The sequence below is a fragment of the Miscanthus floridulus genome, chromosome 7 (genome assembly GCF_019320115.1).
Source record: "Miscanthus floridulus cultivar M001 chromosome 7, ASM1932011v1, whole genome shotgun sequence".
NCBI classification, from domain to species: domain Eukaryota; kingdom Viridiplantae; phylum Streptophyta; class Magnoliopsida; order Poales; family Poaceae; genus Miscanthus; species Miscanthus floridulus.
This window is the reverse complement of record NC_089586.1, coordinates 57,348,893-57,493,071: the sequence shown is the minus strand read 5'-3', so window position 1 is coordinate 57,493,071 and position 144,179 is coordinate 57,348,893. Positions and strand designations below refer to the sequence as shown.

Genomic DNA, 144,179 nt, shown 5'->3' with positions numbered 1-144,179 from the left:
TTGAGGGGTGCAAATCATCGGAACCATATCCACAAGACAAGAAGACAAAGCCCAGACATGATAAACGCCCAATTCAGTGTCGTGCACATCTATTTAGACGCACTTCGATGTGTTTGCTATGACATGCCTGATTTCTCGCACTTCAAGGCACTTGTTTTGAATGCTGGTGATATCCCTGTCCCGCAAGCAAGCGAATGGTTTGCGATCTACAACCGTGCGGATGTGGTAAAATGGTCACTTATACCTGAGTCATGGTTATTTGTTGTTTATTATTGTAATAACATTCTCTAATTTTTTTCTTTTTCTCCACATGCAGATTGCGCTCTAGGACCTTACTGTCGATAGATTATCGTCGACAGTCCTCCGAGGGGTATCCCACGAAGGTAGATTTATTGGTGGGGATGCGCATAATCAGGAACCAGATGGTGACACAAGGCGTAGAGACAACGATTTAGACAAGGTTCGGGCCATCTAATCGACGTAATACCCTACTGTCCTAGTGTCTTTGGTGTATTGTGTTGATCTGTATGTAGATCCGATCTGATAGATCCTATCCGCTAGGTGACCCCTACCTCTCCATATATACTCTGGAGGAGGTAGGGTTACAAGTAAAGTAGCCTATTTGGTACTATACAATGTCTTGAGGTGCACGTCGAGCAGCGCCGTGCATGCCTTGATCTTGTGGGCTGGGCCACCACTGATGGTGCGGCCCATGTCTTGGGGGCCATACCCCCATAGCTAGTCCCCGAGCCTGACAGTAGGTGACATAGTCATGTGGTGCCAGGGTCATAAAGTAGAAAACCAGCCGAGCAGGCAGCTAGTCCTCAGGCGTAGCCTCGAGATGAGAACAAGCACATTCACCAGCAAGGTGAAGTGTGCCCACTTAGTCCCCGAGCCTACTGGAAGATGAAGAATGAATCTTGTAGCAGGGTCAAAGAAAAAGAAGTCTGAAAGCTTGTCGACATCGTCCGACATGTGTGTATTAAGACCCCAGACATGCTGCCCAAGATCAGCACCCTAATCTGAACTAGCATGGAGCAGCTTGATAGCACACCGACAAGATGTAACAAGATCCAAGCACCGAGGAGTCTCTGGCGTAGCCGGCGATGTCCGACCAACCAGAGAGTTCCCGGCGTAGCTGGCGATGACCGAGAACCGAGGAGCGAGGAGTCCCCGGCGTAGGCAACGATGATCGAGCACCGAGGAGCGAGGAGTCCCCGGCGTAGGTGGCGATGACCAAGCACCGAGGAGCGAGGAGTTTCTAGCATCGCTGGCGATGCCCAACCACCGAGGATTCCTCGGCGTAAGTGGCGATGTCCGAGCACCGAGGAGTCCCCGGCATCACTGGCAATGATCGAGCTCCAAGGAGCAAGGGGTCCCCAATGTAGGCAGCAACGTCTGAGCACCAAGGAGTCCCCGACGTAGGCGGCGATGTCCGAGCACCGAGGAGTCCCTAGCGTAGGCGGCGATGACCGAGCACCGAGGAGCAAGGAGCGAGGAGTCCCCAGTGTAGGCGGCGATGACCGAGCACTGAGGAGCAAGGAGTCTCCAGCGTCACTGGCGATGACCGAGCACCGAGGAGCGAGGGGTCCTCGATGTAGGCGGCGACGTCCGAGCACCAAGGAGTCCCCGGTGTAGGTGGCGATGTCCGAGCACTGAGGAGTCCCTGGCATAGGCAGTGATGTCCAAGCATCGAGGAGCGAGGAGCGAGGAGTCCCCGACATCATTGGCGATGACCGAGCACCGAAGAGTGAGGAGTCTTCGGTGTCACTAGCGATGATCGAGCACCGAGGAGTCCCTGACGTAGGCGGTGATGACCGAGCACTGAGGAGCGAGGAGTCTCCGGCATCGCTGGCGATGACCGAGCATCGAGGAGCGAGGGGTCCCTGATGTAGGCGGCGATGTCCAAGCAACAAGGAGTCCCCAGCATAGGCGGCGATGTCTGAGCACCGAGGAGTCTCCAGCATAGGCTGTGATGTTCGAGCACCGAGGAGCAAAGAGTGAGGAGTCCCTGGCGTAGGCGGCGATGACCAAGCACCAAGGAGCAAGGAGTTTCTGGCATCGCTGGCGATGACCGAGCACCGAGGAGTCCCTGGCATAGGCGGCGATGACCGAGCACTGAGGGGCGAGGAGTCTCCGGCGTTGCTGGTGATGACCGAGCACCGAGGAGCGAGGGGTCCCCGATGTAGGCGATGATGTCCGAGCACCAAGGAGTCCTTAGCGTAGGCGGCAATGTCCGAGCACCGAGGAGTCCTCTACATAGGCGACGATGTTCGAGCACCAAGGAGCGAGGAGCGAGGAGTCCCCGGCGTCACTGGCGATGACCGAGCACCGAAGAGCGAGGAGTCTCTGGCGTCGCTGGTGATGACCAAGCACCGAGGAGTCCCCGATGTAGGCGGCGATGACCGAGCATAGCGGAGCGAGGAGTCTCCGGCGTCGCTGGCGATGACCGAGCACCGAGGGGTCCCCGATGTAGGCGGCGACATCCAAGCACCAAGGAGTCCTTGTCGTAGGCGGCAATGTCCGAGCACCAAGGAGTCCCCGACGTAGGCGGTGATGTCTGAGCACCAAGGAGCGAGGAGCGAGGAGTCCCTGGCATAGGCGGCGATGACCGAGCACCAAGGAGCGAGGAGTTTCCGGTGTCGCTGGCGATGATCGAGCATCGAGGAGTCCCCGGCGTAAGCGGCGATGTCTGAGCACCGAGGAGCGAGGAGTCCCCAGTGTCACTGGCGATGATCGAGCACCGAGGAGCGAGGGGTCCCCATTGTAGGCGGTGACGTCCGAGCACCAAGGAGTCCCCAGCGTAGGCGGCGATGTCCGAGCACCGAGGAGTCCCTGGCATAGGCAGCGATGACCGAGCACCGTGGAGAGAGGAGTCCCCGGCATAGGTGGCGATGACCGAGCACCGAGGAGCGAGGAGTCTCCGCCGTTGCTGGCGATGACTGAACACCGAGGAGCAAGGAGTTTCTGGTGTCGCTGGCTATGACCGAGCACCGAGGAGTCCCCGGTGTAAGCGGCGATGTCCGAGCATCAAGGAGCGAGGAGTCCTCGGCGTCGCTGGCGATGACCGAGCACCGAGGAGTGAGGGGTCCCCGTTGTAGGCGGCGATGTCCAAGCACCAAGGAGTCCCCAGCGTAGGCGGCGATGTCTGAGCACCGAGGAGTCCCCGGTGTAGGTGGCGATGACCGAGTACCGAGGAGCGAGGAGTCCCCGGCGTAGGCGGCGATGACCGAGCACTGAGGAGCAAGGAGTCTCCGGTGTTGCTGGTGATGACCGAGCACCAAGGAGCGAGGGGTCCCCGATGTAGGCGGTGACGTCCGAGCACCAAGGAGTCCTCGGCATAGGCGGCGATGTTCGAGCACCAAGGAGTCCCCCGCATAGGCGGCGAGGTTCGAGCACCGAGGAGTGCCCGACGTAGGCGGCAAGGTCTAAGCACCGACGTAGCTGACGACGTCCTTGCGGTGAAGTGTGCCCACTTAGTCCTCGAGCATGAGAATCCAAGGGCCGAGGAGTAACCGACGTCACTGGCGATGAAGCACGAGCACGGTATGTGGCTTACCTATGCTATATGTGGCTTACCTATCTAAATCGTTGTCTCTGCACCTTACCTATGCTGTATGTGGCTTGTGGGCCGTTCTAAACCAAGCTATGGAGCAACTCAGGTATGATTGGGACTTCTACAATGGTAACCTCAGCTAGCTCACTGTAGAAGGACGCCAGTATTGCGTAAGGATTACTAACAGGGGCTATGGTCGTTTAGTAGGTTACATCTATGGCCGACCATTGTTTCGTTATTGTGAGGCACGAGAGAGTGCACTCATACGGGTATTGGACTTCATCGATACAATTGGATACATAATCCGTGACATCAATTACCATATATGGCTACAGAGACATGTTAGTGTGTGTGGCCTGATCGAACCCGGCAGTGATTCTGATAGTAATTAATGTTTATTAGGTTATTTTCAAGGTCATAGATTAATTGGGTTCTAATTTTAATTTGTACGACTTTGTGTGTTTCATTATTGTCATGCATGTAATCGTGTAACATTTGTTGGGCAACTAGAAATATACATTCTGGTGTTGTATTCATCTCAAACTTTTTCTTAGGCTTGCACATGCCACAGTGTGAAGGAAACACCTAGTTTGGGAATTTTTCAGAGATGGTTTGCTACTTTCTGAGCTTTAATTGAATTTTCGCGCGACGATACCGTTTAATTATAGGTTGAACTGAGTCTACCCATGAAAAGATACGGAATGGTGCCAAACTTTTACGCAGACTCTAATGTGCCCTAGGGATAAGAATTTTGTGGAGGTAGATAACAAAATCTATTGGGTCCAAGATGAAATCCACCCTCTTTTATCTCATTCGACACAGAGAAAAATATAATAAATAAAAAAATAGATAAAAAAAACTCAGATCCTATGTGGGGTCCTAATTTGGGTGTGCATGCTTGCCAAAAAAATTTCAAGCCATTTCGATATAGGCGGAGTATACATGCTTCACAGAGGTACATGTGCTTTTTCATCGAACCATGACTATAAACATAGGTTATCAAGGTTTCTGTGGTTCATTGGCATTTTAGTGTCATATTCGTCTCAAACTTTTTCTTAGGCTTATACGTGCCACGTGTGAAGGAAACATCAAGTTTGAGATTTTTCAGAGATGATTTGCTACTTTTTGAGGTTTAATTGAATTACCATGCTACGACACCGTTTAATTATAGGTTGAACTGAGTCTACCCACAAAAAGATCTAGAATTGTGACAAACTTTTACACAGGCTCTAATGTGCCCTAGGGATAAGAATTTTGTGGAGGTGGATGATAAAATCTATTGGGTCCAAGATGAAATTCATCCTCTTTTGTCTTATTCAGCACAGAGAAAAATATAATAAATAAAAAACTAATCAGAAAAACCTCAGATCCTGTGTGGGGTCTTAATTTGGGTGTACATGCTTTGCCAAAAAGAATTCAAGCTATTTTGACATAGGCGGAGTATACATGCTTCACAGAGGTGCGTGTATCTTTTCATCGAACCATGACTATATACATAGGTTATCAAAGTTTCTGTGGTTCATATGCATTCTGATGTCATATTGGTCTCAAACTTTTTCTTAGGCTTGCACGTGCCACGTGTGAAGGAAACACCTAGTTTGAGATTTTTCGGAGATGATTTGCTACTTTCTTAGGTTTAATTGAACTTTTCGCGCGACGACACCGATTAATTATAGGTTGAACTGAGTCTACCCATGAAAAGATCCAGAATGGTGCCAAACATTTATACAGGCTCTAATATGCCCTAGGGATAAGAATTTTGTGGAGGTGGATGAAAAATTCTATTGGGTCCAAGATGAAATTCACCCTCTTTTATTTCATTCAGCACAGAGAAAAATATAATAAATAAAAACTGATCAGAAAAATCTAAGATCCTGTGTGGGGTCTTAATTTGGATGTACATGCTTGTAAAAAAAATTCAAGCATTTCAACATAGGAATACATATGCTTTTATTTATTCAGTATATAAAAGAATTTTTTTAATATATATAAACATCACTGTCGATTTCAAAAAATCGGCATTGATGAGAATAAACCGACAGTGATGGCTGGTTATCACTGTCGGTTTATTTTGAAAACCGGTAGTGATATATAAAAAATTAAAAAAATTATGCCAGCCCTCAGGTTCGAGCTCGGATCTCGGGCTACAGAGTTCAGAGACTTGACCGCTGCACTAGTATAAGATGTGTGCCACGGGTTATTTATTTTTTCTTTTTGACCTTTAGGCCGCTTAATAAATAATAAAATTAAACAAAAAATTGGGTTGCCTAGGACTCGAACACGGGTCTCGGGGGCTAAGTTGAGAGGTCTTAACTGTTGAGCTAGTCGGAGGAGTTCGAAAGAAAATGAAAAGTTATCCTACTTAACACCTAGCTGCTACACCACATCACTACCGGTTTAGGGAATGAACCGACAATGATGTACCCCTATCACTGTCGGTTTATAATCAGAACTAGCAGTGACAAGCTATTTCCCAAAGTAATTTAATAATTTATAAAATAGAACAAAAAAATTTGGGCTGACTAGGACTCAAACACGGGTCTAGGGGCTAAGTTGAGGGGTCTTAACCGTTGAGCCAGTATGAGGAGTTCGAAAGAAAATGAAAAGTTATCCTACTTAACACCTAACTGCTACACCACATCACTACCGGTTTGGTGAATGACCCAGCAGTGATGTACCCCAATCGCTGTTGGTTTATAATCAGAACCGATAGTGATGAGCTATTTTCCAAAGTAATTTAATAATTTATAAAATAGAATAAAAAAATTTGGGCCGTTTGGGACTTGAACGCGGGTCTTGGAGGCTAAGTTGAGGGGTCCTAACCGTTGAGCCAGTCAGAGGAGATCGAAAAAAATGAAAAGTTATCCTATTTAACACCTAATTGATACACCACATCACTGTCGGTTTAGGGAATGACCCAGAAGTGATGTACCCTCATCACTGTAGGTATATAATTAGAACTGGCAATGATGAGCTACTGGTATAAAAGATGCGTGGGTTGAAAATATCCAAATTCATTTCAACCCCGCGCCAACCCCTCCCCCCACGTCGCTGGAGCACCGCCCCATGCCGTCCACCGCCCCACGCCGGAGCACTGCCCCACGCCATCCACCACCCCAAGTCGGAGCACCACACCGTCCGTGCCCTCGTTCATCGTCCACGATACTGGCCATGCCCCTCCTCCTCCACGCCTACACTCCCACCACCGAGGCCTTTAGGAGCGTGTGGACAGCTGCTTTCCCACCCGCACGGTGAGTGCGTGGCTCACTGCCCGCTATATGTCCGATGAAATGTCCCATGATGTTGCTGCTTACTTGAATCAGTAGAGGTGTTACTATGAATCAGTAGAGGTGTTGCTGCTTGCTTGAATCCAGTATTACTTATTTTGGGGAACGCTTGTGTAACACATTTTTACCAATTCACTTCTAAGAAGAAAAAATTGACTTATGTCTATATTAAGTGATAGTATGTGATTATGTTTCTTGGCTATTCGTGTACTGCTGGTTATGGACAAGGGTTTGCCTCCCTATTGTTAGAAATCTAAAGAAGTAAATTTTGAAAGGAGGTTGTGTGTTGTGTTTGTCAACACAACAATTCAGACCTAAACAGGGACGCAAGTGAGGTTATACTTATTCAAATATGTTTCAATTTATCTAGAGGATTTGTTCATGTTGAACACAAATTAAATTATCTCATGCTTGCTGAGGATCTGGTCTAATAGAAGAACATGTGCTTTAGCAACCAACGTAATGTGAAGTTTGTGAATACTAAGGCAAAATCAATGGTTCTAATTTGTAAACAAGGAACAAGAGTAGTGTAGATTCGAATTAAGTGTCACTAGTAGAGATTTGTTCCTTATTAGTTTGAAGTGCTTTTACTTTAAGATCTAGAACTCCCTTTTTGATGTACGGAAACAGTTTCCATATCTAGAACTTCCTTGTGCCATTCCCCATATTCACACGGTTACTATTAGATGTGATGTGTGCATTGGTTGCTCTGTAAAACTGCATCTATTCACCAGTTTATGCTTAGAGCTTTCTATTTTATTTTGATGTTCCTAGTCTTTAATACGTTTCTATTACAGTGGTTTGCAAAGTGAGTATTTTATGTGCATTATGTGATTTAGTAAAATAGACTTTACATCCTTGCAAAATTTTCATTTGAAATGTAACCTAGATTGCTTGGAGGATGAGTAACATGCTTTTATTTGCATTCCTAGCAACCTACTTCAATGTTTTGTTTGTTATAGGCTAGGGTGTTCATGCTTGTCCAGAGTAAAGTATGCTTGCTTACTTAAGAAATTCACATGAGCGCCCCTGTTGCTAACTATTAACCAATGACACATGATGCTGCATGCTAGCAAGTATGATTACTGAACCACATTAATCTTCGAATAATAAACAGTCTCATTATTGAGGTATTTTATTATTATGTCAAGGATAAAGAACATTAAATAGATTTAGTTTGACCATATAACTTGAATAATAACTCTTGTTCAGTGAGGTACCATTACCACTTACCACATGCCTAATTTACTTAAATGTATAGGCAACCATGGCATGGTATGTAGTGCATGTTGGTCACATATCTAGGATTTATCGAACCTAGGAAGATTGCTATGCTCAAGTAAATCGCTACCCTGGTAATTTGCACAAAAAGTACAACACAGAAGCTAAAGCTTTGAAGGCCTACTATAGTCATCCAGCCTACCATGCAAACCATGGGCAACCAGCCTACTATGGTCCAATGAATGCAAACCATGGCCATCCACTGGCACAGGAGATTGAAGAGAAGCCAGCCACCAGAGATGTGAAGATTAGAAGAATTGCTCCTTGGTCTTAGAAAGATGTCATGCTTTTATTTATGGCTATGGTCATTGCTTTTCTTATTTGGAAGTTGATGTAGGCTTAGTTTCATAGAACAGTAGGTGGACTTTGTTGTATGTGGTCAATCAAACAATGAATTTGTTCTAGGTGAACATATGCTATTATTTGACTTTATTGTATGTGGACTTATTATTAGACTTTGCATTAAACATATTACATATATATGAACATATGTTATTAGTAGTTGTCCGCAACCAAAACTAACCATGATCGTGTCACAGCCATGACTCATCGTTGCCTGTTACCCCGTCGTCGAAGAACAGATCAGCAACAAGAAGCGGCTGATATCGCTGGGATGGGAGAGTCGCATGATCTAACAAACGGTGATGGTGTCAATCAGGATAGTGAGAACGAGTAGCCATGGACCCCATCTGACCTGCTCGATCTAGGGTTAAAATGACCAAGATGGCCAGGTAACTTTGGTATCATGTGACTATGTAGCCACACACGCTAATCAATTGAGAGGGTGATAAATTACTTGGTGTCTCTAGTAGGAGCCTCCGCCGACCGAGGAGCTAGAGGGTTCAAGTAGTAGGAAGGCCAGATCCAAGCGAGGCATGTCAAAGATTCCTTATTGGTAGGAATGCACATTGGCTCATTACTGAGTTTGATGAATTCGGGATCCACTCTCACCGCCTATAGCTTTGACCAAATACAAGACTATCATCGGGTTACTTGTTAGGGACTTCATCCCGATTAGGTATAGGAAGTGGATTGGGAAAGATGATGACCCGTGGAGGGTTTCCAAAAGTGAGAAGGATTACATATGGGATATCAAGATCCCAGAGTATTCTACTTTCCCAACGGAGTATGACAAGGAGTTAGTCAATGAAAAAAAGCAAAAGAAATCATGGGGACATGCTTTAAGAATTTCAAGGGGACATTGTACAAGAATTTTGTCCTCCAAAATAAAGGGCCAGATTTCGATGGTGGACAGTTTAGCAAGCAGAAGGACTTCTAGCAGGATTTCAAGGAATATGGGTTATTCGAGGGGTACTTAGAACTGAGTAGGAAGAATAAGTAGAACTCGCAGAAAGTGACAAATCCACATCATCTCGGCTCTTGTGGCTACGCCAAAAAGATGCCAGAATTTGAAGTAGAACTTGAAAAGATGGATTGCCTTGCTGAGGAAGGCGTTCAGGTTGAGACCGTCGATTAGGTGCCAAGATCGGTAATATACTATATGGGGAGGAATGTATGCCACGCAGAGGACGGGAGCTTTAGCTCCACAAATCAACCCATGAGCGAACTCATTTAGAGGATCTCCTAGGTAACTGAGGAGGTGAGGCAAAGGACTCGCACTTCTAATAGGGAGAAAGACATGCTCACCTAAGCACTCAGAACCAAGGAGCACCCTGGTCGTACTAGAGGAACCGGTGTTGTTCCTTGGAAACTAGCATTCCTCGAAGAATCTAACACTTACTGTAGCCGCTCGAGTGGTAGAGCGGATCAGGAGGCAGAGTATTTGAGGCGACTAAAAGAGATGGAAGAAAGAATGGACGCATGGATTGATGCGACTGTTGAAGCATGAGTCCAGTAAATTTTACTATTCAAGGGATCAGGAGTACCACAAAACCCTACTCCTACTACCTTTAGCCCATAGTTTAGGGGTCACAGCTGCTGCGGATCGACCCCGCTTAATGAAAAAGATGCGAATGTGCTTCATCCGGTGGACGGCATCACTGAACCCGTCAATGTCAAGTTGTACACCCACCAGGAATGGATAAAAGACAAGGTGGCGCTCGGCCAGGCCTGGCCTACGGGAGATGGGACCATTAATGGCCGCCCAATTCCACAAGGGTATGCTCGTGTCACCATTGACAGAATACTTGATAAGAAGTATTACAAGATACACATTGAGTATCCCATAGCGGAAGATAGGCCAAAACTTGGTCATAACAAGGGCTCTCAAGTGGCCTGGTACAAACGCTTCATCAAGCTTGACCACCAATTGTCCTATGATAATGAGGACAATTACGAGTCTTCACCCACCCACGATTATCACTCACCATCTCCCAATAGAGATCACTCCCCTCCTCATCCCTTGCTATCACCCCCAAGAAGACAGAGGTCTCCTTCTATTCCTCCTCATCCGACTCCATCTTCACCAGCTCCGAGAAAAGAGAAGACTCCTCCGTCTCCTCCTCCTCCTCCATCTTCATCAGCCCTGGGAAAATAGAATTCTCATCGTCATCCTCCTCCTCCTTCACCTCAGCCCAAAACAAGATCAAAGGCATCCTCGCAGTCGTAGAAAAGGTCCTTGGATTCGGTCGCTAATGCTCCCAAAGTGGACCAACAAAAAAGAAAAAGGCCGTTCAGTGGCAGCACTACAAACTTGAAGGAAGATTGTATTAGTTTCTTCAATCTCTGTGCCTCACTACCTCTGTTTTTGTTGAAGTCCGAATTCGAAAGACAAACACATAATCAGTACGCTACAACAAGAGCCGATGAAATACACAATGAAGATTTAAGGAAGATATAAAAGTTCATCGAAGACAACCCCGAATTAACCATAGAAGAGGCTGCGAACATCTATTATGATGTACAAGGGACGGGAACACCGGTAATGAAGTATGAAAGGGGCAATCTTTTGGTTCCTGATCACGAGTATAAAAATTTGACAACATATATGCGCCAGTTGCATGAATATTACATGGCTCAAATAATAGAGACAGAGGACTTTGGTTTGGAGGTTATTATTCGTTCGCCACATGTTTTTAATTATCCTGAAGAAGAGAAGTTCGATGTCGAGTGGGAGTGCTTGTTCCAGCTATACCAGAAATGCTCTCTCGATACACAAATGTTGACGCTGTGGACTATATAAGTACCCTACATGCACAATATTACAATTAACTACTCTCTTGGGACGCAAATTATTAACTTTGAGCACTTTCTATAATTTTATTTAGGTGTATAGCAAAATTTTGCATTCTAAAAAGCAAATGGGATAACATAGGACTTCTTGGACCCCTTCCAAGTCAATGAGAAGACATGTCTAGACCTCCATAGATGTGACGTGGAAGACCTGAAACAGAGATTGATTGCTGTTTTTAATGAATTCAAGATGAAGAACAAAACCCACATACTTCTAGCCTACAGCTGCGACTATATGTTCTCAGCTTTTAATTTTATGCTTCTTTTTTCGTTAAGATTATTCGATAATTAGGATTCTGTGATTGCAGCCACCATTTTGTCTTCATTTGTGTTAATCTTGTCAAAAATCTGATGAAGGTGTGGGACTCGAAGAAAAAACCATTTCATCATCTGGATGCACTGGTGGTAGTGCTGAATTAGTAAGCGATCCTAATAACATATTATTTTCTAATCACACATACTGTTTTCTAATGTTTCTCCTTTTAATATTGCTTAGTGTTCGAAGAAGACATATCGGTGGGACGCAGGTCCCATTCAAGGTTGTCGAAATAGAGGGGAAGTACCTAAAATAGCCGGCAGGAAATAATGAATGTGGGTTTTATGAAATGTGGGCAATTCTTCACTACATCAGGCGGGAAATCGAAAGAAGCCGATAAGTTGGTGTGTATAATCCCCATTTCATTTATGTCTGTTAATCATTCAACAAAATGACTTACTGATTCCTCTTTAGATATCATCTTTTTGGAATGACAACGCAAGAAATATAACCACGAAAGGTTGTTAGACATGGAGATCGTCGCGCTACAATCGGAGCTGGCAAAATTCATCTTAGCCGAGGTATTGAAAAAAGATGGAGTATTTTCCATTGCACAATCCATAAAGTTCAAGGACCAGTATGGCCCAGAGCGGCTCACCAGATTATTGTAAGAAGCTCGAGAAGCATTGCACAATCTGTGAAGTCCAAGAACATTTCTTTTTTATTTTAAGGGATCGAGATCTTGATAAAAATATTTGAACTGTAACCGTAACATTTGTAATGTTTAATATTGATGGACCTATTGTCTAAGTAGCGTATATAAAGCGAAATCCGATTCCACGAAAAAATATAAATTAAAATAAATTATAAAACAATAAAATACGAACGTGACATTACTGCCGGTTAGCAGAAAACCTGCAGTGTGTCGTAAACATTACTGCCGGTTAGCAACAAACCGATAGTGATGGCACTACCGGCTGGAGCCACAAACCGGATGCGTTGGCTTAGCCATCACTGACGGTTCTTGTCACAAACCGACAGTGATTCATATGACAACACTGCCGGTTCAAACACAAACCGACAATGTTGGTGGAAATGAACTCTACCAAGTGGTCTTATGAACCAGTAGTGTTGGTGGAATTGAACTCTGCCGGTTGTGTAAAAAACCGACAGTGAAGTTGAAGAACACTGCCAGTTTTTAGGAACGGACAGTGATAGCTTACCCTCATCACTGCCGGTATGGTTGTGCCGGTTCAAAATTCGACAGTGATGAAGTATTTTGAAGCGGCAGTGAAGTGCTATTCTGACGTAGTGAAATCTAGTCAAACTTCTGCACAACACCTAAAGCAGCACTTATTTTGGATGGAGGAGTACATGTTTACGCTAATCATGTTGCATGTGAATTGTATGGCATCATTACCCTATGTTTGTGACCAGAAAGAGAAGGATCAGAGGCAAAAATGAAGTATCTAGCCCCCTGAGTGCGTGGCCAGCAGAAGGTTTTGAATGCTAGCCCTGCGCCATGGCTGCCTTAATGAAGAACATATATCAATGCGTCTGTCATCTGTGTTTTGTTTAGAGAACACCACAATTCTTTGTAGCAGTATCTGAGAGAGGAATTCCAGCGGGGAGATCATCAGCTGCATCTGCATGCTTACCAACACGGCCAAGCTAGCTGTCATGCATGCATGCATGCATGATCGTGAAGAATCACTTGGAAGGGTGGCATACTAGCTAGCTAGCTGGTGGTTAGCAACGCACAAGCAAGCTAATCATCATGAGGCGTTAGCTTATTATGCTTGCTACTTATATAATGAGGGGATTAGCGCATATCATTAGTACTCTAGCCCCCAACGTCCATCTGTTCTCCTACCATATATATATATATATATATATATATATATATATATATATATATATATATATATATATATATATATATATATATATATATATATATATATATATATTATGCATATATTTGGTTTGGTTGGTGAATTGCCAGTGGTTTATTAGCCCCCGTACAGACAACAGTTGGCATCTGCGTAGGCTTGCATTATTGGGGATTCTGCTGCTGAGGAACGGAGCCAGCTCTAACCAAAACCAACTCAACTGTATTTGGCACATTCACAAACTTTAACCCCTTCTTTTTTGAAAGGCACAAACTTAACCTTGGCTGGGCGGGCATTCTTTTAGTCTGGATTCACAAAGCCATGCCCAGAATATTGGTTCCATGTTTTCTTTACATGTTGGGGGTGTACTCCCTTCGTACTTATTTAAGTGTCGACGTGGGATTCGTGCCGATCAAATTTTCTAAAATTTGATCAAGTTTGTAGAAAATATTAGTAACATTTGTATATCTAAATAAATTTATTATGAAAATAGATTCAACAATCTATCTAATGATATTAATTATGGATTATAAATATTAATACTTTATTTTATATATTTATTCAAAGGTAAGTATAATTGATTTCTCGAGAAACGAAAACGACAAATAAAAGGGACACAGGGAGTAGTCATGTGCCGTAAAAGATCAGTCCGAGAGCGAGTATCTTTGAGATGCGGTTAAGGACGCAGTTCAGATAATGACTTTTTTCTCATTAGGGTGGGTTGCATTGACTAGGTTCTAAGTCATGGACTTAGTAGAAAGAGAAATGCACCATTTATTAGTAGGCGAGGTATTGCCATCGATAATGAGATGTCTATATCGTCTTTTTCGATCTCAAAGTATTATCAGACTCATACTTTAGAAGATTTTCATATAACAGTAGGTGTGCGGATAACTTCACGTGTTAGCTGAACGAAGCAAAGAATCACACACCTTTGGTCTCAAGAAGGGACAAGATCAGACCCTTGGACCTTGGTGTGCAACTCATTGATAAATAGAGGACTAGGTCACCATTTTTCGTTTTTGAAAAATAACTGCAATTGATTTCTAGGACATATACCAATAGGAAAGGAGTAGCTTACAACAAACAACGCACTTCCTTCTTTTATTAATGAACCACCAGAACCAGCATTAATAGTGCCGGTTTATATTTGGCCCTGTTCGCTTGAACTTATTCAAAACTACTTTTCAATTATGGAACAATGTTTTTCTCTCATAATATTTCAGCATAAGCATCAGCATAAACCAAATTTCAGCATAAGTGAACAGGGTGATTGATACATAGCACTTTTGATCCTAAGAGACTACCTGCAGGAAGAAAGAAACAACAACAGTTATATTAGTCAAATTATATGCAAGTTTTGTGCATAAAATTTGCTTCAATAAATTTGCGTTCAAAATATTTCTGAGATGATATTGATTCTTTACGAACTCACTATATATTATAAGAGAAATTAAGGATTAAAATTAAAATTTCTCTGGACAAATACGTTTATTATTTGTGGATGGAGGGGAGTACGCAAGAAAGTTTCCAATTGCGCACCAGTTCACTGAAGGCCACATTCCCAGATGGGTTGAGCCAAAACAGTCGCTTGCATGCATAAAAAAAAAACAGTTCGCTTGCAAACAGGCCGCAGGCAGGTTTGGGCTGGATAGCTCAGCTCCAATTGGGCTAAGGTAAATTGTTGGCCCAAACCATTTGGGTCCAGTCCAGTACCTTCTGAATTTGAGAGGTATGAAAAAAAAAACACATGAAAGAAAAACAGAATAACTTCAATAGGAAAAATGTGTTATGATTATACCATCACCTTTTTAGACAAAAGGAAAATCTATTAAAACTAAAGTTCTAGCTTTTTGTAAAGGTAATATGCACAGCCATTACAAAAGGTAGAAAAGAAATAAATTAAAATGAGAACCGTACCAGGAAGCTCTAAGCACTTGGGTTTCAAATTCAACATATATCAAAACCATCGATCAACCTACATTCCAACTACAAATAACTTTGACGCGTTTACCTCTCTTGTATCATGAAGAGAGAGATGGTCGAAGACTTTAAAACTTCATCGTCCTCCTACAAAAGAAGATGATGAAATAGTGAATTTAAAACATATCTCACATGTTCACATATTACCGAAGTCCACCTGTTGTCTACCAACTTGTCAATCTTATAGAACTGACAAGCTAGAACCATGGCCGAATCAAATGGCCTAGTGTGTCCATTGAACGGTAGATGGATTTCTTCTTTGTTCCACAAATTTTACCATGAAAGCAACAGCACGTTTGGATGAGGCATGAGATCTTGCAAAGGGTTACCTCTAGGAAGGGACATGACTAAAGGCTACATTAAGGAACACACCCTTTGTCGTGCACGCAACCGTCACCATCACATCACAATGTCTGCCACACACCAACCATAGCACCACATACCACTACAATAACTTCATCACCGCCGTGAGAAAACACCCTGTCACCGCTAATTTTGCTTGCTGTCAGGGAAAGTGGCCGGTGATGAGGATTTTTATCACCGTCGTCGGCTAGGGAACCGGTGGTAAAAATCGAATAAATTTTTTTAAAAAGTGTCTTCCACGATCTATCAATGTCTCCACCCGCACCCGCCACTATCCGAGCCTACACCCGCCATCATCCGAGCCCGCACCCGCCGCAGTTCGCGCCATCCATGCCTGCACCCTATCCCTACCGCTGACTGTTGTCCTCACACGGATCCGCCACCACCTCGGATTTGATGGCGATGTTATGTATACAACTAGCTCGAACGCCAGATCTGTGTGAAGGAGGGGGCTAGCGACAGAGGATGTGGAGAGGCTAAGGTAGGTAGAGGGAAGATGGGGATGCGACGATAGCGGTGGAGGGGTGCAAGTGGAAGGAAGGAGGAGGGAGCGGCGGCGAGGTTGAGGAGGGAGAGTAAGGGCAGCGGGTGGGGACATAGTGGGTGAGTGAGGAGAGAGGTGGCGGCGGCTGAGGGAGTTAGGGTCAGGGTTTGTGGTCGGCTGTTATATATAATTTAGGGCTAGTTTTCACCGTGGAATCAAGCCACAAATCAGCAGTGAAAAAACCATTATCACCGGCAGTTCGGGCGATGAAAAATGTTTTCACCACCGTTTTCTAACAAACTTGTGGTGAAAACAACGTTGGTAAAAATGTTTTCTATAGCAGTGGCACCCAAGGCCGTCCCAACATAGATCCACTGAATCAGCTCCAACAATCGTTAGCTAGGGTGTCAAATCCTGCCGCTCAATGGACAAAGAAGAAGAGGGGGGCACAAGGGATAGGAATAAATGGCCCCACCATAGTCTTTCCTGCTAACGTTATCGCGACAACAAGGTGAACGTGCCCCCCCCCCCCCCCGAAACTAGAATATTCTATATTCGGTTACTAAAAAGAGTGTAATCTATCACTATTTCTGTATTGTGGAGGAAATGAGGTACAGCGTGATCGGCTGGGGCTGGCTGGCTGGCTGGGCTGGCCAGCCCCCTCATATAGACACTGTTTCAATGAACCAGCCAGCAGTACTTCTCTCTCACATAAACGAACTAGCAACGATACGAACCAGCCAACCGAACAGGCTGCTAGTAGTTCATGCCCGGCTTGGCTTTGCCCGTGGGGTTGCCTGCGCCCCCACGTTGGCGTTGGTGTGCTAAAACTCGCAACTGGACCGGTACAGATGGAAAAGTATGTAGCAACCTGTTGCGCCGAGGAAGTGGTGGGCGTGATGATGCTCAGGCGCCGTAGAACAAACTGGGGACATGGGGACATCAGTCATGAGCTGTCGCCCTGTGGGATGAACATGCTTGCCGCGCGCATTCACTCACTAATGTTCGTTAACTAACAGTCAAGTAACACCTTCCATGCATGTCGAGGGAACGAGAACACTAGGGTACATACAACGAGTAGCCAAATAAAGCCGGCCCCAACTGAAAAGGTACACATACCCACTGTCTATCATCATCTCAAACTGAAAGATCATCATTCGTCAACTACCGACCGAGCAGCCCCGGTTGACATTCGTGTGTGATCGATCATCTCTCCCGTTTCCATGCCGCCACGACCAACCGACGACTCACCCCCCCGGCACGTCGTCCCATCACTACTCGATCATCAGTGCGTGGGCGTGGCAGCCACCAACACCATCGTCCAAGACAGGCCCCCTCGTCGTCGGATCGGATTATTCATTCATTCCTGCTCTCGTCCTTAACTCGAGAGCCACATGCAGCTCAGGCAGGCTTCTCTGATCGATCTGCAGACAGACAGGCCGCGAGAAGAGCGGATACATGCATTCTGATGATGAGCCAAACCTCGTCTGCCTGCTGACAGCTGGTATGCATGCATATATGGCCGTTGTTCACTTGCGCTTTGACTTTGTTTTTCTCTTCGGTCGATCAGCATGTCATATCTGCATCTACATTCTGATCAACTCTCTTTGCCAATGATTTACGTCCTTTAATATGTTGGTGGCCAATTCGATCCGGAGAAGTTGGCTCCGATCCAACCAACAGTTCAGATAATCAGATCTGTTGATTGATGATAATCAACTTGGTGAATATGCTCAACTGTTTCGTTCGTTTGTTTCTTCCTTTCCTTCGTGATAGATAGCGTGGAAAGCAGTAGCGGAGGAACACGTACTGATCGAGGAGGTGAGTGCGTGCATGACACTAGATGACTAGCACCACCAGCGGCATCATGGAGGACGTCAGGATCGGGAGCTCCGACTTGGACGCCGTCGGCGCGTACCCGACGACGCTGCCCAGCCCGAGGATGGTCGCCGCGGGACGAGACCTCCACCTCATCCATTCGCCGCGCCAGCCGTCGTCGGGGTTCAGCAAGAGCCTCAACCCGATCTACACCGACCACGACACCACCACCAGCCACGACGGCGACAACAGAAACGGATTCGTCACCATCAGCCGCCGCGGCAAGCCATGACGAAGGCGCGCACGCTGCGACGGCGTCAGCGGCACGGGACTGCCCGCCGCCGCCGCCGGCCCCGCGCCTGTGCCCGCGCGGTGCCACACCGGCGGAGACGGGCGCTGGGAGGCCATCCGCGCGGCCGAGCCCCCGCTAAGCCTGGGCCACTTCCGCCTCCTCAGACGCCTAGGCTACGGCAACATCGGCAGCGTCTACCTGGTCGAGCTCCGCGGTGGCCACGGCGCGCTCTTTCACTGCTACAAAAAGCATTTCTAGCGGCGGCCGGTAACCCTTTGTAGGGACGGTTTGCCCAGCCGCCCCTTACACAAGGGTCTCTATAAATCATGCATTTGTAGCCCCTATAAATCGATTTATAGGGACAGCTGGTGTCCGCCCCTACAAATCGATTTATAGGGGCGGCTCGTATTACCAGCCGCCCCTACAAACAAGTATTTGTAGGGGCGGTTCAATTTAGAACCGCCCCTACAGTACGTTTTCCCGCAAAAAAAAATTAAATTTACAATTCAAAATCGCGTTGTCGAACATCCCACGACCAACGTTCCGAACCGCGTTCGCGTTGCCGAACGCCCCACGACCAACATTCCGAACCGCGTTCGCATTGCCGAACGCCCCGCGACCAACGTTCCGAACCGCGTTCGCGTTGCCGAATACCCCGCGACTGCGACTACAAAGCATAAGAGTATTCTATAAACTACAATTACAAGTCCAATTCACAAGAATATATACAATCTATCATTAAATATACAAATTCCATACACATTGTTATCAACGTCCTAGAGCTAGCCTTTCAGTCTCACGAAGGTATTGGTACTGAGGATTTATACCTAACTCAGACTCTCGATCATGGTAGGTGTCTCTGACATGTACAATCTGGTCCAATATGAAGTTGCAAAGGTCGCCGACGAGCTCTAAGAGTTGGTCATCCTTGTATGGGTATCTTTTCATTCCTTTCTCTTCTCTTCACTACAAGAAAACAAGTTTCGGTTTAGTATTTCATACCATTTATGAAGTTTTTATACTACGAGTGAAGAGGTTCAAACTTACCCTTAAGGGGTGTCTCCTGTAGGCACCGGTGTTACCCATTATAGAACATATATAGTATCCACAATGTACACTCTCAGGCTTCTGCTTGGGGCATTGCGTGTTTTGCATATAAAAATGTTAAGTAATGCTTTTGACAGCCACGTAACGGAGTACTAAAGAAGTAAGTTACACTTACTGCACATAGTGTTTTTATAGCCAGCTTTTCCTTCCTTGATCATGCCTTTCATGATGATTAATGACATAGAACCTAAATGCCCTGTTCAAATTATTTTAGCAAATACAACTTGTTAGTATCCAAAAGTAAACGTTACAAGTATGTATACAAACATATAAGCTAATGAGGATTGTCGATATATATACGTCTTAAGAATCGATATGAAGTCTTTGTATGTCACCGTGTCCTTATCTAATGAATCAAAGACCCATGCCATGCTCCTCCCGACATCGACGGCTATACAAATCCAGTGGTTGCTACATGGATTTAATCATAGAACTAGATAAGCCCTTTTGCATCGAATAAAATATATCGAACAAAGCTTTAAGTATAGAGTTGAGCTTACTCGAAGTTGTATGGTAGCCATATAGTAGAGTGGTGTTGGAGATTTTTGAAAGCCAAGGCAATGTATGCCGCAACCTTAAGGGACTCTTCCCTTAGCTTCGCACTACGGATGCGCTCTTTCTCTCGAAGAGTCTTTGCAGCTGCTAGCTCTTTGGCATCCAGTGTCCACCGTTTAGGGTAATTAAAATTTGTTTGGGCTATAGCTTGAGGGTCTACATACCTGGCTTTCACACTTGGCATTTGTTTGACAATGTGCACTTGCATTCTACAAATCACGGCGTGGGTTAGTTACAACAAAATTCAAAGATTACATTCATATCATATCGGGAGGACAAGGACTTACAGGCACCACGTGCGAATTAGATTCATCTCCATTTCTCCCAGGTGAAAGCATGTGTGCATGTCATTGAAGTCAAAGACAATTTTCCCGGCTGGGCTCCCAAATGTGCCGATAGGAAAGCATTCTTGTATGATATCTATGCTCGTTGGGAGAACACGCAAGTACCAATCATGGAACCTTCTCATTCCAAGTGGTAGGCGCTGGATGTCCCAGTTTGGTAGAAAGGGCTTGCCTCTTTCATATGTTTTTGGGCAATCTTTTGACCATTCAATGGCATCAATATTTGGATACTGCTTTGCAATTTGGTGGAGTTTGCTAGTGACGGCCTCCCCAGAACCCCGTGATGGGACTTTTTTTAACTTGGTTCTCAGGCTTGAACTGATCATGGGAATACCACTTGGACATTGATGAGACGTCTTTGATCGGAACATAAACTGGCCTTATGTTGATTGGAATCTTCTTTCGGAGTTCCCATTCAGACACATCCTCATCTTCTTGTGCATCACCGAGGCACTCGTTGTTCATGTATCGGTTGTGCTTATTGAGAAGACTGTGGCATCTCATAATGCACTTGCTCGGTACGAGCTGGAGAAGGTTGTGGCATCTCATCAGGCACATGCTCGATAGGAGGTGGGGAAGAATGTGGCATCTCAGGAATGTGGGGGTCACAAGGCGTTGAAAATATCTCCCCGGCTTCAACAACTCGCTCCAAATTTGGGAGAGGGGGAGACGGCGAAGAAGCAGTCAATATAATGTCTCGTTTGTGTCAGAGGATGAACTGCCCCATAACGTCTCCGAGTAACACCAGCCCCTCGGGAGTTGCGTAGTCTATCCTCCACTACATGAACTCGGGCTTCACTATATGCACCTCAACCCTAGTGTAGTCCGGTGGTATTTTATTATTGTGGTGTAAGCCACCGGGAGGATGTGCCACACCCGTTGCCACCTCCATCATAGTGTTCTGCCGGCCGCTGAGAAACACCAAGGTGCAACTAGTTGGTTCTCGTATGCGATCGACTGGGGTTGTAGCTACAGTGGAACCTTAGCTACTAGGAACTTTCAGAGGGCTGCCAACTAATGCCAGTTCTCCCAGCGGCGTCACTAATATCTGTGGCTCCGTAGACAGTCCTTGCTCCTCTAGCGCCTTCACAACTAGAGCGTTCACTTGGAGCTCAAGACTAGTCTCCCGGTCTCGACCATGTTTCTTGTATATGTGTCTATCCTCTTCGAATCCTTGCTTCCAAGGTCATCCTTTTCCCTAGCCCCCTGGTGCGGCCTGTGTGCACCTTGTTTCCCAAGCCAAGGCTAAGCTCGTCCCTCTCTCTGGAAGGATTGAATGAGCCCGTCTCTTTGTCTTCAGCATATTTCAGTATCCTTGATACCGCCTCTTGGGTCTTCGGCTTATCAAACTTAAGATTACTACCGGATGGTTCTGTACTCCTCGCATATATCCAGTTCCTTGCGCGTACCTTCAAGTTTGTCACATCGATATTCCCAGCAGCTGTAGGCCTCTTCATCCATCTTCCTAAACTACTCTTCCTTGGCATAGTAGGCACCGGGGCCTAGATGAAGGTGGTGTTTGTTCCTCTTCGCCAGCTCGGTGTTATTGGCACTGAAAGGTCCTAGTATGGCTAGAGGGGGTGAATAGCCTATTTAAAAATCTATAAATCAACTAGAGCAATTTGATTAGTATGACAAATAGCATAATGTAACCTTGCTTTAGCTCTACAAGGGTTGTAAGCCACCTATCCAACAATTCTAGTTGCAATGATTACTTAGGCACACAAACTTGCTACTCTAAAGAGCTCAACTAGATGAATGTAAATAATCAAGCAAGCTCTCAATTCTAGTTACACTAAAGAGCTTGTATCAACTAGTTTGCAAGAAAGTAATCAAGTAAGTAGGGTGATTATACCACCATGTAGGGGATGAACCAATCACAAGATAAAAGATCAAACCAATCACCGAGAGAATGCAAATAACAAGAGACAATCGATTTTCTCCCGAGGTTCATATGCTTGCCAACACGCTACGTCCCCATTGTGTCGACCAACACTTGGTAGTTCGGCGGCTAAGAGGTGTTTCACAAACCTCGTCCACATGATAGGACACCGCAAGAACCGACCCACAAGTGAGGTAACTCAATGACACGAGCAATTTACTCGAGTTACCTTTCGACACTCTACCGTGGAAGGTACAACTCCCCTCACAATCACTGAAGGCAGCCATGAACAATCACCAACTCATGCTAATCCTCCACCGCTGCTCCAACCATCTAGGTGGTGGCAACCACCAAGAGAAACAAGCAAGATCCGCAGCGCAACACGAATACCAAGTGCCACTAGATGCAATCACTCAAGCAATGCACTTGGATTCTCTCCCAATCTCACAATGATGATGGATCAATGATGGAGATGAGTGGGAGGGCTTTGGCTAAGCTCAGAAGGTTGCTATGTCAATGAAAATGTGCAAAAAGTTATCCCTTGAGTCGGCCATGGGGCTATAAATAGTGCCCTCATCAAATAGAGTCGTTATACCCCTTCACTAGACAAATCGTGGGCCGACCGGACGCTGCAGTCCAACTGACCGGACGCAGCACTGGACGCTTCGGTCATGAATACCGGATGCGTCCTGTCGGCATACCGGACGTGTCCGGTAGCCCCAGACTGCCACGTGTCCGGTTCAAATCATCATAGCCATTGCCGCGCATACTGCCGATGATCGAACGCTCACACCGAATGCAGACACTCAATTGACCGGACGCTCCACCGTCGAGTCCGGTCGAGTCTAGTAAGCCACCAGGGCCGACCGGATGCGTCTGGTAGAGACTGACTGGACGCTGACCCTCAGCATCTGGTCGAGTACAGTAAGCACCCATGGACGACCGGACATGTCCGGTCACACCGGACCGGACGCTGCCAGCGTCCGATTGACTTCACTGCGGAACACTGTTTTTCTAAGTCATACCGGACGTGTCCGGTGTGGCGATCAGACGCGTCCAGTTGCTGAGTCTACCGCCAAATACTGGACATGTCCGGTCATCATACCGGACACGTCCAGTCACTCTGTAACCAGCACGACTACCTCCTCTTCGACTCTATCTTCTTCACCCTTGCTCAAATGTGCCAACCACCAAGTGTATCACCATGTGCACATGTGTTAGCATATTTTCACAAACATTTTCAAGGGTGTTAGCACTCCACTAGATCCTAAATGCATATGCAATGAATTAGAGCCCCTAGTGGCACTTTGATAACCGAAATTTCGATATGAGTATCACTCCTTTTAATAGTACGGCTATCTATTCCTAAATGTGATCACACTCACTAAGTGTCTTGATCACTAAAACAAAATGGCTCCTACTTTTTATACCTTTGCCTTGAGCCTTTTGTTTTTCTCTTTCTTCTTTTCCAAGTTTAAGCATTTGACCATCACCATGCCATCACCATTGTCATGATCTTCACCATTGCTTCATCACTTGGAGTAGTGCTACATATCTTATAATCATCTTGATAAACTAGGTTAGCACTTAGGGTTTCATCAATTAACCAAAACCAAACTAGAGCTTTCAATCTTCCCCTTTTTGGTAATTGATGACAACCCATATACAAAAATATGAATAAAAGTTCATTTGAATCCATGTTGCTTGCCCAAGCATATTTACCATGTGTAAAGAATATGAACAAGTTTCATGAACTCCTAAATGGTAGCAATTGCTCCCCCTACATATGTGCTAAGAGTTTGGATTGTAGCTTTGCACATATGATTAGATAGGAAATATATGAGTCAATTTCTACCAAATGATGCTAAGGTATAAGAGATGGACCTTTGAAGCATGATACCAATCGAGTGTGCACCAATATACCTATTCCTTAGCACCATTAGTAACTAGACATATACAAAAACTAGAATACCTCGTGAGATCAACATTACATGCAAGGGTCTAGTTTCTATAGAAAGAACATAAGTCTAGTTACTTAGCCTATGCATGCTAGTTTTTCATTTCAACATTCAAACTTACAACTAGCATACACCACACAAGCATGGATATTTGAAATTAAAACTTATGCCATGCAAGCAAACATATGTAATGCTCATTCAAATGCACCATACAAGTTTATGAGCTTGCTCCCCCTACTTGTGTGCTCAATATTTTAATTGATCCCTTTCCTTTAGCATATCTCTCCCCTAATGTCCAATTTCCTTTAGCATATCTCTCCCCTAATGTCCTAATACTCCCCTATCACTCATATCTTTGTTTCTCTCCCCCTTTGTCAACAATTAGCACAAAAGGTGAGCTCAAATTATGGATAGGTTGGGGTGAAACCATGTGAAATGATGATCATTTTCCCAATTTGGTTCAATCTAGATTACTTGCACAAGATATGTAACTCGGTTTGATCCAAGGACAAGTCTCTTCACACCTTCAAATAAGGGTTATCTTGTACCATGTTGAGTTAAACACTTATAGCTCATTTTCTAAATCAAACACTAGGTTTACAAGCCCACAAACATGTCATATGCTACCACTAGATCATTTCAAACATACAAGCAATAGTGGTACCATACAAGCATCAAATTCATTTGATTTTCATGAATGAGCCTAGGACATGATAAGAATGACTAGATGCACTAAACACATCCTTAGTAATGAATAGATGACATGTCAATCAACTTTACCTTGCTTTGCTCGAAGGAGAGGCATGTCATATAGTGGGGGTGCATCAACTCATATTGGAGAAGTCAAGTATGTTCAATTCATTCCTTAGCTTGCAAAACCTCTTCTCATCAAGTGGCTTGGTGAATATGTCGACAAGTTGATCTTCGGTGCCCACACTCTCTATGCAAATGTCCCCTTTTTGTTGGTGATCTCTTATGAAGTGATGACGGGACATCTATATGCTTTGTTCTTGAGTGTTGAACCTGGGTTGTTGGTGAGCTTTACGGCACTTTCATTGTCACATAGCAATGGCACTTGCTTGAACTTGATTCCAAAGTCACTCAAGGTAGACTTCATCCAAAGTAATTGAGCACAACAACTACCAGGCCGAAATGTACTCCGCTTCGGCGGTTGAAAAGTGCTACACTATTTTGCTTCTTTGATGACCAAGACACAAGTGATCTTCCCAATAGTTGACATGTGCCCGATGTGCTCTTTCTCTCAACTTTGCATCCCGCATAATTAGGAATTCGAATATCCAATCAACTCAAATCTTGCTCCTTTGGGATACCATAATCCAACATGTTGTGTATGCTTCAAGTATCTCAATATTCTCTTAGTTGCCTTCAAATGACTTTCTCTTGGTGAGGCTTGAAATCTAGCACACATGCATACACTAAACATCACATCTGATCTTGATGCAGTCACATAGAGTAGGACTTCCAATCATAGGACCGATACATCTTTTGATCCACCATGTTGCCACTAGCATCACTATCTAAGCTTCCACTTGTCCCCATAGGTGTACTAATAGCTTTACTCTCATCCATTTCAAACTTCTTGAGCATGTCCTTGATATACTTGTCCTTGACTCACAAATGTGCCATTTTTCATTTGCTTGATTTGAAGACCAAGGAAGTAACTAAGTTCTCCAATCATAAACATCTCAAACTCACTTGCCATCATCTTGCCAAACTCCTCACAAAATTCTTGATTTGTTGATTCAAAGATGATATCATCAACATAGATTTGCATTACAAACAAGTCATTTCCAAGCTTCTTGGTGAAGAGAGTGGTGTCAACCTTTCCCATCTTGAGTCCCTTAGAGAGTAGGAAATCCCTCAATCTCTCGTACCATGCTCTAGGTGCTTGCTTTAATCCATATAAAGCCTTTCTTAACTTGTAGACATGGTTGGGTTTCTTCTCATCTTTAAAACCGGGAGGTTGCTCAACATACACAAGCTCATTAATGTACCCATTGAGAAATACACTCTTCACATCCATTTGGTACAACTTGATGTTGTTGGCACAAGCATAAGCTAGCAAGATCCTAATTGCTTCCAATCTTGCAACCGGGGCATATGTTTCTCCAAAATCAAGACCTTCAACTTGAGTGTAACCTTGAGCTACTAATCTTGCTTTGTTCATTAGTGATGTATCATTCATAGGTGGAGTAGAGGTGGTAGTGCTACAAGAAGTGTTAGTAGGAGTAACAAAAATAGATTCATTAATAAGATCGCATGTTAGTCCCACATCACATGTTATGATCATTTGCTCCTTCTTGGCTTTCTCCACTTTGACTTGCTCAATGAGAGAGGAGTGAGCCTTTTCAAGCTTAGAGTGAGCTTTGCCAAGCTTCTCATGGGCTTCCATTAGCCTCTCATGAGTGGCATTGAGCTCATCAAAGGATTGCTCAAGAAATTTTACTTTCTTGCGCAATTCTTTGCACTCCTTTCTCTTCATCTCATTGCAAGCATGCACTTGCTCACACATGTCCAAGAGCTCCTCCTTGGTGTACTCCTCCTCCTCATCATCATCATCATCATCATTATTATTCCAACAAGAGTCACTTTCACATTCATCATCATCACTCTCATCATATTTTACCTTGGTAGGCTTTGCCATGAAGCATGTTGATGGAGTGTCGAAGATGGAGGGCTTGTCGTTGATGGCGATGCTTGCTAGTGCTCTCTTGATAGACTTCTTGCCATCATCACTAGAGTCATCACTATCCGATGAGCCATCACTATCCCAAGTGACTACATAGCCTCCACCCTTCTTCTTCTTTTGGAAGGTCATTCTCTTTTCCTTCTTCTCCTTCTTTTCTTTCTTATCCTCCTTGTGATTCTTCTTCTCATCCTCATCATTGTCATTATTGTATGGACAATTTGCTACTACATGATCGGGACTCTTGCAATTGTAGCATCTTCTCACATACTCTTTCTTCTTGGTGTGATCTCTTCTCTTTCTTGCACCATAGCCCTTCTTCATGAACTTGCCCATCTTGCGCACAAAGAGGGCCATAGCCTCATCATCAATATCACTTAGATCTTTATCATCACTTGATTCTTTCTTGGACTTGCCCTTGTTTTTGTATGATGATGAACTAGCCATGAATGCTATGCTTTTCTTCTTCTTATCCTCTTCTTCCTTCTTGTCCTCCTTGTCATCCCCCCTCCCTTTCCACGCAGTATGTCTCTTGTGTCATGACATCACCTAGTACTTGGTTGGGGGTAATATCCTTCAATCCTCCTCTTATGATGAGCAATCTTAACATCTCAAATCTTGGAGGTAAGCACATCAAGAATCGATGGAGACAGTCATCATCCTTGATCTTCTCTCCCAATACCTTCAAGTCATTGACAATGACTTGCAATCGATGGAACATCTTCGAAATGCTCTCATCTTCCTTCATCTTGAAGCTTGTCAATTTATCCTTGAGGATATACAACTTGGCACTCTTTACCGCCGGTGTGCCCTCATATGTTTCCTCCAATCTCTTCCACACCTCATTTGCTCTATCACAATCCTTGATTTGCTCAAATACCTTGGAATCAATGGCATTATATATGGTGTTGAGAGCCATTGTATTGCATTGCTTGTTGATCTTATCTTGATTGGTTGGATCATCGGGATCAATGATAGCATAGTCATTCTTGGTCACTTCCCATACTTGATCATTGATTGAACCAAGATACATCCTCATCTTTCTCTTCCAATAACCATAGCATGTGCCATCAAAGAACGGTGGTTTGCCCCCCACATGGTTGAATACAACTTGAGCCATAATTTGACACCAAGGTTGTTAAGCTTTTTAATCAAACGGTGACCATCGCTCTGATACCACTTGAAAGGTCCTAGTATGTCTAGAGGGGGGCTGAATAGCCTATTTAAAAATCTATAAATCAACTAGAGCAATTTGATTAGTATGACAAATAGCGTAATGCAAACTTGCTCTAGCTCTAGAAGGGTTGCAAGCCACCTATCCAACAATTCTAGTTGCAATGATTACTTAGGAACACAAACTTGCTACTCTAAAGAGCTCAACTAGATGAATGTAAATAATCAAGCAAGCTCTCAATTCTAGTTACACTAAAGAGCTTGTATCAACTAGTTTGCAAGAATGTAATCAAGTAAGTAGGGTGATTATACCGCTATGTAGGGGATAAACCAATCACAAGATGAAGATCAAACCAATCACTGGGAGAATGCAAATGACAATAGACAATCGATTTTCTCTTGAGGTTCACGTGCTTGCCAACACGCTACGTCCCCGTTGTGTCGACCAACACTTGGTGGTTTGGCGGCTAAGAGGTGTTTCACAAACCTCGTCCACATGATAGGACACCGCAAGAACCAACCCACAAGTGAGGTAACTCAATGACACGAGCAATTTACTCGAGTTACCTTTCGGCACTCCGCCGAGGATGGTACAACTCCCCTCACAATCACCAAAGGCAGCCATGAACAATCACCAACTTGTGCCGATCCTCCACCGCTGCTCCAACCGTCTAGGTGGTGGCAACCACCAAGAGAAACAAGCAAAATCCGCAGCACAATATGAATACCAAGTGCCACTAGATGCAATCACTCAAGCAATGCACTTGGATTCTCTCCCAATCTCACAATGATGATGGATCAATGATGGAGATGAGTGGGAGGGCTTTGGCTAAGCTCACAAGGTTGCTATGTCAATGAAAATATGCAAAAAGTTATCCCTTGAGCCGGCTATAGGGCTATAAATAGAGCCCCCATCAAATAGAGCCGTTATACCCCTTCACTGGGCAAATCGTGGGTCGATCGGACGCTGCAGTCCAACTGATCGGACGCAGCACCGGACGCTTCGGTCATGAATACCGGACGCGTCCAGTCGGCATACCAGATGTGTCTGGTAGCCCTAGACTGCCACGTGTCTGGTTCAAATCATCATAGCCATTGCCGCGCATACTGCCGATGACCAGACGCTCACACCGGACGTAGACACTCAATTGATCGGACGCTCCACCATCGAGTTCGGTCGAGTCCAGTAAGCCACCAGGGCTGACCAGACGCGTCTGGTAGAGACTGACCGTACGCTGACCCTTAGTGTCCGGTCGAGTACAGTAAGCACCCATGGACGACCGGACACGTCCGGTCACACCAGACCGGACGCTGCCAGCGTTTGATCGACTTCACTACGGAACACTATTTTTCTAAGTCATACCGGACGTGTTCGGTCATCATACCGGATGCGTCCGGTCACTCTGTAACCAGCGTGACTACCTCCTCTTCGACTCTATCTTCTTCACCCTTACTCAAATATGCCAACCACCAAGTGTATCACCATATGCACATGTGTTAGCACATTTTCACAAACATTTTCAAGGGTTTTAGCACTCCACTAGATCCTAAATGCATATGCAATGAATTAGAGCCCCTAGTGGCACTTTGATAACTGAATTTCGATACGAGTATCACTCCTCTTAATAGTATGGCTATCTATCCTAAATGTGATCATACTCACTAAGTGTCTTGATCACTAAAACAAAATGGCTCCTACTTTTTATACCTTTGCCTTGAGCCTTTTGTTTTTCTCTTTCTTCTTTTCCAAGTTTAAGCATTTGACCATCACCATGCCATCACCATTGTCATGATCTTCACCATTGCTTCATCACTTGGAGTAGTGCTACCTGTCTCATAATCATCTTGATAAACTATGTTAGCACTTAGGGTTTCATCAATTAACCAAAACCAAACTAGAGCTTTCAGGCACTGAGCTCCAATGCCTTCGGTGAAGTCTTCTGAGCCACGAGCTCCTCCCAATGACTAGGAGTTATTTTGCCGAACTCGTTGAAGGGAGTTAACCCCTTTTGGATATACTTCGGGTTGAGCTCTGACCTCCAACGTCGGAATGACTCTCCCATCATCCTGATAGCATTTTTTTTACCAATTTGTGCTTACCCTCTGGAAATCTAAAGTTGACCTTTAGCTGCCTATCCCATAGTGCATTTTTTATGTTCTCTAGTACCTCTTTCCAGTTAGGGATTGCTGGGTTCAATTTATCTCTTACTAGGGCCCCGATCGCATTATGGAATCGTCCTCTTAATTCCTTCGGCTCAAGGATCTCCCCTGCTGGCCCGACCTTCGTTATCATAGAGCAAGCCTTATCTGGATATAGATTTCCTTTTCTATCCCCTCGTTTCCTCTTAGAATTGGTAGTCGTGGTTGTGTCTTGAGTTTGTGGAGCAGAGGCATCGTGATCCATCTCTGTGGTTGTTGCCTCTGCTCTCCTTTCCTCTACTCCATCTTGTCTAGCGAGATGTCGCGGACGTCGATGTCATCTTTTCTGAGTTTCAGAAGGGACCTGTATATAGGACAGGCCAAAGTATTAGCAGAGGTAACACAGCCAAAGCTTTAGCAAAATTTACAAGCTAAGGCTTCTTCCCTACCTCCTCGTTCGGGTCAAAATCCTTGTCCAAATCTTCCTCCGTTGGCCTCCTTGCTTCAGGTGGGAAAGGATCCTCAGGACTTTCATATCCCTCTTCTGACTCATCATCCTCTTCTTCTTTGCCTTCAGCAGCCTCTCCTTCGGGGCCTTCCTCCTCGTCACACTCCTCCTGAGTAAGCATCACTTCTAGATCCTTTTCTACCTCGTTATCGAACTGTTCCTAAGTAAGCTAGTCCTCTAGTGCTTGCTCCTCAAGGGTTGGCTGCTCATCATGCTTGGGGCATCGAGCTACATTGTCTGTTGTCCGCGACATTATTTTGCGCTTTGTTCTAAAAGATGCAAGAAAGTGTGCTTTAGGTATGCAAGAAAGTATAAGAAATAAAAAAGGGCTATAAACCAAAGTAGTCCTATAAAACAACAATATATCAAAAAACGAGTAGTAGCAGTAGTAGAGGCCTCATAAATATGTCAATCATCATCTGATCTTGAACTTGGAGCATCAAGGCATCATAACAGAGAAGAGAGGAGAAGGTAATGCAGGGGCGGCTGCTAATGATGCCAAGTTCCTCATAAGTTCTTGATCATCAGCTTATATTCCATATAATGTATGGACTTGGACAATTTTATCATCGGCAAAACAAAGGAGAGGAGTGGAGAGGGGAGATTTGGCAAAAAAAAGCAACAGCTGCTTAGCAAACATAGAGAGAAAAAGGTGTAAAAAAGCAGCTGCTGCTTCCCAAATATAGAAGATAGAAAAAATAACCAAAAAATAGTTGACTGCTGCCACATGGTTGGAAGACCCCTGTAGATCAAAATCTGGTAACTTAGGAGAGGAGAGAGTAGAGGAGGAGTAGAGAAGTGTAGCAGCTAGTAGTTAAGAGTAGCAGCCAGTAGCTAGGGAAGAGAGTAGAGTAGCAGCCAGCTAGTAGGAGTAAGAGTAGCTAGCAGTAGCAAGTAGAGTAGTAGTAGTTCAGTAGAGTAGAGTAGTAGTAGTAGTTCAGTATAGTAGTAGTAGTATATAAAAAAGCAGGTGGTGCTTCCAAAACATAGAGGATAGGAAAGGTGGCAACAAATAGAGGAGAGGGGAGATTTGGCAAAAAAAAAAGCAGGTGCTGCTTCCAAGAAAAAGCAACATGACAATGTAAAACATCATATGCTTAATATCTTCCGAACTTGATAAGCAGATCGGACAATCAGAAGTAGTAGATAGTAGTAGTAGGGAAGTAGTAGAGTGGAGTAGAGGAGAATAGTAGTAGAAGAGGAGTACAGAGAAGACAGCAAGTACAGAGAAGATTAGTAGCCACCGGCCACAATAGTGTATTTTTAATTTTTACTAAAACTTGAGGATCATCATAATACTGACAAATGACAATGTAAGAAGAATAATATAAATGCAAGGATTATTTCTACTCAGCAGATATTTATTCCCAAATATGATTATCTAAATAAATGATAACAGTATAGTATTTCAATTTCAGCAATTAAAAAGAACTGATGATAACAGTATAGCCAGCTCCACACAGGAAGGGAGGGGTGGTAAATTTTTCTAACTACAGCTTGCCTCAATAGTTTGCTATATCAATTATAAGCAAATATCTGTCAAAAGAACAGTGGAAACATATATAATCTGGTAAAGCACAATGTGTTTGACATGTGGAAACATATATAATTATTAAAGTCAATCGGATTGCATAATCTGGTAAAGAACAGTGGAAACATATATAATCTAGTACGAGTGAAAACATATATAATCTGCCAAAGTGCACTCTTGTACAACCAAAATGCTAACGAGTGAGGGGGCATGATTTCTAATCGTAATATATAGCCGCCGTAAAAGCTGCTGCATGAGCAAGATGGTCATGATTTCATCTTAGGGCCAAAGAAAACGGGATCAAGCAGTTCGTGCATCATTTCTCCACCTTAATTTTTCCCCCACCACTTGAATGAATTCAAAGGTTGGCCTGATTGATTATTACACCTAATCATGTTGGATATGCCTCAAAAGGGCAGAGATTAAGGATCTTACCATCAATAACTACCACCACAAGTTGGGGAAAAGGCACAAAAAATGGCTCATCAATCATTTATTAAGAACTAGTAGATATTAGCAATTTTCGGTTGGGTGCACAATGCGCCCATCCGAATGAGGTATTGCTATTATTGTGCAAACGAGAATAAAAACTTCTTGTAAACACTGCAAAACTTGCCCAACAGTGCTGGCCATTGCAATGAAGTTTGAGTGAGATGAAGCATGTACTTCATTGCAATGGTCCTAATGTTTGTTCATCATGGGTATAGACTAGTCATCCTATAACAAAAAAGGAACAGCAAAGCTAGGAGGAGCAAGAAGCACCTGGCCAGTGGCAGTATACATATAACAAAGAGCGTGCAGTCCAGATAACAAAGTAGTAAGCATCAAGATAGTTGAAAGTATGCAATGTAAGTGCCATGGAGCCCAATCAAAACCAAACACAAAACATAGAACAAAATATCCTCTAGCTTCTATGTCAAACATGATAAGTAGCATTTTGTATTATTTATATTAGGAGTTGGCTTTTGCTTGTGCGTCCAGTTCTTGATTTTGACATGCTAGGTGTGGACAACAATCAGCTAAATCAAAACTATCAACTAATACAATCAAGCAAGTATCATAGTCCAGCAAGTAATACAACTTTACTATCATAGTCCAGCAAGTAGCACAAGTTTTCATAAAAAAAATATAGTCAAGCTAGCATGCTAGAACAATGCAGCAATATTTTGACAAGCAATCTAGCACATCTCATTACGACAAATCTCATACTAATTGAAGCAAACACAAGCATACTAATCTTATGACAAGTCTGAAGGCGAAGGCATAGAATTGCATAAGCAATATAATTAAGAAGAGCAAATAGAATTGCGAGGATTCTTCAGCCTCTGTTCAAGATGGGGATGGATAGCAGAGAAAGGGAAAGGAGGAACATACATGTGTCGTCGGTGTGCGGGGGCAGGGGGCCGGGCGTGGGGCACCGGGAGCGTGCATCGTCGGCGTGCTGGGGCGGGACGCTAGGGGCTGGGCGCCTGGGGCCGGGTGCGGGCGTGGGACCAGCGGCGTGGCCGGTGGCGGAAACCCTAGGCGTGTAGGGGCAGGCGCCGGGGCCTGGGCGCCTGGGGCTGGGTGCGGGCGCAGGACCGGCGACGTGGCCGGCAGCGGAAACCCTAGGCACGCAGGGGCGGGCGCCGGGGGCTGGGTGCGGGACGCCGGGGGCCAGGCGCCTGGGGCCGGGTGCGGGCGTGGGACCGGCGGTGGAAACCCTAGGCGCGCAGGGGCGGGCACCGAGGGCCAGGTGTGGGACGCCGGGGGCCAGGTGTGGGCGGGCGCGGGACCAGCAGCGGGGGTGGCGACGAAAACCCTAGGCGCGTGGGCAGCCTGACGGCGCCATCGGTGGAAGAAGACAGCGCCCAGACGACATCACTCCCGTGTGTCATCCTATTAATACTCCCTCCTATTTCTAGGGGACGGTTCCTGATCCAGCCGCCCCTAGAAATACATTTATAGGGGTGGTTCCTGATCCAACTGCCCCTACAAATAGTTTCTATTTTTTAAATTATAAATTCTATATTTTTTATATCATAAAAACACAAAGTAATATAAAAAAATTGTGTATATGCACAAATATAATATTTTGTATTATTCTATATATGAATAAATATATATATATAAACAATTGTAGTCAAAACAATATAGAAAATAAAAATTAAAATTTGAATTTTAAAACTTCGACTACAATTTTATGACATTAAATGAAATAAAATGAAAATGTTGTAATAAATGAAAATAGAGTGGATGTTCAAATAGAGTCATCTAGATGTTGCAAAGGGTAGTCTCACACATATGCATAAAATATAGTCTCACACACATACAAAAATATGTAGTCTTACACACGTACATAAATATATAGTCTCGCATGCATGCATAAATGAAGTCTTACAAACACACACTTATACAAACACTCCATGTTCAACAACTAGCTAGCCCGCTGTAATGACTTTTCCCTTGACACCTTTTTGTTCCCATGGCATTATGTCTTTGGGGAGGTTCTTTTCGACAACACTGATCTTCTTAGGAAAGATTGTGAATAGCGGCATTTCATCATAGTTATTGTAAGCTTCAACATCGTCCACGCCATCAACTCCAATAATGTGTTGTTTCCCGGAGGCAACCACATGCTTTGTCTTCTTCTTCGGGGGGAGGTTACTTTGTGGGTCAGACATATAAAAAACTTGTGCGACATGTGAAGCGAGCACCTAAGGTCATCTTGGTAGCCTAGATTCTCGAGGTCCAAGACTCTCAATCCGATCTCGTTCAGTTGGTGTTGTTTGATCCAGCGGCTTCAAAATAGGGCCACCGTTATATCCCTTCCATAGTCAAGTTCCCATATCTCTTCAATAATGCCAAAGTATTGGATCTTTCACCCTAATCCATCGAGAGCCTCTAATCGAACGCCGCTATTTTGGTTCACATATTTACTATCCTTTGCGTGGGTATAGTACGTATACCCATTGATGTCATAAGCATTCCAAGATGTCACTTGTCTCGATGGCCCCTCCGCCAACCTACTGATGGTAATAGAGTCTATGGTTTCTCCAGGTGGTATGTTTTGGTCCTTCAACCATGTAGTTAGTCATTGCTTATGCTGTTTCATGACCCAATCATCCGAACGGCCATTTCTCTTCCACTATAATGATAGCTAAGTGTTCATCAATATATGGTTGCATCAGTTGTGTACTCTGCAAGACACTGTAATGCGCCTGACTCACCTCTTTGTAATCATGGTCGATGAACACTTTTCTACCACTGGTGCCCTTCCTAGCCAGCCTACCCTTGTGACGAGAATTGGTTTACCAATCCCTTTCTGTACTTTTAGGTACTCTTGACAGCACTCGACGACTTCTTCAGTACTGTAACCCTCTATCATGGAGCCCTCTGGGTATGCTCGATTATGCACGTATCGACTTAAAACCGACATGAACCAGCTCATAGGACCACATTTCATGCAAGTAGCAAGGACCAAGCGCCTGTATCTGATGAACCATATGAATCATGAGATGTGGCATTATATAAAAAAAGCAGGAGGTAAACACATCTCCAGTTGGTTTTGTGTCTCCACCACAAATTCATGTAGGTCACTCAGCTCTTCCTTGCCAATCGTCTTCTGTGAGATCTTCGAAAAGAAGTAGCACATGCGAGTGATGGCCATTTTCAAGAACTCTGGACTTTATAGCCCTGATTGCAATAGGTAGAAACACTGTCAGCATCACATGGCAATCGTGAGCCTTGTAGTGTGTTATTGTCAAGTCCTTCATCGACACTAGCTTCTTCACATTTGCTGAAAACCCAGTCGAGACTTTGATCCCCCTCAGGAAAGTGCATATAGCTCTCTTCTTGTCTAGTGTTAGGTTGATGCACACCGTGGGCAGAGTGTATTTTCCATTAGCCTCAGGTACCGGGTGAAGCTGTGGCATCACGTTTAGCTGCACCATGTCTTTCCGTGCTTTTAGACCATCCTTTGACTTTCCTGTGTCCATCAAGGTAGAAATGAGACTCTCAAAGACATTCTTCTGCACGTGCATAGCATCAATGGCATGGGGGACCTCCAAGTCTGGCCAATAAGGCAGATACTGAAAGAAGATCGATTGTTTCTTGAAAGGTACGCCTTCGACAGGAGGTGTGCTTATATCTCTATTCGTCCCATCTGGATTCTTCTTTCCATAGATGACGCGTATGTTTTTCACCATTCTGTACACATGTTCTCCGTTATGACGTCTCTCCGGAGGGGGTTCAATCTCTGGGGCGTTGTCATAAAATCTAAAGAACAATTTGCTACGGTACTTGTGACTTGTCTTTAAGAAGCGTCGGTTCCTTAGGTAAACTATCTTCTTGGATGCATCCAGGTACACCCATGTAGTACCATCCAAGCAAACCAAGCATCCCATCTTCCCTTTGATCTATCCAGACAAAGCAAACAACGTGGGGTAATCATTCGTAGTAACAAATATTATTGCTCTACATATGAAGTCCTCCTTTTGAAACGCATCGTACATTTGCTCCCCATGCCTCCATAGCCTCTCCATTTCTTGCATCAAGGGCTCGAGGAACACGTCTATATCAATGCCTAGTTGTTTAGGGCCAGAAATAAGAATAGTGAGGAGAAGATACTTTCTCTTCTGACACAACCATGTTGGGATGTTGTACATGGTCAAGATCACTGGCCATGTGCTGTGGTTACTCATCCTCTCATTGAAGGGATTCATTCCATCGGTGCTCAGGCCAAACCGTACATTCCTTAGGTGATCGCTGAATTCTTTGTGCTTCTCATCAAACCTTTGCCACTGATTACAATCAGCCGGGTGTGCAATCTTATCATCATCCACCTTGCGCTCATCATCCACCTTGCGCTCATCATCCCACCATGTCATAAGTGCGGCTTCTTTAGGGTTTAGGAACATACGTCTCAAGCGGTCGATCACTGGCAGGTACCACATTACTAGGGCAGAAATTCTTCTCTGCTTTGCATTGTTGCCTAATGGAGTGTCCTCTGGGGGCTGAGATTCTTGTACCACCTTTTTTGTACCCTTCTTATTCCTCTTTTTCCCCGTGGAGGGTTCGTCCCCACCGTAAAGGTCATTGTTTTTATACCGGCTGGCCCCATACCGGGGACATTTATCCAGTGACTTGAACGTTTCGCCATGAAAAAGTATACAGTGGTTGGGGCATGCATGTATTTTTTCAACCCCCATTGTCAATGGACTTATGACCTTCTTCGCTTAGTATGTGTTGGCGGGAAATGAGTTTGGTTGTGGCAGCACCCATGACAGGAGATGCAATAGATCATTGAAACTACAGTCTGACCAGCCGTACTTAGCCTTCAGGATGAGCAGCTCAAGCACGAAACATAGCAATGTCCAATGTGTCGGACAGCCCTTTTCAACACCATACACAGTCTCCTTCGATGCTTTTGTCACTCTTTCCAAATTTTCTAGACCTTTCGGGCTATTTAGTAAAATCTCTGGTCCAAGGGTTCGAATCATGTCCTCTAAATCATCTTCATCTCCGATACGTGCTCCACCATCATTATTGGCACCACCTTCATCGTTACCATCCCAACCACCAGCATCACCACCTTGTTCATTACCAAACTCGAAATCCATTCGTGCATCAAGCTCTGCTGAATATTGGGACATGGATTCTATGGTTTCGTCGTCGTATTTCTCCTCATCCTCGTCGTTAACAATAATCGTTTCACCATGATAAATCCACACTGTGTAGTCCTCAACAAATCCTCGCATAATCAAATATGATCTGATGATAGTCACATCTGTCCATGCCATACGGTTCTTGCAATCTTTACAGGGGCAAATAATTGTATCCTTATACTCTTTCAATGTCGTTGCATGCTTCGTTGCGGCTTCAATAAATTTATCCACCTTTTCACGGAAACCTGCCTTGAACCTTAACGAACCATACATCCAAGAGTTCATGTACTCCATCTTTTACAACAACAACAAAACAAACATTAAAGGACTACTTATTCAGATATATATAAAAATAAATCAAAGTAATAATTATTTGAGAATAATTGTATATACTTCAGATATATATGAATATAAATCTAATATAATTACATGAAGCATACAAACACACCATGGTAGAGGAAAATTAATTAATGACACATTTATCCATAAATAATTAAAATACATATTTATTGATTACAATAAACAATTTCAAAGACAACAATTAGCAATAATAATACTTTACCCAATATCTTTCATACAAACCCTAGTCCAATTTTATCAAACATAAATTTACAAAAACGAAATTAATAAAAAAACCAAAACCCTAGATCTAGATCACATGCACATGAAACATCCATAAAACTAACTAATTGTTCACTAAAATCAAGAAACATAGACCAAATAAGGGTATGATCTTGTTCCCCTCCCTAATTTACCCTAGTACATTTAAAAGTTGGATCTAATTTGCTCATAAATAGCTCAAGCACCATAGAAGAGAGAAAAACAAAACTCTAATTACTCACTAACCAACCATTAAAACTTCAAAAAAAAGTGTGGAATAGCATTTTCTGACCTTCTACAACCTCTCCACCAAAGGATTTGAGACCAAAACCTTCCCCTTTAGTAGAGTAATTTTTGAGAGGTGCCCAAGACCTCCCCACCTTTCTTTCACGGGTTGGAGTGAGTGAGCCGAGGAGGAAGAAGGTGCTGCATCTATTTTATATGGGGGGCATTTGTAGGGGCGGCTAATAATTGAGCCGCCCCTATAAATCAGAGCTATAAATACGGGGCCATTTGTAGGGGCAGCTCAATCACCAGCCGCCTCTACAAATACAATTTCCAGGGGCGGCTGGTGATTGAGCCGTCCCTACAAATCAGACCCTATTTGTAGGGATGGCTCGTAACACCAGCCGCCCCTGCTGTTCCATTTGTAGGGGTGGCTGGTGTCTGGACACGGTTCCATCACCAACCGCCCCTAAAAAAAAATCAAACCGTTGCTAAAAATCGTTTCCTACGGTTCCCTGGCCGGGCGGAACAAGCTGGCCCGCGCGGAGATGGAGCGCGAGATCCTTAGCCTGCTGGACCACCCCTTCCTGCCCACGCTCTACTCCCACTTCCAGACCGGCAAGTTCTGCTGCCTCCTCATGGAGTACTGTTGCGGCGGCAACCTCCACTCGCTCCGCCAGAGGCAGCCCAGTAAGCGGTTAACCGAGGACGCCGCCAGGTTCTACGCGTGCGAGGTGCTGCTTGCGCTCGAGTACCTGCACATGCTGGGCGTGGTGTACCGGGACCTCAAGCCCGAGAACGTGCTCGTCAGGGAGGAAGACCACATCATGCTCTCCGACTTCGACCTCTCCCTGCGCTGCTCTGTCAGCCCGGCGCTTGTCCGCTCCCCGTCCGGCCGTGTCAGCGCCGATGGCCTCGCCCACGGCTGCATGCTCCCGCGCATCCTCCCGGGCAAGAAGAAGAACAAGGGAGACAATAAGGCCAAGCTGGACGACGACGAGACGGTGACTAGCGTCGGCTGCAAGAAGCCATCGTCGCTGGAGTTCACGGCCGAGCCGACGAGCGCGCGGTCCATGTCGTTCGTGGGCACGCACAAGTACCTGGCGCCGGAGATCATCCGCGGCGACGGCCACGGCAGCGCCGTCGACTGGTGGACCTTCGGCATCTTCCTCTACGAGCTCCTGCACGGCGCCACGCCCTTCAAGGGCTCCGGGAACCGCGCCACGCTCTTCAACGTCGTCGCGCAACCGCTCAGGTTCCCCGACGCGTCGGCGGTCAGCGCCGCGGCCAAGGACCTCATCCGTGGACTGCTGGCGAAGGAGCCGCACAACCGGCTCGCGTCCCGGCGCGGCGCCGCGGAGGTGAAGCAGCACCCCTTCTTCGAAGGCATCAACTGGGCGCTCGTCAGGAGCGCCCAGCCGCCCTACATCCCCGCCGCCGCCGTTGCTGATCACTGCTCCCAGTTCGCCTGCGACGGATAGGCGCAGCAAGGTGGCACGCCCAAGAGCGCCGCATGGAAAACCGGATCGCGTCACACTGATTCTGATTCGTCGCATGTTGATTTTGAGTACTTTTAGGCTTTGATTTGATCACGAGATGTCGAGATCTCCACTGATTTAATTTCTAAAATATAAATATTACAGATTCTCCTTTTTGTATTATGATGATCATGATGTATAGCTACAAGCACTCTTTAATTAAAATGAGAAATCTATTATTCACACGCTCACAGCTTTCAATTAAGGCTGCGTTCAGTTCGCGAAATGAAAATTTTTAGAGGTCACATCGGATGTTTCAGGGATGTCGGAAGAGGTTTTCGGATAATAATAATAAAAAACTAATTGCATAGCTCGTCTGGAAACTGCGAGACGAATTTATTAAGCCTAACTAATTCATCATTAGCGCATGTAGTTACTGTAGCACTTATGGCTAATCATGTACTAATTAGTCTTAAAACATTTGTCTCGTGATTTTCAACCAAACTGTGCAATTAGTTTTTTTTCGTCTATATTTAATACTCTATGTATATGCCGCAAGATTCGACGTGATAGTTTAAGGTGAAAATTTTTGAGAATTAAACCGGACCTAAGCTCTAAACCAAGAAAGAAATACTAAGGTGACTCACTGGTTCTGCGACACCGAGTACCTGCAGACCCTGGCGTCAGTAAACACGAGCCCCGGCCTGCAGTAGTACCCCTGCCCGGGGCTGCAGCTGCAGTGCCTGTCCACGGAGCACACGCACCGGCCGTCCAGCGCGCACCCGTCGCCCTTGTCTACCTCCACCGCGCCGACGACCTCGTCCGACCACGGGCTGTCGAACAAGCCCCGGGGGTCCAGCTGCCGCTTCGCCGCCGCAAACTGCGCCCACCGCGGGTACTTCCCCCGCACGCCGGCGAACGCCACCAGCCGGTTCTTGGCCCAGTGTGGCCTGGCGCCGTGCTTGACGAACGCCAGCTGCTCCACCTCCTCCCACACGTCCTCGCTCAGCCGCGGCGCCGCCGGGTCCGACGCGCGGTAGTAGTTGAAGTCCACCACGACGGAGTCCTCCGGCTGCCCCAGGTGCGCCGCCGACGCCTTCACGAACCGGACCAGGAGGCCGTTGTACACGTCCACGCCGCAGAGGCTGTCGGAGCCGGCGAGGTCCCGCAGGCGCTTCACGTCCAGGATGAAGTCTCGGAACCGCGCCGGCGGCGAGAAGATCGCCGTGCTCTCGTAGAAGAAGAGGCCGTGGAACCTGGGGTCCCACCCGCACGCGCTGAGCAGGTCCGCCGCGGACGACCGCGCGCAGGAGCCCGACGTCTGCATCTTCCCCTGGTACCCCACCACGGGGTACCCCGTGAACAGCAGGCCGTTGTTCTTCAGCCCGCTGCCGACCAGCCGCTTCGCCGTGCCCTCCGCCGCCGCCGTCACGCACTTGCCCCTCACGTTCTTGGACCGCTCCAGCGAGGTCTCGACCGCCCTGAGCCCCGCGGTGACGGCGATGGGCGTCGCCTGGAAGCCGATGAAGTCGTTGACGCCGTCCCCGGGCGCGTTCAGCGGCGCGCGGTCGTCGATGCGGTACACGGCCGTGTGCTGGGACGGGTACCAGGTGATGTCGGCGAACTCGTGGCTCGCCGCGTGGGCAGCGAAGTCGTCCTGGAAGGTGGAGTCGTTCCTGTAGTCGTAGGTGATGCTGCGCTTGAACCTCGGGTCCAGTGACAGCGTGATCTGCAATCCACCCAACCTCGGTTTCTTTCAGCACGAATTAACGATGCATTGAACAAGTTGGAACACAAAACCAATTTCACTTCACTACTAGTACCAGTGTAATAAAGAAAACAATCTGATTTACAACGGTTAGAGTTTTCGGGCTGTGAATTGTGAATTGGTTGAACAAAGAAATGATGAAGCAGAGCAGCTGAACTTGACTGGCGCAATATAAATCTAGATGGTCACATTTAGAGAACTGGAAGGGTGTGCCAGCGACGCTTCCTTTGGGAAATTCAAAGTAGCCGATCATTTCAAAAACAGAACAATGGTACTATTTTGTAATTAACTTGCTTAGCCAGATGTTTTAGTCAGACAAGCGATGCATCGTATGATTCTTGTAGAAGAAAAAACGAAGGTACCTTCGAGTTTTTGACAGGCCGTGACTAAGGCACTCAAGAACAATCACACGTTACTGTTAAAATAACAGATTAGGAAGAACATTTCCCTTTCCAAAGTGCAAATTGATGCTTCTCAGACTTCAGGCTTTCAGATAACAAAAACAATGCCAGCTCCAAAATACTAAAACCAAATGCCAGTCGGGTGCGCGATGATACGCAGGTTGAGTAGATGTACACGAAATCTTAGCAATCAACTTCATTGTATTGAGATAACTATAATAAACGCACTTCTCGAGGACGAAAATTTCCCTTTCCAGAGTGCAAATTGCGTGAGGACTGAGAAACAAACCACAACTAGATTGTGTGTGTGAACCTTTCCCAAAAACAACTCATCAAGCAAACTGGGATCCTGTTGGATTCACCGTTCAGCAACTATAGGCCGGTTTGGCATAGCTCATGAGCTGTTTTTTTTTCTTTTTTCTTTTTTTTTTGCCAAACACTCATTTGCTCATCCTCTCACAAAGATATGAGTTAGCATCAAACTAAAAAAGTAGCTTATCCCAACTTCATCTCCCATATTATACTCATCCTATTCATTATTCCATCATGTTAAACTGTTTTGCCAAACACATGTTTCAAAACAACTCAGCTTCAACAAAAAGTTGTTCATGAAGCTATTTTGCAAAAAAAAAAACAGCTTATATAGTGAAGCTGAGCTATGCCAAACGGGACCTAGGTGAGTAGACTAGCTGGAGTCTAGGACATAGGGTCTGTTTCTGAAGCAAACTTGCTGAATCTCCGTATGATATGGCCCTAGCAGCAAACTTGCTAGAGGCAATACTATAGCTAGTCTACTTACCAGTCACGGTAAGCAGAAGTGTTCTAATGTTGTATTCAGGTGGGTGTTATTCAGAAGACTCGACTAATTAGAAGGTGACGTTTATTATGACATGAAAATAAAAATAACCTATGGAACCGTTTGGTTCGCAATGGAGCAATAATATACTATTTAGTTAATTTATTAGCTTGACTATTTAACCAGAGAACCGAATATATCAATCTACGAGGTGCTTCAGGTAACATCTTTTATGTGTGCTATATACACCAACTAAGGCACTGTTCGTTTTGCTGAAAAATCATGGCAATTTGTTATGAGAGAAAATACTGTTTATTCGCTGATAAGACAAGCGAACATGGCCTAAGTTGTAGTCCACACTCCACATCTTATAGCATTTGCCATGGTCTCAAAATACATCCTCAGCATGTTTGCTCGCTCGTATCTGGCTTATAAGCCAGCCAACGAACAGTATTTTTCTCTCACACCAAACCAGCCAACAGTACTGTCGGGTTCATAAACCCGGGGTCCCTCGGGGACCGGCTTCCACGCCAGGGCTTGGCCTAGGAGGACGGCCTTCTTTTCTTCTGGACCGGCCCGAGAGTCTAAATTCAACAGACCAGAGCACTCGCTTCAGGCCCAGGCCGCCTTCGGCTCATCTTTCCGACTGGAGCACTAGCTCAGGCTCAGGCCAACTCCGAACGGCCTCTCCGATCGGAGCACTAGCGTCGCCCCGGCTACCTTCACACAGCCTCCACTCGAAAAGCCTGACCAGAGGACCGCCTTCGACTTCGACCCCGTGTCTCCGACCGAGGTTCATAGAAAACCCTGCCCATCGCTATTCTTCGACTGGCGCGCCAGAACTGGCTGGGGCCATCCGACCGGGGACGCCCGCTCGGAAAGAACCAGAAGGCGTACGAAGGAAGGCAAGACGGGGCTCGCAAGTCAAACCATGGCACCAGGGACCATACCCTATGGAACAGTACTTTACAACCGCCCTGCCACAAATAGTATTGTAGGCGCCAACGTTTACCTCTACAGTATTGTAGGCGCCGATCAAAACACTCGTACGGTAAGACCCCCCATGTGCCTCTGGGCATCAACAGTATTGTGGGCGCCGAAATTCACCCTACTAGGTGAATGTGGTAAAGCCATGCCTCCAGTTGGCGAGACAGCATTTTTGCAGGTACCAACGTCCTCCAGTCTTGAAGAAAGCAGCTCAACCTCCCACATATACCTGACATTCTGCAGCGACATCAACAGTATTGCGGGCGCCCACCATTATCCCGTCCCCGTCGTCGTGGGCAACAAGGCTTAGAAACGTTCGTACTCTCTCCCCCTTTCACTTGTAAAGCCATACCCTTCTTCTATAAAAGAGGATGTGCTCCCTCCAAACACAGGCAGTGAACCCAAGTCGACTTCTTCAAGTTTAGGTTCATTAGATCGATAACTCGCAACCCCTCAAGCACACACTTGGACACTTCGTTCATAGCATAGCTCCTGTCGATCTCGGCCCTTCCGACCGGACACCCCATCTCTCTCTCTCTCTCTCGTTTGTAACCCCACTACAGACTTTGAGCACCTGGGCTCAGAAATAAAGTCACCGACCGACCCACACTGGACGTAGGGCACGTTGCCTGAACCAGTATAAATCTTGTGTCATTGAGTGTTAGGCCACCTCCGATCACAACGTGCAGCAGAACTACAAATATTTACTAGTTGGTCACTTTCTGTACCGATAGTTGGCGCCGCCCGTGGAGAAGACGTTGTACGTTCAACACCTTTTTGGTAATCGGATGGTCCATTTTTCTGCCAGCCCCGCCGTGGCGGGCTCGGGCGATACGATTCGCTTCGGCTCGATGGAATTTCCCGCACTCTCGCCTGTCGGGATGCGGCTTCGATCCGTCTTCGAGCCTTCCTAGGCCTTCTGCTTCGTAAGCCTGGACTTCATCGCCGACCGGGTCGGCGTACTCCACCTCCGCAAGGAGGCACACGCTCCGGCACCCGTCGAAGGGGCGCCCTCCATCGACTCTGGGATGCGCGACATCGACGGCGCGACATCTACGCTTTATTCCGAGCAAACTCTCTGCTCAAACCCTGTTGTGAGTAATATACATGCTGTTATTTACTTACTACGTTCTATCTTCCGCCAAATACCCGGTGGTTACCGTTATCCCCGTCGCAGCCGCCATACGGCCGATTCCCCTATGGCCTCGTGTCTCACGCGGATGCGTACGCCCGGGGGCTCCAGCGGATGTCGGCACCGCCCCCTCTCACTTCTGAACTCGTGGGGATGGCGGGCTACGGTCCCAGCTGTCTCGACTTCATGGACGACGACATCAGGAGTGACGACTCCAGCATCGGCGACGTGGCACCAAGCCACCGTCCGTCCCACGAGTGCGCTACGACGGACACTCTAGAATAGTCGCTAGGGGTAATAGAGTCCACACGGACTCACGCCCCTCTGGGCCCTCATGCGGAGACCCCCGAGCTCACGCACGAGCATGGAGAGGATCTACAACGACAGTGGCCGTATCAGCCACCAACTACGCCAGCGTGCTTGGCGCACCACCCTGCGCCCCGTGCGCATAGACTGACGAACGGTGCCCGGGGTCGCGCCCGTCGGGTCCAGCACAACACCCCATATAGGGGAACCAATACCCCGTAGTTCGCTCGGGCCAGCCAGAACATTGCCGCCGCGGTAATGCTCTTGCGTAGCTTGTCCGAGCCGAACGACCCTCGCGAATAGGTGATCCACCGGAACCTCCGGGCACTGATGGAGACTGCCGCCATTCAACAAGCGAAGAGCTCCGTATCATGACACCGACTCATGACCTCGCTCCCCATCCGGGGAACAGAGACGCAGCAGATGGGGCACTACGCCCTATCACCGCCACAACCACCAAGTGTGGCACAGGAAGCCACAACGGCACCTTGTCTTGACTTGAGGACCGCTCCGTGCCGACTACCAGTCTACGCATGCCTCGGACCAAACCGAGGCACGCGCGGCGTCGACTGGAGTCCCAGCCCTGATAGCCCGGGGCCACCGACCTTCGCCCAACACCTCTAGCAAGCGCCGTTCCCACTGCACTTCAACGGAGGCCACGACAAAGGAAAGGCCAAGCGCCAGGATCAAGACGAGGGCCCCTCCGCTCAGAGGGGGAAAAAGAATAGAAAGAATCGCCGCCAACCGGCCAACTCTGCGTTTGAAAGCTCTAGTTTGGTTTTGGTGAATTGATGAAATCCTAAGTGCTAACCTAGTTTATCAAGTGATCATGAGATAGGTAGCACACTTCAAGTGGAGAAGCTAATGAAGATCATAACATGACAATGGTGATGGCATGGCGATGATCAAGGGCTTAAACTTGAAAAGAAGAAAGAGAAAAACAAAAAGCTCAAGGCAAAGGTATAATTTGTAGGAGCTATTTTGTTTTGGTGATCAAGACACTTAGAGAGTGTGATCACATTTAGGATTGATAGCCGTACTATTAAGAGGAGTGAAACTCGTACCGGAATGCGGTTATCAAAGTGCCACTAGATGCTCTAACTCATTGCATATGCATTTAGGATCTAGTGGAGTGCTAACACCCTTGAAAACATTTGTGAAAATATGCTAACACATGTGCACAAGGTGATACACTTGGTAGTTAGCACACTTGAGCAAGGATGAAGAAGACAGAGGAGATGCCAGCGTCGATCACGTGACCGGACGCTGGATCTGAATGCACCGGACGCTGACTACCTGCGTCCGGTCGCGCTGACTTGGTGGTGCAGTAGCTAGGGTATATCATCGGACGCTGGGCTGTGTCCGGTCAAGGTGGACTGGACGCGTCCAGACGAAGAAAAATGGATTTGGACCCTTACTGTACTCGACCAGACGCTGAGGCTCCAGCGTCCGGTCAGTTTTGCCGGAGCGTCCGGTTAGCACTTAGCCGTTGTGATCTGACGATTCAGTTTTAACTCAGAGTGACACGTGGCATAAATTAGTGGATTGGACACTGAGTCCAGGGTCCGGTCAGTATGACCAGAGCGTCCGGTCAGAGCGCAGTGTGCCCAGTGAAGGGGTACAACGGCTCTATTTCGTGGGGGCTTCTATTTAAGCCCCAAGGCCGACTATGGCTCATATCTTTGGCCATTTTCATTGACATAGCAACCTTGTGAGCCTAGCCAAAGTCCTCCCACTCATCTCCATCATTGATTCATCATCATAGTGAGATTGGGAGTGATCGAAGTGCATTGCTTGAGTGATTGCATCTAGAGGCACTTGGTGTTCGTGTTTCGCTGCGGATTTCACTTGTTACTCTTGGTGGTTGCCGCCACCTAGACGGCTTGGAGCAGCAAGGATCGTTGAGCGGAGGGTGGTGATTGTCTCCGGCTCCGATCGTGGTGATTGTGAGGAGTTCTTGACCTTTCCCCGGCGGAGAGCCAAAAGGTACTCTAGTGGATTGCTCGTTGCTTGTGTGATCCTCATCTTGTGTTGGTTGTGCGGCACCCTATTGAGGGTTTGGCGTGTGAAGCCAATTAGCGCGTGAACCACCAAGTGAGTGAATCGCCACAACGAGGAGTAGCTTGACGGCAAGCAAGTGAACCTCGGTAAAAATCATTGTGTTCATCTTTTGATTCCGAGGTGATTGGTCTTCATTGTTATTCATCCTTGTGATTGATTGGTTCCTTTATCTACACGGTGGTATAATCTTCTTGATCACTCTCTTTATATTACCGCAAACTAATTGTCAAGCTCTTTAGTGTAGCTAGTTGTGAGAGCTTGCTTGCTTGGTTAGTGTGGCTCTTTAGTTAGCCTTTGAGAGCACACTAACATAGAGTAGTATCATAGCTATTGTGTGAATAGATACTATCTAAACTAGAATTGTGGTAGGTGGCTTGCATTTTGAGTAGGCTAGCACAACACTTGCTTCGCCTCATAATTGTCTAACCATTTTGTTAAGTGTTGTTGTAGAAATTTTTATTAGGCTATTCACCCCCCCTCTAGCCATTAGGACCTTTCAAGTGGTATTGGAGCTGAGGTCACCGTTATTTGAGGCTTAACAACCTTTGGTGTTAAAATGGCTCAAATCAACAACACCAAGAAGCCACCCCAATTTGATGGCTCCAACTATCCCTATTGGAAGGCCAAGATGACAACTTATATCAAGTCAATTAATAGAAAGGTTTGGAAGGTGTTAGAAACAAAAATTGAGATTGAAGATCCGAAGAATCCCACCACGGCCGAAGAAGTACTTCTCTAAAACAATGGCATTGCTCTAAGTGTTATTCACGATGCAATTGATGAAAGAACATTTGAGCAAGTCAAAAATATTGAGATGGCTCATGAGGCATGGAAGAAGTTGGAAGAATCATTTGAGGGCACTCAAGCCATGAAGGGTGCAAAGGCTTACATTCTCAAAGAAAAGTTTGCAAGCTTCAAGATGAAGGATAATGAGAGTGTGCTAGAGATGTTCCATAGGCTTCAAGTGCTTATCAATGATCTCAAAGCACTTGGAGAAGAGGTGAAGGACAAGGACTTCTCCTACAAGTTCTTGAGATGCTTACCTTCAAGTTTTGGTACATTGGTCACTATTCTAGTGAGGAGTGGTTTGGACACCATGACACCAAACCAAGTGTTGGGAGATATAATGACCGATGATACTTATAGAGATGATGATGAGAAGGAAGAAAAGAAGGAGAAAAAAGATGAGAAGAAGGATGAGAAGAAGAAGAGCGTGGCGTTCAAAGCCACATCATCCAAGGGCAAAGCAAAGCAAGAAACATAAGTGAAGAAGATGAATCATGGGATGATGATGATGATGAGAAGATGGCTCTATTTGTCAAGAGATTTGGCAAGTTCATGGTGAAGAAGAGCTACCGTGCTAGAAGAAAGAAGTCTTCATCCAAGAACAAAGAAGAGTCAAGAAGGTGCTTCAAATGTGGAAGCAAAGATCATCTTGTTGCTCAATGCCCATACAATAGTGACAATGATGATGACAACAAAAAGAACAAGAAGGAAAAGAAAGAGAAGAAGGACAAGATGGCCTTCAAGAAGAAGAAGGGTGGTTCATATGTAGTCACTTGGGATAGTGATGCTTCCTCAAGTGATGATGATGATGATAGTGATGATCACAAGACCACCAAGAAGAAGGTTCTTGCAAGCATTGCCATCAATGAGAAGCCTTCTCTCTTCGAATCTTCATCATGCTTCATGGCTAAGGCCACTAAGGTACAATCTTGTGATGATGAAAGTGATGAAGAACATGTTAATGATAATGAACATGAAAATGAAAATGATAGTGATAGTGATGATGATGAACCTACTAAGGATGAATTATTTGACATGCTAGAAGATGCTAAAGAACACTTTGACATTAAGAGAAGGGAATGCAAGAGCTTGAATAAGGAGGTAAAAGCCCTTAAGCAAGCCCTTAATGAGCTCAAAGCAACTCATGAGAAGCTAGAGGAAGCCCATGAGAAGCTTGGCAAGGCTCACAAAAAGCTTGAAAAAGCTCATTCCCCGTTGCTTAATGAATAAGATAAAAAGAAGCATGTTGAAACTTGTGATTTAATTGATACATCACTATCTATGCCTATCATTGTTGCTATTACTAACCCTTCTTGTAGCACTTCCACTTCTACCTCATCTAGTAGTGATGGTCTCACTTGTGATGCCTCACTAGTGGTTGAGAATGAGAACCTCAAGAAGGAGGTCACTAAGCTCACTCACACCTTAGCTAAGGCTTATGGTGGTGAGGACCGCTTGCTTATGTGCTTGGGTAGCCAAAGAGCTTCTCTCTACAAAGAGGGATTGGGCTATACCCCCAAGAAAGACAAAGCGGCCTTTGCTCCTCATAAGACTAGTTTTGTGAAGAACAATGGTTGATTTTGCACTAGTTGCAAGCAAGTTGGTCACAAAGAGCAAGAATGCAAAAACAAGAGTAAAAATGCTAATGTATCCTCCATTAAGCTTGATTCATGCTATATGCTTACTAGGGGTACAAATGGTGTCAAGGCTAAGTTCATTGGTAAACCATGGATGGGCTCAAAGAAGAAAGCCATTTGGGCACCAAAGAGCCTAGTGACAAACCTTCAAGGACCCAAGCAAGTTTGGGTACCTAAAAAGAATTGATCTTCTTTTGTAGGTCAATTATAAAGCTAGAGGAAGACATTGGGTTCTTGATAGTGGGTGTACTCAACACATGACCGGTGATGCAAGAATGTTCAACTCAATCAACACCAATGGCAATGATGGTTATGATAGTATCACATTTGGTGACAATGGCAAAGGCAAGGTCAAAGGGCTTGGTAAGATTGCAATATCCAATGACATGAGCATATCTAATGTGTTGCTAGTAGAGAGCTTGAACTTCAATTTACTATCTATGGCACAATTGTGTGATCTTAGATTCAAATGCATATTTGGGGTAGATGATGTAGAGATCATAAGTGTAGATGGCTCTAACTTGATCTTCAAAGGCTTTAGATATGAGAATCTATACTTGGTTGATTTCAATGCTAGTGAAGCTAGATTGTCCACATGATTGTTCACTAAGTCTAGCATGGGTTGGTTATGGCATAGAAGGCTTGATCATGTTGGAATGAAACAATTGAATAGATTGATTAAGCATGACTTAGTTAAAGGCTTGAAAGATGTTGTGTTTGAAAAGGATAAGCTTTGTAGCTCTTGTCAAGCTGGCAAACAAGTTGGAAACACCCATCCTAAGAAAAGCATGATGAGCACTAGTAAAGCATTTAAGCTATTGCACATGGATTTGTTTGGGCCAACACAATACACTAGCATTGGTGGAAATAAATATGGCTTTGTGATAGTGGATGACTACACTAGATACACATGGGTATTCTTTCTAGTGGACAAAAGTGATGTGTTTGCAACATTCAAATCATTTGTCAAGGGCATTCACAATGAATTTGAAACAACCATCAAGAGAGTTAGAAGTGACAATGGTAGTGAGTTCAAGAATACTAGAATTGATGAGTTATATGATGAATTTGGAATTAGACATCAATTCTCGGCCAAATACACTCCACAATCAAATGGCCTTGTTGAGAGGAAGAATAGAACACTTATTGATATGGCAAGGTCTATGCTTAGTGAGTACAATGTGAGTCAATCTTTTTGGGCCGAAGCTATCAACACGGCTTGCTATTGTAGTAACCGTCTCTATTGTCACCGATTGAAAGAGAAGACACCCTATGAGCTCTTGAATGGTAGAAAGCCCAACATTGCATATTTTTGGGTCTTTGATTGCAAATGCTATATCTTGAAGAAAGGCACTAGATTGGGCAAGTTTGACAAGAAATGTGATGAAGGATTCCTACTTGGTTATTCCACTACAAGCAAAGCATATAGAATTTGGAATTTGGATAATGGTACTCTTGAGGAAGTTCATGATGTTGAATTTGATGAAACCAAGGGTTCACAAGTAGAAGATAAGAACTTGGAAGATGTTAGAGGCATTCAACTTTCAAATGCCATAAAGAACATGGATATTGGTGAATTGAGGCCTAGGCAAGTAAATGATGATGAAGATGATCAAGGGCAAGTGCTCTCTAACTCAAATATGCAAGATGATACAAATCAAGCTAGTACAAGTGGATCTCATGACAATGAACAAGATCAAGTGGCTAGTACATCATCTCAACCCAATGATCAAGCAAGTGCAAGCAATCAAGTTCTAATCCTCCAACCAACCAATGTTGCTAGAGATCATCCTTTGGACACTATCATTGGTGATATTTTAAGAGGTGTACAAACAAGATCAAGATTGGCATCATTTTGTGAATACTTCTCATTTGTGTCATCCATTGAACCAAAGAAGATAGATGAAGCATTGAAGGATGTTGATTGGGTCAATGCTATGCATGAAGAGCTTAATAACTTCATAAGAAATCAAGTATGGGAGTTAGTAGAGAGACCAAAGGGACACAATGTGATTGGAACCAAATGGGTCTTTAGAAACAAGCAAGATCAAGATGGGATAGTAGTAAGGAACAAAGCAAGATTGGTAGCACAAGGCTATACTCAAGTTGAAGGTCTTGACTTTGGAGAAACATATGCCCCGGTTGCTAGGTTGGAAGCAATTAGAATTTTGCTAGCCTATGCTTGTGCCCACAACATTAAGCTCTATCAAATGGATGTTAAGAGTGCATTTCTCAATTGCTATATCAATGAAGAAGTATATGTTGAGCAACCTCCCAGTTTTGAAGATGATAAGAAGCCCAACCATGTATATAAGTTGAAGAAAGCATTGTATGGCTTGAAGCAAGCATCTAGAGCATGGTATGAGAGATTGAGGGACTTCCTCCTCTCTAAAGGGTTCACAATGGGCAAAGTTGACACCACTCTTTTCATCAAGAAGATTGGAAAAGATCTATTTGTATTGCAAATCTATGTTGATGACATCATATTTGGATCAACCAATCAAGACTTTTGTGATGAGTTTGGAAAGATGATGGCTAATGGGTTTGAAATGTCCATGATTGGAGAATTGAGTTACTTTCTTGGTCTTCAAATCAAGCAATTGAAGAATGGTACATTTGTGAGTCAAGGCAAGTACATCAAGGACATGATCAAAAAGTTTGGAATGATTGATAGCAAAGTTATTAGCACACCAATGGGAACCAATGGCAACTTGGATAGTGATGCAAGTGGCAATATGGTAGATCAAAAGTTGTATCGGTCTATGATTGGAAGCCTACTCTATGTGACCGCATCAAGGTCGGATGTCATGTTTAGTGTATGCATGTGTGCAAGATTTCAAGCCTCACCAAGAGAAAGTCATTTGAAGGCTACAAAGAGAATATTGAGGTACTTAAAGCATACACCAAATGTTGGTTTGTGGTATCCCAAAGGAGCAAAGTTTGAGCTAGTTGGTTACTCTGACTCGGATTATGCGGGATGCAAGGTTGAAAGGAAGAGCACCTCGGGCACATGTCAATTGTTGGGAAGATCACTTGTTTCATGATCATCAAAGAAGCAAAATAGTGTTGCATTATCAACCGCCGAAGCCGAATACATATCCGCCGGTAGTTGTTGTGCACAAATACTTTGGATGAAGGCCACTTTGAGTGACTTTGGAATCAAGTTCAAGAAAGTGCCATTGCTATGTGACAATGAGAGTGCAATCAAGTTGACCAACAATCCGGTTCAATATGCAAGAACAAAGCACATTGATGTCCGCCATCATTTCATAAGAGATCATCAACTAAAAGGGGACATTTGCATTGAGAGTGTAGGCACCGAAGATCAACTTACCGATATATTCACCAAGCCATTGGATGAGAAAAGGTTTTGCAAGCTAAGGAATGAGTTGAACATATTGGATTTCTCAAATATGTGTTGATGCACCCCCACTCATATGACATGCCTCTCCTTCGAGCAATCCAAGGTAAAAGTTGATTGGCATGACATACATCCTTTCTAAGGACATGTTTAGTGCATGTAGTCATATTTTCAATCTTATTAGGACCTTTCAAGTGGTTCTATTTTATTAGGCTCATTCATGAAAATCAAATGATTTTGATGTCCATGTGGTATCACTATTCCTTCTATGCTTGATTTGATCTAGTGATAGCATATGACATGTTTATGGGCTTATAAACCTAGTGTTTGATCTAGAAAATGAGCTCTAAGTGTTTAACTCAACATGATACAAGATAACCCTTATTTGGAGGTGTGAAAAAGCTTGTCCTTGGATCAAACCGAGTTAAATATCTTTGGCAAATGATCTAGATTAGACCAAATTTGGGAAAATAATCCTCACCCCATTGATTGACATTGATAATCTCGACCCTACAAGTAATACTATCTATATTTAGAACCTTTGTGGTCATTGATGACAAAGGGGGAGAGAAACAAAGATAGTAGCAAAATAGTGAAAAAGGGGGAGAAATATCATAAAAGGGGAGAAACATAAAGATATCTTGATATATGACATCGGGCGAGAAATGTGACAAAGGAAAGGGATAAATTAAAATTTTGAGCACACAAGTAGGGGGAGCAAGCTCATGAACTTGTATGGTGCATTTGAATGTGCATTTCATATATTTGCTTGCATGGCACAAGTATTAAAGTTAAACATCCATGCTTGTATGATGAATGTTAGTTGTAAGATTGAATGATGAAATAAAATCACTAGATAACTTTCATTTCCAAGCAAGTTTTTTTACAAGTGGTATCCTTTCAAAGTATGTTTCCAAGTGATGTAGAACTAACCATGGTGCTAAGGATGGTATATTGGTGCACTCCGATTGGTATCACGCTTCAAAGATCCATCTTTTATACCTTAGCATCATTTGGTAGACATTGACTCCTATATTTCCTATCTAAGCATATGTGCTAGCTTCAATCCAAACTCTTAGCACATATGAAGGGGGAGCAAATTGCTACCATTTGGGGTTCATGAAACTTGTCCATATCCTTTTACACAAGGTAAATATGCTTGCACAAGCAACATGGATTCAATTGAATTTCAATTCATATCTTTGTATAAGGGTTGTCATCAATTACCAAAAAGGGGAAGATTGAAAGCTCTAGTTTGGTTTTGGTGAATTGATGAAACCCTAAGTGCTAACCTAGTTTATCAAGTGATCATAAGATAGGTAGCACACTTCAAGTGGATAAGCTAATGAAGATCATAACATGACAATGGTGATGGCATGGCGATGATCAAGGGCTTAAACTTGAAAAGAAGAAAGAGAAAAACAAAAAGCTCAAGGCAAAGGTATAATTTGTAGGAGCTATTTTATTTTGGTGATCAAGACACTTAGAGAGTATGATCACATTTAGGATAGATAGTCATACTATTAAGAGGAGTGAAACTCGTATCAGAATGCGGTTATCAAAGTGCCACTAGATGCTCTAACTCATTGCATATGCATTTAGGATCTAGTGGAGTGCTAACACCCTTGAAAACATTTGTGAAAATATGCTAACACATGTGCACAAGGTGATACGCTTGGTAGTTAACACACTTGAGCAAGGGTGAAGAAGACAGAGGAGATGCCAGCGTCGATCACGTGACCGGACGCTGAATCTGAATGCACCGGACGATGACTGCCTGCGTCCGGTCGCACTGACTTGGCGGTGCAGTAGCTAGGGTATACCACCGGACGCTGGGCTGTGTCTGGTCAAGGTGGACCGGACGTGTCCGGACAAAGAAAAACGGATTTGGACCCTTACTGTACTCGACCGGACGCTGAGGCTCTAGCGTCCAGTTAGTTTTGTCGGAGCGTCCGGTCAGCACTTAGCCGTTGTGATCTGACGATTCAATTTTAACTCAGAGTGACATGTGGCATAAATCAGTGGACCGGACGCTGAGTCCAGGGTCCAGTCAGTATGACCGGAGCGTCCGGTCAGAGCGCAGTGTGCCCAGTGAAGGGGTACAATGGCTCTATTTCGTGGGGGCTTCTATTTAAGCCCCATGGTTGGCTATGGCTCATATCTTTGGACATTTTCATTGACATAGCAACCTTGTGAGCCTAGCCAAAGTCCTCCCACTCATCTCCATCATTGATTCATCATCATAGTGAGATTGGGAGTGATCGAAGTGCATTGCTTGAGTGATTGCATCTAGAGGCACTTGGTGTTCGTGTTTCGCTACGGATTTCGCTTGTTACTCTTGGTGGTTGCCGCCACCTAGATGGCTTGGAGCAACAAGGATCATTGAGCGTAGGGTGGTGATTGTCTCCGGCTCTGATCGTGGTGATTGTGAGGGGTTTTTGACCTTTCCCCAGCGGAGAGCCAAAAGGTACTCTAGTGGATTGCTCGTGGCTTGTGTGATCCTCATCTTGTGTTGGTTGTGCGGCACCCTATTGAGGGTTTAGCGTGTGAAGCCAATTAGCACGTGAACCTCCAAGTGAGTGAATCGCCACAACGAGGAGTAGCTTGACGACAAGCAAGTGAACCTCGGTACAAATCATTGTGTTCATTTTTTGATTCCGAGGTGATTGGTCTTCATTGTTATTCATCCTTATGATTGATTGGTTCCTTCATCTACACGGCGGTATAATCTTCTTGATCACTCTCTTTACATTACCGCAAACTAATTGTCAAGCTCTTTAGTGTAGCTAGTTGTGAGAGCTTGCTTGCTTGGTTAGTGTGGATCTTTAGTTAGCCTTTGAGAGCACACTAACATAGAGTAGTATCATAGCTATTGTGTGAATAGATACTATCTAAACTAGAATTGTGGTAGGTGGCTTGCATTTTGAGTAGGCTAGCGCAACACTTGCTTCGCCTCATAATTGTCTAACCATTTTGTTAAGTGTTGTTGTAGAAATTTTTATTAGGTTATTCACCCCCCTCTAGCCATTAGGACCTTTTAGCATTGGTCGCCATGGCTGATCATGCGGGCACGCCGCCCCAGCAGGGCCCCTCTAGCCACTTCCATGAGCTCATGGAGAGTCTATGCACCAACCATGACTACCTCATGAACCACCTCTACAAGGACTGCCTGCTCCTCAAGCGCCTGCTGAGGTAGGCTGGCAGGCCAAGAAAAAGGAGAAGAGGCAGCAGCCAAAGAAGGGGGCGTAGCAGATAGGGATCCAAACGACTGAAGGACAAAGTGATCCGACCAGACGCCTACCGATTGAAGGATAACAACGACGATGCTCTCACCAAGCACCTTGGAATAGCTATGTCGTTTTCTTTTCCCCTAAGTTTCAGTCTTACCATTATTTACTTAACGTACGCTCCTGTAAGAGCACCCCGACCCGAATGTTTTTCAGCTCGGGGCACTCGGGGGCTCCACTAGGGGGCACTACTACCTCTCTATTTTGTTTACTATTGTATGGAGAAAGTCCTTCCTACCCTAATGAAGGGGTAGTTCATTCCTTTAATTTACCTTACGTAGCTTTGCTTTAAAAAATTCGACTGATCGCACCCCGCTCTTTCCTATGGTTACGAATAGCTGAGCCTAGCGGGCCACACCCCGGGCTCACAAGGTCGCAACCTACGGAACAAACGGGCAGGTACGAGAAAGAAAGAACTAAAAAACAAAATTATGCTAAGGGAAAACTAAGGAACGAAAGGGAACAAGCTTCCCCGAACGGAGTGACTCCATCACAGAAAACAAAATACCATTATAACTATTAAGCACACGAACATTTTATACGGGGGCTTCCCCCACAAACTTAAAACTATCTACTTCCACTAAACTACTATTATTTTTACATGCTACTGGGCCGGCCCGGCGACATCCGAGATGGTGCAACCGACGAAGGCGTGAGCTGCTCACTTCCCAATGGCACGGCATCCGACTCAGCCAAGACCGAGGCGACATTCACCTCCGACCCAGGCTCTTCGCCATCCGAAAGCTCTATAGCATCCTCTCCACGTGCGCTTTTGGCCAGGTCTTCATGGCGGACGTCCATCACCCACTCGGCGGAGACTTGGTCTGCCACCGACCGCGCGTGCAGCAGCAAGCTCTCCCCGATCGACTGGATGTCTGCCATGCTCATGCCTTTAGCGTATCCGCTATAGATGGTGGCAAAGTACAGGTGCGGATGGTGCGTCCCCACTGCGGTCAGCACCCCCAATGCTCCGTAGAACAACCCGGACCTGATAAGATCCCAGACCTCCCCCGGAACCTCAGCCAGCTGGACAGCGGGTGCGCTGGTGCTCGGCACCGACCCAAAGATCTCTGAGATGACGTGCTGGGCAACGTTGCGGATCTAGTCAAGATCCCCTCAAGAGCACAACGCTCCTCATAGGACTTGGCCAGCTCCTCCGCATTCCGACCAAATGTCGCCTTGGTTGTCTCCAGGTCCCGCTCCAGCACCTCTACTTTTCCGCCCAGCTCTGCGAGAAGAGCAATGAGCTCAGAAATAGGCTGAGGGAAAAGCCAACACAACAAGAAAGCAAAAAAGGTACGTACCAACGTAAGAAGCCTCAAGGGTGGAGAGATCCTCCGCCTATCGAGCCACCTGCTCGCGCAGCCATGCTACCTGCTCACGCAGTCGGGCACTCACGTCCTCTGTCTCCATCACCCGACCCTAGAGCACGAGCACCCCTCGATCCGCCTCCGACCGGGCCCTCCGCTCCACTTCCAGGGCCTTCTCTGCCGACTCTAGGGCAGCGCACTCCGGATCAAGGGCCGCCAAAGCCTCCCGAAGCGCCACCCCGATGTTCGCCAGGGACGCCCGCAACTCCACCTTAGTCTCCGCCTGACGGGCCCTTGCCGCCTCGAGCCCTTGCTCAGCCGCAGTCGCTCGCTCCACCACACGTTGTCCCTCCGCCCGCGCCGCGGCCGCCTCGGCCGCCCAGTCCCATGACTCGCGGCAGGAGGACTCCGCCTGACGCTCGAGCTTGGCTACCCGGGCGTATTCTGACCGGAGGAAGTGGGACTTACGGGATGACATCTTCCTTATCTCCTACAAAAGGTAAGCACGCTAAAAATAACCGACAAGGGATTCAAAGGGTAAAGGACAAGTACCAGAAACTCACCTCCGCTGCGAGCTGCATGTCGCCCTCAACCAACTGTCGAGCAAACAGAGCCCGCTTCCGGGCGCTTTCAAGCTGCGCGGTTAGCTTGGTGAGTTCTGATACTGCGACGTGCCCTTGCCCCCCAAAGATGTCCTAGAGCTGACTCTCCCGGGAGTCCCAGAGGACGAACCGCGTGTTCGCTGGGTGCTCAGGGCAGCGCCACTCCAGGTCACCCTCCGGCACCTCGTCGGAGGGCCCAACCTCCAACCGTACCACCGCTAGGTCCTGCGGCGACACCACCGGCCCGCCAGAGGTCCCAGCCGCCGACTGGACCACCGCTAGGCCCCACGACAGCGCCGACGGCTCCACCGTGACATCACCGGTGGGTTGCCGCAACGACACTAATGATTCCGCCATGACATCCGCCTTGTCATCAGATGGGATCTCCACCACCTCGTTGGCCTAGGCCGCCACCGGGTGTCCCGACCCCGGCCTAACCACGTCTTCCCCCAGCGCCTTCAGCTCCGATGTCAAGGGTGAGCCGCACGACCCTCCACCCGGCAAGGCAGGGAGCTCGGTATCCCTTGCCTCTTCCACCACAACCGGTGGAGGGGAAGCCACGAGATTCACCTTCGACACCACCGTCGCCATCGGCACCGGGATCGCCGCCAACACCAATGCCATAGCTATCGCCTCATCAACAGCCGAACCGGAGGGCACCATCCCCAGAACGGAAGGTCTTGCCACCGCAACACGCTGTAGAATGGGCTTCTAGGTCTCCTACATGGTAGTCGAGGCAATACTCAGCCCCGGCATCCCCAGGCCACTAATAGAAGGTACGGGTCAGTCACACTCCAACAAAAAGCTCAAACCAGCAAAAAACCAAAAGGAAACGGAGAAAGACATACCAGGTGGCGAGCGGCACAACTCTAAAGGCCGACCTCGACGTCGACAGGCCTACGCGTCGAGACCTGGAAGATGTCCCTACCGGCTCCTGCCCGGCCTACGGGTCATCCCGACCCCTGGCTTGGGAATCCTCGACCAGAGCAATAGGCGTAGTATCCTCCGACTACGACTCACGCGCTCCAGTCCATTCCTCAGACCGCCCGACATGCTCGACCATGCCCGCAGCAGGCAGGTCCTCCCCTCGCTGTGAGTCATGCATCGGCACCGGTCCGAGCGATGTGCGGGTGTTAGTCCGCTCCTCAGCAGATCGCCTGCCTTGCTCCGCCACGTCCACAACAGGTGGGCACGGGGCCGGCGACGCTGTCAAGGGGCGCGGTGACCGCGTTCGCTTCGACGCCCGCTCACCGATGACGTCTGCGCCCGCTACGCGCTTCCTCAACAAGGGATCCGCCGCACGACACGTGGCCACCAGCTCATCACCGGCGGACGACGTCGCGGTATCACGATGCCCCGTCGAGGTCGCAACGACCCCCCGCTCTCCTCCTCATCGAAGAAGACCATATCATCCGGATCCATTGGATCATCCGATGCGAGTTCTGACTCGACGTCGCTCCTACGTTCCCCGACCCTCATGCGCCGGACGATCTCCTGCTCCTCCTCCTGCTTTCATAGGATCTCCTTATTCTTTTTCTTCTTCCGAGCTTCAGCCGCCTTCTTCTAAGCGGTCTGCCGAGTCACGCCCTCCGGTCCCTTGGGAAGGTGCGGTCGGGACTTATATCTCCCAAGCCCCTACGGAATGAACGAACTAGATCAAAGAAATAGGAAAGAGCAGAGAAGAAGCACGAACAAAACAAGGGAACACACTAATGTGGACACAATCGAGGCATTGGGCGGTAGGGGTTTTCCCGTGACCGTCTCCCTGGGCCTCAGTTGTAGCACCCGGCCGATGCGACTCCAGACCTTGTCGTCCGGCAACTCCTCCGGTGACGCACGGTTCGGGTCCGACCGGCCGCCGTACTCCCACATCGGCTACGTCCTCTTCGCCAACGGCGCAATCCAGCGGCAGTAGAGGGTGTAGAACACCCGCACTCCATCAAGGCCACACCTCATGAGCTTCTAGAGCTCCTCTTCGATGGCCTCCACCTTGTGCCTCTCCTTACGGCCGCAACCCCATGACCAGCTTTCCCGCTCCTCTGGCCTCCTGCCGGTAAATGCCGGGAATGGCGCCACCTCTGGGTTCTTGATGTAGAACCACTCCCCGTGCCACCCTCGATTGGAACTACAAGGGGTGTATGCGGGGTATGAACCTCCTGCACTTGACTTTCTCTGAAGGGCAAAACCCCCCACCGACACAACCTCAACCAAGCTCCCCACCATTAAGGTCCTCCTAGAGAAGAACCACCGGAAGAGATCCGCGTGCGGCTCCATCCTGAGGAAAAGCCTCGCAGACGGTGCCGAAACCAGCGATATGCAGCACCCCCGTCGGATTGAGGTGTTGCAGCTCCAAATCCCACTCATTAAGGAGCCCGTGTAGGAACCAGTGCACGGGGTATCCTAGCCCGCGCTCATGAAAGGTAAGGAAGGACACCACCTCGCCAGGACAAGGTTGTGGGAACTCCTCTCCCCCAGGGACCCTCCAGTGCGCCACCTCCTACGGTGGCAGAAAACCCTTCTTGACGAAAGACTCCAGCATCGACTTCCTCATGGTGGACGACCTCCAGTCCGACATCTTGCTCCAGCTTGCAAAAAGGATCAGTGAGTTCTCCTCTTCTCCCTCGCTCTCTCCCCCTTCCTTTCCTAGAAACCTCCGCAGCTCTCAGGAACGCTCTCGACGAGGAGGAAAAAGAAAGGCGGCGGCGGCAGATGACGAACAGGTAAAAGAACGAGGCGAACACCCTCTCTCTTCTCCTACTTAAAGGAAGGGGAGCAGCGGTTAGGAAAGGACATGCCGATCGGGAAGGTGAAGCGGCGGGGTGAGAAACTCTCTCTCTCTTTCCATTTAATGCAGATGGGATGCCCCCTGACTGACGGGACATGCCCAGCGCGATGAAACGGCTCCTGATCAGACGGGATGTGACCGGGACATGGCCCACCACTACCATACGACCAACCACTACCGCACGTCGGGCACGAAAACCGAAGTGCCACCGCACGCGGACGGCTGTCGGGTTCATAAACCCGGGGTCCCTCAGGGACCGGCTTCCACGCCAGGGCTCGGCCTAGGAGGATGGCCTTCTTTTCTTCTGGACTGGCCCGAGAGTCTAAATTCAACAGACCAGAGCACTCGCTTCAGGCCCTGGCCGCCTTCGGCCCATCTTTCCGACTGGAGCACTAGCTCCGGCTCAGGCCAACTCTGAACGGCCTCTCCGATCAGAGCGCTAGCGTCGCCCCGGCTGCCTTCGCACGGCCTCCACTCGGAAAGCCTGACCCGAGGACCGCCTCCGACTCCGACCCCGTGTCTCCGACCAGGGTTCATAGAAAACCCTGCCTATCGCTATTCTCCGACTAGCGCGCCAGAACCGGCTGGGGCCATCCGACCCGAGACGCCCGCTCGGAAAGAACTAGAAGGCGTACGAAGGAAGGCAAGACGGGGCTCGCAAGTCAAACCACGGCACCAGGGACCATACCCTGCGGAACAGTACTTTACAACCGCCCTGCCACAAATAGTATTGTAGGCGCCAACGTTTACCTCTACAGTATTGTAGGCGCCGATCAAAACACCCGTACGGTAAGACCCCCCATGTGCCTCTGGGCATCAACAGTATTGTGGGCGCCGGAATTCACCGTACTAGGTGAATGTGGTAAAGCCATGCCTCCAGTTGGCGAGACAACATTTTTGCAGGTACCAACGTCCTTCAGTCTTGAAGAAAGCAGCTCAACCTCCCACATATACCTGACATTCTGCAGTGACATCAACAGTATTGCGGGCGCCCACCATTATCCCATCCCTGTCGGCATGGGCAACAAGGCTTAGAAACGTTCGTACTCTCTCCCCTTTCACTTGTAAAGCCATCCCCTTCTTCTATAAAGGAGGATGTGCTCCCTCCAAACACAGGCAGTGAACCCAAGTCGACTTCTTCAAGTTCAGGTTCATTAGATCGATAACTCGCAACCCCTCAAGCACACGCTTAGACACTTCGTTTATAGCATAGCTCCTGTCGATCTCGGCCCTTCCGACCGGACCGACCGGACACCCCATCTCTCTCTCGTTTGTAACCCCACTACAGACTTCGAACACCTGGGCTCAGGAATAAAGTCACCGACCGACCTACACTGGACGTATGGCACGTTGCCTGAACCAGTATAAATTATGCGTCATTGAGTGCTAGGCCACCTCCGATCACAATGTGCAGCAAAACTACAAATATTTACTAGTTGGTCACTTTCTGTACCGACAAGTACTTTCAGCCATGGCTTACAAGCCAAACCAGCCCAAACAAACAGGGCGCCTATATCTCCATCTCCAAAAAAGAAAATAAAAATGCTTCGCCACAGCCAGTTAATGCATTATAGTTTAGACAGAATGTGGGGCTACTTGTGCTACGCATGAATTGATTAACATGTTGTTGTCAGCATCACTGCAATTTGCTTTAGAAAACCACGAAACGATTATCGACAAAAGCTCTTATACTAGTATGGACTCTTGAGGCATCTTGGGTCCCAATATGAATGAAGAAAACACAACATACATGCAGACAGATTCTGATGTTTTCCCACTAACCATTTGTGTGTGTTGTTCGGCTGCTGAAAAAGCTACTGCGGCGGCAGCTTGTTTCCTCTCTCAAATCCCTGTAGTGGTAGCAGCAGCGACTTTTTTCTGCTGCCGAACAGTGTGTTGGTCTTTAGTGATACTTCAGTAATTTGGAGACGGCACATATACTGGTATACTATTTGCAGATGGTTAGTTCAAACTATTAATTTGTTCTCTACATATAAGTCTACAAGTGCTTAATTAGAAAGGAAAGAAACGTAGATCTCTTAAAATCTTAAAGCAATCATTGAGTACCTTACTGGGTTTTCACCATCAAGCTATCTCGGCTACAGAATGGATTAATTAGTGAATGAAGATAATCATTGGAATTTATTTTGACAATAATAATCATTGGAATTTGATCATGAGAAAAGTTAGTATATATTTACCCCATTAGGCCTTGTTTGGTTTGATGGAGATTGGAGGGGATTGAAGGAGATTTGATCTCCTACAAATTACCCTTAATCACATCCAATCCCGTTGGATTGGGGATTAACTGAACAAGCCCTTACCGAACTGTTCCCAAAGACAATTCAAGATGAGATTTCGGATCATGCTTGGCCATATAACAATTGAGTAAGAGATGAAGCCGCCCCTGATGTCCTTATGGCACAAATATAATTTCAGAGTATCTTGTCCAGAGAACTGAAATAGTGTGGCACCGAGGGAAATACAAAGAATCCAATACAGAACAACAGTAGTAACATGCCTATGCACCATATGAGTTATGTCTTCGGTTATTCATGCTATAACAGCTCGCCAAAACGTTCCACAGTTCATTTGTACACCGCTACAATCTCCCATGATTGATAGAAAATGTTTTTTTTTCGCGAATGTATCTACGGCACGTGTTCCATGTGTTCCATTAACACGAAGTAGAATAGTTTTACAAGAAGGATCGGTAATAAAAAAATTACCGAATCCTTCTCCCAGCGCAACAACAATTAGGATTGTATTACATGAATAACATTTGTGAGAAAATATTAGCTCTTGAAAGTGTATTTGAAGCTGATCTTCATTCTACAAATAAGCTGTGGTACGGTGTGCCTACCTTTTGTTTTTAGGTCTGGCATAAATGAATGAACATGCCATTATTGGTGCCCGGTACACAGGTTTTACCGGACAGAAGCAGCCCTGGCGGCACGCTGTGCAGACTCGAGAGTCACCTGGATATGAACGGGATCAGCGCAGAAGCCGCAGAGCCATTGTTCTCTTCTGGCATACATACAGTATTTGGGAACGCAGGCTGGTCCCCAAGACCCCAATCCCCGTGGTCCCGGTTTCAACAAAGAAGTAACAATCCAATACAGGCAAGTGCATATGTTTGTCTTTTGTTTCCCTCAGTTATTTGATTTCCTGATGGATGTTAATGACGCCGTGACTTTGGAAATTTCGGAATATGTAAGTTCTCCAAATTTAATACTACGTAGAAAAAGAAGGATAACAAATTTCTTTATTTCGTCAAGATGGTTAGATAACAAGTTTATTGGCATCTCCCTTTAATAAGAAGAGAAAAAGGGCAGAGAGGCCTATTTTGCCATCTCAAGCCAAACTAGTCGTCAGAAATCTACTCCATTTATCAGTAAGTATAGGTGGATTAAGACTCTGGCATAGCAATAGTCACAAGGTTTTAAATCTCCGGCAATAGCTTCCACTATCTCCCGCTATAGCTGTTTGAGAGGCATTTAGCTATTTTTTTCCATATACAATTTAGCTGTTAGCTGCCACTATAGTTGGCTATTTGATGTTTCTGGAGAAAGTCTGCTAAATGATTTAGCCCGCTATTTAAAACACTGCATAGTCATCAAATGATATTATGGCAACTAATGTCGCATAGGAACAGGATATCCTGTTTCAAACAAACAGCATCGAGCTCCTCCGGTCTCCAATGTGTAGCTTTGACCATTATTTTTCACTAGAATATATTAACAAAATCTAGTGAAATTATGGGGCAACCAACCTTTTTTAGTTTTTTCAGTTTTCATACCAAAAGTTTTTAAAAGTTATTGGTAATTAAATTTTCACAATGTTGACCATATCTCATAAAAACGTCAACTATAACTTAAAAATCATGAATGCCTTAGCTCAGAGCTCAACTATAACTTTAAAATATTTGTTGTAAAAAAACTTAAAAATATGAAAAGAAGAATTTAACCATTTTATATAATTTTTTTGAAACAAACATGTACCTTTTTTTTTGGGAATGAAACGAGACATGATTTTGAACCATTACGATATGGAGGATGATACGTTTGATCACTAACCTTGGAGATGACCCCAAGCAGGCCGAGGGAGACGAGCGCAGCTGGGAAGAGCTCGTCGCCTGTGCGCAGCGTGAGGACCCTGGCCCAGCCGTCAGCCTCCCCGGCGGCCACGACGAGCCTGAGGCCCACAACGTGGTCGTGCACGGCACCGCCGCGGCCCCACCACGAGCTGCCGTGGGACCCCGTGCTGACGAGCCCCGCGACGCTGACGTCCTCCCAGTAGGGCGCCGCCGTGAGGCTGAGACCGCGCGCCTCGGCCGCGTTGATGACGGCCCGCAGCGGCGCGCCGGCGTCCGCGGTCACCGTCCGCGCCGCCACGTCCACCTCCACGCTCGCCAGCCTCGCCGTGCTGATGAGCAGCGTGGGGGTGGTGGCAGTGCCGTTCCCGTCGCCACCGGGACAGGCGAGCTTCGGGATGGTGTGCGCGAAGCCGCTGACGACCTTGACGCGGGCGCCCGTGGCGCTGGCGCGCGCCACGGCCGCGACCACCTCCTGCTCGGACGCCGGGTACCCGACGGCGGACACGGGGCAGTCGGCGCGGTCGCTGGACCACGCGCCGTAAGCGTTGGAGAGCACGCAGCCGCCGGTGGTCCCGCCATCGGTGCTGGTGCAGCGCACCGGCGGGCGCGGCGGCAGCGAGAGCGCCGGCGCCGGGGCGTGGGAGGACAGCAGCAGGAGGAGAAAGGTGGCGAGCAATTTTTTTTCCTCTGGTTTTTTTATGCGAGGGCGCTGGTGCAGTGGTGCGTGCGCCTTTGCTTGTGGATCGTTGATGTGTTTCTTGGACTTGGAGGCTCTCTGCCTTTTGGTCTGCTACTAGGTGCTGCTCTGTCTGCCAAGACACGCTTGCATTGGTTGCCTTTAAAGAATGCGCGATCGGCGGAGGGCTGTCTAGTTCAAACGTAGAAATTTCATCACAGCCTCGATTGATCCGCGGATGGCGATAGAAGATTGCCTGCCAGTTGTGAATTTGGACAATCAATTGCTAATATTAAATAATATGTATGAACCTTCAAATCAAAAGAAACAGCTGATGAGCTGAAGAGGTAGTAAATCAAAAGAGACAGCTAAAGGGATTTAGGGACCTCCTTAAAACTCTGGTTGGGGAGTCCCAATATCTACGTCCACGCTGGCATGCTGCCTCAGCTTTTACGCCCGCGTTCAATGTCCATCAGTGGAGGACGAAGTAAAAATAAGATATTGCAAGATAGATAAACATTGGTAACAAAGAAATATTCAAATTAAAGTAGTTTATAGATATGCAAATGCAGTGATCACCAACTCATCAAAATGTACAAGAACACAAATTGCAAATGTATTTTATGCCAAAATTGTCCTGTATAAAATTGCAGTATGTACATTTGGCTTTGGCTTTGGCATTGCCCTTGTCCTCCTTTAAATCCATATTTATTTAGTCACGCTTCCTAGAGTGTAGCCGCCTGAAAACGCAGAACCAAAGGCACCTGATAACTGAAGGAAACAAACGAAGGAAGAAGAAGAAGCTCCAAAGCCATTTGATTTAAGATCTAATGAATGAGATCATTGCCTGATTAGATACAAATTTTTAGGCACCTGACATATGGCAGGACCCTTATTTAATTCCATGGTTCATAAATTGATCAAGCAATTAAAGTATTCTCAACAAAGAACAAATGATCGGACCTTCGGCAGTTTGGGCACTTGGCTTTACCTGATTGACGTGATCGTGGCAGCTTGGCACCGCGGCCAGACCGAGCGAAGAACTGGCATGCTTGCGTCTGCATCAGATCTAGCCATGAGCTAGGGCATCACCGCATTGGCAGATCAGCAATTGCAGCACGAGCGCCGCAGCTTGTAGTATCGGGGAGGGTCGACGAAACGACGGAATCACGACACGGGAGATAGAAAATATCAGCAGGTAGCCAGGTATAGACGCATACCACTTGCAGCAAATTTTATCTCTATCACCTCGTTCGCTTCGCTGAAAAAAAAAGTCGAATCACTGAGATAAACACTGTTCCGGCTGAAAAAACAAGCTGAAATATACGGATTATAAGACAAGCGAACATGACTTATATGAAAGTGTCTCGGGCCAGATGATTAATAAAGACAAGACTGCTGCTATGTTTAGCAAAAATACCCCAGCACATGTGAAGGAGCAAATAATGGCAATACTCGGGCCCAACCAGTAGATACGAAATGACAAATATTTAGGGTTACCAGTTCATATCGGAAAATCAAAGAAATCAGCATTTGCATATATCAAACAAAGAGTTTGGACTCGGATCCAAGGATGGCAGGAGAAGTTACTCTCCAAGGCAGGGAAGGAGATCCTTATCAAAGCGGTAGCGCAAGCCATTCCTACCTTTGGTATGTCAAGTTTTGACCTAACAAAGAGCCTCTGTGATGAACTTAGTTCAATGATTGCAAGATATTGGTGGAGCTAGCAAGATAAATCTAATAAAATCCATTGGATTGGGTGGCAGAAACTGACAAGATCTAAGTCATTAGGGGGTTTAGGCTTCAGAGACCTTCATGCATTTAATATGGCTATGTTGGCTAGGCAAGGGTGGCGCATTTGGACACAACCTGATACACTATGAAATTGGTGAAAGCTAGAATGGTATGGAGGATTGGGAATGGTAATAATGTTAATATCTGGGATGATCCATGGTTGCCTAGGGGAATAACTAGGAGAGTAATTACACCTAGGAATGGCTCCATCCTACAAAAAGTGGCAGATCTAATTAATCCAATTACTGAAACCTAGGATGTACAATTGATTAATGATATTTTCCTTCAAGAAGATGCAGAGACTATCTTAACTATTCCATTGTATGAAGGCATGGAGGATTTGGTAGCATGGTACCCTGATCCGAAAGGTAAAAGAGTGCCTATGCTCTGGCCATTAAATATCGTGATTCCCTCAAACAATCTGATGCCTCCACCTCAGCCAGTCAACAAGGTAACCGAAGAAAATATGGGGTCTAACTGTGCCCAATATAATCAAGATGTTTATGTGGAGATTGGCCCATAACCACCACCCTGTTAGAGCAAGTATAGCAATAGAAGGAATTAAATTGGATACGTTATGCCCGATGTGTGGGCGTTTGGATGAAGATTCTGGTCATCTATTTTTAAAATGCAAATCTGTTAAACAGGTGTGGAGAGGGCTTAATTTAGAGGAGGTCAGTGTCTCCCTCGCCAGTCGAAGATCAGCCCAAGATGTGATGGAATCAATATTCGCTCTCAATGATGAAAGCATGCTGAAAGTGGTTGTCTTATTATGGTGTTGGTGGTCAGCACGTAACAAAGTTAATCAGGGTGAAGGAGGGCCTCCACTGACGAAATTTGTTGTTCTATAACTTATCATCTTAATGAAATGCAGAAACTCAAGCCACCAGCAAAGTGTAGGACAATTGTACAGAAAGAGAAATGGAAGACTCCACCGGAGGGAGTTTATAAAATAAACTGTGATGGTGCCTTTTTCCAAAATGATAGAAGAGGTAGTTGGGGTTGTATTATTCGGAATCACCAAGGTGTTTTCATAGCAGCTGCTGCAGGTTCATTGCAAAATCTGTGAAGTGCTCTCCATGCTGAAGCAGTTGCATGTCTGAAAGGCCTGGAACTAGCAGCTTATCTTGGACTGAATGAGGTGACTGTTGCGCTAAAATCAAATGATTTTGATCGAGCTGAGTTAGGAGTCATCTTCAGAGAGATCAAGACTAAAATGGCTTTTGATTTTAATTGTTGTAATATTTCTAAATGCCATAGGTCTTGTAATCTTGTAGCCGATTGTATTGCTGCTTATGGCATATCAATAGGTGCTGATGATTCTGGTTTATGGCTAGATCATCCACCAGAATTTATATAGACCCTTGTGTCAGGCGATATGCCTGATGGTCAGTGTTAAATGGAACTGCGTATCTGTTTCGAAAAAAATAGACGTATAGTCAGTCTCTCGGGCTCTCGGCCCATGTGCGGTTGCTGCCAGCCCAACCAAGTATCAGAGAGTATCATCCATATGTCAGCTTGTTCGGTTGAGCTGAAATTTTCACTGGTTATGCTGAAAACACTGTTTATGTTGGAATGTTGTTTGAGAAAAATACTGCTCCGGCTGGAAAAATAAGCCGAACAAGCTGACAAAAGGTAAGTCACCATTCAAGTACGTTGGGCGCAAAAGGAAGACCTAGCCCGAGAGAGGTGAGATATATACAATGATAAGAATTTTGTGTTGAGAGAAAGAGAGAAAATGGTGGGACTCAAATAAATTGATAGATGTGTTGCCTTTTATTGTGGGTGAGACGGCTACTGCTGCTGCTGCTGCTGCTACTACTACTAAGCACCAAAATAGTATGACACTACTACTACCACTAACCAGTGGCGGATCCAGGATGAGATCAAGGAGGGGGCTAAGTAATGGACATGTTGATTGATAATGAAGATTTAATGATGATTTATGCTTGATGCTACAGTAATTTAAGGAGGAATTAAGGCTCACAGGGGGGCTGCAGCCCCAGCCCCCCCCCCCCCCCCCCCCCCCCCCCCTTGGATCCGCCAATGCCACTAACCCATATGCTTGATGAAAAAAAAAACGAGAAACATGGTCGTGGGTGCATGTGGTTTCTAAGGGACGTATGACACAACACTATGACGTAATCAACATATCTTTTGGTGAAAAAAAAATGGATTGGTTCTACTATACCTCGAGTTGAGGTAGATCCATTTGTAAGGAAATTTTAAACTCTCTTAGCACTTTGACACCTAATTTCTTCTAAGAAAGCAATCTAAGAAATCCTTAGGGCTATCACACCTAATTAAGTCCTTAGCAAAAAATGGCACTAAGGTATAGGTCCTTACGAGCAAGAATTGAACCTAAGCTAAGCACTCTACCATGCAATCCTAATTGTCACTCAAAGAAACTTGCACACAAACAAACTCAAGCAAATTTTTTTTGTAAAAATAAAAGAGAGGTAAAGAGACAACTGGATTCACGTGGTATCAGGTGTTCTCACCCCCTAATCCATATCGGAGCACCAAAGAGTCATCAAGACATTAGGCTCCGCTTCACTCTTGAGTACCCCTTCTCTATTTGAAATGGTAGGTTTTAAACTATGGATACTAATTGGAGCCTCCTCAACAAGAACTCCATATACATCGACAAAGGTCACCAAGCTTTAAATAAAAAAATGTTCAATTCTAAAACTTTTTAAGACAATATTATTTTACCTGTCTTCACTAGTCCACAATAGCGAATCTAGCTGAGAACATGAGTCATCATGGTCATTTTCATTGTATGTTATAAATTTTCTTGAACTTTAACAGTGTTTTGCTAAAGGATTTATAAATTTTACTACTGCTACTCCGTACTCATTCGCTTTTACTATGAATAACATCATCTCTTTTTTTTGAGAAAAAAATTATAAACGATGGAAGGAAGCATATACTGGTGGTAAATAAAATGGAAAAGGCGAAAAAGAAGATGAATTTTCTCCCGCTTTTCCAAGGACCAAGATTGCGCGCCGGCGGGCGACGTGGTTTCCCTTGCAGCGGTACACTCACCCGAGCCAGGTAGCTTGGTGGCCGCTATCCGCCGGGGCTCCACCGCCGCTCCCGCCCGCCTTACAAAACCCCCCAACCCCAACCGCAGCCACCCGCCGCGGCACCCTCTCCACCACCGGCCACCATGCAGATGCAGACCCTCACCCTACGCGCCGGCCTCTCCGCCCGCCGCTCCACGCCGCCGCCGGCCAGCTCCGCGCACCTCGCCGCCTCCGGAAGGTGCCTGCTGCGTGCCCCCAGATCGCTCCGACGTCGGAGAACCCGCTCTCTCAGGGCCTCTGCCTCTCTCGAGCAGGTCAAGGAAGTCGCCGGCTCCCCGGCTCCCTCCGGTAAACCAACTCCTGCTTCCTCTCTCCCTATAATTTATCAATTCCACGAACGGTGTTGTTCGTTTTTTTTGCCTGATCAGTGAACGGCATCGAGGTTAGATTAGCGCCATCATGAGTTGATCACTGTTTTACTTTCGGATTAGTAATTTAACATAGTGAGCTCCTGAGTCCATTTCAGTGGACTTCTAATGTGTTCTTTTGCGTAACTCGATAGCTCTTTCTGTCAGGCTCCACGGTTTTCTGTTCATGGAACGTTTGAGCAACCTATTGCTTTTTTTTTTGAGGAATTGAGCAACCTATTGCCAAAAGCCTACAACTATGTTTTCCTGTTTCTGTAATTAGATGAACAAGTCACACAAGGATGCATTTCTCTCCATTGCAGCAATCACGGGTTCAAGAAAAGCTGATAGCTACCAAAGCCTTAATTAATGCATGATTGAGCAGTTAGTCCTTGGCGCTTAATGAAACTTGATGATAGATCGTCATATTATCGGCTACACCATCGGGTTTTATCAAAGTAGTGCCGTAGTGGTCCATATCGAATTTTCCTAGAAGCATTGAGTGACCGCTTATTGTCCCAAAATTTCCTTCAAGCCATCTTGTTGTCTATCTGCGTCGGCCGGCTTTCCTTCTTTTCTGTTGAAACAATGCCAATTTAATGTACATTCGTCACTGGATTATTCAGCAGGGAAGAGTAGTCAAGCAACTAGAAGAGATGTGAGGAATATAGCAATTGTTGCTCATGTTGATCATGGGAAGACAACTTTGGTGGATTCAATGTTAAGGCAAGCCAAGGTACATTCTAGTATGCATTTGTTACATTTGTCATTATGTTTATCAGAGATTTATTGCAAAGTGAATCTCTCCACCATTCAATCTATATGCTCACAGATATATCATGTTCAAGACTATTACCACCTTTAACTGTTGCTCCATATCTTTGTTGTAGCATGTTGATTGCCAATTATACAGAGTGATGGTGCTTTTATACTGACTGAACATCTGAATTTGTATTGGCTGGATTGTTTTTACTTGTTTTGCATGGATAGTCAACTATTATTTGTTTCCGTTGTTCGGTTACTTAGTTTAACAGAACTGCTTTAAATGGTCTAATACAAACATGTTAGGTTAGCATCCGGTATGTATTGTTTTCTCATCATCTGGTTGCTCAATCATTTGACTTTTACGAGAATTGAGTCTGAGAAAAAGATTGTGTTGGAAACCTAAGTTGATCTCCCTTCAAACAGTATTTTTGACATTTAATATGTATACACACTTCTAGAAGCAGTCCCATAATTGGCAGTCATATAAGTACATAAAAACTAATTGATGGAACTTCAATTTTACTTCCCTGATTACAATTTTTGGGAAGTAAGACGGTTTTTACTTGTGGATGCATGATACCAGAACTTTATCTCTTACTGAATACTTTTTTTGAACCTAAAATATAGCAGGGGAGGCCCCCACTGTAAAGTTTTATTTAAAATTAATCGAAGCCCAACAACTGATCGAGAAACAACAAGGAGAAAAAACTGTACAAGAGCAGAAGCGAAGAAGGGGGGTCCAAGGTGGACCAGAGAAAAAACGACAACCCCACAACCGAAAATGGGAGAGAGCCAACAACATTAGACTAGGCTTGCTAAAAGGGATAAGAAAATCTATCTTTTAGAGTCATAGAGTCTAAGAGCATGTAAATTAGCTTCATATCTCTTACTGAATACTGGCTTAAACAACCCTGTAAAATCTAGATGATTGTGGTGGGTGTGCTCTACTTGTTGAGACCTACAAATGGTCAAGAAACTACTTCCATCCATCCCACAAGAAGCCTATTGCTTAGTTTTATTCACTCAGTTTGGTTGGTTTCATTGAACTATCTGGATTGTTTATTAAGTAAAATAGTGTCTCTTTATTCAGTCTGGGGCATTACCTCTACAAGACTAGTAGACTACAAAAGTACAAATCAGTGTTAAATTAAAACATATTAAAGGAGTTTATAACAACGGAGACGAGATAAATTATAAACCATTTGTTGAACTTGCTTTAATCGGATCACCGTTCTCTCACCATGTTGTAGCAAGAATCAGTATTGCATTTACTGTGAAATGATCTCCTTGTTGGATTAAGCTAAATGATTAACTTATGCAGGTTTTCCGAGATAATCAATTTGTGCAGGAAAGAATAATGGACTCCAATGACCTAGAACGGGAAAGAGGAATCACGATTCTGAGCAAGAATACATCAATAACCTATAAGGGCACTAAAATCAATATAATTGATACTCCTGGGCATTCAGATTTTGGCGGGGAGGTTGAGCGTGTTCTCAACATGGTGGAAGGAGTTCTGCTAGTGGTACTAGCTACTTGACTTTGTTTTATTTCCCAAACAGTGACTTTTTTCTCCTTTCATATTTTGGTTATTTTTGGACTTGACACATTTTTAGGATTCTTATGTGCTTTACTGCAGTTAGTTGTCCCATACATAGTCATGAGATGCTACCAATTTTTGACGTGCCTTTTGTATATATTGAATCAAACATTGTACTCGCATTATGTGTACATATTCCCTTTTTCGCTGCATGGTACCAAGCCCCTATCAAACTGGTTTTCTGAATAGTGTATTAATCTACATTGAGGAAGCACGTGTATATCCTCCTTTTTTTAAGAAAAAAACAGTAGGTAGACCACTAATGTGGTATATATTGTATATAACCTCTACTTAATTGAAGCTTATCTGCTATATAGGTTGATTCTGTAGAGGGGCCTATGCCACAGACAAGGTTTGTTCTGAAGAAAGCTCTAGAATTTGGACATGCTGTTGTTGTAGTTGTAAACAAGATCGACAGACCTACTGCTCGTCCTGAGTTTGTGGTGAATTCAACATTTGAACTATTTATTGAATTAAATGCAACTGATGAACAGGTAAATAATTATGGCTATCCTATTGTTCATATAATTTGTTTTCAGTTTATCAACATGCGTCTTGTCCTAATCAACATGTTCATGTTTTATTTCAACATGCCAGTGTGATTTCCAAACAGTCTATGCAAGTGGAATTAAAGGAAAGGCTGGTCTATCTCCAGATAATTTAGCTGATGACCTAGGACCCCTTTTTGAGGCAATTCTTAGATGCATACCAGAGCCACGCATTGAGAAAGATGGTGCCCTGCAAATGCTTGTGAGTTACAAATTTTATTCTTTTCATTCTTTATTTCTGGTGCATCATTTTCTGTTTCTGATTTGCATGGTTGGTGCTTGAATATTGTTCACAGTCCACACATTTCATTTTCATGGATGCAGTGTATGTGTATGAGTCGTGGTATTAGCAGCTTCTCTAAAAATGCTTCCGTTACTAGCAACTATTGATTTTGTTTCATGAATTGTGCCTCCTAAACTGTAGAACAATAGTTTCTTTTCTGTTTTGTTTGTTAATGTACTGTCATCTGTGGTCAAACTTTACATGCTTAACCAATTATACGAATCAAATATGAGCAACAGTGTTATCCTAAAATGCTGAAAGCCATGTCTTGGAAAATTAATTTATAGGTGTTTCTTGTTGATGACTGATATCTGGCATTCACTAAAAGTGAAAACTTTATTGAAAATTAATTACTTCCGACATTCACAATCAAGAAATAGTTGTATTATTATTATTTTTATTACTCTTGGATTTCTAAGTCTCCAATCTCGATTCATGTTCACAGCTGATCTCTCCCAAACTAGTGTCACATGGACACTCACTCATTTCTACTAAAAGGGTGCCATTGCTAATTTGAGCACGAAACTCACCAAACACATAATATGAATACCTTATCTATTTTGTTGCTTCTTCCAGGCTTCATGCTTATAAAGCTCCAATTGTTTTATCATGAAAAATTTTCTGTTGAGACGGCTTTCTGGCTTCTCAACATGTTTTGGTGTTCACAGCCTATATCTGCACTTATCTTTCATTGCCTCCATATCAATGCTTAATTGCTGGCTTCTATGAAGGTATCTAATACTGAATATGATGAGCACAAAGGAAGAATAGCAATTGGACGGCTGCATGCAGGAGAACTTCAGCGTGGCATGGAGGTCAAGGTATAAATCTGCTCTGCTTGTGCATGTTTTGGCATAATAATGTGAACATGAACATTCCAGTTAGAAAGTTATATAAAACGTGGTAGGATCACAGACAGGCTCAACCAATGGAGAGATTGAAATTTCTGCTGAGTGAAAATAACCATTTACAGTGAGGTGTTATATGGTTCTTTACTACATATATGTTGGATAAAGTATTACTGAGTCGATGCCACAATGCTGGTAAATTTCATTTGCAATATAATAAAATGTATAGCATTTTTTATGAGTACCTGAGTTTTGCCTTCTCTATTTGAGATTGGCGCCTTATGATTCATCTCAAATTTCTTGAGGAAGTCTGTGAGTAAAGCAAATCATATATAAGATAAAAGGAACTGCTGGGATTAATTGAGGCCTGAGCAGCCTCCACATCTCTTTATCTTACATTTTAGAAGCTCATTTGGTGCATTCTATTTCGAATTTTATCCTTATGATCCCAACATGCATGTGAGCAAATGTTATGATATAGTCAGAAATTATTGTGTTTTATGTGAACGAACTGATAGCTTGGTGGTTCACTGTTGTGCAACGAACCGGTTGTGAGTTTGGCTCCCAGACTTGCATGTGGGTGCACAAATATGTGTGGTGGGCGGTGGTTAGATTTGCCCAATAGTGGTGCTCCTCGGTCGAGTTTGTGCCCGGATGCTGCACTAAAAAATGCCCCTCACTGTATGCAGCCTTCGGGGCCCTTTGCTGGCCCAAAGTGATTATGGTTTCTACCTCTCAAACAATGCTGTTGGGGCAGTCTTCCCTTGGGGTTAAGTTTTTTTTTTGTTTTATAAATGAAAGTATTGTGATATATTGGGTCTTCAGATTCAGTTTGTCGTTATATGTATTTCATCTATTGAAGGATCCGAGTCTAGCTCAATCCGTGGAAGGTGTGGCTTAACCCTGCACCACCCAGGTTTGGGTCCTCTTCGACTCAAATTCGGTTACATATTTCTTCTTATATACAATGCCACATGGTTCCTCCTTGTTGGTCAAGTTTTTATTTCATCTATTGGTTCCAAAGTCTATTAAGTTTTCTTTTGAATAAAATTAGAAAATTTTCTTCACCTGTTATCATATTATTGCAGTAGAGTTTCTATTGATTAAGATATTTTTCAGGTTTGTACACCAGACGATGCTTGCAGGGTTAGTAAAGTAAGTGAGCTTTTTGTTATCAGAACTTCAGCCGCGTCCCCGTTGAATCTGTTAGTGCTGGTGACATTTGTGCTGTATGTGGAATGGATGATATCATGGTAGGTGTCTGTGCATTCATATTCATTATTCAATCTTCCAGTTCATATTTATACTTATAACATGATTCTATATGCTTTGAACTATCCAGATTGGGGAAACTATAGCTGATAAAGTTACAGGAACACCATTGCCCACTATCAAAGTGGAGGAGCCAACAGTCAGAATGTCTTTCTCCATCAATACATCACCTTTTGTTGGACGGGAGGTATGTCTATCCTCCATGCTAACAAAAGATATGTTATATCACTTCCTAATATGCTCTTCTGTGTTAAAGAGTTGGGAAATCCATAAAATATACCCTCATTACTCCATATGATCTCTTGTATTCTGTTTTCGTTGTTCTAAATTCGTGCAGTCAACCTTCTAGAAGCCATAATTATAGATAAAAGGTTTGCTCAGTTTTCACGTTAAAATGGCATTTTGTACACTTGCCATAAAAGTACTTTGGCATTGTTATGCTTCAATAATTTTTCTTAACTACAATAAGGAAACTAATAATCGAAAGTTGGTATTGTGAAGCAAAATTTCTTCTATATCTTAATGAATTGTGTAAATGATTGCCCTCCATGATAGTGTCCTTACATCACTTGTGAAATACTATACCATGTTAAATATAATGCAATAGTTTGGTTTATTCTCTTTCTAGAATACTGACAAATTTACTTCTTCTCATTCACTTTATTATAGGGGAAATACGTTACTAGCCGAAATCTCCGTGACAGGTTGTATCGCGAGCTCGAAAGGAATTTGGCTATGAAAGTAGAAGATGGGGAAACTGCTGATACATTTCTTGTTAGTGGCAGAGGCACACTGCATCTCACAATATTGATAGAGAATATGTAAGAACTTAAATTTGGTAGTTTCATTAATTCAGTGACTTTTGGTTGTCTTAAGAACAATGTGAACTTTGCAGGCGGAGAGAAGGATATGAATTTATGATTGGACCTCCAAAGGTCATAAACAAGACAGTGGATGGAAAACTACTAGAGCCTTATGAGGTAAGTCTATACTTTGTTGTATATAGAGAGTTGGAATACATTTATTTACTGATTTATTAGCAATAAACCTCTTTTTTTATTACTCCATTATTCCTGGAACTCCTTTGTCCTTAGTTCCCAACTTCCCATTTAATTAATATGTGCTGTTATGCTACAGATAGCTGCTGTTGAGGTCCCAGAGGAGTCCATGGGATCAGTTGTTGAGCTTTTGGGGCAAAGGCGTGGACAAATGGTTGACATGGAAGCTGACGGGTTTGTGCCATACTTTCATTATCTCATCAAATCGGTGAAATGCTTGTTTACAATATGTATACTATTTTGATATAGGAATGGCTATAAGACTAGTGCCAATATTCTTCCGACTTATCACGCTTCAACTGGTTTCTTAGAACAACCTTAGAGTCCAGTGCTTCAGTCCAGCATTTCCATCCTTGAATGACATACAATATTTATTTTCAACACAATATTTTTATAACTACTAGTACTAAGTAAGGGTGTAAAAGTAAGTTTCATAATCCATGCACCAATCTAAGTGAATACAGTATGGGACTAAGAGTAAACTTAATTAAATTCTCTTAGCGTCATGTATATTTGAAACAATTTTATTTGAGGAAAAAACTGAAACTTCAATATGAACCTATCCAAACTAACAAAACCCGTCAATTTTCTGTGAGTTCAACAATGGTCAGTTTGCACAATTTAGTTGGGAGCTGCTCTCTCCTTAATTATGAATCATTTATCTTATCTGCTGACAGGGTAGAAATCGTGCAACAGGTGAATTGCTCTAGTTTACGAAAAAGTCACTTTTGAATTAAAAGGGGATTAAGATAAGCTTAATTATTGACTTGGCTTGTATTAATCATATTATACTCCAGTCTTTTGCGTTCTGCTTTGTGTTATTGAGTCATTGCCTTGATGAGTATCATTTTGAATGGTAGGCCGGAGGGAACAACATTGCTGAAATACAAGATTCCTACCAGAGGCCTCATTGGACTTCGGAATGCAATTCTTACAGCTTCTCGTGGCAGAGCTATACTGAACACAATCTTTGACAGCTATGGCCCATGGACTGGGGATCTTAGCTCACGTGATCAGGGATCCTTGGTATGAATAAGTTCAAAATAAAAGCAGTGAGGTTTTCTCTGACATTGTCCCCAGCATCTAACTTCCAATAAAATGATATAGGTTGCTTTTGAAGATGGAAGCACTACTTCTTATGCACTTCTTAATGCACAAGAAAGAGGTGTGTTGTTTGTCCAACCAGGGCAGGATGTTTACAAAGGTCAAATTGTTGGTATCCATCAAAGACCTGGTGATTTAGCAAGTAATGTGTGCAAGAAAAAGGCTGCTACAAATGTTCGTTCCAACAAGGAAACTACAGGTAATAATTTATTCTCTCAGCACTTGGCAGTTTGATGGTTTTCTTTTTTCGCTGCTACCAGACCTGCAACCTTTTAATTCTTATATATGACGAAATTTGTGTACTGTGACTGTGAGTTCTCTTTGTTATATCAATTAGGATCTCCAGCAGTAGATCTAGGAGGGAAAACCCGTGGATCCGTAATAGCACATGCATATCTAAACCTAGAACACTACACCGAGAGGGAGATAGGGTAAGGGTGCTGGTGTTGAACCTGAGCCCTCGGAGGGAGTCGCGGTTGAGCTGGCCATCTCAGCTTCGGTGATGGAGGCAGCACACGGGCAGCGACGGGTGGAGTAGAGGTTGCACGGACGTCGATGCAGTGCAGACGGACGGCGTAGCAGTGACGACGGCGAAGTCAGCGGAGCTTCCCGTCGCTGGCTGCGCGCCCTCTTAGATCGGTCTAGGGTTTGTCGGTGGGGTTTGCGGCTCACGGTGAACCTCGTACCTCGAGCCGCCGGCCCCCACCTCTATATATAGCGCAGTGCGACGGGGGCCCACCAACCATGTAGGGTTGGGCGCCCCCGATCAGGGCGCGTGACCAAGGCCCAATAGGCCGTTGGGCTTATTGGCTGAGAGATCAATCTAACATTCTCCCCCTTGATCTCACTATTACTTTTATCTTTAAACTTTAAACTTCAATCCTTTATCCTTACTCATTTCTTCACAGATGATGCATAGAGCATGTTTCATCGTCACGGTCAATCGCCGATAGATTTAACAGCTACAATGCACGTCTCTGATCTGAAATAGTTACTTTAACTTTTGGGCCCTTTATAGTCCAGGAATCATAGGCTTTCCCTTAAACCCATGCCGGCTACATGTTCTCTGAACACGTTGGGTGGTAAGCCTTTTGTAAGCGGATCCGCGAGCATCTTTTCGGTACTTATATGCTCAAGACTTATCATTTGATCCCGGACTTTATCCTTCACAACATAATACTTTATGTCAATGTGTTTGGCAGCACCACTTGACCTATTGTTGTGAGCATACTGTACTGCTGGATTATTATCGCAGTATAACTTCAGTGGTCTATTGATGTCGTCAACCACCTTCAAACCGGGTATGAACTTCTTTAGCCAGTTCACCTGCCCCGTTGCCTCATAACACGCTACAAACTCGGCATACATTGTGGACGATGTAGTGACGGTTTGCTTTGAGCTTTTCCATGAAATAGCTCCCCCTGCGAGAGTGAACACATATCCAGACGTGGATTTTCTATTATCTCCCACATAATCAGAATCTGAATATCCCACTATATGGAGTGAATCAGATCTTCTATACGTCATCATGAGGCCTTTCGTTCCTTGCAAATAACGCAAGACTTTCTTTACCAATTTCCAGTGTTCTATTCCAGGATTGCTCTGGAATCTGCTAAGTAACCCGGTAACAAATGCCAAGTCAGGGCGCGTACACACTTGAGCATATTGCAAGCTTCCGACAGCTGAAGCATATGGAACCACTTTCATTTGATCGATCTCATATTGGTTCCTGGGGCATTGAAAATCCCCATATCTGTCGCCCTTGACTATAGGAGCAGGTGAGGGACTACATTTGTGCATACTGAATTTCTTTAAGACTTTTTCTATGTATGCCTTTTGTGACAGTCCTAATACCCCTTTACTTCTATCTCGGTGAATCTCGATCCCTAGAACGAACGAAGCTTCACCAAGATCTTTCATATCAAATTTTGAGGACAAAAACTTCTTTGTTTCCAGTAGTAGACTGACATCACTACTAGCAAGTAAGATATCATCCACATACAGGACAAGGAAGATAAACTTCCCATTCTTAAACTTTGCGTAGACACAATTGTCCTCAACATTATCTTTAAACCCAAAATTCTTTATTGTCTGATCAAACTTCAAGTACCACTGTCTTGAAGCTTGTTTTAATCCATAAATGGATTTCTTTAGGCGGCATCCCAAACGTTCTTTTCCTTCCATGACAAAACCTTTCGGTTGTGCCATGTAAACATTTTCCTCTAAGTCTCCGTTGAGAAATGCCGTCTTTACATCCATCTGATGTAATTCCAAATCGTAATGTGCCACTAATGCCATTATGATTCTGAAGGAATCCTTACATGAGACTGGAGAAAAGGTCTCATTGTAATCAATCCCTTCTCTTTGTGTAAAGCCTTTTGCCACAAGTCAGGGCTTTATATCTCTCTATATTCCCTTGAGAGTCAAGTTTTGTTTTGTAGACCCATTTACAGCCTACTGTTTTGGCTCCTTTAGGAATTATCTCCAAATCCCAAACTTTATTTGCATTCATTGATCTCATCTCATCTTCCATGGCCTCAAGCCACTTTGATGAATGATCACTTTTCATGGCTTCTTCAAATGAGGTGGGATCATCCTCCATTTGAAATTCTTCAGTGTTGTACACTTCATAATCAGCAGGAATAGCTGATTTTCTAACTCTTTGAGACCTTCTAGGGGCCTCCTCATTTGGCACATTTTCTGTTTGAGGCTGTTGTTGCTCCCCCTCATGTGTGGCAATAGGTTCTATAGGATCCTGAGGAACAGGTTCCTCATCATCATTCATTGTTGCCACAGGCGGGATAACAACAGGTGCTGGCACCACAGTGTCTTGTACTGTCGGTGCAGCAACAGCAGGTAGTGAGAAAAATGGCTCATGAATTATTGGAGTGGGTGCATACACCCGCTTCTCTTCAAGGTCAATTTCTCGAGCTACCATGCTCCCCCTAATCATTTCATCCTCTAGGAAGACAGCGTGTCTCGTTTCCACAAACTTTGTATGTCTGTTAGGACAGTAGAAACGAAAACCTTTTGACTTTTCTGGGTAGCCAATGAAATGGCAACTCACTGTTTTGGGATCTAGCTTCCCAATGTTTGGGTTAAAAACTTTAGCCTCAGCAGGGCTCCCCCACACACGCAAGTGGTTAAGTGAGGGTACTCTTCCTGTCCACAACTCATACGGTGTTTTGGGCACCGACTTACTTGGTACTCTATTGAGAATATGAATGGCGGTTTTTAACGCCTCCATCCACAGACTCATCGGTAAAGTGGAGTAACTTATCATACTACGCACCATATCCATCAGGGTACGGTTACGCCTTTCAGCTACTCCATTCTGCTGAGGTTCGCCCGGTGTTGAATACTGGGCGACTATACCATTCTCCTGTAAGAACCTTGCAAAAGGTCTAGGAACTTGTCCATATGGGGTATGCCGACCGTAGTACTCTCCCCCACGGTCAGACCTGACTATCTTAATCTTTAAATCATGCTGATTTTCAACTTCTGCTTTAAATATTTTGAATTTATCCAACGCTTCTGTTCTTTCTTTAATTGGATAAATGTAGCCAAACCGAGAGTAATCGTCTGTGAATGTTATGAATGAATCATAACCATCCACACTTTTCACAGGAAAAGGACCACATATGTCTGTGTGAATAATCTGTAGAATTCCTGCGCTTCGTTTGGCATCTTTCTTAATTTTCTTTACATACTTTCCTTTTATGCAATCTCTACATTGTTCTAAATCTGAGAGCTCTAATGGAGGAAGAATATCATTCTTAACTAGTCTTTCTATTCTCCCCCTCGAAATATGGCCTAAACGACAGTGCCATAATTTCGACAACGCATCGTGAGCTCTCTTTCGTTTTCTGTTTGCATTGTTCGATGAGGATACATTCTCATTCACATCACATACGGAATTCACATTTTCACGAAGTGATAACAAATAAAGCTCGTCTTGTCGGAAGGCAAGACCAATACATCTATTATTAAACAATATCTGACATTTGCCATTTCCAAAATGGCAATCATAACCATCATGGTCCAACTTTGATACACTAATCAAGTTTCTTTGCAAAGAAGGTACATAAAGAACATCTCTAAGAAAAAGTATGAAGCCATCAGCAAGCTCTAGCGGAAGATCGCCAACGGCCTCAACATCTGCTTGTACTCCATTTGCGACTTTAATGAAACTTTCGCTTCTTTGCAAAGTTCTCATCGAACGGAATCCCTGTAATGAATTAGCAACATGAATAGTTGCACCTGAATCAATCCACCAAGTAGATTTTGAAAACTTTACATACAAGGATTCATTTACGAACGTAATAATGTTCTCACCTTTATTTTTCATTATCATCTTTAGGAAATCAGGACAATTCTTCTTATAATGTCCCGTCTTCTTACAGTAGAGACACTGATCTTTATCCACTGGGAATTGCTTGTTCTGAGACTGTTGCATGGGACCCTTTCCAGATGACTTGGAGGAAGAGCTGTTATTATAGTTCTTTTTCTTATCTTTTAGGTAGTTGACAGTACCACCTTGTGAAACTTTTATTCTTTCCTCCTCCTGCACACACATGGCTATGAGCTTTTCTAAATCCCATTTTTCAGGCTGTATGTTGTAATTAACAACAAAGGTGTCAAATTCTTTGGGCAAAGAAGCAAAAATCAAATGAATAAGAAACTCATCCTTGAGTGCCAAATCCATTGATTTGAGCTTAGATGCCAGATTGCTCATTCTCAGTATGTGCTCTCTAATGCCACTGCCGCCACCAGAGTACCTTTCTGTTACCAGCTGCTTGATCAGCTGGGTTGCATATGTCTTTGAAGAGCCAGTGAACTGACTCTTTATTCTTTCTAGGTACTCTGTGACCGTGTCACAGTCTGGAATTGAGCCCACAATAGCAGGCTCAATCGTGTTCTTTATCACTGCCAAACACTTCTTGTTGGCAGTGACCCATTTCCTATGCTCAAGGTCATAGGACATCTTTACGGGAGCAAAATCCCGCTCTCTGTTCTGCCATGCAGCATCAGTCTCATCTGTCTCCCTCACCGGTGCCACAGGTTCTCTGGGGCATGGTGTGGTGACAACCCAGTCCACCTCAGCGAGGATGAAAGCCAGGTCTATCTTTTTCTTCCACTCAATATAGTTATCACCTTTTAGAGTGGGGATCTCTTTGATACAACTCATCAAGTTGTATCCTCCTGAAAACACAATTCAAATAGTGTGAGAACACAAATAATAACAACAACAATTGCATGCCTTAGTTTAACGTTGGTCAAAATTAAAACATACAATTGTTTTCTACACTAATTCTACATCACCGTTGGGCAGAAATAGAATTAATGTATGACAAAAACATTATAATATTGCCATTAATCAACGTTGGTCAGAATAACAACAATATTATAATCAATTTAAAACATATCCATTTTCAAAATTAAATTCTCCCGTTGGTTCGAATTTAATAATGAAAATTACATCTTTAAATATGCAGCGGAAACATTAACATTCAATAATCATTTTCCTATTTTCCAGAAGCAACTTTACTATTTACTGAACAAAAAATATCGTTGGATAAATTTTGTACAGAAAATTATCATAAAAATTCAATTCAAATTGATCAAATTGTTTTCTGGAAAATAAGAAAATAAAAAAAACTGTGACTGTACTATTTGTTTGGCCATTTCGGCCCGATCCAGCAACAGTGCGCGCGGCCCAGCGAATGCGGCCCATGGCCTGCTTCACGCGCGCGCAGCCAGCTCTCCCGGCCCAGCTGCCCGCGGCCCAGCCGCGTGGCGCACGCTCCCCCGCGCCCAGGCCGCAACCTGGGCCTGGGCCGGGATTTCGGCCTCGCGCCCTATCCCGCCTGGGCTGCGGCGCTGGCCCGATCATCTCCTGTCCGTCCATCCAGATCGAACGGTGGAGCGCACAGCTCGGGGCATCAAAACCCCGGCCGGCCGCGCCTCCCTCAACCCTAGCTTCATTCTGTCTTCCCCTTCTCTCTCTTCGCGCCGCGTACCAGAGCCACAGCGGAGCCGGCCATGGCGGCCGGAAGGAAAAGGAAGTACGGCGCCGTCACGGGCCCCCTCGCCGGTGCGCGCGCTCCCCTTTGGGTGAGCGCGCCGCCGTCGAGCGGCCTCGCGTTGGTGCCCTGAGCGCATCCGCCGGCCGGATCTCGGCTCTGTCCCGCGCGCCGTTCGGGAGCGACGCCGCGGTCTCCTTTCCGCGCGGTGGCGATGCCGCCGGCGGTGGGTAAAAGCCCAGGTAGGCTTCCTTTTTAGGGTTAGGGTTTGCTTTTCCGATTTGAAATCGGTTCTTTTTCTTTCTCAGTCAGTCACCGAGCGGGCGCCGGATCCCGGCGAGCTATGCCCCCGGCCGGCCTATCTTTTCCCCACGCGTCGGCGTGACTGCAGTGCCACGCAAACGCGAGGTAGGCTACCCTCTTCCCTTTCTTCCCCTTCCTGGGTTAGGGTTAGGGTTTGGATAGCTTTTCCCCCGATTTGATTTCTTCTCGGGTAACTTTTCTTTTCTTTTCCCGAACCCGATCTAGGGTTAGGGTTCGATTTCTTTTCTTCCCTGATCCAGATCTACGACTAGACAGACTAGCTCCGATGCCATTGTTATATCAATTAGGATCTCCAGCAGTAGATCTAGGAGGGAAAACCCTTGGATCCGTAATAGCACATGCATATCTAAACCTAGAACACTACACCGAGAGGGAGATAGGGTAAGGGTGCTGGTGTTGAACCTGAGCCCTCGGAGGGAGTCGCGGTTGAGCTGGCCATCTCAGCTTCGGTGATGGAGGCAGCACACGGGCAGCGACGGGTGGAGTAGAGGTTGCACGGACGTCGATGTAGTGCAGACGAACGGCGTAGCAGTGACGACGGCGAAGTCAGCGGAGCTTCCCGTCGCTGGCTGCGCGCCCTCTTAGATCGGTCTAGGGTTTGTCGGTGGGGTTTGCGGCTCACGGTGAACCTCGTACCTCGAGCCGCCGGCCCCCACCTCTATATATAGCGCAGTGCGACGGGGGCCCACCAACCATGTAGGGTTGGGCGCCCCCGATCAGGGCGCGTGACCAAGGCCCAATAGGCCGTTGGGCTTATTGGTCGGGAGATCAATCTAACACTCTTCTGAAAAGCTTTCCAATTTAGCTACTGCAAAATAAATGTTAAAATTTTGGAACAAGAAAGAGTAGAGATCTTGGAATATAGTCAAATTGCAGGCAATGTAGGTTGTTCTTCCTGAGAAGCAGCAAATGCTTTAATACTATACCAATATTTGTATCTATTGACTCTTAGGTTTTGATCCAAGTGCTGAATTCTGTGTGTTTCATATTTTGCAGTGGTTCTTGATGAAGCTTTAAGCTACAGTTTGGATGACTGCATAGAGTTTATCCAAGAAGATGAGCTAGTGGAGGTTACTCCTGCAAGCATCCGCATGTGCAAGGACCCAAAAATTTCAAAGAAAAAGTAAAGTTATCGCATCGATTTTCTCAAGGCGTCAGCTTCAGATAGGAGCTTCATGCTCCATTGCCAGGTCTGGTATGACGGCTGCATGGCGTCCCACACAAGTTAGTAATCAGGCTATTTTTGGTGGTCTACAGACAAAAAACTAAAGGTTGCCAGATTGAGATATAGGCTTATACAGCAGTTTTGTGATGATTAAATCAGCTGATTAGTCTATCGGAGTAGCATTTTGGGCCCACTGATAAGGCGTGCACTATTTCCACAGCAATCTCAGCTGTTACGCATATATTTGTAGGTCATATATAGGTACTGTACATGATTAAACAAAATTCTGGGCAATTATGAACTGAATATTTAAGGGAAGAACTTTTTTTTTTAAATCAGATTATAGGGAAGAACATAACATTACATATATATGGACCCATATATTTAGGTACTGTAATGGTTACATTAGTGGGTCGCTACAAAATGATAAAGACTGTTGCCCCATGCTCCTTGGCTACAAAATGATAGGAAGGATAGGGCTACAAATGAGTAATGTTTACATTAGTGGGTGGCTTTCCACCACTGAATAATAAACTTCCTAAGTCACTGCAGAGTGCAAGCTGCTTACATCCTAGTCCCCTAGCTACAAAAAATTTGGTGGTGCAGTCCCCTGGCACAGCTTCTCCTCACTACAAGCTGAACCCCCCAGCATATCTCCGAACAGCTTCTTGACCAGAGACTAGAAACTGTTGCTCCATGCTCTTTGGCTCCGAATGATTCCTGAGTTAGTTCTTGACCAGAAAGTAATCTTCTACTTACAGATCAATGAGCAGCCACCGCCCAGCGTTCTGGTGGCCATGTTGCCAAAGTCCGGCACTTTAGCCAGTAAAGACCTGCAGAAGTCATCAAGGTCTCCTGCCATGGCGCCCGTGTTGGGTACCACCCAGCTGCTCTGGACCCCTGTTGCCATGGCGCCCGTGTTGGGTACCACCCAGCTGCTCTGGACCCCTGTTGCCATGGCGCCGATGCTGGGCACCACATAGCTGTTCTGGACCCCTGTTGCCATGGCGCCGATGCTGGGCACCACCAAGCTGCTCTGGACCTCTGTTGCCATGGCGTCAGTGTTGGGCGCCACCCAGCTCTGGACCTCTGTGGACTGCTCCTGGTCAAAACTGTTATTGCTCTCCACATCAACCCCTATCGAGCTCCAGAACTCCAGTTCTCCTGCAGATAGCTGCCGCACCACCGGCATGGTCACCTGCGCCTCCAACTCTCGGTACTGCTGTGACGCTGCGGACGGAAAGCACTGCAAGTCGCAGCTATCAAGAAGAGGGAACTCTGGGTACTGCTCTGACCCTGCGGACGGGAAGCACTGCAAGTCGCTGCTAATCCTGCTATCAAGAAGAGGGAACTCTGGGTACTGCTCTGACGCTGCAGACGGGAAGCACTGCAAGTCGCTGCTATCAAGAAGAGGGAACTCTGGGTACTGCTCTGACGCTGCGGACGGGAAGCACTGCAAGTCGCTGCTATCAAGAAGTGGGCTCTGCCGGAAGTTGTCGTCGTCGGTCAGAACGAGGTGTGAGGATTCTTCGTCTCCAGAAGCATACGCCACGCCCGAGGAGCAGTGATCGAGCATTGCCCCAGAACAAGGAAGAGCTGACGCGGTGGCGCCGACGCGCGCGTGACCACTACTCTGGCAGACTTCTTGCCCATCCGGCATGCGCATGCGCTTCCGCCCGTGGCCGCTGAAGGCAATGTGCAGATTTTGACGGGCGACGGGCAGGGCGGCGCGGCGATGGTGTACTCGTGCATCACCCACCCGACGCTGCCGCTGTCCTTGCCTTTGCCCATGTGCAGGTTGAGATTGCTGACGTGGACCCTGATCCTCTTGCCTCGGACGCGCAGGCACTTCTCGAGGCTGCTCTGCATCTTCCAAATCCCGACGCCGCCGTCGCAGCCGCGGTCCTGGCAGGCGCCGGGTTTCTTGGCTTCGCTGGCGCGCACGATGAAATAGGCCTCGTCCTCGCTCCCCACGCCGTGGCGCTCGAAGAGGTCCCAGGGCAACGTGCTCCCCGCCGCGTCGTCCTCGAAGATGACGCCGGGGTATGGATCCTGGCCACGGGCGCGCGGGAGGAGGTAGAACTTGACCAGCTCGCGCTTCGTAGGCCGGAACCTGTAGGTGGGTGGGGATGGGATCTGCTCCGTCGCCGCCGCCATGGATGGGAAGGGATTTGCTTCTCCGACGGCTAGAGGCTTCAGCGTGGATTGGGATCTAGGAAAGGGACACGGGTGTATTCACTTGCATACCTGATATTTATATCGTCCACGCAACTGAGATTTCAGCGCGGAGTGCCTTCCCCGCTCCGCTCACAGAACGGAAAATGAGAAAAGCACGCGAAAAGTCAATTTTACCCTCAGCCCATTCTACCGTAGCAGCAGCGACTCCGTGGATCTTTGTCGGTCCTGGAGTATATATGTTTTTTTAAATTTTTGTTTAACCGGCTGAAACTTGCCAAAAAACATATAAAAGCATAGAAAATTCATGAAATGGAAAACCAAGTTTTGTTAGTCTCCACATTAGTAGGTCTACATATTAGAAGTGAATAATCACATGTTTAATATTCTGTGTTTTCTGTACAATTAAATATGTGTTATTGCTTGATAAATCTTTATAGGGAGTTTCTATTAGCCATAAATCTTGATTTTTTTGCAGTATGTTAGACTACTATAAAAAATTCAAGATTTAAGACTAACATAAACTCCATAAACTAATTTATCAAGGAATAACATATATCAATCTCTATACAACCAAATGTGTTAAAACATGTTGTTTTATACTTTTCGTGTATACATATGGGTATTGGAAGATTAACAAAATTTTGTTTTGCCATTTTACAAATTTTCTGTAATTTTTAATGATTTTTACAAGTTTCAGCTAAAATAAAACAGAGGAAAAAGAGAAAACCATAAGAGACAAGGACTTTGCATTTGGGCCCCTAGATTTCTCACATACCAACCCACGGTCTAGTGCACTATTCGGTAGCATTTGGGCCCCTGGATTTCTCACATACCAACCCATGGTCCATGTTCGGATGCATTTGGGCCCCTGGATTTCTCACATACTAGCCCCCTCTCTTTGACCCTATTCTAATCCTTGAGTCTTTTTTTTTCAAAATCAGAGCACCCGAACATGGAAGAGCAGTCAATTCGGTCGGGGATGGGATCAACGGTGACAAGGGAGGGTGCACGGGGGGCACCATGGTGTTCGACCACACCTGTATGTGCCCGCATTGCGGCTGGAGATGGTAGACGATGTGTTGGTGACGTGTGACGACAGCGGCACCAACAGCCGTGCAAATAACCAAGGCCATAGCGAGCTCCAGCCATAGGGGTTGCTGCTAGCTTTGTCGGAGAGGGGCCATGGTCAGGCATAGTGCCCGCGGGGGAGCACAGACAACGCAGAGGCGAGATTGAGCGATGCGTTTGCCATTGGTGCCCATGGAGGTGGAAGAAAGAAGCAAGAGATGTGGGAACAAGGACAAAATGGTATTTTTTATGGCTTGGTCCAAGACCGCCTCTCTTCCACGTTGGCATGGTGATGTGTCATGCCACATCAGCAAAAATGACAGAATGTAGTGCATATATTGTTTTTGCTAGGGATGGCAACGAGGATTCGGGTTGGGTGGAGTCTCCATGCACCTGAACCTAAAACCCAAACTCATAATCCGAAATCGCCCCGAACATTGATTTAGGTGAAAATCCGCCCCGCCTCCAAACCCGGTGCATCCTCGAAACCTGATTAGTTTCTCGAAACCTAAAACTCACTACCAATTGACGATACAATAAAAGCAATAAGGTATTTTTGGAAACACATGCACGATATATACTAAATATTCACATGTATAAAAAAAGAGGCAACAAATAACACATAATTTCATGACTCAACTTAGAACAAACTTAATTACTTACCAAAACAATTTAATTATAATAAAATGCATGAGATTTTATTCAAAATAATTTATTTGAGTCTCCATTGGGCATCCATGGGTGGAAACCGAACTTGATAAGTTTTGGGTCCCTAAACCCAAAAATTGTAGGAGGAATCAAAGTTCGTATGCGAAAGTTTGCTTGCTTTACTAATGGACTTTGAATTAGAGGATGAAACAGGAAGAAAGTGTGGAAAATTGGCAACGGCTAGGGTTTGATGGAAACAATAGGGGAAAACACACGAACTAGACTCAAACATAATCTAATTAGCAACAAAACTTTGACCTAGGATACAAACTGAACACGATGGGCTCTGAGATTGAATTATGCAAAGGCTATGGTGTGGATGGCTGTAGGACAGGAAAAATGAGTATGGTAGTGGACTATGGGATGAGGCGAAAACACTCAAACTAGGGTAAGATGTGAACATGACGGTATACCTAAAACTCTGATTACCACTTGATAGTGACGGGGTTCTCGATCTTCTATCATGTGAATATAACTATGGTTTTGGCAGAGCATGACACACTAATCCGGCTTCAGATCAAAAGACCCAAACCCTGGAACCTTAGCACTACGATTCCTCGATCTGGGTATCAACCATGTCACAAATCCGCTTGACCTCGGCAAGAAGGATATTCCCTGCCTATGAAATAAAGAACACAAGCAAGAACTCAAAAGCATGCAACTCAATTGAAGTGACAATTGTAGATGAATGATTAAGCGGTTGAAGTTGGGGTTTCACAACCGATGACGACGACCATTGGAAGACAGATTAATCTAAAACAAACTCAAACCCTAACATGTGTACATGATGATGACTCAATATATGGTCGAAGGGTTGTCCACATCCCATGGACGTGCCCCCTAACAGGCTAGAAGACGACACACGATCCAACGGACCAAAAGAAAGTGACGCAGCACCCTGGTAGATTTTGATGATTCCCATTGACTCTAGTTGAATTTGGACATCAAATCAAATTCATTGGTTAGCTTATGAAATTATCTTTTCATGCATATATGGATCATCGAAAATGAGGTCCATATGCGTCATAGGTGCCTTTTCTATTGTAGGCTGGTCCTGAAGACCAAGATTGACTCGAACTCAAGTTGGACTAGGCCTCTGGCTTGACTTGGAGGTTCTTGCTAGTATTCTCTGCCTCCACACCTCTCTCCATGTACTTCATGACCTTCTCCAATGTTCCTAAGCCAGATAACATCGTTACATAGCAATCTATTCTCAAACTATAAAAATAATCGCTTAAGAATGAGCTCACCTCTAAATTTAATTGTCACATTCGAGCTTGGGTCGTTGGACCTTGCTAGTGGTTGGAGGATCAACGGGTGTACCGAAGGAGTGATGTCCTCATCACCTCACCCACAAACTCTAGCCCCAAACTCAAGAACACCAAGAACAAATAAACCACCTAGGTTCTGTTAATGTCCTCACGGACCGTTCGGGAGAATGCCAGACCATCCGTGAGATCACCTAGAGCCAATATAGCTCAAGTACACGCTTATATGATTCCCCTGAACTATCCAATGTTCGCGCGACGTCCAAAGGAACCCTAGACCATCCGCGGGAACATCGAGCTCCCAACCTAGAAAACACCCCCATTAGGAATGTACTCGCAGACATTCTAGGAGCACGTCGGACCGTCTAAAAATATTTATGAATATTTATTTTTGTAAACCCTTAACCCCTGAACCCAACCACCCTAGCATATGTTTAGATACCTCCTAGTACAACCCTAGTTTACCCTTTGATCCATCCAATGAGCTTCCTAATTTAGATCACACATTTATATCTCTTATTGCTCAAGTTCATCGATCTCCCTCGGGCAATCTCAACTCTAATCCCTAATGTGAGATACGCGTAAGAGTCATCATGATCACCCTTGATCACTAGGACTTCATGACAGGCAGACACCACTACTAATAACCCATACTTTGGATACTCATGTGACACATGTTCATTAAATGTTGAATTTCATTCCAATGTTGCTTAATCAACTAAAGCTAGTTCAAACTTTATCATAACAAAAACAGATAATCAATGCAGTGCTGTCCAGAAATTCCAGAGAGCAAGCAATTCGGAAATACGAAGTTTAAACAGCTGTAACTCCTAAACCATTTGACCTATGGTCCTGAAATTTTAACACAAGACATGATGAAGTTATCTACAACTTTGTTATTAACCATTTTTACAGCAAACATCATTTTTACCATGCAACTTATCAAACTACAGAATCTGTATGAAAACCTGCTCAATTCGAATTATAAAGCAACAATACTTCTACTTTATATAAGTATTCAAATTTTTACAACACAAAGCCTACCAACAGTTCAAGCATACCAAAAACATTCAAGAACACTTAATGGTAAAGCCAAAACTATTTATTTAAAAGCATTTATCATTTTATTTATGTACTTAGGTTAAATAATAAACATATACTAAATATGCATCGTAAATTCCCCAAAATTTACAGTGCCTTTCTAATGCTACCAAAAGACTACTGTAAAAGTTTCATGCCATTTTACCAAGTAAAACATTCTATGCAAAAATGATAAGGCAGAAGGGTCCCTAAAAGCAAAAATAGAAAACCCTAGTGAAAAGTGTCAAGCAACAGATTTCCTATTTTTCTCATCATCCATATGGTACTAGGATAACCTCCAACAAATTTCATGAATAATAGATTCATAAATAATTTATAAAAATTCATACAAGGATTACCTATTTATCAAAGAAAAAATCTATAACTACAAATCTATACATGCACTAATCTTCAAATTTTTACCAGAGCTCATACATGTCAAGAATAGCTTACCACAAAAATTTCATAATTTTTGAAGCACAGGAACTCTAGATATAAAATAAACAAGTTTGCATGCATTCAAAAATACATTTTGAATTTCCATTTAAATCTACCAAAATTTCTACTGTAAGTGTCAAGACTATATTTTTCCTAAATACTACCCCTCCTCAGGAACACTACCAAATTTATTTCACAATTTTTGAAGCTATACAACTAGAGATATAAATATTGCAAAACAGCATGAAATCCTGAATCAAATGAACTATCGTACTCTCTAACTGCCACTGACCGGTGGGACCCGCTGGTTAGGGGACCCCACACGTCTATGACCCGAAAGCAAAGCGGCGGCGCTACGCGACGCTCACGCAGCCAGAGATCGACGACGGCGAGTTCGCCGGTAGTGACATCAACACGCGACGACCCTTACTACCTAACGCATCGATTGCACCACTTATCTGGGCCTCTCGTCGGCGCTAGCGACGACGGCGGCGGCCATGGTGGCTTGGAGGAATGGGACGGCGGCGCTACGCCGATGGAGGCCACAGCAGCTCAACCTAAAGCTCGGACGAGCATCAATGAACTACGGGGAACCTAGCGCACAAGATTTCACGGCCAGTGGTGGACGAGAATGGCGTGGCCACGACGACGGACTTGGCGGCGGGGCTCCGGCGAGCTTGTGCATAGTGCTGGAGCTTACCGAGCTTGGTCAACGGACACTGGTGGACGCGGCGAGTCATGGGGGTGCTGGTGGTGCAGCTGTGGTGGTGGAGAAGCGGCGAGGGTGAGTTGGCACCGGAGATGGCTACGGCGGCGCTTGGTGCGGAGGCGGCTGCTGCTGCGGGCGAGGAAGGAGGCCGAGGCGAGGCGAAAGGCATGCGCTGCTGAGTGCGGGCGGGTGCTGGCGGTGTTAAGGCGCGCGCTGGCCCGCCTTGGCCACGCTGGGCAGGGCGCCGGTGACGCACAGCCGGCCGCTGGCTCCACGCGGCGCGCAAGCCTTGACGGTGTCGGCCACTGAACGTCGTCGTTCAGTTCATTCAGTCACCCGACGGTGGCCTGATAGCGTGTTTTGACAACGGATTAACTGCTAAACCGTAGCTCTTTAGTGCAAATGACCCAAATGACTTTTGTAGATCTATGTACCAGCTCCATTTGTTGTTAAGGAATCATGCTCTAATTCGCAACCAAAACCAAGTTATATCACCCTGAAGGTCATCTTGTCAGGCTGTTCATCATCTAGACTTAGAAAAATAATGTTAAGTGTTGAAATGTTGGTTTTGCTGATTCTTGTGAGCTAATTTCAAGCATGTTAGGAGCTAAACCAGTCAATGACCCAAAAATAAAAGTTGTTCACTATATCAAATACTACAACTTTGCTTTAGTGACCACCTCCATGCAAGGTCTCTAACATAGTTAAAACTTGGTCAAACATGTCACATTCAATTGATGGTCTACATTCAAACTAGGGCCTAATGACCTATTTACCCCTAACCATGAATATCAAAGTTGTTCATAATGATACTCTAAACATGTTTAAGCTAATTGCAAGGTCATACAATCATTTCATGTATTAGTTACTCATAGTGCTATCTAGGTTAACACATGAAATCTTAAGTGTTTGGTCATGAAAGGTGACCTTCATGAACAATGTCCTATTTGCTAACCTATGTGTTGCTACATGTTTTTGTGACTCACATCCACCAAGTACATGTTTACACTCATGATCATATGCCTATACACATGGAAACATGAAATAATAAGAAATGTTGCATATGTTTCAAGTGTAAATGCTTATATATGAATGCTTGATGATCATGCTTATGCTATGCAAGTCAAGTTATGCAAGGCTAACACCTAGGATGTTACAATGATCCTCATCCCATAGATTGACATTGATAATCTTAATCTATCTAAAATTGAACCTTTGTGGTCATTGATGACAAAGGGGGAGAAATATGAAAGTATGGGGATCAATTAAAATTTGAGCACACAAGTAGGGGGAGCAAGCTCATAAACTTGATTGATGCATTTGAATGTGCATTTCATATGTTTGCTTGCGTGGCACAAGTTTTTAATTAAAATTCCATGCTTGTGTGGTGTATGCTAGTTGTAGGCTTGGATGATGAAATGAAAAACTAGCATACATAGGTGATAGTTAGATATTCCTTGTTTACTTGCTTTGCTTTCACAAGTGGTGCTAGAGCCTTGCTTATAATGTTGATCTCATGAGGTATCTAGTGTTTGTGTTTTGCAAGTAATTCCAAGTGGTATCTTACTAGTAATGGTGCTAAGGATGGTATATTTGGTGCACTTCGATTGGTATCACTCTTCAAAGATCCATCTTTTATACTTAGCTTCATTTGATAGATATTACTCTCCCACAACTCCAATTAATGCATATGTGCAAGCTTCAATCCAAACTCTTAGCACATATGTAGGGGGAGCAAATGCTACCAATGGGGGTTCATGAAACTTGTCCAAATCCATTTACACATGGTAAATATGCTTGGGCAAGCAACATGGATTCAAATGAATTTCAATTCATATCTTTGTAAAAGGATTTGTTTACACCAAAATTTGGAAAGAAGGTCGCGGTGACTCAAGCTCTCAAGATCATGTCGTCAAGGAATCAATTACATGCAGATCGGAACTAGCCAATTCGGATGCAAGAATTATAATCGGCTTTCTTTAGATAGTGCCAGCAGATAAGGACAAAGGCTACAATCAGCGCCAGGACAGAATGTGATGGACTCTCAAAAAGGGAAAGATTAGAGTCCAAGTTATTTTAAATTAGGAATGTTTTCATTATACCAAAGATTGTATTGAGTCGTACTCGAGTAAGGTTCGTTTTAGGCTCCAGGTATAAATACCAAACCCCGGCTATTATAAGAGACAACCAATCAATCAAATACAAGTCAATTACTTTTTTCGGCTCCGGCCACCTCTTAGGAGTAGGAGTAGAGTAGATCTCGGCGAGTTCTTCGACAAGTATGGCTGCATCGATCTGGTCGACCTCCACTACTTGTTGTAAGTACCGTCATGGTTTATACCTCTGTTCGTATGGCTGCATCGATTCGGTCGACCCCCACTGCGGCTCTGGTATAAGCTAGTTATCGACTCTTGCCTAATTCAAGTATGGCCTATGTGATTCTGCCTCACACCCCACTGCTTGAATTAGATCAAGGTCAAGTTATCGGCTCTACCTTAGTATGGCAGTCTTTGGTAGATTCATTAAGTTACCGATATTGCTTATTGCTTTCATTGTTTATCTAATTACAATAATATCACTCTGCCCAATTGAGATTGATCTGGATTGGCCTTATATCTTGTTTAACTCATCGTTTGCTAATCTAAAACCGATCTAATCTACATCTTAAATGATGAGTTATATTTTTATCGACTGTTTTGCGTCAATCTTAATCGTGCATAGCGTGCAGTTAAGGCACGTTCGATCTTGAGTAGATCTATGAGTTAATGAAAACCATTCCATGGCCCATCATCATGGCCTATGGGATTTTGCCTTTCACCCCACTATTGGCACCATGGAGTGGGGATCATTGATTGGTAGATCCGTTCCTAAGGAAGCATGACCTTAACGGTGCACTATGCCTAAATCGGCTGTTTAGCCTATATCGAATGCTTTCACGAATAGTTCACATCACGAGGTAGTTGAAGTAGAGATAAGTTGAAAGATGTGTTAGCCCCATGATCTTGTTATTGTATTACGGCCTGCATAATTCTGCCTCATGCCCCACTGATATTAGTAATGAGTTAGGGTCGTCGAGTCTATTGTTGTTTCTACGGCCTGCATGATTCTGCCTCATGCCCCACTGGTCATGGCGATACATGAGATCTAACATGTTCATTAGATTTATCTTTATTAAATGGTTAAGTGATGTTGAATTATTTCTTTATACAAAGAGGAGTTCGGTTACTAATAATCATTGGCTCAGTACAAACCTATCACTGTTGATATCTTATTGCCATTGATTAATATTCGTTTAAATGATGTTTATCCTGAATGATAACCGATTCTCTTCACACGACCCCCTGAGCTCTAACTGACTTATTCTCATTAATATACTAGAATTGACTATTTAGCCGATTTTCTTTCATATCGGCTCTCACAGCTGTACATTCAGGACTATCTGGTAACACCGACAAGTTCTGCCCTTAATTACTGATGAACTTTCTCTCCTTGTCAATTATAGGGTCAAATTGACTGGCATGCCTCAGGAGGATTGCGTAGGATCGACTACCCCTGCGCTAAAGCTAGGCAGATCTGCTCCATCGAGCGGACCCTTCTGGCTTGCTGCGTGTGTCCTCGACACGGGACGAAATTCTGTGTCGACACACGTTTCTGGCACGCTCGGTGGGACCCCACAATCGTCATGGCAGTTCACAACAACGACAGCATCCTTATGGTACATTATGAAGACCTGCCTAATGAAGATAAGGATACCATCAACAAAGCTATGGAAGAATTTCAGAAGAAGTGTTTGTTGTCCTACACCAAAACACGTGACAGCACAATTATTCAGAAATTTTCACTACCAAGAGTTCTACTACATAGGCAGACAGATATGGTCGAAGCTAAAGACAGGCATTTCTTTACAGAAGCCATAGACAAGTCTGTTCGTGATGCCATATCAAGCCGCAATGAAGCTTTCGTTGACACGTTTCACAACGCCATGAAAGAGGCGATTCATGGAATTCTAGTTGGTCAAGTTGGATCGACTTGTTATAATATTCCAGATCCATTGACCCAAGGGAATAATCAAGGCAGTACCAGTCATCAAGAAGTAGCACCAACTGGTAATGGTGGCATCCAGACACTTCAAGGTTCATCTGAATAAACTCTAGGTACTGCTACAAATCAGATACAGTATAATCCTAGACCGTCAGTGCAGCATGTGCAGCAGCCGGTGAGGCAAAGTCAAAACTTGATGATCAATTTTGGCATATTAGGCCACATATCGTCATCAGCTCAGAAGATAGCACCATCAATTCAAAGGATCCATAGATATATAGATCCTTATGTCTATAATCAAAGACTTCAAGCAGCAAGCTAGCAAAGGACCCAATAGATTGAGATTCCACAAGGCTATCACTATGGCACGGATTATAACACCCTCCACATAATACCAAATCTAGGATATCAAGGCACGTGGGATTTCAATCCACAGATGGGTCAGCAAGTATCGAGAAATCCAAATCCGCAAGCTGACGAGTTGCTGCTCAAGGTGACCGAGATGATGAAGAATCAGTTCAGTCTGAAGCCAAAAGGAATGACTTTTTCATACAAACACCCATATCTAGAATGGTATGATTTGGTCGCACTTCCTACAAATTATAGGCTCCCAGAGTTCGTCAAGTTCACTAGTCAAGACGGTACAAGCACAATAGAACATGTCAGTCGGTATCTTACACAATTGGGCGAAGCATCAGTTGAGGATGCCTATCGAGTTTGTTTCTTCTCCTTGTCCCTGTCAAGGCTAGCCTTCACTTGGTTCTTGTCACTACCAGTCAACTCCATTGCCAGTTAGGCTGACCTGGAGAAGAAGTTTTATACATATTTTTACACTATGACTAGAGAGAAGAAAATAACCGATTTGACAACCATGAGATAGAGGACTAATGAATCGGGCACTGAATTTCTTCAAAGATTCCGAAAGACTAAGAATCTGTGTTTCTTGTTGAGCTTGGCCGATGATCAACTAGCTGCTTTAGCCGTCCAAGGAATGCTACCGATGTGGAAAGAGAACCTGCTGGGATAGGAATTTGATAACTTGGGTCAATTGGCTCAACGAGTGGCAGCACTTAATAGCCAATTCCAGAGCATACGCAGAGATACCCGATTCCAGAAGAGTACCTCAGTAGCCAAAGCTTACGATCCATATTCAGTCGATGATGGCTATGAAGATGAAGAAGAAGATGTTGCTGCAGCTGAATGGAATTGGGGCAAGAAGACAGTGATGGTGCCAAATCCTTGGAGAAGAGGAGTTAAGGAGAGTTATGACTTTGATGTTACCAAATTGGATAAGCTCTTCAATTTCTTGCTTGAGAAGGGGCAGATCAAGTTGTCCGATGGTCATGTCATGTTGCCCCCTGATTAGTTAAAGAACAAGAAGTTCTGCAAATTCCATAACGCTACTTCTCATTCCACTAATGAATGCAGAATCTTCAGGCAGCATATACAGAGAGCTATTCAGCAAGGGAGGCTTAAATTTGATACACCTCGGAAGATGAAAGTCGATGATAATCCTTTCCTAGGAGATCAGAACATGGTTGATGCTAGGGCTGTTCAAAGGAAAAACCAAGGTCCTAACATCGACCAAATCGAGAGAAGCTAGGACAGTCGATCCCAAAATGCAAATATCGGCTGATGGGTACAGAGAGATTAGAAGATGTCGTGCTGAACAAAAGAGCCGATACGAGCAGAGGAAGACATCGAAAGCAGAGACGTCAAAGCCACTGGGTCACATCTCGATTCTGTTGAATAAATGGCAGCGGTAGAAGGAAAAGGATTATCAACGTTGGTTAAAAGATCAAGCATACCAGCATCAATTAGAAGAAGAGAGGTATGAAAGGGAACAAGCTGAATTACATTGGAATTGTCCCTTCTTTAGGCATTGCTAGAATGAAGGTTTGAAGTTGCCTACCAGACACGACTGTCTAGAATGTAGCAATCAATATCGGGAGTATAGGCAATCTCGAACCAACCGCCGGTCTATCCATGCTCAAGATGCATATCATCATAACAACATGGATCGGCGCTTAAAAAATGAAAGTGTTCATGATCGGTTGGGAAAAAGAGTCATTGGATAGGACTTGGCTGACTCATGAAGAGGAAGGCACTGAAAGAAGATACACATGGTAGGAAAGCCAGTGGTGCCCAGGAGATTTGACGAGAAGCCAAAAGAGGAGGGTGCAGCACCTAAGGAATAGAGAGATGGAACAGGCTCAGGCACCGGGTAAAACTCAAGTATGGCGTACCAAGCAGATAGCTGATAAGCGGCAACCATCGGCTAATATCCAAATGGCTTTTCTGTTACCACCCGAATTCAGAGCTCCGGCAGATCAGGAAGTTTATCAAGACTTCGACGAGTCAGAGTATGAAGAGATGGTTGCCAAGTTAATGGTTGTGTAGCAAGCAATATTTGATAAGCCAGTCATGCATCGGCACTTAAAGGCTTTATATATGAAAGGTTTTGTTGATGGGAAGCCAATGAACAAGATGTTGGTGGACGGAGGTGCTTCTGTCAATCTTATGCCATACACCACTTTCCATAAGCTTGGCAAGGGACCAGGAGATTTGCTTGAGACTGACATGATGCTTAGAGACTTCGGAGGTAATACATCTAAGACCCGGGGGGCAATGAACGTCGAACTGACAATCGGGAGTAAAACTCTGCTCACCACGTTCTTTGTCATCGATGGAAAAGGATCATACAGTTTACTCCTCGGTCGTGACTAGATTCATGCAAACTGTTGTGTGTCATCGACCATGCATCAGTGTTTGATTCAATGGCATGGAGATGATGTTGAGGTGGTTCGCGCTGATGAGTCCATAAGCATCGCAACAGCCGATCCAGTCTTTTGGGAACAAGGAGATTTCGAATGTTTCTCTAGCAAGACATGGGAAGGAGGCTTTATTAAAATCAGCAATAAAAGCCAACAGCCGATGCAGGCGATTGGTTCTGAGAGTTTGTTTTAGTGGAAAAGTCATAGCTTCACGTCGGCCATTGGATCAAAGGAAAAATGAGTATTAAGTCTTGGAGATGGGTTTTAGGCCGACATATGTGAATGCTGAGTTAAAGTGTAAGTGCGATTCAGAGTTAATGGATTTCTTAAGAGAAGTTCTGGTTCGCTTAATAGGACGCTTGACCTGGGTTAATTACTCGTCTGACCTTTGGTATTGAAAGTTCTACGGGACATTATCTTGGCGTCTGATCAACATCTGATAGCTGATTCGTTCTCGGCTCTAATAGCCGGTACCAGAAGGGTATCACCTCGAGTTCAAAAAAATAAAAATCTTCAAAGACAGTAATAGCCGATACGATATGTATCACCTATAGAGCAAAAAACAAAAAGAGCAAGAAACATTCACAGTCATACATGAAGGCATTGTATTGAAACACAATCATAAAAGAACAGGAGTCTTCATTCATTGATTTATCCTAAATACAAACTAATCGAAGACCTCGTTCACCACATCTTGGGCGGAAGTTATGTCCACTATGGCCTCCGCTGCAATGATGAACTCTTCGAGCAAATCTTCATGTTCTTCAGGGCCATCGCCCATTGGGAAACCAGTTTCCATGGCATGGAGCTCGTGCCCAGTCTGAACTCACACCGCAGTCAGCGCCACTGCCACGCCATGACGAACGCCGTGGAGGGCGATCTCCTGAACGTGGGCCAGAACGTCGTGGAGGCGAGCATCGATGAGGGAGCCACGGGCATTGACGACATCCACAGCCACATTTTCTGCAAGTTGGAGAGACTCCAACTGCATCGTTAAGGCTGATGATCATAGAAATGGGGGAACTATCAAGATAAAGACTGTTGAAATCAGAATAAAGATATCCCTGAAGCCCGTCTTACCTGTCACCGCAGCGTCGGACTCAACCAGCCATGCTCGAATAGCGTTGGCCTCCTCTTCGGCCGCATGAAGAGCGGCCTGAGAAGCCCCGAGATGAATCTCGAGCTGCCCGTTCTCTCGGGTTGCCTCGGAGTAGAAGTTCTGGGCCACCCTCCACTCTTGGGGAAAGCATCGAGCGTCGTCGCCATTATATGAATCGGAGGAATCCAACAATGAGGCAAGCACAGAAGAAACAACATCAGAAGGCCCACCGGCCCTTGAGAGAGGACGAAGGTTGTCATTCACAATAAACCTACAGGCGAGTTAGAACTATTCATCATCATGAACAAGAAATGTTGATCTCACCTCATGCGTCGGAGATGCTGGTTCATTGGCATACTCTCCTCTAGGATTTCCTCCGCCGCGCGCTTACCTCGGTTATCTTCGTCGGCCATGGAAGAATGATTGGATCTATGAAAGGGAGAAGAAAAAACTGCTACAGGGTTTCGGTAGGCGGAGAAGAGCAAATGAACAGTTGTGGATGGAGATGTGTTCGAGGCGAAAGACATCGGCTGGTATTTGAAGACATGAAGCGAAGGGACGGACGCCTTGGGACACGCAAAAGGCAACTACAATTAATAGAAGGCAAAACGCCACTCCATGAATGTCGAAGATAATACGGCGCCATATAACTGAGGATAGGAGATCGAAGGGTTCTCTTAGTGAAAGTCGTGTTTTCAGACTTGATTGAACTAGAGGTCTGGATTGGTTGTATTAAATTGGCTCTTCAGCTAAAGGAGGAGACAACGTAGAATATGATCGGTTCTACATGAGAGATGCTCTCGAAGACATACTTATGATGACCAAAAGGCGAAATAGCCGGTATGGTCGCCTAATCAGGAGAAACCTTATCGGCTCAGGCATTACGTGCTTGGTACATTTTGGAGGCACTGGGAGGAGAAGAAGGATTCAGCAAAGCAATCGAATGGGGAATATTTGAAGGAATATTACCCTAACATTTGGATTTATGCTTGGCAACCAATTTTCACTGCTAGCCGATACCAGAAGGGTATCACTTCTAGTGCAAAAATAAACCCAGGAGGGTAAAAGACCAACACAATGTATATCACCCAAAGTGAACACGAATGAGGTATGAAGCACGGAGCAAAGGAGAATCACTCAAGGCGAAGAAATTGTTTGCCAAATGTCACCTATTACAAACTACAGGCTAGGAAAAACTTTGCTTACTATATCATCAGCCAGGGTATTGAAAGCTACAGAATTGGCGACACTCATAAAATCCCCAACCAAGCGCTCATGCTCCCTAGGGTATGTTGTGTCTAGAAAGCCATGGGGAAGAAGCTAAAGATTATGACCCGAACGGGCTTGGGCAGCAGCCAATGCCATGGTGGCTCCATGACGAACTCCATGAAGGGCGACCTCCCTGACATGATTCAGGATGTCATGCAAGCGAACCACCGGAATGGCGCCCCTGGCATTGACAAATCTCGCCGCATGATCCGCAGCTGATCGAATACTCTCCAGTTGGGTGGATAGATCTAAAAGATTCAAAGGGGAGATGATCAGAGCCTTGAAGATGAAACTAAAAGAGAGAGGAGGATATGACATGTATCTTACCCATAATCCTAGCCTCGGCCTTGGTCAACCTATCCTCCACTGAATCAACCCTAGGAGGTGATCAACATCTAGCCATGGCTAGGGCCAATTCTACGAGGGAGAGGCATTCAGCGCGGCTCTGGCCATGCCGATCGATGGAGGCAAGCAGATCATCGTCGTCAAACTACCTCCTCTGATGATAAAGGAATTGGCAACGAGTGGTTGACGAAGAGGGCCCCAAAGGCCGAACAGAATCGGACCTATTCCCCAAGGCAGTGAGGGCATCACGAGATGCACCCTCTTGACGATGGATGTGCTAGTACGATGATACAGATCCATCGAGACCCACCACAGCAAGCATCTTGTTGTTCTCCATAATCTCAAACCTACGGAAGAGCAGGAACTGTATAAGGATGTAGAAGGTTTGAGGCAAAGCGGGTTGTTGTTAGATCCACAACCATAGCCCGTATATATAGCCCTAGGACGCGGAAAGATAGATTTCGCCAAAGATGTGAATCGGAAACTGAGGCAGAACGGCACTCTAGGAATTCAGGGGACGGATAACGAAGAGATAACGGACTCGAATTTATTACTTCCCCAAATTACAAAATATCATGGGGTGGATACATTGACCAGGGATTAACTCACCAGAACTTCTTTGGATTGAAGGGAGTCCGAATTTCCACAAGGCCAAAATTCATTGTGAACCAAGTCACATCGGCCCATCAATAAAGTTATATCCGAGAGAAAGAAAGGTCACCCGCCTAACATATGCTCAACAGATTTCTCAATAAATTGAGGAACTATGGGGAAAAAGCCTGAGGCTTTCCTGGTGGGCGTTTGGAGGAATAACAAGGGGAAGGTGATCAAACATTCTAGCCCTCACAAACACTAGAATATCTTCGTGAGCATGAAGAGAAGACTCAGGTGATATCACAAGGATTCTTCTAAATGCAATAATTGGTCTTCTTGCTCAATAAGGCGCTAGGATAAGTAACGCAATCACCCTATGCACCAGAATTCTTCTAGCCACTCAAGATCTTCATAACAAGAGGGCAGACCATGGAGGGTCTGGCAAAACTGGAGGCACTCGAGAGAGTAGATGGAAACAAAGCATGGCTGAATTGTTGAGTTGCTCTCGCTAGAGTCAGATGGGCGGTTTATAACCAGTCTAGGAAGGTAAATCCAAAGGCCCATGAGGCTCCGTAAAAGTTTTTGAAGCATGGGATCATGAGCTAACATAGGCGGCAACAGACAGTAGACCCCTGATCAAAGATTCTTTACCCGTGACGGTGGGCCTATTGGAAACATAGGCATGGTAATTTTGGAATAAAATTTATTTTATCCCAAATTTAGGAGGCATGTGTTTACACCGAAATTTGGAAAGAAGGTCACGGTGACTCAAGCTCCCAAGATCATGTCATCAAGGAATCAATTACATGCAGATCGGAACTAGCCGATTTGGATGCAAGAATTATAATTGGCTTTCTTCAGATAGCGCCAGCAGATAAGGACAAAGGCTACAATCAGCGCGAGGACGGAATGTGATGGACTCTCAAAAAGGGAAAGATTAGAGTCCAAGTTATCTTAAATTAGGAATGTTTTCATTATACCAAAGATTGTATTGAGTCGTACTCGAGTAAGGTTTGTTTTAGGCTCCGGGTATAAATACCAAACCCCGACTATTGTAAGAGACAACCAATCAATCAAATACAAGTCAATTACTTTTTTCGGCTCCGGCCACCTCTTAGGAGTAGGAGTAGAGTAGATCTTGGTGAGTTCTTCGGCAAGTACGGCTGCATCGATTTGGTCGACCTCCACTACTTGTTGTAAGTACCGTCATGGTTTATACCTCTGTTCGTATGGCTGCATCGATCCGGTCGACCCCCACTGCGACTCTAGTATAAGCTAGTTATCGACTCTTGCCTAATTCAAGTATGGCCTGTGTGATTCTGCCTCACACCCCACTACTTGAATTAGATCAAGGTCAAGTTATTGGCTCTACCTTAGTATGGTAGTCTTTGGTAGATTCATTAAGTTACCGATATTGCTTATTGTTTTCATTGTTTATCTAATTACAACAATATCACTCTGCCCGATTGAGATTGATGTGGATCGGCCTTATATCTTGTTTAACTCATCATTTGCTAATCTAAAACTGATCTAATCTATATCTTAAACGATGAGTTATGTTTTTATCGGCTGTTTTGTGTCAATCTTAATCATGCATAGCGTGCAGTTAAGGCACGTTCAATCTTGAGTAGATCTATGAGTTAATGAAAATCGTTCCATGGCCCATCATCATGGCCTGTGGGATTCTGCCTCTCACCCCACTGTTGGCACCGTGGAGTGGGGATCATTGATTGGTAGATCCATTCCTGAGGAAGCATGACCTTAACTATGCACTATGCTTGAATCGGCTGTTTAGCCGATATCGAATGCTTTCACGAACAGTTCACATCACGAGATCGTTGAAGTAGAGATAAGTTGTAAGATGTGTTAGCCCCATGATCTTGTTATTGTATTATGGCCTGCATGATTCTGCCTCATGCCCCACTGATATTAGTAATGAGTTAGGGTCGTCGAGTCTATTGTTGTTTCTACGGCCTGCATGATTCTGCTTCATGCCCCACTGGTCATGGCGATACATGAGATCTAACATGTTCATTAGATTTATCTTTATTAAATGGTTAAGTGATGTTGAATTGTTTCTTTATACAAATAGGAGTTTGGTTACTAATAATCATTAGCTCAGTACAAACCGATCACTGTTGATATCTTATTGCTATTGATTAATATTTGTTTAAATGATGTTTATCCTGAATGATAACCGATTCTCTTCACACGACCCCATGAGCTCTAACTGACTTATTCTCATGAATATACTAGAATCGGCTATTTAGCCGATTTCCTTTCATATCGGCTCTCACAGCCGTACATTCGGGACTGTCTGGTAACACCGGCAAGTTTCGCCCTTAATTACGGATAAACTTTCTCTCCTTGTCAATTGTAGGGTCAAATTGACTAGCACGCCTTGGGAGGATTGCGCAAGATCAACCACCCCTGTGCTAAAGCTAGGCGGATTTGCTCCATCGAGTGGACCCTTCTGGCTTGCTACGTGTGTCCTGCACGGGATGAAATTCTGTGTCGACAGGATTGTCATTAATTACCAAAAAAGGGGCGATTGAAAACTCTAGCTTGGTTTTGGTAAATTGATGAACCCTAAGTGTTAACCTATTACTCTAGTGATCATGAGATAGGTAGCACTTTTCAAGTGGTGGAGCAAATGAAGATCCTATTTTTTTGACGCAAAAACCGTGGGGGAGATCCCCACGGAAGAAAACTTTTCAAAACAAAACAAGAGAACAAGAGTACAAGAGAACCAGAGAACTTACAAGAGGAAGGAAGAGGGAGGGAGAGGGGGGGCGCCTAGACCTGGAAACCTGAGACTGTACACAGCAACTTTACAAGGGAGAAAAAAAAACTAAGACTTGCCAGCTAGAGAGTTACAAAGCATCAAGCCAAAGACAAACTAATCTTCTATCATCGTCCTTTAGCCGGTGAGATTGAAGAGCTGCTTCATCTTTAAAATTTCTGGGCCATCTACTAAAAGCAGCATGGACACCATCAAAAACTTGCCGGTTCCTGATTTTCCATAATTCCTAGGCTGCTATGAGAAAAATTTCCATGAAGAAAGGAATGCCATTCTGTCATCTGGTGTGTATGATCTTGTAGTGAATATCTATTTTAGTAGTCCAACTAATACCCAATTTATCCCAAACTTTTCTGGCAAACTCACAAGAAAAGAACAGATGCTCTATGGATTCCTCAATGCCCTCAGTGCAGAGGACACAATGATAGTTAGGCTGCACATTAAAGTTTCTCCTTGCCAGCATGCTTTTGGTGTTAAGCCTGTCTAGTAAGATCAACCAGGCAAAAAATTTTATTCTAGGCGTCACTTTTGATTTCCAGATTAACTTGAAGGAGGCAGGAAATGGTGACGACAAGAAAGCCATCTTATAAAGCTTTGAGGCAGCAAATCTGCTATTCCCCCAACAAAAAATTCTCTGATCATTCTCTTCTGTCAAGACAAAGTTTTGGACTAAATTTCTCAGATCATTTAACTTTGCAGCTGCAGCCTGTGAGATAGGAATGTTGAAGAGCTCACTAAGACTAGTGGCCTCACTAACATTCTTGACTGATAAATTTGAATCTTTGACAAAATGGGCGATATTTGGGAACATATCTTCTAGACTTTCACCAGCCTAGACATCCTTCCAGAAAAGGATAGAAGAGCCATCCCCCAGCTAACAAGTAGTTATGAATCCATACAATTCCTTTAATCTGAAGACATCTTTCCACCAGAAAGAGCCAGCATCCCTTTGGGTATGAGGAACTCTGCCATCATAATACCTATACCACAACAAATTAACCCAAGGGATGTCCTCCTTGGAATAGAATTTGTGTACTTGCTTCATTAGTAGGGAATCATTTTGGAGGAGAAGATTCTTGATACCCAGCCCTCCTTTCTTCTTAGGCCTTTGCGCAAGAGGCCAAGCCACCAGATTGCCACCATGTTTTCTTTTAGAATTCCCTCTCCATAGGCATTGCTTTCTGATTCTATCGATATCCTAGATAACCCCTTTCTGCAACTTAAAAGTACACATAGCATATGTAACTGTTGGAGTGAGAACAGTGTTGATATATTCCACTCTTCCTAAATAAGAGAGCAGTGAGGAGCAGGCAGATAATTTCCTTTCCATCCTATCTAATAACGGGGCAAACTCTTCAATTTTGGGCTTAGTCGTCCCCATTGGCAAGCCCAGATAGGTAAATGGGAAGGACCCAATTTGACAACCCAGGGTCCCAGCCAAAACCTTCATCTTCTCACTAGAAACATTCACTAGGACAATAATAGACTTGTTAAAATTAACACACAACCCAGTAGCGGAGGCAAAAGTGTTCAAGATGGCCTTGAGACAAAACAGCTGCTTGGCGTCAGCTTGCATGATTAACAATGTGTCATCCGCGTATTAGACTATTGGAAAGTCTAGAGAAGGTTGAGGGATGGGAAGCTTCAGAATTCCTTTTTCTCTCAGCCCATTAATAATGTACTGCAAAAGCTCTGCCACCAAAACAAACAACAGTGGTGATAAAGGATCACCTTGTCGAACACCACGTTTACACTTGAATTTTTTTTTCTAGGAGTGCTGTTCAGTAGGACAGAGGCAGTCCCTAATGATAGTATAGCTTGAATCCAATCAATCCACTTTCTAGGGAAGCCCAAACTGTGTAGCATTTGCAAAATGGCTAAATGCTCAATGGTATCAAAAGCTTTTGCAAAATCTAACTTTACAATAACAATTTCCTCTTTGGATTGGTGACACTGGTGGATGTACTCAAAGCTCCAAGCTAAGCAATCCTGGATTGTTCTGTGCTTGATAAAACCATACTGGTTCTGATGGATGAATTTCAAGATAACTAATTGGAGCCTATCCGCTAGCAGCTTGGTGATCAATTTAACACAACAATTTAGGAGAGATATCGGCCTAAAATCCGAGGCTGTAATAGGGTAGCTAATTTTGGGCACCAGCACAATGTAAGAACTGTTGATTGGAGAGAGGTCTATCTTGTTATCAAAGAAATCAAAGAACAAGTCATATACATCATTCTTAATGATTGGCCATCATTTCTTAATGAAGACCCCGTTGAAGCCATCTGGCCTAGGGGCTTTGTCAGCAGGTAACCTTTTAATGATGTTGTCGATTTTAGCTTCAGTGAAGGGAGCAACCAATCCTTCCAGGATGTCATATGAACAGATAGACACTAGAGAGCTCAAATCAAAAGCCATGGAGACCTCCCCAGAGACACCCATTCTGTTCTTGAAAGAATGCCATAGGTAATGTGCCTTGTCCTCATGCTGAATAAGACTTACCCCATAATCATCTTGAATTTGAGCAATCAAGTTTCTTCTATAGTTAACTATAGCCATGGAGTGAAAATACTTGGTGCATTCATCCCCATACTTAATCCTGTTCACTGTGTTTCTTTGCTTCCAATACTGAGTCTGTTGCATCAGAAGAGAGGACAGCTTTTGCTTTACCAGAGATCTCAGGTTCCATTCAGGGTTAAAGAGAGCTCTAAATTCCTCAATAGTATCCAGGTATTTAATGACTCTGTTACAGCTATCAATCAGCATCCTGATTTTTGAAAGACTCTTACTCCATTGCTTCAGGTCATATCTTAGACGCTTAAATTTGGCAGAGATGACTGAGACAGAATTGTTCTGCCCGGCAACAAGTTTCACCCAAGAGCTTTTCATAGTGTCCAGAAATCCTTTATGGGAGGTCTAGTAATTCTCAAACCGAAAGACATTAGCTCTAGGGATTTTGGTGCCAATTGAGATTTTGCAGGGTACATGGTCTGAGGTAGGCCTGGCTAAAGGGGTCACCAGAGTGTTTGGGAAGTCCACTGTCCAGTTGACTGATGTAAAGAACCAATCTAGTTGTTCCAACAAAGGATCAGCCTGCATGTTACTCCAGGTAAAACCCCTTCCTTTTAGAGGAAGCTCCACTAGCCCTAAGTGATCAATAACCTCATTGAAAATTTGAGTGTCCTGGAAATTCCCACCACTCTTATTTCTATCATCCAGAGATCTATAGAAATTGAAATCTCCAAGCAAAATCCAATTCTCTCCTTCCTGTATATCCAGGTTTCTTAGCCAAGAGACAAATAAAGATCTAGCCGGATCAGAGCATGGCCCATAGACAGTGACAAGCTTCCAAAAATGTAAATCCACTCTAGAAGAAAAGCAAAGAGAAATGGCAAATGGGTGGATTTCAATGACAGATCCATCAAAAAGATTACCATTCCAGCCCACAATGATACCTCCAGAGGCCCCCACAGAAGGAGCAAACACAAATTTGTCAAACTTGCGAGGTGCAAAGTTTCTGATGAAAGCTAGCTCGAAGTGCTCTTTCTTGGTTTCTTGGAAACAGAAAATGTCATAGTTGCTTTCATCTATTTTGTTTCTAATAAGCGGCCATTTCTCAGCAGCGTTAATCCCCCTCACGTTCCAACAAAGCACGTTCCACGATCTATTCATTATAATGATAAATTGACCAAGTAGCATCAAGACTTCCATAGGAAGTCCAGAACTGGCCCCACAACGTCCAACCCATGAAAACAAGCATTACAAAAAGACTGAGAGACAGACACTTAATACGGTAAAGTTTCAGACTGGTGACACACTTAGGGACAAGGAAGGAAGGGTAGGAAAGAGGGACACATCCCAAGGAACAGACAAAGGACAAACAAAAGGACACTGATAAACCCTGACCCAACTACATAGCCATTGGAAAGATCTTCATTGATTCAGTCTTCAGTACGCCCTTGCATCAGGGCATCGTCAGTAAGCTCCTCAGGAGACAAACCACAGATTACTCCCCACTCCTTGATGTTCTCAAGGGGGATTGGGTTGATCACTTCACTGACATCAGCAGGTGGCTCATCTAGGTTGATTAGTTTCTTCCTTCTCTTGGTGGCTGGCTCTCTAACCTTCACCATCTGAAAGCCATTAACTACAGAGGGGTCGATTCTTGGGCTTCTTCTAACCATGGTGTCCACCAATGGAGTCCTGGAGCCTGGCCTTTTGGAAACAAGAGTGGGAATTGAAACAGGCCCAGGGACCACACCAGTTTGGGTCTTATCACCAAACAGGGCCACCCAAAGTTTGATCAAAATACAGTCCATGATTGGTCGAGCAGGAACTAAAGCTTTCTAGATGTCTTCCTTCCACACAGGAATCACACTATCAAGAGGCAACTTCTGACAAACTTTGAGGATGAAGGGAGGTATAATCACAGCAGTTGTCCTGGCTGACATCACCACCCCTAAATCTTCAGATGAAGATGAGCTAAAGTGGTTCTGGGCTTCCATCATCTACTGATCCATTAGCAGGTCCAGATTTGGTTGATTCTGAAGAACCTGCCCATTCTGAGCATTCTGCATGTCTACCTCATTCTGAATTTTAGCAAGTACATCTTCCACTCTCAGCACAATGTCAGGGCCATTCGCCCTGAAGTAATTAGCAGTACTGCCAGACTGATCGAAGGTGATGGTATCTTGTGGCTGATCGGGGTGCTGAGGCAACCAGTTATCCATCAAATCCTCCATCTGAACATTATTTCCATTCCCCTGATTCTGAACATTCTGAAACTACACCATTAGATCGACCTCCATGTTAATCTCCTGCATCATCTGAATATTGATCCCTGCATCACCCAGTGCTTGATTGCCGGCTCCAACAAGATCATGCTGCCAGTTCTGGAAGTTGTTGGGATTTCCAGCCAATGGCACTCCATGGGCCGGGTGAGGGTTGCCGTCTGCAGGAATTGGATCTTCATCACCTGGCATTCCTCCTAGAAATTTACCACCCAGAATGAAGGTGGGAACAGACCAAGAGCGACCCTACCCTCCAATAGAAGTACCCCGAGATACCACAACACTGCGAGGCACTCTTTCCGAAGCCAGAATCAAACAGTGCACTAGCGTTCTACTCTTATTTGGCCCCTGATGCCAGTTTAACATCTTTCCAAAGGGAGCAACAGCAGACTGCATAAATCCCTTGAGCTGGTTTTCCAAGGGAAAGGCTAAAAACATGATCCAGCATTCTCTATTGTACTGACAGACCCTAAGGTTGATAGCTTCATCATGCTTAACAATGCGCAACACTGAATTCTCATTCACATCAATAGGACTGATATCAAGCATACTCTGTCGTTGCACAGCAGTACCAAATTCCACAAGCCCCAATCCTAATGGGGACAAGAAAGATGAATGTAACCTGACTGGGAAGTTCTGCTCTAGAAGATTGACGACGTCGGTGAGCGCAACCCTTGCGAGAGCTGGAGACGGCGGAGGCTCTAAGGTGACGATGGCGTACTATTCATGTCGGCACGACGGCTCTCCACCAAGAGCCACCCTCGATCGCGTCGGCCGCTGCCAGCCATCCTCCACGTGTGCACCAAATGGGAGAAAGGGGACAGGGTCGCAGGCAAAGTTTGCCATGGCGTCGTACTGGGGAGGCTGGGGTATCAGAGGATGGGGGTTTTCGTCGATGCCGATGAGGTGGGAAGGTGAGCTATGATCCGGTGGGGTAATATAAGAAGACTGGGAATGTGTAGGGTCAGCCTCTTGAGTACCCCTAGGGGACTGTGAAACGATTTCTAAAGCATTCTCACTGTTGACCTCCTGCTCCAGGGGGTTTTTTTGGGCGCCACTGAATAGATGGGCCGGCAGCAGTGGCATTTGGTCCTGGCGCATGAATTTTGGGTTTCCACATCAGCCTAGGTTTAGTGTGAACAAGGCAATGCTTGGCAAGGTGCTCATAATTAAAGCAAGCTAGGCATCTGATGGGAAAACGACACCCCTTAAATGAGTGGCCCTTTCGAAGGCATCTTGAGCACTGCCCTAAATTAAAACGAGTTTCCTTGAAACTTGGAATAATAATATTCTCTTGATTACTAACAAGGAAGCCAGAGCCCAAATTTGAAATGGCTGGAGTGGCCGCCTTTTTTAAAATTGGCTTTGGATTAGGGGCCACCGAAGCCGACTGTTGCATTGTTTCTGAAGAAATATTCTGAACTGCACTATCTGCATAAGCTGACGAAACTGAATGTTCTGACGAAACTGAACGCACAAGCTCAGGACTGACAAGATCAGAGTTCAGCTGTTCACTTTGAAAGATCAAATTCTTGTCAAGACCCAAATCTATGTCAGTACTAATAGAACCAAAGAAGATCTTCTGACTCTTAGGGAGAACATGTACAAACTTTTTGGCTAGGGAATCCAGAACTAAGCGTGAATTAAATCTGACTTTTTTCCCAATAACAGCCTTTGCACCAGCATGTTTCTGACCCCGTGAGATCACTTCAGTCCATTTCTTAGCTTCTTCCTCCTCCCAAAGGTGTTTCTCTCGTTCCCAATGGGGAGCGCCATTGCTCTAGAGATGGAAATAAACATCAAAAGAGGAACCCACTACTCTTCGCAGAGCATAAACAAAGAACCCCACCGCTTTGCAGGACACAGAAAACCTAAAGTGATTGTGACTCACTTCGATCACATGAAAGAAGGGCGCATGCCCACCCAAGCAAGATTGAAGCACCAGACCCACACTCTCCTCAGTGAGCCGAAACAGCGAGCGGCGAAACGTAGCCAACAAGAAAAACGAGCCCCTTGGACTAGGATAGACATGATGCACCTAAGCTCCGAAGCGAAGCCTGACTTTTTGCTCGAAGTTCCTACCAATGGAGAAGTCCATCATCTCCGCCAGACTTGAAGGCGTTATTCCTTGGTGACGGCGATGACGTTGTCTACGAACTCCTGCAGCATTGCTGACCGCGGATTGGCGCGGCGAGCCGCGGATTAGGTTGCCTCTAGCTCCTTTTGGAACGCCATAGGCCCCTGGACAGGGAGGGTGGAGCTGCTGTTGCTGGTGACTAATGAAGATCCTATTGATGGTGGTAATGGCCATGTTGATCAAGTGCTCGACTTGGAAAAGAAGAAAGAGAAAAACAAAAAGCTCAAGGCAAAGGTGAAACTTAATAGGAGCTTTTATATTTTGGTGATCAAGACACCTAGTGGGTGTGATCCAATTTATGATAGACAGTCATACTATTAAAAGGGCTGAAACTCATATCGAAATGCGGTTATCAAAGTGCCACTAGATGTTCTAACTCATTGCATATGCATTTTGATCTAATGGAGAGTTAACACCCTTGAAAATGTGTGTAGAACCTTGGGAATAACTTAAACATGTTTATAATAGCATAAGGAACAACTTTGGTATTCATAACAAAGCCTAGTTTGGTCTCTAAGTCCTAGTTATGGTGTATGTCATCTTTTAAAGTGGTATGTTTGACCAAGTTTGAATTATGTCATAGATTCTTTGCATGGCAAAGCACCCTTAAGCAAAGTTGTAGTATTTGAGTAGAGCAACAACTTTTATTTTTGGGTCATGAGATAATTCAGTGCATAGCTTGGTCTTTTTGAGCTCACAAAAATAAAAAACACACAATTTTCAGTAATTAGAATTTTTTCTAAGTCCTTTTGGATTTTCAGTTTGATTGGCCCGACTTTGGGATCATTTTACTCATTATGCGTTGAGAATTAGACTACGGTCTTTTAATAGAATTTGAAGATGGTATATAAGGCTTCAATTGTAGTTAAGATTGTTTGCGCTAAGGAGCTATGGATTTCGAGTATGAACATCGTCAACATGCGCTGTCAGGCTTGGATCATTGGCCTAGTGGCCGAAATTGGCCTGGCCATCATGGTCGACCGCCGTCAGACGTTGGACACCACGTGGAGGCCGCACGTCACCGATGTCCTAACTAGCTAGGCCATGTCAAGCCATCGAGCGCCACTTCACGCCCCGCACTCGCCCATGAAGCTCTGCACTCTCATTTCCCTTACCTTCCTTCTCCTTCACTCTTGCCTCCGTCCGTAGCAGCCGCAGCAGCTCGGTGTAGCACCGTCGTTGCCATTACCGGCCCTAGCTCTCACCGTGTCGCTCATTCGCCACCGTAGCATCTCCGTCGTGATCCCACCGCATCACTGTGCCAACATTGCTAGCTAGAAGCGCACGGTAAGCCATCGTGTCGCGCGTGGCCCTCGCCGTTGTTTCGCCGTCGTGTCCCATCGTCGTGGCCAGGCCATCTTCGACCACTGAGGGTCACGCTAGTTGGTGCACTAGCTTCACCGTAGCCTATAGAAGCTTGGCCGAGCCCTAGATCGAGTCATTACGTCCGGCATTAGGTCCAATTAGTTAGCTCGGTGTGTTCGGGATGTCTTGGTGATCACGGTGGTACCGGTGCAGTCGTTGGAGAAGCTCGCCATCGGTGAACTCTGGCCATCCTGCGTCGTTCCTCTGTTTTGCCGTCACTGACACGCAGGCCCGTCTAATGTGTGGATACCGACTGTCAGGGGCTCTAAGTTGAAAGATAGCTCATTTATTTTTAGATTTGTATGCATCTTTGAAAAATCATAAGTGGAGTTTTAGGTGTCCAATTCTTGTGAACCAAAATTTGTTGTGATCCTCTTGGAGTGTAGTGTTTTATAAAAATATGAAATGTACAATTTCTAGTATTTTTCTTGGTGATTAAAATGTATTTGAATAAGTGCTTTTTGAATGTTAGTAAACTTGTAAATTAGATATCTTGAGCTAGAAAAGTGATAAAATTGTGATTCCAATTTTGTTGGACTTGTGTTGACATGTTCTAGCTAGGAAAAATATTAAACTCACTGTAAATTTGAGTTAACTAGGATCTTTTTATTTATCTATTAATAAATGGTATTTTCTGAGGAAAAATGTAGGGACAAAAATATGTAACATATTGATATGCAATTTTTTGTACAGTAGTATAGCACTAATATGAAGCTAGAAAAATATATAATCTGTTGTTTGACACTTTTCTGTAGGGTTTACTATTTTCACTAAAATAGGCATTGCCAGCTTGTTATTTTTGTAGAGGATGTTATACAAGTTAAAATGGTATGAAACTTTTACAGTTGTCTATTGGTAGCACTTGAAAGCCACTGAAATTTTCTAAGAATTTATTGTGCACATTTGATGTATGTTTGTTATTTTCCCTAATTATCTAATTAAATTAATAAAGGCATTTAAATGAATAGTTTGGGCTTTACCATTATGTTTTCTTGAGTGTATTTGATGATCTTGAACTGTTGGTATACTTGGTGATGTCAAATTTGAATGCTTACATGTAGTAAAAATATTGTTGCTTTACAATTCGATTTAGAAGTGTTTCCGGACAGATTCTGTGGTTTGGTATGTTGCATAGTAAAAATGATGTTTCCTTTAGAAATGGTTAATAATAAAGTTGTAGGGAACTTCTTCATATATCTTGTGTTAAAATTTCAGGGCAATAGGCCAAAAGGTTTAGGAGTTATAGCTGTTTAAAGTTAGTTTCCCAAAATGCTTGTTCTCTGGAATTTCTGGACAGCACTGGATAGATTGTCTGTTTTGGTTAGGACAGATTGTGAATTAGCTTTTGGTGATTAAATAAGAGTTGTAGGAAATTTTATAAGCATTCCAGAAAGTCCAAGATCACAGCATTTGGATAAGTAGAACTTCAGTTATGATGTGAACTTGTAATTGCCATGTGTAGCATAGATATTGCATTGTGTGAAATTTGTAAGTATATAGAGAAGAGATGTGCACCTACTCAGTTAGTATGGAGTTAGCATTGCTATCATGGTGTAACTTAACATCATTATCGCATCATGTACCTTTCCATATCACATCATCTATGATCCCTCGTATGTATTCATGATACCCACTTATGCATATGCATGCAATAGGTGCAACCGAGGAGATCACATTGGTGGAGCTCGACGTCAACCCACAGGAGGAGAATCAGGAGGTGTAGCACTAGGAGGTTTCCAAAGAAGGAGAGCCTAAAGTCAATCACCTTTTGGAGTGCCCCAATCATCAGCCATCAACATTCATGAAAGGCAAGCCCCAGAGCATTATAAGTCTCCCTACTTTATTAATGTCACATAAAGTTATTCGTATTGATGCATTACGTGTCAGGAGTTGTTTGGAAACACTTGTTGCATATTACCTTTCCTTGACCAAAAATATCTACCATGAATCCTATTTAAGTCCAGGAACTCTTATCATGCTTAGCTATGCTTATATAGGTAGAAGTCGGGTGATTTCCTGTCACCTACGAGCTATAGGTGATAACTTGATCACGGTTGGCTATATTGTGCTACCGTGGAACATAACCGGGTATTGTTGAATAAATGGAGATCAGGCAAAGTCTTATGTTGTGGTATCATAGTGATTCCGTCTATGTCATTTAAGGACCAGCCGTTGGAGGTCATCTTGTCATGTTGAACGCATGCTTCTCACATAGTTGGCCAAATAAGTCATTCCGACCACAAAGCTGAGTAGCTCAACTCAGGTCGGGGACACGAGCAGTTAAAGTGCGCATCCTAGAGGCAGTAAGGATGTGCAGAGAGCCAATGGCGTAAGCCCAAGGGTAGGTTAGAGTCCTGAGCCCCCTTGGTAGATTGGTTGTATCTTTGAGGGTGCGGCGCTGGTCCTACCCACGATTGTACTAGAGTTGTCCCAAAGGTGACCTGATGCAACCCCAACGGGGGAAGTATGGGTGTGTGTTAGGAATAATTCCCCAGCTAGGTAGGAATCAATTTGAATCGCTGTCTCTCCCAGATAGTGAGAACTTGACTTGAGTTCCTTCATCGTAGTAAATGATGGAAATGTTGGTTATGAGATTATGCAAGAACTCACTGGATATGGTTATTATTGTGATGACTTAATGGTATCAACATGTTTGGCATAGGATAGTTGCTAATCTAGTATGAGATAGGGTTAATAACTGGTGAGTCACAATTAAAGATATGTTGGATAACTTATGCTTTTTCTGCAAATGATGTCTACCAGCTCTACTTATAAAGCCTTGCATACTCCTTGGTGTCTTAGTATATTAGTTGGACGGGTAAGTCAAGCTGAGTACCTTCTCATACTCAGGGTTTTATTCCCATTATTGCAGATAACGTTATATATCACGGCTACTGCAAGAACTACCTTGCTCCTACAATGGATGAGGACTAGGACCATGGGCAATGGTCATTCTGTATATTATTTCACCCTTGTGCTTTTGGTTGGAGATGACTATGAAATTGGCTTCGTATTAAACTACGTGTGATGTTGATGTTAAACTACTTTGCTTCTGCTACTTTCAAACTTAGTTTGTAATAATTATTTGAACTCTGATGTCTGAGAAATATTTGTGAACTGTGATGTAACATGTGATTGGTTATGTTGAATCTCTATGATCTTGGTTTTTATGTTGGTTGTTTGAGATCCTTCATGATTTCGTTGGACTACCGGGTTTATATGGGCTCAAGTATGACGGTTTGATCACTTTGGTGATTGCTATTGTACTTGTGCTCTTATAAATTGGACGGTTCTGTGATAGCTAGCATCAAAGCAAGGATTCAACATTAAACTTGTCATATGTGTATTTAAAAACAAAGGTTTTGTGTTACAAAAATCTAAAGTGTGCCAGTGGTCATCTCCTTTATGCCCAGTTAAGGACTTTAGGTGGCTATTTAAGTACTAACATGGGGGTTTTTACTTTCGTCGTCCATACGGCGTGCTATTGTCTGGATGCCATTCACTTGAGTGGTAATGTATGGATCAAGTGCCTCTACACCAAGGTAAGAAGGCAAGTTGATGAGTGGCATGACCGTAAGATGTGAGCGTGCGGTAGGGGAGAGCTAGTTTGATATGGCTATATATGCATGCTTGCATGTGTGTATGGTGCATATTTAATTATGGGTATAAATTGTCATCGAGTAGCTTTGATATGGAAGTATATGTATGGGTATACATATATGGAAGTATTTAGTTGCAACCTAGAGCCCAGATTTAAATTTTAGTACTTATATCTATTGGGTTGGGCTGAAATGAAATTTTCTACAGGCACCCTAACAATGAAACATGTAGTTCATTTAGTTACGATTATATTGAGTGGACGTATGTATGCCACCGTGTATGTCATTAGGAATTATTTTTCTAAGTTTGTGAAGACGTACAGAACGATCATACATCATGATACACCATTCATTCATATTCTTGCATTGTTTCCCCCTTAAATGATCATATGTTAAGTAACTCGTATCCTTAATCGTGTTGTCTCACTGAAGTGTAACCTTTGTTATAGATGGCAGCCCTAGGAGCCCCTGTTGCTAGCGACACTTTTCTAGCATTGTTTGGGACTCCCACCTTACCGTGGTGGGTGCTGAACTTTGTCGGGTACGCTGAACCACCTTAATACTTTTGGAGGGAAGTGGTAACTAAAGGATAGAGGTGGTATGATGTGTGAGTCACTGTCGTAGCCCATGAGGACAATCCTTAGTGGTAGGGCTGGAGTATAGAGTTAGATGGATAGACCTCGTGGGAAGGTGCCCAAGTGGCCACATTTGAGGTTCTCAGTGAGATTTGTCAGGAATTTGGGGATGAGCTTGTGAATGGGCCAGTTGGATCTTTTCCCCGTGTCAATGCATCACAGACCATTTGGGCACAGCAAGGTAGTAATGCTTTAGTCAGAGACAGGGATGAAAGAGCTAGAAGCAGCAATGAGTGCTATGTATGCAGTCATGAGGATGTTTTATTCACACCAAGATAGCTACATCAACTGCATGCTAGAGCTCCAAAGAGCACAGGCCGCACAGTGCAGGATATGGGCACATGTGTGCACGCACTGAAGGGCACTTAGAGCAGCCCAACATGAGATAGATAACTTCGAGATAGCCTTAGCAGCTCGTCAGAGGCAGTTTGGCCTTGCAGTGGCAGAGAGAAATGCAGTGAGGGATGAATTATAGGGCATCCGTGCTGAGCGGTACGAGGTCATTTGTCTTGCTAAAAATAGAGAGGTAGCTAGGATCAAGACAGTATTCCAGGCTACTAGACAAGCCACTAAGTTTGAGCGTAGGGAGTAGGAGCTCGTTCGCCAGATCGACGAGCTTTAGATTGATGTTCATTGTCTCAACAACATAATCAACCCAATTATTCCTCTAGCTCTAGCGGTGGAAGAAGGCCCTAATGTGTTGATTGCTGAAGATGATGGTGTGGAGATGGATGCTGAAGAAGAGCCCAAAGATGAAGAGGTCGAGCCTTGGGAGGATGACCACGGTGATGGTGTGTCCGACATTGACAGCGACCACTCCTAGGAGTAGCTTAGCTATAGTAGTAGCGAGCTTTATGTCTTAGCTCTTTATTCTCGATCGTTATGTAATGAACTCGTATGTAGGTCTCCATTTCATGATGTACCCTTGTGATGTTATTGGAACTATGCATGTAATACTCATGACAATTGCACTGTTTAATGGATTTCCTATTGTGTTTGACATAAAAATTTGGCATGTATAGAACACGTTGCGAGCACGATAAGTGATCATTTGGTGATGTTATGTTGTGGAAATAAATTATTGTGCCTTTGTGTTATTGTATGAATTTATGATTCTCTCCAGTAATTATAGTATGGAATAATTATACAATTCTTCTGCAATCTCTTGACATCAACCAATAATCACTTGTTGCAATTTCGTAGATGACGCGCACTTGTAGGGGAGCTGGTGGTGACGATGCTGGTGGTAGTGATGGTCATGGCAATGGTAATGAGGATCTTCCCCCACCACCGCATCCTACCCTAGTAGAGATGATGGCTCAACTCATGGAGACTCAACGTTCCATGGGAGAAGTGTTGCGCGGTCTCGCGCAGAATGTTGGCCAAGGACGTGGAAGAGACCAGCATTAAGGACCTAAGCCTAACTAGGTCAGCCCTTTCAAGGACTTTCTCGACACCAAGCCTCCTATTTTTAAGCAAGCAGAAGAACCATTGCAGTCAGATGAGTGGCTGAATACAATTGAATAGAAGTTCCGTCTTTTGAGGCTCAGTGAGCACCTAAAGACCGAATATGCATCGCACCAACTGCATGGACCTGCGGGCATATGGTGGAGTCATCATAGATCCACTTTGCCTAAAGATGCTCAAATCACCTGGTCAATTCAAGGCTATATTTAGGGGACATTATATTCCCCCAGGTCTGGTGAGTATGAAGCATACAGAATTCATGAGGCTGACGTAGGGTACTAAGAGTCTAACTGGGTATCTGCATGTCTTTAACAACTTGTCAAGGTATGCCATGGAGTTTGTGGATACAGATGCCAAGAAGATTGCTAGTTTCAAGCGGGGACTTAGCCTGAAGCTGATGAAGTCACTAGCTAAAAACAAAAGTCCTACCTTCAATGAGTTTGTTAGTGATGCATTAACCCAAGAGAATCATAACTACATCTATATAGCATTAAAGAATCACAAGAGAGCTATTGAAGCAGGTGTATCTCAGTCTAAAGCTCCTACCACTGTGAGACCCTAGTTTCGCCCTTCCGCTCCAAAGTATAGACCACCTCAGAAGAAGGCGCAGCCTAGTTAGAAACAGAAGGTATATCGCAAGGCCTACTCAATTGCTCTACCTAAGGGTAGCACTAGACAAGGTAGCTCCAACATTCCACCTAATAGTATGCCATGCTGGAACTACAACAAGATGGGCCATTGGGCAAGAAATTACCCTTATCCCAAGAAGAACAACAACCAGAAGCAAGGCAACTCAAATGGATGTCAGGGACATGTGCACTATACCACCATGGAAGAGATTCCCTCTGGTAAAGTTGTCACGGCTGATATGTTTCTTATGAATCATCATCCTGCAGTTGTTTTATTTGATTTTGGAGCTTCGTATTCATTCATGTGTCCAACTTTTGCATCCAAGTATGATCTAAAAATAATTGTAGTAGACAAAGGTGGGTATTGTATAAGTGCTGCTGGGAGTAACATTTCTACCAATCAGATAGTTAGAGACGTACACATCCAAATAAGTGAAAGGGAGTATACTGCTAACTTAGTGATATTACCAGGATTGGATATTGATGTGATCTTGGGTATGAACTGGATGAAGAACCATGGTGTTCTTATTGATACCTAAACTAGAACCGTTGTGTTGAGGGATCCCAAGAATAATGAGGCTTTTCTAGTACCCCTTCCTAGGGAGTTTAATCTCCATAATGTGGCCAATGCTATCTAGCCTATGGCCCTTGCTGATATTCCAGTAGTATGTGAATTTCCGGATGTCTTTCCTGAGGATTTGCCAGGGTTACCACCGAATAGAGAGATAGAGTTCAAGATAGAGTTGTTACTTGGTACCGCACCTATTTCTCGAAGACCATATAGAATGCCTCCCAATGAATTAGCAGAATTGAAGATTCAATTACATGAACTTTTAGAGAAGGGTCTTATTCGCCCTAGTGCATCACCATGGGGTTGTCCGGCTATATTTGTGAAGAAGAAGGACAAGTCTTTATGGAAGTGTGTGGACTATCGGCCGCTCAATGCTATTACTATCAAGAACAAGTATCATTTGCCTCGCGTTGATATCTTGTTTGATCAATTGGCAAAAGCAAAAGTGTTCTCTCAAATTGATTAGGCCGGAAGACGTACCTAAGATGGCTTTTTCCACTAGGTATGGTCTTTATGAGTATTTAGTCATGTCCTTTGGATTGACTGATGCTCCTGCCTACTTCATGTACTTGATGAACTCGGTGTTCATGCCCGAACTTGACAAGTTCATGGTTGTGTTCATCGATGATATCTTTATTTATTCTAAGACGACAGAAGAACATGAAGAGCACTTGAGAGTGGTATTGTCGAGACTAAGAGAGCATAAGTTGTATGCAAAGTTTAGTAAATGTGAGTTTTGGTTGAAGAAGGTACCTTTCCTAGGTCATGTATTTTCAGAGGATGGAATTTCTGTAGACCCATCCAAAGTGCAAGAAGTGATGGATTGGAAAGGTCCTACATCAGTTCATGAAGTTCGAAGTTTTCTTGGTCTAGCTGGATATTATCGTCTATTTATCCGAGATTTCTCCAAGATATCCAAGCCTATGACGAGGTTACTTCAGAAAGATGAGAAGTTTGTGTGGACACCGGAGTGTGAAGCAGCTTTTCACACTTTGTGGACTTTGTTAACTACTGCTCCTGTGTTGGCACAGCCTGACATTGAGAAACCATTTGATGTATTTTGTGATGCCTCAGGTACTGGTTTAGGGTGTGTCTTAATGCAGGAAGGCCGAGCCATTGCTTATGCCTCACGCCAATTGAGAAAGCATGAAGTCAACTATCCAACGCATGATTTAGAGCTAGCAGCGGTTGTCCATGCTCTAAAAATTTAGAGGCATTACCTGCTTGGTAATGTTTGCCACATCTACACTGATCACAAGAGTCTTAAGTACATCTTCACTCAACCTGAGTTGAACATGAGGCAGCATAGATGGTTAGAATTGATCAAGGATTACAATCTAGAAGTGCATTATCATCCAGGAAAGGCCAATGTAGTTGTCGATGCCTTAAGTCAGAAGTATCATGGTAATTCTTTGTTGGAAGATGGTTTCAACTTATTGCATCCGGCAGTCTTACACAATATCACGGTTAGTTGTTCCCTAGAGTCAAAGATCATTGAGCTGCAAAAGAATGATGTTGGTATATTCCATATCAAGAGGAAGATGAAAGAAGAAGAAAGTGAGCATTTTCGATTGGATGAGAATGGTGTTCTATGGTTTAAAGATCGACTTGTTGTGCTGAAAGATAGGGAGTTGAGGAACCAAATCCTAGAGGAAGCTCATTCTTCCAAGCTATCCATTCACTTGGGTAGCAGCAAGATGTACCAAGATTTGAAGACTAGGTTTTGGTGGACAACAATGAAGAAAGAAATTGCGGCATATGTTGCAAGATGTGATGTTGTCGAGTTAAGTCCATTCATATGAAACCAGCAGGGTTACTTTAGCCACTATCCATTCCACGTTGGAAATGGGATGACATTAGTATGGATTTCATTGTTGGACTTCCAAACACCCAAAAGGGTCATGATTCTATCTGGGTAATTGTTTACCATCTTACCAAGTCTGCACATTTTATTCCTGTCAATGTCCAGTATCAACCTCATCAATATGCAAAGCTATACATTGAACAAATTGTCAGATTGCATGGGGTACCTAAGAGTATTGTATCAGATCGAGGGCCCTAGTTTGTTAATCATTTTGGGAACATCTGCATAAGTACTTGGGTACCACATTGATTCGTAGCTCTTCTTATCACCCCCAGACCACAGGTCAAACTAAATGTGTGAATCAGATCTTGGAAGATATATTGAGAGCATGTGTGATTTCTTCCAAGGGTTCATGGGAGGATTGGCTACCTTTGGTTGAATTCTCCTACAATAATAGTTATCAAGAGAGTATCAAGATGGCTCCGTGTGGAGCTTTATATGGTCGCAAGTGTAGGACCCCTCTAAATTGGATTGAGCCTCATGAAAGAAGATATTATGGAATTGACTTTGTCAAAGAAGCCAAAGAGCGAGTCCAAATCATTTGACAACGTATAGAAGCCGCTCAATCAAGACAAAAGAGTTATGCAGATAAGAGGAGAAGTCCTATTGTGTTCCAAGTTGGAGATTATGTGTATCTGAAGGTATCCCTAGGGATGAAAACGGATAGGATACGGACGGATATCATCGATATTACATTTGTTTTCATATTTCTGTCCGGATTTGAATTCGAATATGGATAGTGTCAACTATGTCGGATAGGATATGATTGGATATCGACATCATAAATATGTGATTTGAGTATTCAGATACGGATACGATATAGGATGTTGGATATCCGGACTCAGATACTGATAGATCTCAACCCCTCTAAACAGATTCGGTTTCGAATACGATCGGAAAATATCTGTACCATTTTCATCCCTGGGTATCCCTAATGAGGAGAGTACAAAGGTTTGGAGTTAAGCGAAAACTTGCTCCTAGGTATATCAGACCATATCAGATCATTGCACGAAAAGGACCAGTAGCCTATTAACTCCAGCTACCTCTAGAAATGAAAGCTATATTTAGTGTTTTTCATGTCTCCCAACTCAAGAAATGTCTTCGTGTGCCCGAAGAAGCTATTGAACCCACTAGTATCAAGATTCAGTCGGATTTGACCTATGAAGAAAGACCAATTCAAGTGCTTGAACAAATGTAAAGAGTGACTCATAGCAAAGTCATCAAGTTTTACAAGGTGATTTGGAATAATCATAGTGAGCAAGACGCTACGTGGGAACGTGAGGACTATCTTCGTGAGGTTTATCCGAGTTTCTACGAGGAAGGGTAGGTCATGCAATCTCGGGGCGAGATTTCTTTAAGGGGGGAAGGGCTATAACACCCTAGGTGTTAAGCATGCATCTAACCTAGATATTGAATGATCACAATCATCATTGAGCATTCATGAGCATAAGCATATCATGTATTCTATCTATGTTGGCTTATATTGCAAGTATTGTTGCTTAATTATCTTACTTAAGTTAGGATTTGCTTGTAACCAATGTATGAAATGTGTGTGGAACCTTGGGAATACCTTAAACATGTTTAGAATAGCATAAGGAACAACTTTGGTATTCATAACTAAGCCTAGTTTGGTCTCTAAGTCCTAGTTATGGTGTATGTCATCTTTTAAAGTGGTATGTTTGACCTAGTTTGAATTATGTCATAGTCTTTGCATGGCAAAGCACCCTTAAGCAAAGTTGTAGTATTTAAGTAGAGCAACAACTTTTATTTTTGGGTCATGAGCTAATTCAGTGCATAGCTTGATCTTTTTGAGCTCACAAAAATTAGAAAAACACAATTTTCAGCAGTTAGAAAATTTTCTAAGTCCTTTCGGATTTTTAGTTTGATTGGCCCGACGTTGGGATGATTTTACTCATTATGCGTTGAGAATTAGACTATGGTCTTTTAATAGAATTTGTAGATGTATATAGGGCTTCAATTGTTGTTAAGATTGTTTGTGCTAAGGAGCTATGGATTAGGAGTATGAACATCATCAACATGCGCTGTCAGGCTCGGATCGTAGGCCTGATGGCCGAAATTGGCCTAGCCAATATGGCCAACCGCCGTCAGACGTTGGCCACTGCGTGGAGGCTGCGCGTCGCCGGCGTCCTGACCAGCCAGGCCATGTCGGGCCATCGAGCGCCACTTCACGCCCTACACACGCCCGTGACGCTCCATGCTCTCATGTCCTCTGCCTTCCTTCTCCTTCGCTCTCGCCTCCGTCCACAGCAGCTGCAGCAGCTTAGTGTAGCGCCGCCATCGCCATTGCCGGCCCTAGCTTGCACCGCGTTGCTCATTCACCACCGTAGCATCTCTGTCGTGATCCCACCGCATCACCATGCCTGCATTGCTAGCTAGAAGCGCACGGTAAGCCGTCGTGCCACGCGCGGCCCTCGCCGTTGTTTCGCCGCCGTGTCCCATCGCCATGGTCGGGCTATCTCCGACCACCGAGGGTCACGCTAGTTGGTGCACTAGCTTCGTCGTAGTATGTAGAAGCTTAGTCGATGACCCGCTCTATCGCACTGCCATGAACGCCGCCACCATCGTTAGCTCCGGCAATAGGTCCAATTAGTTAGCTCGGTGTGTTCGGGATGTCTTGGTGATCACGATGGTACCGGTGCCGTCGCTGGAGAAGCTTGCCATCGGTGAACTCCGGCCATCCCACGCCGTTCCTCTATTTTGCCATCACTGACGCGTGGGCCCGTCTGATGTGTGGATCCCAGCTGTCAGTGGCTCTGAGTTGAAAGATAGCTCATTTATTTTTAGATTTGTATGCAACTTTGAAAAATCATAAGAAAGTTTTAGGTGTCCAATTCTTGTGAACCAAAATTTGTTGTGGTCCACTTAGAGTGTAGTGTTTTGTAAAAATATGAAATGTACATTTTCTGGTATTTTTCTTGGTGATTAAAATATATTTGAATAAGTGCTTTTTGAATGTTAGTAAATTTGTAAATTAGATATATTGAGCTAGAAAGGTGATAAAATTATGATTCCAATTTTGTTGGACTTGTGTTGACATGCTCTAGCTAGGAAAAATATTAAACTTGCTGTAAATTTGAGTTAAGTAGGGTCTTTTTATTTATCTATTAATAAATGGTATTTTCTGAGGAAAATTGTAGGGATAAAAATATGTAACATATTGATATGCAAATTTTTGTACAGTAGTATACCACTAATATGAAGCTAGGAAAATATATAATCTATTGTTTGAGACTTTTCTATAGGGTTTACTATTTTCACTAAAATAGGCCTTGCTAGCTTGTCATTTTTGTAGAGGATGTTGTGCATATTAAAATGGTATGAAACTTTTACAGTAGTCTATTGGTATCACTTGAAAGCCACTAAAATTTTCTAAGAATTTATTGTGCAAATTTGGTGTATGTTTGTTATTTTCCCTAATTATCTAATTAAATTAATAAAAGCATTTAAATGAATAGTTTGGGATTTACCATTATGTTTTCTTCAGTGTATTTGATGATCTTGAACTGTTGGTATGTTTGGTGATGTCAAATTTTGAATGCTTACATATAGTAAAAATATTGTTGCTTTATAATTCGATATAGAAGTATTTCCGGACAGATTCTATGGTTTGGTATGTTGCATAGTGAAAATGATGTTTGCTGTAGAAATAGTTAAAAACAAAGTTGTAGGGAACTTCTTCATCTATTGTGTTTTAAAATTTCAGTACAATAGTCCAAAGAGTTTAGGAGTTATAGCTGTTTAAAGTTAGTTTCCCGAAATGCTTGTTCTCTGGAATTTCTAGACAGCACTGGATAGATTGTCTGTTTTGGTTAGGATAGATTGTGAATTAGCTTTTGGTAATTCAATAAGAGTTGTAGGCAATTTTATAAGCTTTCCATAAAGTAAAAGATCACAGAATTTGGATAAGTAGAACTTCAGTTATGATGTGAAATTGTAACTGCCATGTGTAGCTTCGATATTACATTGTGTGAAATTTGTAAGTAGATAGAGAAGAGATATGCACCTACTCAGTTAGTATAGAGTTAGCATTGCTATCATGGTGTAACTTAACATCATTATCGCAGCATGTACCTTTCCATATCACATCATCTATGATCCCTCGTATGCATTCATGGGACTCACTTATGCATATGCATGCAATAGGTGCAACCGAGGAGATCACGTTGGTGGAGCTCGACGTCAACCCACAGGAGGAGAATCAGGAGGTGCAGCACCAGGAGGTTTCCGAAGGAGAGCCTGAAGTCGATCACCTTTCGGAGTGCCCCAATCATCAGCCGTCAACGTTCGTAAAAGGCAAGCCCCGAAGCATTATAAGTCTCCCCACTTTATTAATATCACCAAAAGTTATCCGTATTGATGCTTTACATGTCAGGAGTTGTTTGGAAACACTTGCTGCATATTACCTTTCCTTGACCAGAAATATCTACCATGAATCCTATTTAAGTCCAGGAACGCTTATCATGCTTAGATCGGTAGAAGTCGGGTGATTTCCTGTCACCTGCGAGCTATAGGTGATAACTTGATCACGATTGGCTATATTATGCTATCGTGGAACATAACTAGGTATTATTGAACAAATTGAGACCAGGCAAAGTCTTATGTTGTGGTATCATAGTGATTCCATCTGTGTCATTTAAGGACCAGCCGTTGGAGGTTATCTTGTCATGTTGAACGCATGCCTCTCACATAGTTTGCTGCATAAGTCTTTCCGACCGCGAAGCCGAGTAGCTCAACTCAGGCCAGGGACACGAGCAGTTAAAGTGCACACCCTGGAGGTAGTAAGGATGTGCGGAGAGCCAATGGCGTAAGCCCAAGGGTGGGTTAGAGTCCTGAGCCCCCTTGGCAGATTGGTTGTATCTTTGAGGGTGCGGCGCTGGTCCTACCCGCAATTGTACTTGAGTTGTCATAAAGGTGACCTGATGCGACCCCGATGGGGGAAGTATGGGTGTGTGTTAGGAATAATTCCCCAGTTGGGTAGGAATTGATTTGAATCGTCATCTCTCCCGGATAGTGAGAACTTGACTTGAGTTCCTTCATCGTAGTAAATGATGGAAATGTTGGTTATGAGATTATGCAAGAACTCAACTTGATATGGTTATTATTGTGATGACTTAATGGTATCAACATGTTTGGCATAGGATAGTTGCTAATCTAGTATGAGATAGGGTTAATAACTGGTGAGTCACAATTAAAGATATGTTGGATAACTTATGCTTTTTCTACAAATGATGTCTACCAGCTCTACTTATAAAGCCTTGCATACTCCTTGGTGTCTTAGTATATTAGTTGGACGGGTAAGTCTAGCTGAGTACCTTTTTGTACTCAGGGTTTTATTCCCATTATGGCAGATAATGTTATGTATCATGGCTACTACAAGAACTGCCTTGATCCAGCAGTGGATGAGGACTAGGACCATGGGCAATGGTCATTCTGTATATCATCTCACCCTTGTGCTTTTGGTTGGAGATGACTATGAAACTGGCTTTGTATTAAACTACGTGTGATGTTGATGTTAAACTACTTTGCTTCCGCTACTTTCAAACTTGGTTAGTAATAATTATTCAAACTCTGATGTCTGAGAAATATTTGTGAACTATGATGTAACATGTGACTGTTTATGTTGAATCTCTATGATCTTGGTTTTTATGTTGGTTGTTTGAGATCCTTCGTGATTTCATTGGACTACCGGGTTTATATGGGCTCAAGTATGATAGTTTGATCACTTTGGTGATTGCTATTCTACTTGTGCTCTTATAAATTGGACGGTTCTATGACAAAGCGTCCAAGGGAGGAGACGATGGGGGACCAGCCAAGGACACGGTGTTTAGGGGCCCTCCACGCTCCATGTTGGACTGGTGGAAGCCGAGTGAGTACGGATCTCACCCTCAATCTTTTTAGGAAGATTTTGAAGTTCTTTCTTGGTGCAATGCCATCTCCATGGCTTGACCGGCGCCATGGCCTCTCACTGGTGATGATGGACCCTCATCATCCTAGTGGCCAGTGGCCTAGTCCTTGCAAACTGTGGGATCCTCCTCTTCTAGCTCATCGAGCGATGAGCAAGGGGGGACATTTGCACTGTGATGCGGGACCTGGACGTGACTAGGCAAGCTCTCCTCGTGAAGAGCCAAGAGGCAGAGCGACTATGATCGTGCCTCTCCGCTGTGGAGATAGCACTCACCGTAGCTGATAGGGAGACAACCGAGGCTGAAGCCGCAGTGTGTTAAGCATAGGCGTAGCTTGCTGGTAAGGCATTGTCATTACCATATCTTCTTGTTTTGTGGGGCACCGCACCTTATTAATTGGTACGGTTTTCTCATTCTTGCTCTTTCAGCTATCATGGAGCAACCGAATGTCGCGTCCATGCTGCCGGTGGGGCCAAACTTCCTTGAGCGCGTCCATGCTCTACTAGCGTTGATCCGAGAGGTAGTGATACAAGGCCTTCACCATGAGGATGCATCAGCCCTAGCCATTGCCCACCTCCATTTAGACGTGAACTTGCATGTAGTAGAGCCGGGGTTCCTACCGGAGCTGTCGATCTATGAATCTAATTGGTTTTAAGTTTTTGAGTTTCTTTTGTTTATTTCTCGGAACTCCATTTTGTAGCGTTGGTGGGCCCCAAATAGATGGGGATTTCTGCCCACCCAAAAATTTGATTTTCAGTGAAACTTTCACACCGCGCCGAGTAGTGCCGCCAACACGCACCAAAAATTAGATGTCTCTCTTTTGCCCTCCACGCAGAAATTAGGTTTACCATTCCATCAATTTTAGACAAGGGCATTTGTGGTACTATTGTAACACCCAAGTGTTAAGCTTGCATTTTGCACTTGCATTGCATGAGCATAAGCATCATCCATTCATTCATGAGCATGAGCACATGAAATTGCATTCCATTCACTCTATGTTTATCACATGTGATACTTAATTTATACATGTATATGCCTTATGGTCATGCCTGTTAATGCAAGTGATTGTTGTTGGACACTAAAACACCTTAGACACACTTAGGATGGAAAATGGAAACATGTTTGTTTTCATGACTTGGTCCAAAATTGCTTCTAAGTGTTGGTTTGCTTCAAAATGTCTTTTTCATGATGCTGCTTTGACTTAAGTTGAATAGTAGCTTAGAATGCTTGCATGGTAGTGGGCCCTAAAGCAAAGTTGTAGCTCATGTCATGTAGGATAAACTTCGTTTAATGGTCAAGAGCTGAATCAATGCCTAGCTTAGTCAAATAGATCTCACAAGAATCAATGCAGTGTTGTTTTGGAACCCAAAAATTTTGCTAAGTCCTAAATTGGTTTTCAGTTTCAATGAACGCTACTTTGGAGCATTTTCATTTGAAAACCGTTGGGAATTAGACCAAACTCCTTTAAGTAATTTTGTAGTACTCACATGGCTCTACATAATGGTGAAAATGGTTGTATCAAAACTCGCCACGGTTTGGGAGATCCCGGGGGCTCAAAGTTCGGGTTTCAGTCGGTGTTGGCCAGCCTAAATTGGCTCTTACCAATTCAAATTGGCTGCGCATCGTGGCCGACCATGCTTAGGGGCACGCGCCACCTGGCGGCCGTACGCCGGTGTTGGTCCTGCGCTGGCGTGCCAAAGGAGCCAAAGACTAGGCGCTCGCTACCTCACGCGCTCACTTCCACTCTCCCTCGCTCTCACTTTCTCTCGCGCAACCGAAGCGGACAGGAGCACCGTGCCACCACCACTGAGTTTTCACCGGCAACGCTCGCCACTCACGCCGCACCACCGCTCGATTCATCTCTCCCACAGCTCTGCCGTGACATGAACTACCTCATCACCCCGCTAGCAACACCCCTTAAACCAAGGTGAGACCCCATTACGCTATCACCACGATCGCCATGACCATAGAGCACTACCGAGCTCGACCTCACCGTGGCCAGACCACCTCGTGTCTACACCGTTCTCCCTCTCTACCATCCCATAGTCGCTAGATCTCATGGATGCTGTAGCCGCTAGCATTTGACCAATGCCGGCCTCATTGGGGGAAGAACGTGTGTCCACCGCCATGAGCTGACCACACCACCGCCATGCATGCCACCATGGTTGTGCTCGCCTCGTCTTCTTCCTCCCTTGCTTTTAGTGCTAGAGCATCACCTAGGGTAGATTAAGCTTCTAGGGTTGACGGATGCCCAATGCCGTCAACAGACTCGCCAGAACACTGTAGCGCTGCCATAGCATTCGCACCGCCGTGTCACCACGCACATGGCTGCACTTTGCAGGCACCTCCTAGGGCCCAAACCCTAACCCTAGATCTTCGCTAGGTGACCCTGAGGCCATAGCCGGGCTCGTCCGAGCTTGCCATGGCCGAAGATGGCCGGAGTGCCACTACACGCCGCCACCGAGCTGTCATTAGCGTCGCCGCCATACTGAGCCACCGGTAGGGCTTGGACCTCAGCTCGTTTAGTGCGGAACGACTAGGGGATGTGAATAGTGGTGGCCATGTCATCGGAGACCTCACCGTCGGCGAGCTCTCACCGGTCAAAATCGCGCCCCTGCTTTCGGGTAGATGACAGGTGGGACTGGTTGACCACGGGGACTGGACATCAGTGTCTCTAGGTACACAGAGTTCTGGTACGCGTAGCAATTTCCAGGGTTTTGATGTTTTCTCTATTTGTTTTTCATAAATTGATTCAAACTTCAAAAATTCATAACTAATTCTAGGAGTGTCCAAATTGAGTGAACCAAATTTTGTTAGCTTCATATTGATGAGTACTATCTTTGAAAAAGATGAAACTTGGTATGTGCTACAATTTTATATACTATTTAAATTTTCCTATTTATTCCTCATTAATCTTAGAAAATCCATAACTTGAGTTGGGCATATGCTAAAAATATTATTCCAATTTTGTTGGTCATGTCTTGACATGTTGAAGCTAGGAAAAATATGAAATCTACAGTTAGCATGCTTGCAATAGGATTTCTTATTTTAGTTCAATAAAATGCTAGTTCTTGTGAAATTAATGATGGCAAATATTGGTAACCTATGGACATAAATTAATTTTCATAGTATACTGGTATTATGAGGAATGTAAGAAAAATATGAAATCTGTTGTTTAACACTTTTCACTATGCTAAACATAATTAAGTGGTTATAAAGCATGTAACTTGTCATTTTTGTAGAGGTTGTTATGCATATCCAAATGGCATGAAATTTTAACAGTGGTCTCTTGAGAGCATGTATGAGTTGATGTAATTTTTCTAGAATTTTCTGTGCAATAGAAGTAGCAGTTCCAATTTTAACCTAGCTATGCTTAGCAAATAAATAAATGATTTTAAGAAATTGTTAGGGCTTAACCATGATACTTTTGGCATGTTGATGATGGGTGTAATCTATTGGTACCATTAGTTGTGCCCTAAAAGGGAGGGATTATATGTAGCTAGATAATTATTGCACTATAATTCACCTACATCTAGTTATCTTGGCTTGTTGCTTTGAATAAGCTTAGGATTGGTAAGTAGAGGCTTATGCTAAATAAAATAAGTTGTTAGATGCAGGTGATAGACATCTTAATGATGATGGGCAACTCTATCTTAGGTTGCTAGAGCATGGTGAGTGTATGTTACTTTACTAGAGAGGAGATATGCACCTACTTAGTAAACTAAAACTTATCTACTAGAGAAGAGGTATCCACCTACTTAGTAAAATAAAGTATTGCTATTCTCTTAATAGATTGTTCAGATGCATTGCTAAGTACTTCATCCTGTCATCCATATCAACACCTATGCATTCTTTGTATCTTATTGCGTGCTCATGCATATAGGATCGCTGGAGGGAATAATGCTTTTGGAGTTCGAGGCAGTGGAAGAGGAGGACCAGTAGGAGGCCCAGTAGCCAATAGCTCCAGAAGGCAAAGAACAGGTCCTAGAAGATTTGCTTGAGTGCTCAGACCATAAGCCCTCATCTTACTTGAAAGGCAAGCCCCAGAGCATTCTAAGCCTCCTATGTTTTATAAATATCAACTTGAGTCCTTTATGTTTGATGCATTAGGTTATAGGAGTTGATTGGAAAAACTTGATGCATATAATTTCCTTGTCTAGAAATATACCTTGAACCCTATGTAGTTCAAGGATTGAATAAATGCTTAGTCAGTAGAAGTTGGGTGATTTCCTATCACCTACGAGATATAGGTGGACACAGAATCATGGTTGGTTATATTTGCTATAATGTAAAAGAACCATGGGATGATGTAAATGGAGGTCGGATGGAGTCTATGTAGTAGGGGGACTCATGTGATTCCGTCTGTGCCGATTAAGGACCGCATCGTTGTTCATCCTTGGTCATTTTGAGTGCAAGCCTCTCACTTAGCTGGCCAGATAACTCGTTTTGACCATGAAGCCGAGTAGCTTAACTTAGGTCAGGCCCCATTTTGTAAGAGTGTGCACACTGGAGGTAGTAAGGATGTGCGGGGAGCCAGACATGAGCCCAAGGGAAGACTAGGCCTGACCGTCCTGGTAGCTGGTTGTCCCTAATTGTGTGGCGTTGATCGAACCCATGACATGTGTACCTGAGTTGTACCAAAGGTGACCTAAGACTACCTTGGTGTAGGTATGTCTAGGTTTGTGTTAGGAATACTGCCCAGCTGGTTGCAATCGATTCAAATCATCGTCTCCCCCGGATAGTGAGAAACTTGACTAAGCTTCCTTCTATCATAGTGATTAAAGCCTTGCATGATCCTTGGTGTCACTTTATGCAAAATGATGTCAAGCTAGCCCCACTTATAAAGCCTTGCATGATCCTTGGTGTCACTTTATTTTTGGTTCATGACGGGTAAGTCTAGCTGAGTACCTTCTTGTACTCAGGGTTTATTTCCCACTTATTGTAGATGGTACTGTATACCTGGGTACTATAGGAATTGCTTCTCTCCCACTGTGGACGAGGAGTAAGGCCACAGGAAAGGCTCTTCTATGTGGTCTTATCTATGATGCTTTTGTTGGACTAGATCACAAACTGGCATGGATTTGAACAAGTGTGTGTGATGTTAGTTTTAAAACTATATTGCTTCGGCTATTGTAGTTGAACTTGGTGTTGTAATAACTATATTTGAACTTTGATGTATGTTGAGGTACTTGTGAACTTATGTAACATGTGTCTTGTATGTTGAATCATGTACGATCTTGGTTGTATGTTGGGGATTATTCGAGATCTTTCGTGATACTCAATGGACTACCGGGTTTATATGGGTTCAAGTATGATAGTGCGGTCGCTCTGGTGGTTGCCATTGTACTTGTGTTCTTATAAATTGGTCAGTTTTGCCACACTATGATGGCCACATAAAAGTGCAACGAGTCACGGTCTCCGCCTCCATCGCCATCCTCCAACCGCCATTGTCTCTCCTCCCACTCCAAATCCTAGCCCTATGGCCATCCTCTCCACTCTCCAGCCACCCTACTCTGGACCCTAGCACCATCGGCATAGCAACTTGACTCATCAATCTCCACTCTCCGACTGCACCCACTCTTATACCTTTCTGAACCCTAGCCGGAGCCAAATCCCCTTCGATTCGTCGATAGCAGGTCTGCCAAGCCAGAGCCAGATCTGGTACCCCTATCTCGGCACCTATCGATGGCTATATAGGTTGGATCCGGATCCCCTACCTCTGCACCTATCATGACTGGCTAGATTCGAACCCTAGCTAGAGCTGGATCTGGTACCCCTTCGTCAACACCGATCGCGCCAGTTCCGCGACCATGATGATAAGACCGCAGTGCCGATGACGAAGCCTAGCTAGAGTACATGGAGGAAGAGGTACCCAAATTCCTTTTATGATAGTGTGTTGTATTCTAGTGGTTGAACCTAGGATATGTAGATAGCGATAGGGTTACATATTTCCTATAGTGAGTGTAGATGACATGTGCTTTATTGGATTAATGACTTTCGTATAAGTTGTAGTTACTAGTTAGGCGCTTATTTGCAAACTCTTGCTCTATTATGTTGACATTGGGTAGAAGCTTTAGTTAATAAATACCTTTTGTAATCTAGATGAACAGCCACTAAATGCTTTTGAATGAGAGTGGGAGGCACAAATCGCAAAGAATCATAGGAAGATGGAAGAACCAGGGGAGGTAGTTAAGGGATTTGGTGATACAGATGAAACATATTCAGATTTACAAGATGAGCCAATGGCCCTTACAGTTGAGGTGCTTGTTCTATATTGTATTGAGTTTGGATGGGGGCGCAGATAGCAATGCAATGCTTTCCTATCTAGATAGCAATGCAATTTGTACATGCTTGCCGCTTAAATTTGTTTCTCCAATTTTAGCGTCCGGTTCAAGGAAGCCATAGAGGAGGCTCTCCTAGTAGGACAAAAGGCAGTGCTGATATCAGTCCTAGAGGAAGGTAGTCCAAGAGAGTGAAGTCAACACGACCAGGAGAGTTGACTCATGGATCTAATAAGAAGAAGCAAAACCATGCAAAAGTGAAGTACCACTAGGCTACAGGATCTCACTCCTATGTTGTATAGTTGCAATCATTTGTAAGTGATGATTGTGTTTTATTATTACTCTAGCCTTTGTATAAGCAGAAACTCATGTGCACTATTAATAGAAGCAATAGTGGTAGGAGCCAATTTGGCATCATCATTTAATTTTGAAGTTGCAATTTTACACCAATCAATATGGTACTTGTGCATTGTACTTATGTAATCCATATCTATAACATATTGTTTACTACTTGAATTTTGCAGTATGTAATACATATCAGTACCTATGTGTTGTGCTTATGTAATCCATATCAATATGAAATCTGTGTTACTTGTTTTAAACTAATCTCTTGGGTTTTCAATTAAAGTCCTCTTCCACTATCTATAACCTAACGTTTACTGCTTGAATTTCATAGGAAGCTATGGAAACTATGTGAGCAGAACCTATTGCTAATGGGCATGAACCAATGACTAGTGCTAATGTTGTTCCCAAGGTTCTTTGCCTCTCCTAGGGCCAGGTCCACTCCCAGGTCAGCGGCAACACCCTTTTTTTTGAAGAATGCTAATATCCCGACAAGCTCCACCAGAACAGAGACATCGGCAGAGAGAATGCTTCGGGAATAGCTTGTTGTTGAATAGGAAAGTTCCACTAGCCTAGTCAAACAAGTGGATGAACTGAAGAGGATGACAGAAAAGGCTAAAAGAGAGTTTGAGGAGTTCAAGATACAGCAACAAGAGGGGTACAATAAGCTATGTGACTATATCATACGCTTCAGCTCTTCTTCTGGTAACTCTCAGTCGTCAACTCTGCTGGCTTGATGCAATGAACATTTGTGGTTTGATGTGTGTACTCATGTGCTGGTTTGATGTGGTGAAATTGTTAGTGGGTTGCTTCTGATGTGTAAACAGTAATTTGTTGTATTTGAGTGTCATGCTGAATAATTATGTAGGCATTCATCAAATCCTTGCAGCAGTGACAATCTCAAATTACTTTTATGATGAATTGATTATTGAGCATGTGGTAGAACCTAGGTAGGCCACGTGATCAGACACATGGACGAACCAGTGCATGATGTGTAAAATAGCCATGGCACGACATGTGGCTAATAAAAATCCAACACGTGGAAGGAAGTCGTCAAGCCACGTGGCTAAATAAAAAATGAAACGTGGACAGACAACACTGTGACACGTGGTAGAATAAGAAACGGCCATGTGGACCAATAAAAATATAAGACACATGGTCCAATAAAGAAGTGACACATGACCCAACCGCAACACGACACGTGTGCCAATAGAAAACTAACATGTGGAACAACAGGGGCCTGACACGTGGTCCAGTAAGAACCTAAAATGTGCAAGAACCAGAGATGGCCACTATTGGTATTTATTAACACAAATAGAATATGGAGGATTCTGCAAGCGCACAGAATACCTTTATAGCATTTTACCGGGAGTATTCTAGGTGTCATTATTTATATTTTACCACAGGGAAACAATGGAGTAAAGACTATTGAATATCAAACGAGTATCTATCAGTCAAAATACCATCATAGCATGAGTAAGGGGTAAAGGTAATGATAGGAATTAATCATAATGACACTCAGGGGATAGATCATTAAGATAATGCAAACTAGTTCCCTCAGGAGAACAAAGGATGAGGTAGATTCCTATAATATTCTTATTATAGGATCAAAGTGTATATATACCTGACTATAGTTAAGACTCACTCTACTATTGTGCACTTTGGGATGCCGCTCAGATGGTAGAGCACCGCAAAGGATAACTCTACTGACGTGACTATGGTCCTACAATTTAAGAACCTGCTCAATTTGGTGTGGACTACAAAGGATAGATGGGGCTGTCACCTCCCGCTGCTACCACACAACTAGAGAACAGGGTATACTCATAGGTAGAGCATCATATAAGCACCATGCTTACACAAGACTCGGCTACTTAGCCCAACTATGGTAAACTAGCAAGCTAAGCGCTCTATGAACCCGCGCACAAAAGTATTGATAATCTCAACTAAGCAAGATACATATTAAAAGTAAGCATAGCCATGTAGATAGCAATATGATGAATTGATAATAAGTCTCACAAGATGTAGAAGTGAAAATACAAGGCTTTGCCGAGCCTCCAAGACTAGATCCAGAACTTGAGCATGAGACCAACTCGACCCTCACTCCTGAGCTACTAATCTACTACACTAGAGAGTTCTAGACCTAATCCTCCTGGTGTGTGTTGATCTAAATGAGAGATATGAATTAGCATTTTAGGATATCTCTAGGGAGAGGGTTAGGGGCAGCTATATATAGGGGGTAGCATCAATTATGAGCCCTCGGATCAAACCGATTTGAAAGAATGGCGTAAATACAAACCCTAAGGCGGTGGAGAACCGACATTCGAACGAGGGGCTAATAGGTGGGCCCACAGTTTAGCTAGACTATAGGTGGGGCTGGCCAGCCCCACCTAGCAGCCACCTGCACTTCGGTGGTTTGCCTTCTAGAGTCTTCTGAAGTTGTTTCCGCCGTGGATAATTGCGATTTTATATGACGATTGGGTCCACCTTGATGATTTTCTTATTAAATCCTCCTACAAACATAGATTCACCAAAACTCGTGGAATTTATTAGTTTAAACCCCTACACCCATATTTGGCGATGGAATTAAGTACATATGCAGGATATGTTAACGGTTTATGATTGATGTTAACGACCGTCAACAACCACGTTCTGCAATAAGAAGGTGACACATACCCGAACCATCTCCAATGGAACCAGCTATAGCAAGTACACGTGGAAAGCATCTCCAACGGAAGCAACTGCCAGCGTGGTTGCCCCCTACCACACATGCCAAAATAGTTCTACAATGGTCTTTTTCATCATAGATCTATCCAATTCTATGATGAATTTCTAGAATCATCATGGAAGTTCAAGTATGATGTGACTTCTATGATGAACCATTTTCCGTCATAAAACTTAAATTATGACCAATTTGGCTCCTTCAGTGACGAAAGTTGATCGTCATAGAAGTGGATATTCCTAGTAGTGACGCCACACCTTACCGCAACGTGGGCATAAGACCATGATGCCAACCACGCTAGACATGCACCAGAAGACGATGTAGCTTGCAAGCCAAGTTAGCTAGGCCCCTCCCTCAGGCTCATGACCCCTTGGTTGAGAGAACCTTCTTCTTTGTACATGCCCTAGCCCTGAACTCTATATAAGGGCAGCCAAGGCATCCATCCGAACATCATCTTCACATTCTTCACAACCTCTGTACTATAGAAGCTTCCCTTTAGGCAGTTCATCTTCTAGCTCTAGCTCTCCTATCTCTTCCACCATTCTTGCACCCCCCCATTGTAAGAACTTTAGAGCATTCAAGTGAGGAACACACACTCAATCATCTCTGAGACTAGACGTAGGGCTCTGGACTAAACCAGTATAAATCCTCATGTCTTTTGGATGCTACCATCATTTTCCTGGAGCAGCGCGACAATCGTATAAATTTGCTAGTCTAGTTTATGAAACACCGATAATAAGTGTTGGAAACTTGGTAGAGTTAACACATTTGCAAAAGGGATGAAAAGGAGAAGTAAAGGGGGTTCACTGCATGTGACCGGACACTAGTGACATGGGCATCGGCCAGGGTGGCTGGTTGCACCAGATGCTGGCTCCAGGTGCGACCGGATGCGCTTGGTGCACTATTCATTTACTAGAAACATGAGCAAAGGAGCACCAAACGCTGAGGTGAGTCCGATCAGGGGTGACCGGACGTGTCCGGTCGTGAAAAACATGTTCTAGAACCTCTCTGTTCCACACCAGACTCTGATGAGTGTTGTGTTTGGTCACTGCACTAGACACTGAATGAGGGCATGCGCAGCAAGCCGTTGGGCACCAATGGCTAATTTTAAATGGTCATTTGATGACACGCTGACACGTGGTGCTCTGGACACTGACCTCAGTGTTCGGTCAAGTGCTGGAGCATCCGGTCTGGACGTAGACAGCCCATTAAGTGGCCAACAGGTATGTGATGCTTGGGGCCTCTATAAAAGGGACTTGGTCGGCTCTAGTTCACTCTCTTGGACATTTTGATCATTGATACATCCTTGTGAGCTAAGCAAAACACCTCCCACTCATCTTATTCATTGATTCATCATGCATGAGAGATTAGGAGTGATTCTAGTGCATCTGCTTTGGTTTGAGCATCTAGTGGCACTAGTGATCATGTGAGCTATAGGATTGCTTGTTACTCTTGGTGGTTGCCGCTACATAGATGGCTTAGGAGCAGCAGTGATCGTTGAGCAGAGATTGGTGATTGTCTTTGGCTCCGATCGGTGATATTGTGAGGGGTTCTTGGGCTTATTCCCTGGTGGATCGCCAAAAGCCACTCTAGTGGATTGCTTGTGACATTAAGCGCCCTCATGTTTTGTAGGTTCTTAAGGCACTCTTATGTAGGGCTTGGCTTGTGTATGCCTATTAGTTTGCGAACCACCAACTGAATCGGTCATCACAACAAGGACGTAGCTTGTCGGCAAGCAAGTGAACCTCGGGATAAATCTTGTGTCAATTGGACTTCATTATTATTGATTTATCTCTTGTCGGCTTGGTATACTCCTCCACTACCTTTGTATTTACTTTCATAATTATCTTGAGTAGAGGTAGTGTTGCTTAGTTAGTTGTTTAGCTAACTAGTTAGTTGAGTAGCTTGTTTAGTTGTGGTAGTTGTTTTAGTTAACTAGCTAGCTCAACTAGTTTAGCAACAGTGACTTAGCCAATTGTGTGCTATAGAGATCATAATTACTAGCATATTGGTAGGTGACTTGCCATTTTTAGTAGGCTAGAGCAAAACGCAATTAATGCCTTATTGTTGTCTAGCAATTTGCTCTAGTGCATTGTAGAATTTTTTAATTAGTCTATTCATCCCCCTCTAGCCATTTAGGACCTTTTAGAGCAGCATGCTGAGTACTTAATGGTGAGTTGCTAATCGTGTGGATTTAGCTCGAGATGTAGCATGGGGTAACTCACGGAAAAGTACCTTTGGCTCATTGTTGTACCATTCATAGGCTAGAGAGCCACATTAAGGAAATGTTGGAACCTCGAGGCAACACTTACTTAGGCATGAGCATGGAGGTTCATCCTTGGTGTGGGTATAGTTATGCACCTCTGTAGAATTTTCTTCTGATGAGGACATCACCTGCCCGGATACAACCACATTAGCAACTTTTGATTCACATAAATACATACATGGATCAAAAAGAGTGTTAAAGACACATGGAAGGCATAGAGGACCAAAGAAGTTGATTGGGGGCCAAGTATAAGTATTCCCAATGTCCTTCACTAGCATACCACGTCACTTTTGGCCCAAGGAAAGAAAGAGATCAAATCCAACATGTTTTGGGGCTGGACTCAGACTACAACACTGCGCCAACTTGCGATGATCGCCACAACCTCATCCGGACTCCATTTTTGGCATTCAAGTACTCCATGGAATCCTTATGAAGTCTATTTTCATATGGATTTGGACTCATGTCTATATCTTGCCTGAGGTGGCCGCAATGATCAAATTACTATCGAGAGGTTTTTCTATCAAAGGTGCTATGTCGCCTTATTTTAGCCGATGGGCCTTGTATCAAGTCGGGTCCAATAAGGATGTGTCCTAGGGTTGGAGCACGACACCAGGACCCCCTGGTCATCCTCCTAGGTATTAATAAGGATTAGAGCCACCACAAATAGATTAGGTTTTGTTTTATTAAAAGTTTAGCCATTGCTACTTCCTTGTAGACGCGTGTGTTGACTAGACCATCCATTCTACTTGATTCAGAACCACAACTTTGTGAGTTTAGATTGGTTTTTCATCTCCATATTTGCAATTGATTTGCTTATTCTACTTGTTCTTGCTTATTCCTCGATTACTTGCAGGAATTACCCTAGTGGTTTGGTTGATCGTGCTCCACAAGATCACGACAGCCATTGGAGGTGGTGTATCGGTTGCTAAGGCGCAGCATCCTTGGATGGTTGTAGTCGGGTCATGAACACCATCTCCATCCCCAAATCGAGTTATCCACCTTCTCTCATCAAAAGATCGGGATTCATCCTAGCGGATTCATATCAGTTGGTATCAGAGCAAGGTTTATCGGTGAGAGACTTTGAATCCTTCGCTGTTTTTAATTTTTCCTACAGTCCAAAAAAGCTAAAAAAATAGTAGATTAGTTTACCCACAATCCTATAAACCCTTTGAGCCTTTGCTAGCACTACTTAGTTAAGGCAGTTTTTGGTTGCATCGATTGTGTCGAGTTGCTGGTCTTAGTGTCTATTCCTTTAGAGTTTTGAGTTCTATCATGTTTTGGTCACCATGAGATCCACCATCACCATATACATCTTTGCTTCATTTTTGCCACCACGGATCCATATGATGTCTGATTTGAGAGTTTAAATACAATCTAGAAAGATAAAGTTGACTTCTTTCCAATGCATCTGACCATTAAGAAAATTTCATTCTAAGTGCTCCACAATCTTTCTAGAGATTTCCACATCTGCTATAATAACAAGAGTTGTTAAATATGAATTCAAAGGGGTTATGTGCAATAGCCTTATTGTTTGGGTTGTCATAGTACCAAACAAAATATTTAGGGCCTAGTGAAAAAAGAAGAAGAAAAAAGACAAGAGAAGGAGAAGAAGAAAGAAGGGGTTGAATCTGTTATTTTCTTCATGTTGTGCTAGTTGCTCTTTTTTAGTGACTACCTTTGTGCCTAGGCTCGTGTCTCTAGCATGGTCTAGCCTAGGACTATCATAGTACCACCATTGAATGATTATTTAGCATTACTTTTGTGACTAACATGGTGCTAGTACTTCCTTGCTTCAGCCCACCTACAGCTCCACATATTTTGACTACAAGCTTTTTTTGTTGTTGCGGCATCGATACACTTCGCTCCATGATTGTAGACTTGTTGGTTGTCGTCACCTTCTGTTTGGATTGGTAAGAACTTGTAAGGGCTTGTTTTAACAAGTTGAGTTTGAGAGAATTACAACCGACACATCCTAGTTGTTGATAGGAGGATACATATTATTTTTGTATTTCTTGTTTTCTAGTAATCATGGTAGGTGATACGGAGATTTTTGAGCTGTTGAAACTAGACCCTTATATTCAAGATGTCATTCAATACTTGTCGTTATACTGATGGTAAGTTTGATCCTCAAGCTTACATTGATTGGGAGCTAAAAGTAGATAATGAATTTGATGAGCATGACCTGTCTGAGAAACAAAAGATTTGTATTGCCTCTAATGTTTTGATTGAATATGCTTTGCTAGAATGGAAACATATTTGTATGCACAACAAAGTTCCAGAATCTTGGGAAGACTTCAAATTTCTTTTTAGAGATGCATTCAGTTCCTACATATTATGCTGATTATTTGCTTGCAAAATTAGATAACTTGAAGCAAGATAGTAGGACTAGTAAAAGAATACTACCATGATTTTAAGATTTGCATCATGTTTGGTGGATTAGATGAATGCATGGAAGATGTTATGAGTAGGTTCATGAGAGGCCTTATAATCGTTCGCTGCATTGTACTACAAAGATGTGCCCATTTTAGATTGTATATGGTTTCTTGCCTCATGCTCCTATTGATTTGATGCCTTTGCCATCTTCTGAAAAACTAAATTTTGATGCTACTAAACATGCTGAATTGATATTAAAACTACATAAAACAACTAAAGAAAACATAGAGCGTATGAATGCTAAATATAAGTTTGCTGGTGATAAAGGTAGAAAGGAACTAATATTTGAACCTAGAGATTTAGTTTGGTTGCACTTGAG

General features: G+C 44.3%; 3 protein-coding genes and 1 pseudogene across 3 annotated transcripts; 1 reads left to right on the top strand and 3 right to left on the bottom strand.

Moving 5' to 3' along the window:
• Window positions 1–38,198: 38,198 nt before the first annotated feature.
• Window positions 38,199–67,297, bottom strand: LOC136465556 (L-gulonolactone oxidase 3-like). Its single transcript, XM_066464240.1, has 5 exons — window positions 67,239–67,297; window positions 66,504–66,586; window positions 65,552–66,258; window positions 40,925–41,985; window positions 38,199–38,247 (listed from the first exon to the last, which is right to left on the bottom strand). Exons 1-5 carry the CDS (start codon window positions 67,295–67,297, stop codon window positions 38,235–38,237), a joined length of 1,923 nt encoding a protein of 640 aa, XP_066320337.1. The 3' UTR covers window positions 38,199–38,234.
• A 3,865-nt stretch (window positions 67,298–71,162) lies between these two features.
• On the top strand, window positions 71,163–86,859 carry LOC136467023 (putative elongation factor TypA-like SVR3, chloroplastic; annotated as a pseudogene).
• Window positions 86,860–87,218: 359 nt separating this feature from the next.
• LOC136465555 (NAC domain-containing protein 105-like) lies at window positions 87,219–88,624 on the bottom strand. Its single transcript, XM_066464239.1, has 2 exons — window positions 88,212–88,624; window positions 87,219–88,152 (listed from the first exon to the last, which is right to left on the bottom strand). The coding sequence occupies exons 1-2, from the start codon at window positions 88,622–88,624 to the stop codon at window positions 87,219–87,221; spliced, it is 1,347 nt and encodes a 448-aa protein (XP_066320336.1).
• Window positions 88,625–109,091: 20,467 nt separating this feature from the next.
• LOC136465554 (uncharacterized) lies at window positions 109,092–109,727 on the bottom strand. The gene has a single exon (XM_066464238.1). The coding sequence runs from the start codon at window positions 109,725–109,727 to the stop codon at window positions 109,092–109,094; it is 636 nt and encodes a 211-aa protein (XP_066320335.1).
• Between the last annotated feature and the right edge of the window lie 34,452 nt (window positions 109,728–144,179).

Excerpts from the sequence above, each read along its gene's own strand:
- LOC136465556 (XM_066464240.1), bottom strand. The coding sequence starts at position 67,297 with ATGCCAGTTCTTCGCTCGGTCTGGCCGCGGTGCCAAGCTGCCACGATC. Across the intron at positions 66,587-67,238 it reads GCCACGATCACGTCAATCAG|CTCATCAGCTGTTTCTTTTG; the intron begins GTAAAGCCAAGT and ends CTACCTCTTCAG. Across the intron at positions 41,986-65,551 it reads TGCTTGGGGTCATCTCCAAG|ATCACGCTGTCACTGGACCC; the intron begins GTTAGTGATCAA and ends GGTGGATTGCAG.
- LOC136465555 (XM_066464239.1), bottom strand. The coding sequence starts at position 88,624 with ATGGCGGCGGCGACGGAGCAGATCCCATCCCCACCCACCTACAGGTTC. Across the intron at positions 88,153-88,211 it reads GTCGGGTGGGTGATGCACGA|CGGCCACGGGCGGAAGCGCA; the intron begins GTACACCATCGC and ends CATTGCCTTCAG.
- LOC136465554 (XM_066464238.1), bottom strand. The coding sequence starts at position 109,727 with ATGAAAAGCTCTTGGGTGAAACTTGTTGCCGGGCAGAACAATTCTGTC.